Source organism: Haliotis cracherodii, unplaced genomic scaffold, assembly GCF_022045235.1.
Source record: "Haliotis cracherodii isolate W230 unplaced genomic scaffold, xgHalCrac1.p SCAF_3, whole genome shotgun sequence".
NCBI lineage: Eukaryota > Metazoa > Mollusca > Gastropoda > Lepetellida > Haliotidae > Haliotis > Haliotis cracherodii.
The window spans coordinates 63,772,751-63,916,929 of NW_027266286.1; the positions used below are offsets into that span (position 1 = coordinate 63,772,751).

General features: G+C 40.4%; 2 protein-coding genes across 2 annotated transcripts; one reads left to right on the plus strand and one right to left on the minus strand.

The window, feature by feature from the left end:
* Positions 1-10,861: 10,861 nt before the first annotated feature.
* LOC139475606 (organic cation transporter protein-like) lies at positions 10,862-29,293 on the minus strand. The gene is made up of 10 exons (XM_071258794.1): positions 29,151-29,293; positions 18,512-18,734; positions 16,122-16,225; positions 15,774-15,928; positions 15,460-15,589; positions 14,547-14,762; positions 13,478-13,704; positions 12,702-12,883; positions 11,882-12,070; positions 10,862-10,873 (listed from the first exon to the last, which is right to left on the minus strand). The coding sequence occupies exons 1-10, from the start codon at positions 29,291-29,293 to the stop codon at positions 10,862-10,864; spliced, it is 1,581 nt and encodes a 526-aa protein (XP_071114895.1).
* Positions 29,294-31,595: 2,302 nt separating this feature from the next.
* On the plus strand, positions 31,596-77,724 carry LOC139475607 (vitelline envelope sperm lysin receptor-like). The gene is made up of 10 exons (XM_071258795.1): positions 31,596-31,605; positions 53,424-53,488; positions 54,002-54,044; positions 55,044-55,225; positions 59,591-59,748; positions 63,495-63,646; positions 66,284-66,362; positions 71,558-71,711; positions 76,936-76,993; positions 77,597-77,724. Exons 1-10 carry the CDS (start codon positions 31,596-31,598, stop codon positions 77,722-77,724), a joined length of 1,029 nt encoding a protein of 342 aa, XP_071114896.1.
* The last annotated feature ends 66,455 nt before the right edge of the window (positions 77,725-144,179 follow it).

A 144,179-nucleotide genomic window follows, 5' to 3' on the forward strand; every position in this document is an offset into this window, starting at 1 on the left:
TGCACATTATATACTTCAGTGTGAAAGACAGAGTTTTCTGAAGCTGAGAAAAGTGATATTTTCATTGTAGTGAACATAACACTTGATATTTATCTGCAGTGACAAAAGACTGTAACCAAAATATTGCCATGCGAGAGTTACCTCCCCTCAAATTGTCTGCCCTTATCGTAAGTGTCAGGCCCGTACACAAACTGTTGATTTCCTTTATATGTTAGTTCCACATTGAGAAGAAAAAATATTGATGGATGGTCATTTATTGAGATAATTTCACACCTTCCCTACTCGTGGCTATACGGCTGACATAATGTCGATGCGACGTTTAATTTTAACTGACTCACTGTTATTCTCTTGAAAATGTTTCGTTATAAACTGGAAATGTCTCACTTAATTAGTCAAACTCTTCCTTTCGCAATGCGCCATTTTTGTTACTGGACAAGCGGGTATTCCTTCGCTTCCCACAGCGGTGTCGAAGCTTTCAAGATGTCTTTTGTTGAAGTTGATATAATCATATCCATATGTATGATACAGAATTTTAGTGACCTCATTATATTTTTGATTACTTTAATTCATGTTTTTTTCAGATTTTGCAGGAAGGGAACTACTTTTAAAGTCGTAATAGCAGGGGTAGTGAAACGTCTCTGCGTGTTAGGCAGGGAAACTTTACGTTTCAAGGTTTTACATTTCTAATGAAAATAATCAATTCCGGTAGACAACTACACAAAAAAGTATATAATAAGTGGGATATTCCATGTATCTTATGAAAACTCATGTTTCTCTCATCATCTGACTGGGGAAAGGCAACACATGAAATATCCTCTATATATGAGAACAGTATATTAACTGAAAACCGCCCAAACCATCAACTTTTGTATTAACTCTAAAACCTGAAGACATGCCATGCTCAAAAAAGTTCCAAAGAGCAATTTGATTCCAGCAAATGAACCACCAAATGCCTGTCGCAAAGACTGATCATAATCCTTAATATAACCAAGAAAGGACTTTCTTTATGTTCACAAAAAATATTTGAGAAAAGTGGAATTAATACTCTTACTAATACTATTAACACTATGTTCTTAAAAACCCATAGAATTTGCTTGACTTTTCTCAATCTCAGAAAAGAACTAAGTTCAATTCTGCCAAAACATTTGATTTTTCGACTTTGTACACCACTACCCCTTATGACAAACATAGGGGGTTCATTCTTTGATCCGCGGAGCTTTTGTTGCGAAACGTGGTGACAATAGACACAACTAGTTACATATAATTCTTCAGAGGTTCATGACAATCTGTCAAAAATGAAAGCAAATGCGAGCTGAAGTTTACTGAGAAAACAATATGTGAAATGCTGGAATTCCTCCTTGATAACATCCATGTACAATTTGGGCATTTAGGCATCCCCATGGGTACCTGTTTTGCTGATCTATCTCTTTGTGCATATGATTCGGAATTTCTCGTCGGATTTGCAAAGTCAAAGGAAGGTAATTTGGCCTAGAAGTTTAACTTAAGCTTCAGGTATATCGATGATCTGATATCGTTCAACCACAATCAAATAGCCAATTCGCTTCCACCTGAACTAGAAAGTAGACCAGTTGGACTGCTTTATTTATTTCATATTTAGATCTCTGCATACAGATTCAAAAACACAAGATTGATGACTCCGATTTACCACTACAATAGCTCCAGCCTTTGGTGTCTACATTTCACAATGTTTGAGCTACAATCGAGCAGGCTCTTTCGACAAAGATTTCAAAAATCGTCTATTGACTCTTGTTGAAAAGCTGTTTTATGTAGGTGAAAGCATTCAAGGTATCAGTAAAGCTTTCCAAAACGTGTGCGGTGCACATGTTGAGGACATTATTAAATTTGGCGCATCAGTGACAAAATGACATCCGATGCTATTCCCTATTTGACGTTTACCATATTTTCTTGTTGTTTCAGGTTAACAATTGACTTGTAATGCATATGTTTGTGACGGGTTCAAAAACAAATGCACATGACAAAGTCTGAATCGTCCAGTCACCTCTGCTTTCAACAAATATGTTTTGTGGCTTTTGGGAGGTTTTCGTCGCTTTTATTATAGTTATACAACACAATCGGGTGTTCTTTAACCTCTTTCAACATATATTGTTAATTTGTCATGACATGACAAACTTAAGGATATAAAGCTCTTTAGTTAATCTGTCATGGCATATAAAAGAATCAGGTGCTCGTAGTTATTGTCTTATTTTGAGTGATATATTTAAGAAAGAATAGTAATCAGTGAGTGCGTTATGTCAAGCGCCGTATTGCACAATGTTGATCACAGCGTAAACCCGAATTGATGCAGGTCTCAGACGTTTAACACTTTGGTGAGACCCACGAGCACTGGTATGGCCTTGACAAACTGCAACACTGCAAACTTAGGGCCCAAACCACAACGTTGATATCCATCTCAAATACACCGCAATGGAAAAACCATTTCGTGTTTGTTTATCCACCATCAAACATTGCTGTATGCTTTCTTTTACACGGGAGTTTATGATGTAGGATGTGGGCTCTATTTTCAACTCAAGGCCGGGCGAGAAATTACATTCAACGAATTCCAGTTCACCTCACTTTTGCGATGTGCGCGGGACTGTCTCACTTTAACGGAGGGGTGTTTGGTCTACGTACATGGACATAGTTTGTGTGGAACATTCCACATAAAATTTTAATTACACGCAATTTATGTGTTTCTGTGGGTAGTGGGCGGTGGGATGTCCAAGGCAAAGCGTCTCGCCCAGGACCTGGCTATGGATCCCTACAGAGTTCAAAATGAATCATGAAGTAGTTTCCTGGTGTCTTCGGCTGCAATATGCCGGAATAATGTTCAACGTGGTGCAAAGCAATACTCTATATGGAGAACGACAAAATACAACTACATGATGAAATATGGCTGTTGTGTAGTGGTTCAAAAACTACGGTCCTCGGGGACCGGGTTGTAGTAATCAGTCCATTGCTTGTCATGACCAGGATCGGTGATTTGGTTGATTGTGTGATATTGAATCCTGAACACCAGGGGCGTTGCTCATTTTTTAAAGCACTGGTTTGCCTGATCCACCAACATACAAACAAGCAAGCAAACAAACAAAACTGTGGTTGGGGGCTGGTTAAACGCGCCTGTGATATGTGACAGTGACTGTGGGGTGACATCTGGGAAGCAGAAATGTATTTCTGTTGGTGAAACCACGAGCACGTTGTGTCCTTGCAAGGATCATATCGTAGCCTATTCGGAGATTCGGACCCACTAATGGCGAACCCTCACACTATAGCACATAAAACACCAGATCAACTGTGCCTTCGGTTACAAGGGCCGAGCGCGCAGGGTAGGAAAGCACATGTTTGTTAGCAGACACGTTTCATGTTATTTTAATTCTTTGTTATTCTGACCTTCACACCAATAGTTTCTGAAAGTAGTCAACGGACAGCAACAGAAAACATAGCTCATACTACGAATAAGAGACCACATAAACTTATGATACATTCTTCACCATTAACATAGGGAGATTAAGGATCACGTTTCATGTAACATTCCTGTGTTCAGTGATATTTAAAATCCAGTAATTCACCAAATGAAACAAATTAGATAATTATTTTTGTAAATACCCCGCAGCTTGGCGAGAGGGGCAGTGACGTAAGGTGTCTTGAAATGGCTAAGATTCCTGGCTCTCAGTTCAACTACACTGCTCTCAATTTTCAATTTCCCAATTCGGCTCGACGCAAAAGAGGTTCAGATGCACAAGTCAGCATTTTAACAGCTGGCTCCTGTTTCACAAATTAATTGTTCCGGCTGAGGAAGAATTTACCTTAATCCCTCGCTTTCACTGACGCCTTTGAGGTAATGTTTTTTGTTTCATGTCGTTATTACGGAAGAGATCCAGGGAATTCAACTCACACCATGTCAACGTGTTTCAGTTTGTGTGTGTATTTATCAGATAAGGATCCGCTTCTCATCCAAGATGGCTTATTTCGCTATGACTTTCCCCCCCGACGTACTCCACCTGCAGAGTATTGCCGACCCTGGTTGAAAGGATGTTGATGTTCTGAGGCTACTTTTTACGTGGAGAGAACACTAATAATTTCTTAGACCAAAACAGATGCAACGGGGGCAATATGGAGTTGAGACACGATTCTTTTACTGTTGCTTCAAAGGATCTCGAATTGTTGTTGCTCAAACGACTATTGCTCAAAAGACTCATAACATGTAGACCTTAGTATCGCTTTCACAAAGTAGAATGAAAGACATGTGGTGGGTTCTTCCAAATCTGACTCATCAGTGACCAAAATGATATCTGATGCAAATTCCTAATTTGATTTCTACCAATGTTCCCCTGGTATTTCTTAGGTGCACCTTTGACATGCCTTTGTTTGTGGTGGATGCCACCGGTCGGGCAGGATACGCCCACCTTTTCGCGAGCACCTGGTATCATCACTATTTGACGATGATTCTTAAACACGTTCTTATGGTGTGGGGTTAAATCGTGCAGTGGATCTAATTATGAATATTGAATAATGGATATGGTTTTTGTCGCTTATATTGAGTAAACTCGTGAGTAAACCATATTCAACATCCCTGGCCACACACTAAATATTAACTTGCACTTCTGTTATACTTTTAATTAACCCTGTTTTCATTGACATTTACAATGACTAAATTGTAGGGATAGGTTAATAGGACATTGGTACCATATCCTTGTCATTAAGTGAGTGAGTTGGCTGTAACGCCGTTTTGAACGTCTATCTGTGTATTGTACCTTGCATCAGAATGCTAGCTTGAGACTGGTCATGGAGCGGGCATTTATTTTCCATGTAGCCCGCTGAGAAAACATCTGAGGAAAGGGCACATCTCGCACAAGCATCGATGAGTTTCAGAAATGTACCGATATTTATCCGTTTACAGTGGTTAAAGGGAAGTAACTCGATTCGTGTGCGTTATATGCTACGAAGTTTGCTGGGTGAAACTGCGGACATATATTCCAGGCCTGTATGAATGTCGGTAAATAAAGCGACAAAGCCCTTTCCATATCCAATAGAAATGTATGCGTAAAGCAGAGTTGGTTGTACCATTCTGACTACATCATGAGCATGTGTTTATGAATCACTATCAATTAGTAATGACACCAGGTGTTCGCGAAAAGGTGAGCGTATCCTGCCGGACCGTTGGCACCCGTCACAAACATGCAAAGGCAAGTCAATTGTTCCCCCGAAAAAAACACAGAAACATATGGTATAAGTCATAATAGGGAATCATATCTGACATCATTTTTGTCACTGATGCGTCAGATTTGGAAAAGTCCTCTACATGTCTTCCATAAAAGTTTTATTAAAGTTTTACTGACACCTTAAATGTTGTAACTTTGATCAAACAAATTCTGAGAAAGAGTTGTATGACGCTCTTTGAAATCTTGGTAGAAAGAACATGCTCGAGTGCATCTAAAAAGTTGTGAAATGTAAACACCAAAGGCTGGAGCTGCTGGAATATTGCTCGACATGAAGGGAAAGTTTACCATTGTAAAGTTGAAGTCATCCCACTTTTCATACAGTCTTGTGGTGAGTCGGTCTCACTGCTCACCTTTATTTCTTGTTCAGGTGGGTAAATAGGTGAAAGGAAATTGGCTATTTGATTGTTATTGAACGATAGAGGTCATCGAAATACATAAAGCTTTGAGTCAAACATGTGTATGAAGAAACAGATCCGCAAGAAGAAGAGCACAATTGGGATGCCTACGTCTTGCCTAAATGTCTTACGTAGATGTTATCAATGAGGAAGTCCATCATTTCACATATTGTTTTCTCAGTAAACTTAAGGTGGCATTTGTTCTAATTTTTCGCAAATTGTCCTGAACTTCTGAATATAGATACGTAGCTGTATCTGAGAATGAAATTTTTCCTTAAGTTTGTCATATTGATTGGTGGTATACAAAGTTGAAAAATCAAATGTTTTGCCAGAATTGAACTTGGTTCTTTTCTGAGATTCCAAAAAGTCAAATAATTCCTTTTGAGTTTTTGAGAATCCACGTGATATTTATTCCACTTGTCTGAAATTCTGTCGTGAATATAAAGAAAGTCCTTCCTTGGTTGTATTAAAAATTATGGTTATGATTTAGTGGTACATTTGCTGGACCCAGCAATATATCTCTCTTTGTACGGACTTTTATGGAGATTTTAAGATCAATTTGTTGTCAACTGATCTCTATAGGCATATGGTGTGATGTACCCTGTGTGTGAGCCTATGTAACCGCACCTGTCGGCTTGAGGTATATAGGGTACATGCCACCATAACCCCATCGATGATCGGTTCACAACTTATAGTATCCGCTTGATGTGGAATGAAAGCCCAGAAGGACACAAAGTCGTCGACACAAAACCAAGCTGAAACTGGGCATCGGACCCATGATCAGTTGGTCAGGGCTAAAAAGGGACACAATTCTACACAAGGAATTGCGTCGCGGTCCATCGGAATGTTACATTCCAGTGAAAACTAGCTGATGGTGTATCATTGGTCCGGCAGCGGATAGTCATTGATCTTGGTATTAACAAACTAATCTGTGTTACCCAGATCTGAATATTTACAGGCAGCTAAGATATGGCTGTCATAGTACTTAATTCACCGTTGAACAGCAACCACTTTTGGGAGGCTTATGTGTTTTCCCCTTTGCATGTTCAGTCCTGTTATCATTCACTAGTGTTTTTTAAAGTTTGAAGGAAATGTGAACCATTTTAACTAGAACGTCGATGACGTCATTGCCAATATCTGTCTCAGGAATCTGCAACTGCTGTTGAGCCGACCATGTGACGACATTGGCTGCGTATTTCAAAGTTTCATTGTTTTATTTATGAAACTATTCCACTCGAAAGAGACGTCTTGGAACTGAGTCAAAACGAAAGAAAATCTATGTTTATGTCTGTAGCATAAATTGCTTTGATTTTATGCTCACGAAGCATGTATAATGTTATCACGATGCAGGAGTTTTGTTTGTTTGTTTTTTAACGCCACACGCAGCAATATTCCACTTATATGATGGCGGTCTGTAAATAATCGAGTCTGAACCAGACAATCCAGTGATTGATATCATGAGCATCGATCTACGCAATTGTGATCGATGACATGTATCATCCAAGTCAGCGAGCCTGAACAGCCGATCCCGTTAGTTGCCTCTTACGACAAGCATAGTCACCTTTTACGGCAAGCATGGGTTGCTGAAGACCTATTAAACCCCGGATCTTGACGGGTCGATGCAAGAATTACCTTTGTTACAAAGGTATGTATTATTATTGCTGTTACAGTAAATGGATGATTACATTACATCACATAATACTATATATTCAGCAGTAACACGAGCTGTCTGATGTTAGGAATGATATAAGATAATGTAAAGTGGATTGTGTTGGTGTTAACTAAAACACTGACTACGGGAGTGAAGCTGTATTCTTTTGTCTTATAAATAGATACCCTTATGATTGACACTGGGATGTTGATTAAGCCCGCCACGTCTTTGGAAGGAATATAGGCTTTAGATTTGTTGTTATACTGCTATGTGTGCTCTGAAGTTTGGTCTGATTGCTGTGAAGTACAGCGGTTGACGTGCAAATAGCCTTTAGTATTTAAAAACAAGCAAATTAGCTAAAGGGCCAACAATAGAAGAACATAACACAGGCAAGGACATAATACTCCATCAAGACCTCTCTCCCCTTACACTATAAACGACATACACGCATAAAAATTCCTGACGCTTACACTCTACGTCAAATGATGTCCTCATCTTGTGATTGGTGAACAAACATTCTCTGTGGCAAGAGAAGTAGATCCTCCGCTTTCACAAACCGGTCTGTGGTAACTCCCACAAGCGACCACAGTTTTATAGGCTGTGTTTTGGGTTCGGCCAGACCCTTGTCAAACTGCAATGGGTGTTTCCCTATGTGTTGGTCGATTCTCCTCATCAGATGCTTCATTGCTAGAACCGCCTCCTGCATCTGATGTCAGATCATTAGGTGGCTGGATTTTTCGGAACGCCCTTCCCCCTTTTCACCACAGACGGAACAAGCGGGCCTTACTCCTGCTGGGGTAAAAATCCACTTCCCGCAGACATAGTCATATTTCATCAAAATTGCCAATTACTTCATACATGTGTGAAGCTAAGCTCTTCAGTTCAGATTCGAGCACTCACACGATCTTACTCCTGTTCCTATAAGGATAGGTTGTGTTCCTATATCTGATACATAATGTTCTAGAGGCGACATCCCCATGTAGAAACATCAACATCCTTCTTCTAAGACACCCTATAGAACTGTGACAGAAGACTCTCCATCTTTGTGGTATCACAGTCCCTTCTGATTCATGCTGGCGTTATGTCCCAGCTTCGTGGTTATCAGACCTGCTTCTCCCTTGAGAGACTACCTTATAGCTTGTGGAGCAGCATCAGGTGTATGAGTCGTTGACTGTAGGATACAGTCAACTCCACAAATTATATATATATATATATATATTCTTATTTGCACTAAATACGCACAATCAATGAAAATGGTTTAAACTAATGACAGAGCTTGACCCAGTATATGTAGGACAATGCTCTCAGTTGGAATCACAAATGATTATTGAGCATATGCTAATGCCATACTAGTAAGTGTCAGCCACTTATGACCGCCCTAATTTCAGTACAAATCGTTGGTGCTCCAATCTGTCCTCAATAACAATATCAATGATCGAGTTTAGTGTTGAGAAGTTCAGCAACCAACCAACCAACCTTCGCGTGGATAAAGTCGGCTGGCCTGAAAAGTGACACAGAAGGCTATCTGTTGGCTGCTCAGGACCAGTCACTTCCCACTCGAAACCGTCAATTTGTGATTTTGCATCAAAATGTAAATACCATATGTAGATTATGTAATGAATTTAATGAGACTGTGTAAGACATTGTCAGTGGATGCCGAGCTTTTGCGCAAACACAGTATCTTAAGCGACATGATGGAGTGGCTCGATCAATTTATTACCGTCTTCGCAATGCTTGTGGTTTTGATACAGAGTTCCGTCCATGGTACGACCCAGAATATGTAGAGGGCGTCATGGAAAAAGATTACTACAAAATTCTTTAGAATAGGCCTGTATACTTTCTTTTCTTTCTTTCGTGTTTAACGCCGCACTCAGCAATATTCCAGCTATATGACGGCGGTCTGTAAATAATCGAGTCTGGACCAGACAATCTAATGATTGACAGGCCTACCAAGGCCAACAAATCCGATATTGTCCTTTTTTATAAATCCAATGAAATCATCTATATTATTGAATTATTTCCTGTCCCTTTTGACACTAATGTGATGGACAAGATTCAGGAAAAACATGGCAAATATGCTGACCTCGCTTTCGAAATATCATGCTTGCATCCCAAGTACCAAGTTGTCTGACTCCCCATTGTTTTGGTGTCTTAGGTTTGGTACCCAATCTGTTGATTGACATTTGTGAGAGTACCCGGGTTTGCTACCAGGAATACAGCCCTTCTGACAATTTGGGTAATGCAGAAGGCTGCAGTTTTGGGTAGTCTTCACTTTCTCCAAAAAGTTCTGGGTGGGTTTGACGAGGCAACGCCTCCTGGGAGAAGTCCCATTCACTGTCTGGGCTGCGTGTAGAGAGGGCAAGGGCCCTGAGCTGATGATGAGCCTAACCAGCCTGACTGTGCCAGAATCACCCAAACCCTCTTTGCTGCATTATTTATTTCAATCTGTCAACAACCAAGCGAAGTGCTATATCGGAACGGCCCAGCTTCAGTTTTTAAAGGAGAGGCTATCTGAACGACCACTGCATCGCGTTTGATGTGCAATGTGTTGAGTGGATCAGTAATCCTGCAGAGACCTTCGCTTGGATAAGGTCGGCTGGCCTGAAAAGAGAAACAGAAGGCTTTCTGTTTGCTGCCCAGGACCAGTCACTTCCCCTTCGAAACATCATTGTGTGATTTTGCATCAAAATGTAAACATGAAATGTAGATTATGCAGTAAATTTAATGAGAATGTCCAACACATTGTCATTGGATGACCAGCTTTGGCGCAAACACAGTATCTTAAGCAACATGATTGAGTGGCTCGATCATTTTATTACCGTCTTCGCCATCCTTGTAGTATTGACACAGAGGTCCAGCCATGGTACGACCCAGAATATGTAGAGGGCGTCACGGAAAATGATAAATGCGAAATTCTTTGGAATGGGCCCTATTACAGCCTCAGGCTTTCTAAGGCCAACAAACCGGATCTTGTCATTTTTGATAAATCAAATGAAATCATTTATAGTATTGAATTTTCTGTCCCTTTTGACACTAATGTTATTGACAAGATTCAGAAAAAACATGCCTAATATGCGGACCTTGCTTTCAAAATGTCACGTTTGCATCCCAAATACCAAGTTATCTGACTCCCCATTGTTCTTGGTTCCTTAAGTTTAGTCTGTTCAGTCATCTCCCAATCTGATGGGGAGTCCCTTAGTTTGCTACGAGGAATACAGCCCTTCTGACAATCTGGGTAATGAAGAAGACCGCAGGTTTGGGGAGTTTTCACATTCTCTGAAAAGTTCTGCGTGTATAGGGAACAAGGACCCTGGGCTAATGATGAGCCAAACCAGCCTGACTGAGCTTGGAGGACCCAAACTCTCATTGCTGCATTTTTTATTTTAATCTGTGCATAATAATAACAATTATAATAATGATAAAACCGTCAAAACCCTTTCCCTAACCTCAAGAGATCTCTGCTAAAAGCAGAGTTGATTATGCGACTCCGATTGTAGTATGAGCATGTGTTTATGAATCCTATCAAATAGTGATAATACCAGATGGCTGCTGAAAGGTGAGAGTGCAAAGACAGTTCAATTATTCACCTGAAAAAACACAGGAACATATGGTACAAGTCAAAATAGGGTACTGCAACTGACATCATCTTTGGCACTGATGCGTCAATTTGGAGATGCCCTCAACATGTCTACCTTAAGGCGTTTTGAAAAACTGTAAACTGACCAGTTCAACTCCCTGCCTGACCAGGTCACTACTACAGCAGGCGCTCCCTTGTCAGGTTGTGGTGGTTCTGTCGTCTATATCCCGGGGGAGGCCATCATGTAACCGGGACTGAGTTGTGTTAACTGTAGAACAAATACAGGCTTTCTTTGTCTTCTTACACATGTGTGGGAAATCCATGTGAAATAACTGGTTTAATGCTTATGTGTGATATCGAATTCCACGGCCGTGATTGGCCTAAGGCCAATCGAAAGTGATGACCTAAGGCCAGATTATGACAGACTACTTTCCTGATTCTAATGCATTGATATTGTTTAAAAGTTTAAAAAAAATGTTATTTGATCCATTCTGAATTATCAGCATCATCGCTTTGATAATCCACCCTGGGTTGGAATAATAAGCAGTTAGCCATATGACATCAACTCTTGACCGTTGTTGTCATGTATTAATTCTTGAGGATAGACAATATATGTAGAGATTCAAAACAGGACTACGGATAACGGCATTCGTGACTGTCATATGATTATTAGATTTACAGTAGTAACCTCTATGTGTCAATAAGCATTCCAGTGGATGATACCGTTGGTGTAGATTACGCTCACAACGTCTTCGCGGGGAATGTGACGCTTAAGATGTGTTGGTTTACTCCCATGTGTGCTCTGAAGTATCCCATACAGGCGAGGGCGGTGAACGACAAACTATTCACGAGGAAGGAAAAAGCGCCATAAAATTGAACGTGAAGATTAATGTTGAACAAAGTAAGATGGGACAAAATATAATCCTTGCATTATTGTTCTCATCGTCACTGTCAGTGGTATGAAACTGTAGGACGTGAATTCCTAAACGAGCCTTGAGAATTATGTGTTGTCACTGACTGGCACCTCAGAGTACTGATCTTGACTTGGAGTGGGTTTTCCAAAAAAGATGGCATCTTGTAATGTTTCCGGTAGCTGTTGGTCACGTGCTTCCGGTAACACGATAGCCATTAATCCGGCAACTATTGTCAGGGAGCCGAACACTATTAGAGGCAGAACTTCTTGTAGAGGTCCTTTGGTTAGGATGCCCTAAAAATAGTAAATGAAAGGCATAATCAGTCTCAGAGAAATATTCAGAACTTAGGCAATAAATGCATTTTATATATCTTATGTCTGAAAGTGTAATGATTTTCTATTTTTAATTTCAATAAACTTCAAATAATTTAAAAGCTGGGCTTAATCATCTTCCCGAGGCAAGAGTATCCACTAGCCCATATCACAACCTAGAGTGGAAACTAGGCTTTGCAATGGACTAGTGGACCCTCTGGCGCGGTGTAATCATTTGCAAACCCTGTAGTTGCTATTGATTTTGGACAGCACAAGTCAACAAACACGCAAATGTGATTTTGTAATTCGTAAAAACTGTCCGAATTTTCAATTCTTTTAATGTTACTTTAGTACAGAACACATTCACAAGTCAAACATAATATTAATAAAATATAAGGCATGATCTGATATAATGAACATGCAAAGGCATTTTTGTCGTACAGCAACGAACGATACTGGTACCAATATATACCTAAACCGTATAATCTAATGTCATGTATTTTATAACTGTTGTTTCTTCCATAAATGCGATAAATTTTATTTAACACAGGCTGTATATGACATCAGTCGAACCGTATTTGATTATTTACATTGTGTTTTTTAATCTTCTTACCAGATCAGCAATATATGGTGCCACCATGCCAGCAATTCCTTCGAACAAGGAACATGCACCTATAGCAGACTGTCGCAACGTTGTTGGGAACAACTCCGCAGAGAAGATGTACATGACGGTGAACGCAATAGCAGCACACAGTTTACCTACCATAGTGATTGCAATCAGTATCCACTCTGTAGCTATAGGAGAATAGAAAAACATATATTGTATGTTTATCGTCCTAACATCAACATAGTACATTGTGCAACAAAATGATGTTTTCTTATTAGTTGGTTGATTGGTTTGTTGTTTAACGCCGCACTCAGCAATATTCCAGCTATATGACGCCGGTTTGTAAATAATCGAGTCTGGACCGGACAACCCATTGATTGATATCATGAGCATCGATCCACGCAATTGGGATCAGTGACATGTTTCAACCAAGTCAGCGAGCCTGACCACCCGATCCCGTTAGTCACCTTTTACAACAAGCATAGTCGCCTTTTACGGCAAGCATGGGTTGCTGAAGACCTATTCTACCTCGGAATCTTCACGGGTCGGTTTTCTTATTAAACCGATACAATATATTGCTGAATAATTGTAGAGATAATGGGTTTCGGTGTTCAATTTACATGTGTACAGTTGTATGATAATATTTTTGATAATACAGAACGTTCTCATACCAGTATCATTTCACGCTGAACGTAATTCATTAATGCCATGTTGTTGTAATACAAGTACCATATTGTCGTAAATGTTCATCTTAACAGCTATGAGATGAAATAATATCTTACAAGAGTTGCCATAAATCAAAGGGAACAAAGACGAAGTGCAGGTTAAGCCCCCGAGGATCATTGAGGAACACAGGATTGTCTTCCTCCCAACTTTATTCATTAGAAGATGGCACAATATGGATCCAATAAGTTCCATCAGACAGGATATGAAGAAGTTGAGATAAATATCACCGCTCAAGTTGCCCACATTCAGGCTTAGTCCGTAGTAGACAATGTTGATGGCAAACCTAAAATTAATCCATGGCATTTCAAAAACACATTCGCAATAATTACAGGATGGTATCATAGATTTTGGATCACCAAAGGCAAACACCTCAAATGCACAATGTTCAAATGAACCTGATGTGGTCTTTGATAATTGCCTTAGGCGCAAATATATATATTTTTAGTGAAATCAAAAAGTAGGTTTGAGGTGAATTGAATTGGGGTTTAACGTCGCGTCCAGATCATTGCACTTATATAGCGACGTGCATGTACGTGTGTGGCTGCTTATACTAGTTCGGACTAATGCCGATATATAGTGCTAGCTCACTGAGATACCATGCCGCAGTTTAACATAAATACCCCACACAGATACAGTATACTGATTCCGAGCCGACTAGTCCTTGCTTTAGCCCATTAATGCCGAGCGCCAGACAGGGTAACAACAAATACCATCTTTTAACGTCTTTTGGTATGACGCGGGCCGGGAATCGAATCCCGGAACTTCCGCTCTCCGGGCGGAGGCTCTACCACTTGGATACGAAGGCGATATCAAATAGTAGCACCACAAGATACCGAAATAGGAAACTGGACAATCCCCCGACAGAAATCATACTACCGGTACTATTAGCTTCTTTCGATTTTCACGTAAAATATTTTTGCAGCGTTTGAAGTTCCAAAAGGACATTGCAGATACCATTTATATCAATTGGACATTGAATATATATTATACTATTTCCAACTTCTATATAACATGGAACCTAATCGCTCTATCCCACTGCAAAAAACACAAAGGCAATATTGATTACACATTATGCATATGCTGTTATTAATCAATGATTTCAGTCGATGGAGGATTATGACATACCAGTTGAAGAACACAGCGACAGATCTCATTACAAGAACTGGACTTGTACATGTGCTCCACAGTGGTGTTTGCTGGACATCTTCCTCAACCGAGAGGTCGGACATGACAGTGTCCCTCAAAGTAGCTTTGTTGGACTTTGCAATCTTCTTTATTATCGCATTGGCTTCTGCTGTGCGTCCTCGAGATATGAGCCATCTTGGTGACTCTGGTATTAACCTGTACATATGGAAAACGAGCTATATATAACGGCATGATAATCAGGAAGATGTGACAGACCAGCCTCAATGTTGGATTGGCTATATCATCAACGTCCCATTGATTAGGATAGGTTTTGCGAGAATTCAACATTGAATAGAACTCACTGACACGCAACGGAAAGGCCTCGTTTTTTATTGAAAGCTTCTTGTCCATTAAAACTGGCGTTGGCTTTGGTTACTATGCAAAACAATGTACCTCCCATAACCATTATTACACTTATACGGCAACGTGCATGCACGTGTCTGTGTGGTTGCTTCTACTTGTCTCGACTAAAGCTGATTTATAGTGCTTGCCCACTGAAATACCGTGCCGCAGTTTAACATGGATACCCTAAACAGACTCAGAAAAGTCACAGAAAACTCCGAGGCGGCCAGTCCTTGTTTTATCCCCTTAACGCTTTCCGGGCAAACGCTCTATCCACAACACGGCGGAGGCAATCAGGAACAAGTAGATGTGTGTGGAGACAAGATGGGGAAGAGAAATAAGAAATGCTTGAGGTGATGGTTTAGGGTACTCGAGTTAGAGTAATGGGGTTGGGGAGGAAGATGGGATAGAGGAACGGGAGGAGGTCTTGGAGGTGTCAAAGAAGAGGTCAAACAGCCCAAGGTCACCTCACCACCAATACGTAATAAATAGGATTGGAGGTATGCCCAACGCCAATCGCAGATGTCGCCACTGCCGGATTAGATACGCCAGCCCAGTGAGTAGGAACAATCCCGCTGCCCAGAAGTACTCAATGACCACCCCGGCAAATGTCCTCTTTGATGGTCCAACGAATTCCATAGCTGCAAATAACAGTAAGGGTGGTGTGCAAATATAGAAAGTTGCTCGAATATTCTATTGATTATTCTAGTGAATCGGTATAATAAAATATCATACTAAATTTTCTTATCAACTATAATAATACAAATGAGTAGACCTCACGATTTTACAGCAGAAAAGTCAGTTATAAAAATAGAACGCTCTTACCTAGGACAAAGGCCAGCATAAACATCGCCATCCCAGTGAATCCAAGCACGAAGTTGAAAACAGCAAATATTGCAAAATTTGCGCTCAGAGCAATGGCAATGTTTGCTATAGAGTTAATTACGACTGTCCCAATCAACGCTTTCTTTCTCCCGAACCTAAATATGCAAAACATAAACTTAATACAGGCAATTAAATGAAGGCGTTCACAGTTAAAACTTCCACATGATCTGGAAGATAGAAATAGTCTAGAAAAATAGATTTTGATATGGTAATATGGTGATATCTATTGGATATAGTTCAGGGTATAACAAGATTATGTACGTATAATTAACGGATGCTAGGTCTTACTTGTCCCCAATAGGTCCACAAACAAGGGCCCCCACAAGACCCCCTGCAAAATCGATCATGTTGCTGTGGGAACGTAGAATCTCGTTGTCGCACACCATGTTGAACTGAAAACAAAATAATGTATACTGAACCAAATTAAAAACTTCACAATCCTAAAAATTTAACATTTTGACCAGTTATCATTGTGGGCCCTTATTGTGTATTTAAACAGTAATGGCCACGTATTGTCTTCAGATAACACACGTTTTTGTGCAGGTGAATCGATCAAAATCATGTGCACAGCACTATAGTGGCAAAAGATGTTTTTCACGTGCAACTGGTCACGTGGCCATAAGACCGCACGTGTTTTCAGCCATACTTGTTAGCAGTCATTAACAAAAAAAGAAAAACACAAGACAACAAAAGTCTTTACGGCCATTTGTCATGCCACGCCTTTCAAATGTGCAACGTGAACGTGCCATCGGCATGTTGAAGGACGGGAACGTCCGTAGCTGAAGTCGCAAGGGCGAACAGTTGTAGTCGACAGACTGTTCATGATTTACAGACGCGTCTACAGCAAACGGGTACCACCGCTGATCGCCCTCGGCCAGGTCGACCACGTGTGACGTCACATGCAGAGGATCGTCAGATTGTCTTACGTCACCTCCGTAACCGACTTTTGACGGCTACATCAACCAGAAATGAACTGTTTAGGGTTAGACTGAGTGCGCAAACTGTTCGAAACCGTCTGAGAACTGCTCACCTTCAAGCACGACGGCCAAAAACTGCGGGCCGATTCTGACTCAATTACACAGACGTCAACGTCAATTGTGGGCACAGCGACACTTACGATGGACTCAGAGGAATTGGAATCAAGTCGTCTTCAGTGATGAATCCCGATTTAATCTTCGATTTGCTGATGGTAGGGCGAGGGTGTGGAGGCGTCGTCATGAACGTTACGCCCAGTGTTGTGTACAGGAAGTTGACAGATTTTGAGGCGGAAGTGTCATGGTGTGAGGCAACTTCATGGTGTGTGGCAACCTCAACGCTGCTGCATACCGCGACCAGGTACTGGCACCAGAACTTCTGCCTTTTATGGCAGCCCATGGACACGGTTTGATCTTCCAATACGACAATGCCAGACCCCACACAGCAATATTGACAAGGAATTTTCTTCAGAATGCAAGAGTCAACGTCATGGGCTGGCCGTCAAGGTCTCCCGACCTCAATCCCATCGAACACGTCTGGGATGCTCTTGGCAGAAGTCTGCGCACTCTCCAGAACCAACCACAGAATTTGCAAGATCTTGGCACCATTTTGCAGCAACAATGGCGTCGTCTTCCCGATCATGTGTTCACAAGCATCACAAGGTCCATGCGGAGGCGTTGTATGACAGTTGTCAACGCACATGGTGGCCATACACGCTACTGAACTTGTGTGCCATCAGATTCTCGTGCTTGGGACTTATGATTTAAACTGTTGATGTTATTACCCAATACCGTAGTTGCTTGGAACAAATTATGGTTACCATCGTTAATTAAAATCCCTTTTTGGACATTAATGATTAAAAATTACCTTCTCTGATACATTTGTCCGTTGTATATCATATATGGGATTACTTTTAAAAATGTAAAGTTTTTAATTTGACTCAGTATATGAACAAAAACAGTCTGGCTTTATTGTGTATACTATTGTGGGCTTCATACTGAACAGGTCCGTGTGTGGAATCTAACTCGGATGTTCGACAAGGACAACACTTTGACCCTACCTTATTAAACGATAGATTGTCCCGTAAAGAAGTGGGGCTGTGGAGTAGCCTAGTTAGCTCGTCAAGCCGATTGTCCGGGTTCGATTCCCCGAACTGGGACAATGTGTGAAACCCGCCTTGATATTGCTGGACAATAAAGCGTTGTAAAACCGTACTTCCTCACTCATTTACCCTCTCACGAGGCCATGTCCAGTTTGGGCATGTGGTAAAAAAACTATAGACACAAACTTTTCATAATACCAAAACATCAATTTTGCAATATTAGAATAAGTTCAGCGGACACAGGCAGATTACATGATATGTCATATCATTAATATTAACTGTCGGGCAAACGAAAATAAACAGTCATATTTGTTTGATGGCGGCAAAAATATAACTAAAACGAAATGGTTATTCGATGGTGATGTATTTGATACGGGTATCATCAATAATATATATGCATCATATCAACGAGTATCTCACAACAGGCGACTGTTTTCATTACTTTCTTTTGCACAGTAGTGTATATAACAGGCATTTCTTCCAAAAGCTTATGACGTGGGATGGGGTGTTTCTGTGTGTTTGTGGGGTACTATAGCGAGCACCATAGAGTCGGTGAGTGTGAACAATTCATGTGGTCATATTATCAAGTTAAGAAACTTACATCTGTCGGACCTGATGACTGTATAACTGACTTGTCGTACACCCAGGCATCACACGTGTATTGGGTGGTGTTGCTATCAGCACGGGAACTGTTGTTATGGACGTCGTACAAAGTACACCGGGAGTAGGAATCCGAAACTTGGGGGATAAACCTTTCAATGAGCTGCTTGTGATTGTCATCCTGAACTGCGTAGGTGTCATTCTCGAGAAATGGAATTTTACATCTGCAAATGTGAATTGGAAAGTTGTGACATCTTTGGCAACTGATACAACCGGAGGTTGACCTGCTATTTATAAATCCCCAGAAAGCTGTAACTAATCAACTGATAAGGAACAGGAATACAGTAAAGTAATAAATAAATAAATATACATACAACTCTATATGCACAGATGGGTCCAAGCGCAAAAATATCTTCGGAAATCAAAGCACCGTTTTTATGCTTCATTTATTGGCTTCCGGAAAGCGTTTGATTCCGTTGATAAAACTAAATCATTATATCTGATATTAAAGAAAGGCATACATGGATTTTTTTAAAGTGTTAAAGAATATGTTTGAAAATGTGTTTGCTTGTGTTCATACGGGAAATTTTAGAACTGACGCATTTCAGACCTCCAGTGTAGTCCGACAGAGTTGTATGTTAAGCCCTCTGTTATCTATATTCTTTATAAACCAACTTGCTACCGATTTAGATAATAGTGTGACAAAATGTATTTTTGTAAATACGTTTATTGATGAAATCAAATTGCTTCTGTTTGCGGATGACATTGTCTTAGTAGCAGGCTCTGTAATTGAGTTACAGAGAAAATCAGATCAATTGGAATCTTTTTGTGATACTTGGGGGTCTGGAAGTCAATATAGATAAATCAATTGTATTCAGAAAGGGTGGTGTTATTTAACGATTTGAAAAATGGTACTATAAGAATACAGAAATGAAAATAGAAACCTACTATAAATACTTGGGCATTGTCTTTTCATCACGTCTTCTGTGGTCTAAGGCCTGTGAAACCCTAGCCACACAGGCCAAGAAAGCATGTTTTCCTATTTTGAAGTTGACTAAGCTCTATCCGTACTTGTCATTTAAGGTAATTGTTTCTATATTCGATAGTAAAATAGCTCCGATTGCTTGTTGTTGAAGTGAAAGTTGGGAATTTACATTTAGAAAAAGTCCAAAGTTCCTTTTTAAAAGAGATATTTGTCGATCAGTACTAAAGCATCATTTAATGCGGTTCTTGGTGAAGTTGGCCGTTATCATCGAAGTGTTATTTATTTCAGCCGATGTATAATATAGTGGTGTAGATTGATACGCATGACACGTGAAGATTCCGGGGTAGAATAGGTCTTCAGCAACCCATCATTGCCATAAAAGGTGACTGTGCTTGTCGTAAAAGGCGACTAACGACATCGGGTGGTCAGGCTCGCTGACTTGGTTGATGCATGTCATCGATCCCAATTGCGTGGATGGATGCTCATGATATTAATCACTGGATTGTCTGGTCCAGACTCGATTATTTACAGACCGGCGTCATATAGCTGGAATATTGCTGAGTGCGGCGTTAAATAACAAACCAACCAACCAATAATACGCATGAATTCTAATCGACTGCAACATGCTTGTTATAAAATGCTTAAAGTACAAGATGATAATGGTAGTGTTAAATGGGCACCTCATGTGAGAATGCTTTTGTTTAAATATGGTTTTAGTTGTGCGTAGATATCGCAGGACTGTGGACATATACATTGTTTTATGGAATTATTCAAAAGAAGATGTATTGACATCGTTGTGAAAAACTGGAGTCAAAAGATTAACAATTCTGTGATCTTGAACCATTATGCGTCATATAAATCACTATTGGAAACTGAACTGTATTTAACCTCATGCTTTGGTAAGGATCTTGTAAGAGTTTTGGCGAAATTTCGATGTTCAGCACATGGTTTAAAAGTACAAAAACAGCGCTTTAGCAACCAGTTTATACAACCTGAATTAATGTTCTGTGACAAGTGTGATTTATTAGAATTAAAAGATGAATATCATTTTGCACTAGTTTGCCCATATTACGAGAAAAGCAGAGATAGTTTAATCCCTCGTTACTTTCATCATTGTCCATCAAGACAGAAATTTGCCTCCATGATGTCCCCCAAAAATGTTAATGTTATAAGAGATTTTGCTCTTTATCTAAAGAGAAATTTGCCAGTTTACCGTTAAGCTGAATTGTGAATCTGTATTAAAGATAGTTTTATTTATAGATATATACTTTTATATTTAGAAAGTACGTAATACACCCACGTGCCACTATCCTACGCATGGTATATGAAAGAAATTGTACTCCTGGCCACGAGGCCTTAAATACTGAATAAACTCTCTTTGGTCTTTGGTTTCAAAACCTTTCTGCAATCTCATCTTCACATCATAAAACGATTACGAACAGTCGTACACGAAACAGACATGTAGAAACGTAGACCTGGATGATATGTTTAAAGACCCTAATATTCCAAAACTAAGCACACCACAACAATTAGGCCTCGAAGGTGAGTTACAATATGACGAAGTTTTAACATCTTTGAAAAATATGAAAAATGAAAAAAGTCCGGTCCGGATTGATTTAGTGTAGAATTCTACATTTTTTCTGGCTAGATCTGCATAAATATCTGATACGATCATTGAATCTAGGTTTCATAAGAGGAGAATTATCAGTTAGTCAAAAGCAGGGTCTAATAACATGCATTCCCAAAAAAGATAAACCAAAGCAGCACTTAAAAAAATGGAGACCAATTTCGCTATTAAATGTTTCCTATAAGATAGCATCAGCAACAATAGCAAATAGAATAAAAAAAAGTTCTGCCAACAATAATTAACGAAGATCAAAGGGGTTTTATGTCAAAACGATACATTGGAGAATGCACTTAATTAATTTATGACATTATGGACTTTACTGAATGCATGGAAATCCCAGGGTTGTTGTTACTTACAGACTTTGAAAAGGCGTTCGATTCAGTAGGCTGGGTTTTCGTCCAAGAAGCTTTGACTTTTTTGATTTTGGACCTTCAGTTAAGCACTGGATAACAACATTCTATCACGATATAAAATCTAGTGTTTTAGTTAACGGTTTTTCTTCAGAATTTTTTGAAGTAACAAGAGGATGTAGACAGGTCGACCCGTTATTTCCTTATATATTCTTGTTATGCGCTGAAAAATAAAAATAAAAATAAAATATAAATGGAATTAAGATCGATGAGATAGAATTTCTAATTTCCCAATTCGCAGACGACACATCTCTCATATTAGATGGAACTGAAAATTGTCTCCAAAACACCATGACAACTCGTCTTTTTCAGGCCTACAAATTAACACAAGCTAAACGCAAGTGTTGTGGATTGGCTCACAACGCTTCGCTGATAAAACTATGTGTAAAAGTTGGAAATTAGATTGGTCAAAAAAAAGTTTTACTCTTCTCGGTATTATTTTTACTCACAATTTGGCAGAAATGGTAGAAATAAATTACAAAGACAAACTTAAAAGTTCAAAAATCATCATGAACTCTTGGTTAGCCCGTGACCTGACCCCATTAGGTAGAATAACTGTACTAGAAAGTCTTATTTTACACACGAAAGAACACGAAACACCGTGTTTTCGTTTTATATGGACAAATAAACCAGACAAAATCAGTAGAAATACTACGATGAAACCTTATAAAGAGGGAGGTTTAAGAGTGCCTGATATTAAATATACAATCAACGCCCAAAAGATATCTTGGATTAAAAGTCTGTTCAATTCACATCTACACTCTTAACTTACCATTCTTTTGATTAATAATATAACTCCAACACAAATTGACTTTCTGCAAAAATGCCAATTCTATATTTCGGAAAAGGTTATTAATAGGACCAATGCTTTCTGGACAGATGTTCTGTGTGCATGGGGAAAGTTAATAGAAAAAAAAGGAAATTCTATCAAAGAGGAAAAAGATATTATATCATCACGACCTTTATGGCAAAATACGAATATAAGAATCGGAAACACTCCGGTATACTATAAACATTACTCGGGAAAAGGCATTAATCTTGTTAATGATTTGATAGACGAGAACGGAAATTTTCTAGATCTTTTAGACTTAAAACATGTAAACGACTGTAAAACACAGTTTCCGGAATATTCTAGTCATATCCAAGCAATAAAACAATATCTGAAGCGTAGGAGTATAGCCCTAACATCTAAGTTACATCTGCCCTTATTACCATATTTCCTTGAAAACTTAGTGGAGAGGGGGGATGTAGGGTATTTGATGATATCTTAAATAAAGTATCCAACAACATGATATCCCGAAAATACATTCAAAGATGGGAACTAGATCTTGGCCTTAACATGACGGGAAAAGATTGACAAACGATTAATCGTAGACGCCACAGATATAATGTGTCCTCAAAACAAAAATGGTTCCAATACAGTATTATTCATAGAATTATACAAACAAACGAGTTACTGTACAAAATGGGATATAGAGAATCATTTCTTTGCAATTTTTGTAAACGAGAAAAACAAACCTTAGTGCAAAATTAGTTTTTGTGCAAAATTGTAAAACATATCTGGAACAACCTTACAAAATGGATCAAAGACAAAACTGGAAAGAACTAGAATTTTCAAAATTGACGATTTTATTAGGATATCAACAAAAACGAAATGATGTATTAGATCATATTCTAACTGCAACTAAGCAAAACATATTCAAATCAAACATTTCCGACTCCATACCAAATTTCCCACACATCAAACAAGAAATAACCGAATACATCGACAGAAATATATCATATTCACAATGTAAATACACACAGTTCATGACATTTTGGTCTCTCTGTCACTACCTATTCGTTTAAAACCACGAACGTGCACAATCCAACAATATGACACTGGAATAGTTTTGTTTGTTATCATCTATAGGTATACTTTGTAACTTGTATGTATTTAAGATTGCATGTGAACTATATTCTGTAAACATATTGTTTGTGTACTCCAAAAAGAAATTATATAATAATAAAAATAAAATAAAACGATACTGTGGAATGTCCACGATTTATCCAACAAAGTCCAGCACACAAACTACAGTTCTGCGCTATTCTCTGGACGAGAACGAAATACGTTTGTCGTGATCAATAAGAGCAATAAGTAATTGAACAAAACACCATAATATATATCTCGGCACCAATCGGAATCCTGTGGTGTACGGTACATCTACAGTTTATGAATGGCATTTCTCACAATATATACGGCAATCAGTGATTTCAACAGTTTTTTTCGTTGTGTTCGTCTTGTATTACATCTGAAATCGGGATGACAACGATCGTAAAATAAAACCCGGTTATGGTTAATTATATTATTTATTAAAAAATGTCTTTCAATAATTGTGTAAGTTATTCCATGACATTTAAAAAAAAAGAGTTTAAACACTTGGTACTAGAATCTAGTCTATGCATTAATTTATTATGTAGATCGAATCGCTTTGCTTCGGAAACGAATTTTTAATAAACAGCTGAAGAAAGATAGAGTTGACTTGGTTCTTTTATGACTGTGCAATGGTAGATCTAGTAGCAATTCTGTTATTACATCGGTGCACATTTTCCACAGCGGCATGAAAAATTGAGACACAAAAACTTTATATTATTTCACTTCGGACTGGAGATAAAACACGGACAGCCTCACACAGATCTACGTCGAAAGGATGTTCAGATAAATATTTGTTCACATTAATTCTGTCATGTGTATGAATTTGGATTTCAACATTATTTTCATCAAGATATTTCGCTGTCTGCACAGATCATCCTCTCCTGTTACCTACTTCGGCATGAACACACGTTTGGTCTCGAAGCTCAAAGCAACAATGTTTCTCTCAGATGCATGTTTTCTACATCCATGACGAGCATTTGTCAATGCCTCGACAATCTTCCTGGTCAGTTGATTCCAACGATGTAATACACACAGCGTAATAACAAAATCCCTTCCAAATACCCACCTACGGAATAAATAGGAATTAATAATTTAATTTGTATTTTGAGAAAAATAAATGTTTTCGTGAATTCGTGAAAAAATTCCTACATGGTGCTTTTGAATTGCACTGCTGATTTCTTTTCTTACTCTCTAAAACTTTTTTGTTTTCCCCCTTTCTGACCACGCGATCTCCTAGCAACCACGCACGATGCACGCATCCAAGTTTACAACTGTCAAGATATGCTTCAATATGAGCAACACAACATATTCATGTGACGCTTAATTTAACGGAGAGTTGTTCGAGGTGTTCAGGGAGGCTTTGGTCATTTCGATTACGACATGTGTGACTTTACCGTGGAGAAAGTTCCAACTCAAGATTACATCATTCCGACCGCCAACTCGAATCAACATAAAGGCGCTTCTCTTCCCGCCTTTGCAAGTGCAACATAAACTTTGATAAATTCAGTGCCGATTTTTGGGATAAGTGAATCAGTGTCACAGCCAGATTTCATTGTGGAACCAGATGAAGCCGAATATTTTTGTTCATACTTCTTTTGTCAACCATGCTTGACACAGCACAGGCAATCACAGTCAGTTAGGTAATGGCGCGGCCACCATGTTGCAGAAATTCGTCGATTCGAAAACAGGGCTACCAATACTTCTGGACGAAGACTTTAGTGTTTGGAAAGATCGCAGATACTCGGAATTGAAGAAACGGATATTAAACGCAGCAGCAGATGAAAAATTGGTGTGGGCAAAACTGGAATGTGATCCAAGATTGTATTTTAAAACTTGTGCGCGAAGTGTATCCAAATCCACTGAACAAAAATACGTGGGACAAGTGTGGATCTAAAGATCAAACTCAGTTTTGTGTGTGAAAATTCTGTAAATGAAAAGGAAATCCATAATTAAAGTTGTCTTGGAATATGTGTATTGGAGTTTTCGTTTATCGTAAGTACAGTATTATCTAGATACGCCTAATGTAGGTCAAAACATCGAGTATATTTCGTTACTTGTTTGTCAGTTGCTTATGTGCTTTGTTATGTTGATACACGTGACATATTTATATATTGTAGAGAAGCTAAGAAATATTGGCGCAACCTCTGGTGCTTTAAATTAGGCCCCTTCCTAAACACTAGTTGAAAAATCTGTGTAATATAAGTTTTATAAATATAATCTGATTATTGTGTGGTAGGCCTATAGATCAGGGTGTTGAATGCAAATGACCCAAAATAAAAAAAAATATCTGTAATTTTCGGATACATCAATCATCAATCTAAGCAAAAGCAGTTCATAATATTTTCAGACTCTCCTTCGTGTCTATCCAGACTATCCAGACTATTACATGTACGCATCCACTCTTAATCGAAATTGTTGAATGGCTGTTGCTGCAAAAGCAGCTCTCAACAAATCTGTGATACCACTTCTGAACCCATACAGTGATTATAACTCTTAAGCCAAATAAGTGTAACACCCAAGTAGGTATAAATAAATCACGCGAAATAACACCAACTATTTGTTACACCTGCACCTCACAATTTGAGTAAGTGAGTGAGTATGGTTTTACGCCGCTTTTAGCAATATTCCAGCAATATCACGGCAGGGGACACCAGAAATGGGCTTCACACATTGTACCCATGTCGGGAATCGAACCCGGGTCTTCGGCGTGACGAGCGAACGCTTTAACCACTAGGCTACCCGACCGCCCCTCACAATTTGAGGAATTTTTTGAATGGCATTCAGAAGTGATACACGTAAGGAAGAGAGTTTATGGATGTCAACTTCTCTATTATGAGGAAACAACGTTCCGGAGCATATGCTTACTTCTTCATCATCTTCCTTAAGAGTTGAGGAGGTAATAATGCGACGATGTCGTTTTGGCTTTTCTAGATAGCCACATGAATATTTACTGAAAGTGAGGATCCTCCATTCTGTATACCTTGTGATGAATGAATCACAGTCAAGCATTCTTATTTCAAAGCATCATAATTAATGTCTTTTTAGAAATACAAACATTCATTTAATCGTTTGTAAAAGAGTATTTGTAAAAGAAAGCGAATTGTTTCACAAATTTTGATTGACATGTTGTGTGTGAATTATTACTTTTAAAATGGTAGAATACACAAGTACCTAAGATTGTGGTGGCTGTTCCTTCGAAGGGGGTTGTAGAAGTAAGGGAGAACAGACAGGCTAATAACTTTATCAGTGTGTCTAGTCACAATATGGCTCAAATGTGATACGTTCATATTTTTGCGGATACCTGATTTTATCACTGTGTGACAGTAATTCATAAACACGACGTAGTCGAAATCGTACGAGATTTCTTATGATTACTGAAATGTTTTATCGCTTTTATGTAGTTATAATGCTGTTATAAGGTTAAAATGCGTCTCAAAAACATTAGAACATGGTAACAAATAAAACCGTTTATAGCTGCAATGATGAGTTGCATTAGATATACACAGTTTGTGACAGAGAACGTTTAGATTGAAAGGAATTAATGGATAAAAGGCATTTCACATTTATCACAAGAGTATTCTGGACATTTCATATTGTATTGGTTTCATGTTATCGTCCATTAGTTAAGGAAACACGCAGAGAAGCACGATATTTTTCATTTGTAGCATCCGGAGTGAGTCACAAAATCAATAGAGAGATGATCAATCTGGCACGTAGCCTTCGGTATTTTTCCGATTACGACAAACATGAGTTCATGGTCAGATCTAACTTTTAACGAATGAAAATGAGGTATTGTGACATGTGACAAAGACAGGCCAGGCCCGATCACTATAAAATGATACCTTCAACATTAGGAGAGGAGAGCGCGTTCTGCAATCGATCGAGTCGAATCTCGATCGTTCTAGGTTTTCCCCATTTAGTGACGAGTCTGGCCGGTCTGATCCTGTCATGGATTGATAGATGACTGAGAGTAAGTAAAACTATGTGAGTATAAAGCTGGTGTTGCGTTTCTTTATTATGCGAGTATGAATGCTGATGGAGACAACTTAGAGTAAGCGTTGTTAGACCAATCCCTCCTTGACTGAGCTTAGCCGATGCTGACAAAGCGAGTTGCACAGTCATCGCTTAACTGACCATGATGACCAGGAACGACAATACTTTTAGTAACTGTAGTAGGGTCGCACTTGAGGCCCGAAAGCAGCTACGACAATATGTATGTGTCAGTAGAATTTCGGAAATAGGCAGCTTCTAGTTGCTTTACAGATATTATTTCAGTTTGTCCGATATGCCTGGCGATTGCATTTTCTTATCAAAACTCACAGTTATTCTCAGGGGGAATTATTAAGGGGTTCAGAACCGGTTACCATTCGGGTTAAGATTGGTCTTCAGCAACCCATGCTTGTCGTAGGTGACTACTAACGGGATCCGGTGGTCTGGCTCGCTGACTCATTTGATTGCAAAGATAAATGACCATGATGTCAATCATTGGAATACTGCTGAATACGGCGTTAAACGAAAAACAAACAAAAGATGGTTGATCCGCAGTACGAGCAGTGTCAAGGTGAGGCCTTTAGAATAACAATGAGGAATCAAACCCAGTTTGTCGATGGTCGAGCGTAACAACTACCTTGCACAATCCCCCGGTAATCTCTTAGGATGTTATACAAACTCTTCATCCAGGAAGATGTTTGTTTGTTTGTTGTTTAACGCCGCACTCAGCAATATCCCACCTGTATGACGGAGGGCAGTAAAGAAACGAGTCTGGAACCCGATTTTCGCCGTTCGTCAAATTTCATGATTCTTAATCAGTTGGCTTGTGAAGACCAAATATTTAACAAATAAATCGGACGTTGCTACTTCACTTTCACAGAAGAACGTCTACAGTGAAACTGCCATAAATTCAAATGCGAATGTTCGTTAATTAACTGTTTGCATGGTTAGTCTTCGACAAATCAACGCATGTTACTGTCGTAAATATTGTCACACAAAACCGGTCCTTTCGAAGTTCAACTTGTGGCCTTGGAAACGTAAAACATATAAAGTTATAACATTCCTAAATAGCTAAAGGCACCAGTTCAGCATGTGTCTGATAGACATGCAAATGTTTGTGAGAAAGTATTGAACGGTTTTTGAGTTACGCTCCGGAAACGAACACCACCCTTAAAGAACCTAAGTCGAACTTGTTGACATGGAAACGTAAAAAACATAAAATTCATAAAATTCCTAAATAGCAAAAGGCACCAGTTCGGTATGTGCCTGGCAGACATGCAAAGTTTTGTAAGATAGTATTTAACAGTTTTTGAGTTACGCTCCGGAAATGGACACTGCCCTCATAGAAGCTGAGTCCAACTTGTTGACATGGAAACGTAAAAAATAAATATTTCTAAAATTCCTAAATAGCAAAAGGCACTACTTCAGTATGTGATTTATAGATGTGCAAAGTTTCGATCAAATACACTGAATGTTTTTCGAGTTCTGCCCCGGAAAAGGAAATGATTACGGGCAGACAGACGGACGGACGTACGGACAGACTGGCTGATCGCTATGTCCCCCTGCATTATATGCCGGGGGATAACTAGAAATGTTATTCGATGGCGTTTTTGCGACTGGTTTCAGCCATGTAACGTTTTTGTGATTTGGTGGAATCCAATGTCAAATGAATGCTTTCATTTGTCCAGCGGTTGTTTATATGCTGTAACTTACCTGTAATTAGTTATCTCCAAGAGAAAGACAGGTGACATTGCCTGGTAAGCTCCCACTATGGCAGTTAAGCACACCATGAAGTATATCCGCTTTTGGAAGGGACCAAATTCCCCGATTTCCCATAGGAGTTCGTCAAACTTCATGATTCTTAATCAGTTGGCCTGTGAAGACAAATACTTCACTCTACAGAAGAACGTCTACAGTGAAACTGCCATAAATTCAAATGCGAATGTTCGTTAATTAACTATTCGCACTGTTCGACAAATCTACTCATGTTTTTTTCGTAAATATTGTCACGCAAAACCGATCCTTTCGGAGGCATGGATGATATTTGTAATTAATTTAACAATTTTTAATAAGAACATTCGTTTGTCCAACAGCTGGCGTTTATAGATAATCATCATTATATATATACAGATGAGCTGTATAATTTACATAATTCATTTATATATTCCTCAGTCAAATAGGCCCTAGGCCCTAATATCACGTTGTCAGGTTTAATTAATTCACTAGTTCCATTGTTTGCAATATTAATTACATGTTAACGTTTACAAAAAAATACTGCAATGTGTATTCTGACATGTTTACAATACGGTCTCTACAAAAGCTTGCTCAAACTGTTGTAATAGTCACAAACAGAACCCGCTAATTAATATTAGCAGTTTGGGGGGGGGGGGGGCACAGTTTGATTACCCGCATAGGTGCAAAGTGTAAAACTCGCCGTGATATTGCTGGAATATTGCTAAAAGCGGCGTAAAACCGTAGTCAGTCACTCACTTTCAGATTCTGTCCCAGGCAGCTGTCACATTAAGTCTGGCTACCCTACATGAAAAGTGTCTTGTTGTTCCACTCAAAAGGTGTCAAATAACAGAACTTTTATATGTAAGCACCACTACATTGTTTGATCAAAGAACTTGGTATGTACGTTAACTGAGTAAGAAATCTGCCCAAACCATGCATCAGTACCATCAACGTTTGGTCTGACTCTAAAACCTGAAGACATGTCCATTCCTCGTGTGTACTGGATTTCAAATCTCCATAAACATCCGTACAAAGAGAGATATATAATAATTGTTGGGTCCGGCAAATGTACCACCAAATCCTTGTCAACGATTAGCCATAATTCTTAATATAACCAAAGTTGGGTTTTTGAGACAAGTGGAATTAACACCATGTGGATTCTCAAAAGGACGTGCTTGACTTTCTACAATCTTAGAAAAGAACCAGGTTCAATTCTCTCAAAACATTTGTTTTTTTCAACGCTGTACACCACCATCCCTTTGGACAAATTTAAGGAAAAACTCCATTCCTTGAAACATGGAGCTTTGTTGCAAAACGTGGTGACCACAGACACAATTACATAGCAAGTGTCATCTGAAGTTTACTGAGAAAATATTTCGGAAATGCTGGACCTCCTCCTGGATAACATCCTGTCAAATTTGGGGGTAAGACATTTAGGCAAGAAGTAGACAAACCCATGGACAACCAACTGTGCTCTCCTTTGCCCTGGTCTGTTTCTCGGAATGCATATGAATCTGAATGTCTGCTCGGATTAGCAGAAACAAGGTAATTTAATTTGGTCAAGAAGTTATATCGTTCAATAACCACCAAATAGCCAATTCCTTTCCACTGATTTACCCACATGAACTAAAAATAAGCTAGACTCTCAGGGCTTCGGTCCTGTCCCACGCTGAAGCAAATGCAACTCGGCGTGTCTCTTTAAGCAAGTCATGTCCTTTGGAGAGGCCTCTGTTCACCGGGCAGTAAATTGGTGCCCGGTAGCACTAGATGATAAAGAGAGTGAGAACCTTCTAGCACCTCATAGACAGCATGGTTTTACCCCAGGGAGATGAGAATGAAATTCAAGAGCACAAAATGTGCATTCCTTGTTCAAAATAATGTGGGGGCACGGGTGGCCCAGTCGTCTAAGGCGCCGCGATTCGCTGTGCAGAGTTGCGTCCCCTGGACACGCCAGAAACCTAGGATTATTGGTTCGAATCCCGGTTGGCCCCGATTATGTTTCTAGGTTTGTCAGCACCATACCCGTGTTCGTGGGTTTCACCGAAGTGGTAAACGTCTCAGACCTGCATCACTTCGGGCTTTCCTCCCTCATTAAGCTGACACGCCGTGATATAACTGGAATAATGTTAAAAGCGGCGTTAAACCCAACTCACTCACTCAAAATAATGTAAACAACAAGATGTTTTCAATACGGTCTCTATAATAGCATGCTCAACCTGTTGTATTAGTCACAAACAGAACCCGCTAATAATCTCTGCGTTACCTACCGATCCCGTTAGTCGCCTTTTACGACAAGCAAAGTCGCCTTTTACGGCAAGCATAGGTTGCTGAAGACCTATTCTACCCCGGATCTTCACGAGTCATTTATGTTATAATTAGTGGTATACACCCTCTGTCCCTGTCTATAATGTATGTGTTCGGACAATGGCGTCAGGTATAAAGCAATCATTGGTTCTCATTTGGCGTTTTCACTTCTTTAGGGTTATTATTTAATCAACGTTTGGGTTATTAATTAATCATTAATCATTGATTTTTAGAATGTCTTACTGCTGTTGGGTAAGATTAAACAGATTAGAGGCGCAGTGCAATATAAACCAATGGATGTTAAGCCATCAAACGTACAGACTAAGGATTGAACACCATAAGAGTGTCTCAGGTTTCTTAATGCTTAATTATGTTGTCGGCATAATTTGTTTCTTCTACAAGTGCTAAACTACATTTCAACAACAAAATATATGAATATTTACACATAAAGCGCATAAATGTGAAGATAAATTTAAATACGTATAGAACATGTCAACACCTTTTTTACAAGGTAACATTTAGATTAATTCAAACGATAGTAGTATATTACACATGGAATTGAAAGACCTCTGCTTATCCACTATATATACCGACATTAATAATTCTATTAACGTAACTCTATTGTTCAAACCGTCTACTATTTCCGACCAACAATTTTAGCCAAACACATGTGGCTGAAACCCGAGGCCATATGAACATGACGTAAAGGCCGATACACTCTCATGCAAAGACTTTATTATTTCATTTTGTTGCTGCCTATGTGTTACTTCATGAAATGAACTTACGATTATTTTTATTCAATGCCATTTCCAAAACCTTCTACAGTCAACTACGGTTATAACGAACTCAAAGGGACTTCTAATTTTAGTTCGTTATAACCGTAGTTCGTTATAAGCATATATACATCATAACTACTGCAAATAGTCGGGACCAAAAAGTAAGTTCGTTATATCCGTCAGTTCGTTATAAGCGTGTTCGTTATAACCGTAGTTTACTGTACTACTGTTACAGCATATAATGTAAAAACGAAAACAAAACAATGAATGAGCAACAAAGCAATATCTTTGGACTTATAAATCATCTTATTGTTGATATAAATGTGTTGAAATTTAAGTCAATTGTTCACCTGATGAAGTACGGGAACATCTGGTACCAGTCAAAATAGGGAATTGCATCGGACATTTTTATCGCGGATCGTAAAAAGGGAGATAACTCTGTCATAGTTATGTTCTCACCTTACCATGGTACACGTATCACTTACAGTTCGCATAACAAACTTTAAGCATAGGTAGTTTGGTGAAATACTTAAAAGATCCTGTTTAAAAAGAATACCATTATTACTAATGACTATTCCTTTACAGAGAGCCCTTTGCTGGTTTGGTTATATTATTTTGAAGAGGAAACGCCAAACTCTCTCTTAGAATTGTTAAGGCACATCGGTATTTGGTATGGATTTGGTACGGATTTGGTACACAGAATATTATAAACTTGCACTCACGAAAGATACATATCACACACGCACATATACGCACAACCTTTTTGCACAGGCACTCATACACACACGAACGCTGGTGCACACAGAACAGAAAGGAAACAACCGAATGCAGACAAATTCGATGAAGCTTCGTAAAATATGAAGTTGTATCTTGTATGAATTCAGCTGCATGTGCGCATTACGGATGTTTCATTCTGATTGGGCCACCAGCGTTGTCGAATATTCATAAGACCATGAGTTCGTGGACGATTATTAAAACGTATACGGTTTCACATGAAGTTTACAGGTGTCGAATCCCCGCTAAAAATCCCAGTAGGTTATCTCCTAGCGCTTGTGATAAGCGGTTGCATGACAACAAAGCACTGCCAATCGTTTGACTCTTTGGGACGTGTGCTTGGCTATTTTGTAATTTAACTTCAAGCTATATCTGATCGATTAGAATTAGTGATGAGATTCACATCCACAGCATAGCACGAAGGTATATCGCCTGGCCCCTCAGCTAAAAGTGCAGGTATCTGCGTCCGTCACTCGACCCGTGAATATGCGGGTATGATGAGATCTTCAGCAACCCTTGCTTGCCATTAAAGGCGACAATGCTTGTCGTAAGAGGCAACTGCTATGCTTGTCTATACTTGCGACTAACGGGATCAGGTGGTCAGGCTCGCTGACTTGGTTGATGCATGTCACCGTATCCCGATTGCGTGGATCGATGCTCATGATGTCAATCACTGGATTGTCTGGTCCAGTCTCTATTATTTACAGACCGCCGTCAAATAGGTGGAATATTGCTGAGTGCGGCGTTAAACAACAAGCAAACAAAAAACACTCATGCCGAGCCGCCCTGTGTCCTGAAAATAGGTCGAGCTTAACCCAAATAATGAAGAGAGCTGTCTTGTTAATACGTCTCTCAGTTTGTCAAGCGTGTACCCTCATTTATAATACGTGTCCTAAACGTATGAATAGGACAATGACAACCACAACCCCAGCCAGTCATTTCTGGTACCTCCTGGCGTCACCTAACCTGATAGCAGGACCATCTCACGTCCACCCACCCCAGACCCAGACATATCTGTTCCTAACACATCCTGTTCCCACCTACCCTGATAGCAGGACCACGTCACGCCCACCCACCCCTGACCCAGACATACATGTTCCTAACACACCCTGTTCCGACCTACCCTGATAGCAGGACCATCTCACGTCCATCCACCCCAGACCCAGACATACATGTTCGTAACACATCCTGTTCCCACCTACCCTGATAGCAGGACCATCTCACGTCCATCCACCCCAGACATATCTGTTTCTTACACATCCTGTTCCCACCTACCCTGATAGCAGCTTTGTCAATGTGGAACTTACGTAAAGAGGACGTCAACACGGGTACGGGCTAGTCACTTGCGACAAAGAGAGACAATTAAAGGGGAAGTAACTCTTGTATGACTATAATTTCGTCAAAGTGTTATGTATACTGCAGTGAGGTGAGGTGAAATGGGGTTTAACGTCGCGTCCAAGATTATTGCGCTTATAAAGCGACGTGCATGCACGTGTGTGTGCGTGCTTGTACTAGTCCGGACTGATGCCGATTTATAGTGCTAGTACACTGAGCTTACTGAGATACCATGCTGCAGTTTAACATGAATACCCCACTCAGACACAGTATACTGACTCCGAGCCGACCAGTCCTTGTATTAGCCCCTTAATGCCAAGCGCCAGACAGGGTAACAACTAGTACCATCTTTTAACGTCTTTTGGTATGACGCGGCCGGGGATCGAACCCCGGGCCTTCCGCTCTCCGGGCGGAGGCCCTACCACTAGGCCACGGAGGCGGTCTCACTGCAGTGAAATATCAAGTCTAATGTTCACTGCCGTGAAATATCAAGTGTTATGGTCGCTGCGATCACTTTTCTCAACTTCAGAAAACTCGGTCTTTCACGCTGAAGTATATAATAAATCATTATTCTGGTTATATTTGGTGTATTTATGGCCTGTTTTACTAAGAGTAACTGAGCTAACCCACTGCAATATAACTGAAATAGATTTTAAAGCGGTGCTAATTTCAACTCACTCACAATAAATACACGAACTGCTGTGTTAAGGAAGAGAGGCCTTGTGTGAGGCCAGATACAGGCAACCGGGTTATTGCATGGGTTCTTTAAACATCGTTAACCCAGTCAACCGGAGAGCTCGTAGTGATTGAGGAAGTCAGTGTATTACTGGCTTGTATTACTAGGTGAATCAAATCAAGAATCTTCAAAAGGACGAAGCTCATAAAACCATTTGACGGGCAGATATAATTAGGGAAGTGTTGATGCGATGTTGAAAGTTTCCATTCATTCACAGGCCACACAACACCTTGTCCGGCGTGACATCTTTTAATACTGTGACATCTTGTTATATCGTGACACGTTTGTGACATATCGAGACTTTGATGAATTTGTTCGATTGAGGGCACACTTTTGAACACCGTACAGATCACAAAATATGTATAAGTTAAAAATTAAAGGTTATCAACACGGTCATCACATTCAGCTGTCAAGGTACTTACAATGAAAGACATTTCAGAGCCAAATGCATCTTTCCTCAAAGATATTTGAATGAAATAAAAGCGACAAAATACATTTCCGTAATCATAAGAGCTATCTGCTATAAACAGAGAACGATTCCGACCATATCATAAGCAGGTGTACTATTAAACAATTATGATTCCAGGTGTTCACGAAAAGGTCTGCGTATCCTGATCGAGCGGGGGCGCACAAACACATGCAAAGGCAAGTCTAGGAACATGTTCTGAACATAAACCAATGTGTACAGTACCTTGTGGATAAAACGAATGTTCAAGTACTTCCTAGAAATGTAGCGATTCTATCTAAGAGTGTTCTGTTTATTCTCAGTAATGCTGTTCTCGTAATGTCAATGGTCACGACGTGAAGGGTTAACAGTTTTTTAACATCAAGGATGTGGCGATCATAGTCCGCTTAGACCCCTCAGTGGGCACAGTCTCATGTAGCTGAAGTGACTTCTTGGGATACTTCTCGTTCATAGCTGCAAAGAGTTGCACTTGATTGTGAGACGATGCAGGTCGTTGGCGCGTACAGTACCCATGTTCATCTCCTGGATTTTCAATGGAGTTGTACCCAAGAAGATCCGTATTAGACTTGACCTTCAGTAACCCGTGCATGTCGTAAGAGGCGACTAACTGGATCGCATGGTCAGGCTTGCTGACTTGGTTGATTCATGACAGTGTCTCCAAATTGCGTAGATCGATGCTGATGATGTCAGTCAGTGGATTGTCTGGCACCGAGTCGAATATAACAGACCGATGTCATATAGCTGAAATATTGCTCATAGCGGCGTTAAAAGCAAACAGACAAACAAGAGGGTTGAGGTCAGAACTTTTTGTACCCGGATGTTCCGGTTGTCTAAGGCACTGCTGCAATCGCCATGCATCCCTCATGCGCGCCGGAAACCTTTGATTTGGGGTTCGAATTCCCCATTCGCCTCGATTATGCTTTTAGGTTGTCAGCACCATACCCGAATTCGTGGGTTTCACCAAAGTGGTAAATGTCTCAGACCTGCATCACTTCAAGAACTTCCACTTCAAGCTGACCCGCCGTGATATAACTGAAATACTGATTAAAGTCGCTCCAGAATAACAACATGTGCTGCCGATTCCTTCGCAAACGCTCATTCTCTCACATTACAAATACGTGGCATTGGAGAACTGGTCATATCAGATGTGTATCTTTAAACTTCGTTCCACACTCCAGATTGACCCAACAGATCCATGCTAACAGCGACACCCAAACCTTCATGTATTGCTTAATGACGTGTGAAGCTAAATGATAACAGTTAAATCACTGTTTCTTGTCTTGTAATTCCAATTTTATGAAACGCATTCATTTATTCATACGAGTCTCCTTTGTCCATTGAACATTTTATTATTTCTTGAGAAGGAATTCTTTATAATTGTCAGGACTCGGGGGAACAGCGTAATGCTTTTAGTCCGTATGCGTCAAGCAATGAGAGACTGCATAGCATAGTAAAATGTGGATCTCATATTAAACATTACTGGGCGGAATGCCTCCAAATACTATAAAAAGAATGCGACATTTTATTCACAGCACAAATTGTTCGAGTATGACAAATCGATTTGATAGTTAGTTCATGCCTTCGGCACTTAAAGGGAAAATCGCCAGCGAAAACGTGACAGCGGAGATTTTTGCGCTTAATGGAAGTGAAATGTAACCAACGGTGATCATTATCAAAGGAGAATCGGCTCGCGAATTATTTTATAGGCTTTATGATAGTTACCGCGTTCCATACTACCATTATTGAAAATCTAGACAGAAACACCTCACGTTTATGACAGAAATGTTCAAATTATCTCTGCAAATTCAAATCTAACCCCTCGTGACCCTCGTGTAGTTGTGTTGCCCTGAGCATATGCCTGTTCCACAAAGCGGTCTTATCACTAAGACACCCGAGAAGATCCGGGTAAAAATAGGTCTTAAGCAACCCATGCTTGTTGTAAGAAACAACTATTCTTGCCGTAAGAGTCGACAAACGGGATCTGGTGGTCAGGCTCGCTGACTTGGTTGAAGGATGACACTGTATCCCAATTATGCATGATCAATGCTCATAATGTCAATCACTGGAATGTCTGGTCCCGTTTCGATTATCAACAGACCGCCGTCATATATCTGTAAAAGCGATGAGCGCGACGTTAAACAACAAAGAAACAAACAAACGTAGCACTAGGGCAATCTTAAACTTCTACACATAGAGGACTAGACTAACATATAGTCTCTGAAATGAACATATCGTACAGAAAAAAACAGTTGTTCAGTTATCTTAATAAAAATCTAATAAAAAGGGAGCCCAGTGATTCTCTTCATTTTCAGATACTGCAGTAAATCTAGACTTGCCAAAAATTATAGACTTGCATGGGCTGTAGTTGATATAAATGTATCAGGGTCTGTAAGACAGACTAATAGAGGACCTGCTTCATTACAGGCATTCCACCTCGATAACGTTGACATGTCGGGATACAACTGAAATACCCGTGAGAGTAGCGCCGAGATCGCTCATTCCTATTCTATTTGCACAGATTCACAATATATACCCCTATCGCTGAGATCCCTCTGTATAAATTATACATATTATAAAATTAAATACTATAGGTGCCACCCAACAGGGTGCAACCGCGACTCTTGTATGAACCATTGGTCTGTCCGGCCCACATTGAAGAATGCACAACTCCCCGTGATATAGCTGGATTATTGCTAACTGCAGCGTAAAACAACATACAAACATCCTAAAAATAACAATTTAAAATTGTTGTATTGCTTTGCATTATTTAGCATCAATAGAATACCAATTACTAGAATGAAGTTCAAGGCTTTCTATTTTCGACAATTACCTTTGATGTAAATTAAAACCACCACAGGTTTTCTCCCATTTTACCCACTGGATCCTATATGACAACAGATAATACGTGAAGGTTCTTCAAGTGCCACGATGTTCTATTAGCTTGCAATCGTTTTAAATAAGTGACGGAACATAAAAGAAAGTCTTTCTTTGACAATTCATCGCCACAGAAACGGGCGGATAATAAGTTATTTAAATGCAAGTCTCTGATTAACTGAGGTAACACGAACATTGCATTTGAGAAGTTTTGCGATTGGATATCAAGTTACTGTGCATTTTAATAATATGAAAAACTTCTGTCCCATGGTTTCGTTTATAAGTGTTCTGGACAAGAAATCAATAGTTCTGTTGTCGAGAACAAAACATTCAGTGAGCTGCAACACCTGTCCAATTTGAACGCAAAAGAAGAAGAAAGTAAATTATTCGAAACGCAACATGCTTTACGAACAGATTAACAAAAACAGGACAAAAATGTGGGTAAACGATACAAATGATGGTTACAGTCAATGTTTATAAGTAATAAATCCGACAACTGATCCATCAGTTCCTTACTTCCAAAGAAACACTTCCATCATAGAACACAATACGGAGACCAGCTGGATTATAGTTTTAGAAACCTATAATTTGTTGAATTACAAAGGACAAGGACACATTTATATCGGTATTTGTTTTGTCACGAGGGAGTACAGCCATTAAATGGATTCTTCAACGTACCAATCTTCATGACGTATTTCACAAGATGTCTGTATTTTATGATCCCAGTCAGATCTGTTATTCTGTTTCACCAACCCATGTCCTCATTGCCCATTCCCGTTAAAATTAATATTAGGTCCCTTAAATACAGATGTCCCTTTTTAGCTCCAGCTTTAAACATGACATTCTTCTGCAGGCCATATATACCTACATGGCTACACTCAGAACAATTCATAGTGAGACGATACGCTTCTCCTTAATGTGCCAAGAAAGGACACTCTGTTTCAGTGATTTTGCGTCGTATTTCCGCTTACCTATAAGGGACGCCTCCGTGGTCTTGTGTCCGTTAAAAGACGTACCACTTGTTACTTTGCCTTGCGTTCGGCATAAAGAGGCTGAAACAAGGACTGATCGGCTCGGAGTAAAATCGGCATTAGGCCGGACCAGTACAATTAGCCACACGCCCGCACGCGTATATACCAATGTCTATGCAAGTCGCTGAATAAGTGCAATAATCTTGAACGCGACGTTTAACCCCTTTTCAGCTCACCTCACCTCAGCTTACTTTTAAGAGCGTTGCAGCAATGTTACAGTTAGTCTCCCCTACGATTCAATTCAAGGCAACAAGGTTCAATCTTGGCGTTGCCTGTCCTGCTTTTGATATTGATAGCATAAATACCTCACTCACTCGCACACTAACTCACTCACTCATGAATATGGGAAATACTGACACTTCACACACATACCCTTTCCCACACACACGCGCACACACAACACGCACGCTTGAGCACACGCACACACCACACGCACGCACGAACACAAACACACAGACACTGTAGGGCACAGTTGCAGAAAACTAGACGAAGTCCAGACACTCTTTACATTCGGTACACGGAAATTAGTTTTTTTTGTCATCAATCACCGCGATGGAGTAAACACACCAAGCATGTAAACACACCAAGTATATAACCACACCAGGCATGTAAACACACCAAGCAAGTAAACACACCAAGCATGTGAAGACGGTGAGCGAGTTAAAAAAGTAAGCGGGTAAACACGGTGAACATGTAAACACAGTGAACGAATAAAATATGTCTATTTTGTGAATGCAGATTTTAACATGCGTTAATTTCAGAACATAAATGTCTTTATTGGAATGGAAAAGGTACACAGGCGTATCTTATTGACGTTAATATTGACAGGGGGTGGCAAGGGGTAACAATGCTTACATGCACATAACATGTGATTATGTATTTAACGTGGAGTTGTGCAAACATATATGGTGTATTCTGCTGCATTCCATACATGTGTTTATACATTGTTTTACCCAAGGGGTAAAACGTACCGGGGCATATATTTCTTATATTTGTATAGTGTGCACTTGCACCCTAAGGCCTCTTAACGGAATGTTAGATGCCAAATTGGACAGCCCTGTCTGCAGCGTGTCAAGATTCGTCTAGTCTACCACTCACTTGTGCTTTGGGTACCAGTTAACTGGACTCCGAGAGATGGTGGTCAATTTAATCTCGACTGTTAAATTAGCGTTTTCTCAGTTTCGACAACAAAACATCATTTTGGCGGAATGTTAGATGCCAAATTGGACAGCCCTGTCTGCAGCGTGTCAAGATTCGTCTAGTCTACCACTCACTTGTGCTTTGGGTACCAGTTAACTGGACTCCGAGAGATGGTGGTCAATTTAATCTCGACTGTTAAATTAGCGTTTTCTCAGTTTCGACAACAAAACATCATTTTATCGTTTATATGTCATGGGGGAGAAAATTTGAACTGAAACTACTTGTACGCTATGGTTTGGTTTACAACGTTGCAAAATGGACGGTACTGAAGCTATTTTTGTTGATTGCTCATCAAATTATATCTTTAGTCATAAATAGAATATAAGACTCTCTTCAACTTTATATAAAGTTTATGTCCCTTGTGAAATAATTTCAAGTTTAACAGTAAACCTCGGGCCAATTGAAAATCATTTCAGTCGGTACATAAAACTGATATTGAATTGATGCTAGTGTAATATCAGATACGTACGTCGTCATAAGGTGTGTGTCAATGGTCATGTTGTTTATGCTCGGGCTTCCAATGTATGCTATTAAAGGTAAAGTAAGACAATGTCAAATTCATCTTTCCTAGGAAAATGAGGTAACTGACTGTAAAAGTCCAGTTTCCAACCCTTGCCGAACCAGGCTTGAATGTCGAGGCTCGATCGTAGCGCCACCAGTGGCGATTACAAGTTAGCCTGCAACCTCGGGGTATCGCGGTACTTGTCATGTACGCTAAACGGAAAAACATGCACTCACTAACCTTTATGTTTATTCGTGTTCTCTGTATCAGATATCATTTATTTTATCAAACAATGCATATTTTACTGATAAAAGTTCATTATTTACATTAGTAGCTCCGATTTAAAGCCGGGCCTCGCGCTCTGTTTGAAAAGGGAGAGAACTCCATCGTATCGCGGTACAGAGAAAAGTTGTGTATGGAGGTCCGAATTGGACAAAAAGAGGACATAATTCTACCAACCACTTGGTATGATCATGCCAGACATCAGTGATTTGTCCAGACAAGTGCAAAGACAGCACAAGTAAAATTCTAAATGTGTTATCAGCAATAGGTATTCAATGCATATTTACCGAAAAGTAAGAGAAAAATATTTTTATAAGTCAACATCAAAATATCAGAAATGATATTTTAAGATTGTTTAAAAATAATTGGATGACAATAATTTGTCACAAAATGGAAAAATGTTAAATGTCAACAATAAATATATAAAAAGCACTCCTAGTATGCCCAAAGTATGTATTTATCTTTTGGTTACTAGTGAAGAACGTACTTCTAAGTTTGGCATTATGGCCCTTATGATCTCCCAATAGATTCTGGGCACAGAGCGGGAAAAAATGTGCGGACTACGTAACTTCCGTTACCCCATTAGTCGCCATGAATATGCAGATGATCTAGTTCAGGTCGATAGAGAAAGTTTACTTGGGGAAATGCGGGTTATATCGTTGGCCATTGATAGATGGGGGTAAGGCAATATTACAACAGATGCCAGAAATATGTATCAACGGATTAATAACTCCTTACTTACAGCAGACGGAACATTCCGAGGAAATTGAAATTGTTTACGAAGTGAGCACTTCCTGGCTACTGATTTGCATTAATAGACAGCCGCTAAGAGGCGTGTCCCGCGTGAACTATCGGAAATCACAAATGCCGCGATACGATGAATGCCGCGGTACCATGGGGTCCGAGTATACGTCTCTTCTATGTCTCTCCTACTGACCAATCAGATTTCATCTCTCATATCACTTGCCTTTCAAACAAAATGGCGGCGCCCAGTTAAAACTATCTGATCGATAATCAAGGTCTTTTTGTATTAAAATAGGTCATACCTCGCAAAGTACATCAAATCACTTGTGCACCTTGATTAAAAACATGAAACGATTTGGAAAACATGTGTTCACGCCCAGTTTACAGTACACATGCTCTGCAAATCCTGCAATCGACCAAAATCTGCTCGGCAGTCGCCATGTTGTTTATGAACCGAGTGTCGATTTCGGTATAAGAATTTGATTGGACTATGCATACATTCGTTAGTCCAGCCAACATATAACTCACTATTTCCAGCCAAGTTCGACAAGGGTGGAAACTGTACCTTTATAGTCAGTTAACTCCCTTGCCTCAACAAGATGTGTCAAATTTGACGAACATTACTGGCGTGATTATCTATACAATAATATCGTCACTGGACATTGTCCAATGATAACATATTTTTTTAATGTTGTTTTCAAAACTTTGCCTCGTTGCTGCATGCGGGATATTGAAGAAAGAATGGTTTTCCCGGAGTGAAGCCAGCGATCAATAGTTATGTCACGCGGTCATCTGTGATAGGTTATTTTTAATACATGAACAATACAACAGCGCGTCTCTGATTTAGTCCCATTAAGTTCAGTCAATGTTATTTTGACGAGAAATTGCTTGTAATTCCAAGAACTTTATTTTGATTTCCTGCCTTTCTCGCGGCAGTCGTTTGGACTAGATGTGTCCTGTTTTCAGTTGCTATTAAGATCTTAAACCTCGTTTAAGATACGTGTGAAATTATAGATTATGTTGTATTCCCTGTAAACACAACGGCGTGACTCTTTGTTATTGCGTCAAATTATCAAGGGTTTCAATATTGAAATTTCTTGTTATAGTACAATGTAACCCTATAAATATACAAAAAAACCGAGGCCACGACCCAAATGGAGTGAACTTACATGGGCTGATGAGTGACACTTCAAATATGTATATGAAAGAGGTAACAAGCACATTTTTATAAGCTGTTTATTTCTTAATGTATTTACTGCTGCTGGCAAACATTTCCTTTACCATATATACTCAGAGTATTTTTAAATTGACAATGATCCCCTGTGAGAGGGAAAATACACTGATTGAAAATCTAAACTTGCTTCACTGGGGGCTATAGCACCACAGTAAGAGCTGGTCGGAAGGTAAAATAGAATGCTTCATGGACTGTAAAACAAATGATTCGTTGGTTTGTTGTTTAACGCCGCACTCAGCAATATTCAAGCTATATGACGGCGGTCTGTAAATAATCGAGTCTGGACCAAACAATCCAGTGATTAATATCATGAGCATCGATCCACGCAATTGGGATCGATGACATGCATCAACCACGTCAGCGAGCCTGACCACCCGGTGCCGTTAGTCGCCTTTTACGACAAGCAGAGTCACCTTTTACGGCAAGCATGGGTTGCTGAAGACCTATTCTACCCCGGAATCTTGACGAGTCGTAAGACAAACGAATGACCACTGTACAATTAAAGGTAGCGTGTATATTAAACGTCTATCTTGACTGTATATGTTGACTGATGATCCTCCGAGTAGATATGGAACGCTGATGTTAATGTTGGTGCATGACTTTTGGTGATGACTTTCTGGTAAAAACAAGAGATTGAGCGGTGATATGTTCAAACAGGCCCGTGAAGATCCGGGGTAGAACAGGTCTTCAGCAACCCATGCTTGCCGTAAAAGGCGTCTATGCTTGTCGTAAAAGGCAACTGACGGGAACGGGTGGTCAGGCTCGCTGACTTGATGGATGCATGTCATCGATCCAAATTGCGCGGATCGATGCACATGATATTAATCATTGGAGTGTCTGGTCCAGACTCGATTATTTACAGACCGCCGTCATATAGGTGAAATATTGCTGAGTGCGGCGTTAAACAATAAACAACGAACAAACAAACAAACGATACACATTCACGACAACATAGTCGGAACATGGATTAGGTTAACTGAGGAAACTGGGGCTGCTCGTGTAAAGACAACGGTAACCGTATAAGTTTGTCAGGATCACATATGAAAAATAAAGTATTTAGTCATGTCGGTTTCGTGTTATATAATCATGTGTAACCGACCTGACAATTATTTACAGAGGACCACAAATAATTACCAAATCGAATCAGGATTACCTATAATCGGATTATCACAAAGGATTACAGTAGTTCAGGAACATTAATGACGAAACAGTGAGATCGAAAAGTATAAGATCTGTAAATAACCGCGTCTAGGCCAAGACATGCAGCAACCAAGTCAGCGACCTTGACCATCCGATCCCGTTAGTCACCTTTCACGAAAAACATCGTCTGTGAAGACGAATTCTAACCCAGATCTTCACGGGGAGAAAATGCTTTGGTGCTGGCTCTAATCGTAAGGTGTACATTTTTTGGTAGTAACCTGATTCATCAGCTGTCAAGGAAGCCTCGGGCTCCTATCTAGCCCCGGACGGTCATGTTACCCTCAACAAATCATTCACTAATTCCGTTACTGGTGAACATGAAGTTGCGGGCATGTTGGACCAGATCGATGAACATTTACATTGTACACGACATGCAAACTAAACCTCATCACTGACACTGTCCGATTCATTTAATCATAGACCCTTGAAGATGCGGGGTAGACTAAGGTCTTCAGCAACCCATGCTTGCCGTAAAAGGCGACTATGCTTGTCGTAAGAGACGACTAACGGGATCGGGTGGTCAGGCTCGCTGACTTGGTTAATGCACGTCATCGTATCCCAATTGCGTGGATCGATGTTCATCACATCAATCACTGGATTGTCTAGTCCAGAACCGATTATTTACAGACCGCCTTCATATAGCTGGAATATTGCTGAGTGTGGCGTTAAACAACAAAAAAACAAATCATTGTATAATATCAAGATCAACTGAAGTGAAGGTATACTAGTTAAATGCTCGTTTATATGAACTACTGTGCATAGGTATGTGGACATATGCACTCTGTGTAAATAAGCTATAGTATAGAGATTATGTGGCCCTTATTGAACGTACATTGATCTGGGACAGTCGAGGTGGTGAGGTGAAATGGGGTTTGACGTCGCGTCCAAGATTATTGTACTTATATCGCGACATGCATGCACGTGTGTGGGGGGGTGCTTGTACTAGTCCGGACTGATGCCGATTTATAGTGATAGCTCACTGAGATACCATGCCGCAGTTTAACATGAATACCCCACTCAGACACAGTATACGAACTCCGAGCCGACCAGTCATTGTTTTAGCCCCTTAATACCGAGCGCCAGACAGGGTAACAACAAGTACCATCTTTTAACGTTTTTTTGCTTGACGCGGCCGGGGATCGAAACCCGGACCTTCCGCTCTCCGGGCGGAGGCTCTACCATTAGACCATGGAGGCGGTCTTCGGGCAGTCGAACAGGCAAGAAGCATGTAGATAAAGTCAACGATATTTATATAGGTTACTGAACGAGTCCCGTTAGATATCAATTTTATTACAACGAGTGTATTTCAAAACGTATCTAAACGAGCGAAAGCGGGAATATATATTTGTTTGCAAAACGACAATATTGTCGAAATGGTGGTGCACATGTCAATGCATGTAACTGCCACATGACTGCGAATATTGGAATTATGTTGTATCCGTAGATTTTTCAAGCTAACTGAAATGCGTGAAATATTTCATTTGAATGAATGCAAACCCCTGACACAACTAATACCTACAGGGATACGAGTGACCAAATGGTTGTATCCCTTGGTCGTACCAGGATCTGCTGTGTGTGTTCAGATCGCAGATTCCCTCCAATTAGGGTCCTTGCTCTGTCCGGCGTACTATTCCCCTGTTTTTGCGTTTCATTTAAGGCAAACATGACATAACCCTAAGCCAGGTACACATGTATCATTACTCTTATAACCACATGTAAAATGTCTTAACTGATAACAAAAGCCTTTAACCAAACTAATGACTAAATGTAAATCTTGGCGCAACTGGAACACTCTTGATTTTCCACATTCCGCGCTCCCGTCCCCTACTGCGGTAACGAGGTAAGTCAGTACACAAATAATTAGGACCTCGCATCCTTACGTTTTAAGCACGCCATTCTAATGTTACAGGATAAACTGGCCTTTTCAACCAAGAAGACCGTTCAACCTTGACACTTGTGATAAAATGGCTGTACAAAGAACCAGTGAGGGCGGAATCGCTTTGCACCTAAACTGTGTACAGGACGTGGTTTGTTTGTCCCACTCACAGGGTGCAATGATAGATTTTTATGAAACCATTTGAAGACATGTAATCAATGTTGCCGAAACTGCAATGGTTTGCCAAAGAGGCATGTTGCTGTGTGCTCCATATTCACAGATTTTAGAAATGAAGTAAATCCGACAAACCTAGCTAGAAATATAATCGAGTGGAACCGGGATTCGAACATTTTCATTGTATACGACGCGCAAACTAAACTTCATCACTGACTCTTTCCGATTCATTCTATAACAGACCCGTGAAGATCCGGGGTAGAATAGGTCTTCGGCAACCCATGCTTGCCGTAAAAGGCGACTATGCTTGTCGTTAAAGGCGACTAACGGGATCGGGAGGTTAGGCTCGCTGATTTGGTTGAGGCTTGTCATCGTATCAAAATTACGTGGATTGATGCTCAGGATATCAATCACTGGATTGTCTGGTCTAGACTCTATTATTTACAGACCGCCGTCATATAGCTGGAATATTGCTGATTGTGGCGTTAAACATCAAACAAACAAACAACTGTTGCAGGAATGAGTCATAGTAAAATAGACAAAATCTAATTTAAAAACAGTTCTTTCAATTTTGGATTACGTAAAAGATTTAATACAAACTCGATTATTTGTTCCTCAGTTGAATTATGCTGCCGTCGTACAAAAACCGATATTTTGCTGATGCGACGTTGAATAATGAGTCACTCACTCACTCACCCGTTTGGATATGGAATAATCTACCTGTTCAAATGAACAATAATCGAAGATTTTCCTATTTCCAGGGAGCGAAAGGTAATTAATCCTATTTTTTTCTCTTTATCAGTTGAAAATGTTGTTTTATCCATTCTGAAATATGAAAGGTAACGGTTTCATTAATCCCACTTTGTAGGTTTCCTTTGTGTGATAGAAAGTATTGACTTGTTGTTTTACCTTGATGGTGTCAAAGCCCAAGGGATTTGATCTGCAAATGAGAGGCCAGATGTAGCGTGTTAAAAATGCTTCACATCTTTATTGCGCCATCACTTTGCAATTAACATCAGCGCACGTGTTGCACGCAGAGCACGTGGAGGAATCCCAACCATTTATCGCTATCCCACGGCCAGACTCACAGTTGCGTCAGAGCGGATGGACGAGGGACGGCGAACATGTGTAGGTGAGACAAACTTGAAACAAACGCCAAAATGTTCAATTATCAATCACATCATAAGGCTTGCTGCTCATTTCGAACAAAACGTATCTACAAAAAATTTCATAGGTGTCGCAAAACGTTTGACAATAGCAAGGCCGTAGTTAACTTTTTTTGACAGGGGGGCCAAATAATATTCATTCCTTATTCAAGTTAACTTTCACAAGGAAAAATGTTTTCTATAAAAAATCCAGGGGGGCAACCGGCTGGCTACGGCACTGCAATACGCTATATTAATATTCATGCGACAATTCATTACACAAGACATACGACATTAAATGTCGGCTGTCTCGCTTTATAACAAATCGCATACCCCACAGCACTGATGGATGGTTAACGTGCAGCCACTGGTTGTCCAATGTATATGCTGGTTCCTGCGATAGAGATGCAAAATTTCTGACGTCGGCGAATCTTATGACCGATATTGTTCAGGGTCATAACCAGTCCAGTCGAACCCCGTTATCTCGAATGTACCGATATATCGAAACTATTCTCCGGTCACGACCGCCTCACCATATTAATACGTATACATTTGCCCGCTTATCTCGAATCCGTTATAAAACTACATGGCGCATCTCAACGTTGGACTCAGACTTGGTTCCCAGCTTTGACTTTGCAATATAATTTTGTACCTTTATCTCGAGGTTGGCCTCGAGAGAATGAGAATATGCCACAATAATAGTTTTGTGAAGCGCAAGTAAGAAGTACACAGCGGTTTGTAATTCGCCGGAGGGGGGAGGGGGGGGGGGGGGGGGGGGGGGGGGGGGGGGGGGGGGGGGGTGGGGGGGGGGGGGGGTACGACTAAGGCTAAGGCGCCGCGTTTCGTTGTGAAGAGTTGCGTCCCTATGATTGTGGGTTCGAGTCCCAGTTCGCCCCGATTATGTTTCTAGGTTTGTCAGCACCATACCCGTGCTCGTGGGTTGACCGAAGTGGTAAACGTCTGTGACCTGCATCACTTCGGGCTGTCCTCCCACACGCCGTGATATAACTAGAATACTGTTAAAAACGGCGTTAAACCTCACTGTCACTCACCCACTCACTCACTCACTCTCACAAATTCGTCTAGATACTGGTATATCTGGTTCCAGTCCTCACACAATTATTAAACGCCACTGCAAAAGTACAGTGCTATTTAAACGTTTCAACCGATTATGTACTTTTAATCAAATTGTAGTGCAAACAATGTGTTTTCAATGAATTTCATTTACTACTTCCATATGAATACTGTATTGTGAAATTAGAATAATATATTGAAAGGTACAATGCAGTACCGGCAATACATCAATCTGAGGCAAAGGTAGGTAGCAAAGGTACTATAAGTCCCCATGGTCCCTAGTATGGTGATCTACCTTCAGTTGCTGGCGATCTATAGCCCGTTTTTACAACGTATTGTTCTTGTTAGTAATAGCTTTTTATGGTCACATACTAATTTTAAAAATTGATATCTGTGATAAGTCTAGTAATTTTACTGTCCTTTGCTGACAGATTTTATGTAGTCTAAATTAATGTTTTTTAATGTATAAATTGCTTTAGTCACGATATGGCTAAAATATTGCCGATGTGACTTTAAATATTAACTCACTAACTCACTCATATAATCTGGAAATGTTGATGTTGTACAGACCTTGTTGATCGTGATGTACATTTATTTTTCAACGTCTTATACCCCGTTCACATGCGTCTCTATACATGTGTGTATATGTGTGCATACGTGAGTATACTTGTCATCTGAACGCGTTTACTCATATGTGTATATTTACACCAGGAGCAAATTTGCATCTTGTCCGGAGCAGGTGCAAATGTAATGTAAATTTGCGCTGTGTGTATATGTTGCAATGTGAACGTGTATGTCAATGTAAGAGGATTCCGATGATATAATTAATATCTGATCTTTTGCTAACACCAAACAAATTGTCAACAGTTGCCAACTTTTATGCGTATATACAGAGTTGAGCGGACGGTCTATTCTTTTGGTTTCGAGGAGTCAAAATTAAATCAAACACATGTTGCTTCACGCGAAATTTTCGGTGAAGTAACTCTCTTCTCATTCAACTTTGATTGGAAAACCTTTTTTGTGTTGAAAGTCGTGAGCAGACTGACGAATATGTGTGCCTTACACAATTTACATACTTTATTCATACACCTAAGATGCTTTTCATGTGAACGCATAGTAAATTTACATGTACACACGTATGTATAGTTACATATGTGTATAAATACTTACGTTAGTAAATGTTGTGCATGTGAACGGGGTCTTATACCCTGTTCACATGCACCTCTATACATACGTGTATATATTTGCACACTTGTGTTGATATACATACGTGAGTATACTTGTTATATTTACACCAGGAGTCAATTTGCTCTTATCTGGAGCAGATGCAAATGTAAATGTACACAATAGCATATTTGCGCTGGATGTACATGTTGCCATTGGAGTGAGTGGGTGAGTTATTAACTCATATGTAAAGTCACATCGGCAATTTTTCAGCCATATCGTGACTTGAACAAGTCATAGCATATATAAAAAACTGTCGTCAAAGGACAGTACAACAACTAGCAATATATCACAGTGTTGTCATGGACAGGGTTTACGCCAGTGACAAAGGAAAATCTAATTAATATATCTGTTGATTTGCCAACACCAAACAAATCGGCCACACTTGTCTATTCTGAAGTTGACGCTGTTCAGTACACAGCAATGCCGACTTTAATGCGCACATTCAGAGGTGGGTGGAGAGTGTTTCCTTTGGGTTTCAAGGAGTGCAAAAATTATGTAGAGATTAAATCAAACACATTTTGCTTCATGTGAAGATTTCTGTGACGTAACTCTATTCTGATTTGACTTTTTTGGAAAACAACCTTTTCGTGTTGAACTTCGTGAAAAGACTGATGAATGTGTGCCTTACACCATTTACATACTTCATTTACACACATTAATTAATTTTCATGTGAACGCATAGTAAATTTACATATACACATGTGCAAAATTACTTATGTCAGTAAATGTTGTGCATGTGAACGGGGTATTACTTGTGAGTATCAGTTATTGCACTCATGGACCGATAGCCTGCAGTACATTATGGACAACAGACTTAAGCTCGGAATATTTATTGGACCCGTGATCTCCAGCAACCCATTCTTGTAAGAGGCGACTAGCGGGATCGGGATGTCAGACTAGCTGACTTGGTTGATGCATGTCATAGATCCCAATTGCGTGCTCATGATGTCAATCACTGGATTGTCTGGTTCAGACTCGATTATTTGCAGACCGCCGTCATATAGCTGGAACATTGCTGAGTGCGGCATAAAACAACAAACCAACCATCGACATAATTGAGTAAAGCAATTCTTTCCAAATCTGTCTAATATATCCACAGTTTTGGTTAGTTCCATTTACATATGGGTGTGGACCATATTAAGCCTACTTCATTATCTGACTACTGAGACATCCGACTAGTAACAGTTAACCCGTCGAACGAATTGTAACAATAAGTTATTAAAAAATGGAATAGCGTGATATTGAAGGTTTTGTCGTTTTCGTATATGATATAATCATAAATATACTCTCATATGACCATAAGATAAATCTGGTCACGATATGACTGAACTACTGGCAATATGACTTTAAAATGTTAACAAAATTAGTTTGTCACCCGCCTTTGCATCGTAGACAAGTTCCTATATTCTACTGAAGTGACAACTTTATTTATGATTAATTCTGTGTTAGAAGACTACACTGGAAACGACTTACAAATAATTGTCCCCCTGAGTTACAACCATGTGATATGTGCTGTGAATCTGCAAACACAGCGGTGTAATTTCTTAAACTGTGTGAATATGAGTTTTTGCTGAAATGTTATCAAACTTCAACAGCGCTTTTTAGTTACATTCACTGAACACCGGAATTGTCTGAGAACATGGAGGTGGCAGGCATGGGATGAGGAACATAGTCAAGTATAGCCTGAGGGTGTTACAAAATACGGAATGACAGACAGAACAATAGTCTTGGGTATGATAACTGAGGTAAGCGTCCTGTGTTTTCAATTTAGAACTACATTGCCTGTAGACATAACCGTGCAAATATAATTTGGAACAGAACGCTGAAAAATGACAAAAATGAATGTAAACACGAACTCCTTGGGGTTAGCGAAGGTCTTGACATAAGCCGTTGGTTTGTTTTTAGTTTACCGTTTGTTTGTTATTTAACGCCGCACTAAGCAATATCCCAGCTATATGACGGCGGTCTGTAAATAATCGAGTCTGGACCAGACTATCCCGTGATTGATATCATGAGCATCAATACACGCAATTGGGATCGATGTCATGCATTAACCAAGTCAGCTAGCCTGACCACCCGATCCCGTTGGTCGCCTCTTACGACAAGCATAGTCGCCTTTTACGGCAAGCATGGGTGGCTGAAGACCTATTCTAACCCGTATCTTCACGGGGCTGTTTGTAGTTCATAAACTCCGAAAATTGTCTTTGAACAAATAGCGGCGCTTTATATTCTTGCACATGAACAGTTTTTACGTCGATATGTTTTGTGACGTCATAAATGGCAAAAGAAAATCGCCTAATTGCAAGCTGTCTGACGTCCCCAAAAGTTCTTACACGCTCTGTCGATTTCATTCTAAAAAAAGAATTGCCAATCATTCTTTCAATATTGTAGTAACCCCAGATCTGCACTTTATACCCTATAATTCTACATATAATTATTTACAATTGCCTACCGACAATGGCTGAGAAAGTACTTTTCTTTTGACTCGGCGGTAATTCAATTGTCAAATCGGCGCTTCCAGTCATAGGTGGCTGTGATTTGATACCTCCAAATGACAAATCCGAATCGAGTTGTTTCCAAATTCAGTGTAGAATAGAGGTAAACATTACGTATGTTCACATTTGCGGCTCTGGGGTGTATGATTCTTGGACATGCCATTGCGTCGTAAGCCGGAGGTTACAAATGTTAGATTTTCCGCACATCAAATACTGGATATAAACTTCGCAAATCTGAAAATACATTAATAATGTTTATCGACATTTTAAAATACAAATATTTTCCATAGCACACATCTGCTTAATGTATTTATGGAAAGAAAAGATGTCACGATACAGTTGACGACGTCAGATGCTTCTAAGCTTCTAAGACAACTGAACCCGCCTAAGGGCGTATTTATAAAAATCGTAGAATGTTTTTGAAGACGGCCCCTGGTTAGAAGATTGTGGATTGTGAAAATTGATTAAACTTTACGTATTAATGTAAGAAATTGTTCAATGAACGTGGTTTTTTTCTTCAGTATCAATCAGTATGCCATGTATCTTTTTGTAAATTTGAAATTGAGAAAAGTATTAATTCGCAGTGGCCCAGTCGTCTAAGACGCCTCAAGTCGCTTCCCAATGTTGCGTAACATTTGGCAGGCCAGAAACCTATGATCGTGGGTTCGAATCCCGGTTCGCCCCGATTCGACCCGATTATGTTTCTAGGTTTGTCTGAGACCTGCATCCCTTCGGGCTTTGCTCCCACAGGAAGGGAGAAATTCTGTTCAATGCGGTGTGTAATCCATCTCTCACTTTTCAAGATTTGTACCATGTTTTCTCCTGTATTTGCAGGTGTGCAGTCATCATCGTTTTAACCGTCTTTGTGGTAAATACTCCAACTTTTCCATATCTAATATGTTTAATGACATTGTGATGACGGTACGCATTTCGACACATCTCAAGATATAGATTCCCCCTACTTCATAATTTTCAAGAGGCGATTCGGTGGTCAAAATTGCCACTCTTATTGTAGGTTTTCAATACTTTCGCTGGGGAAAACCACAAACTGTTGGTTGTTTTTTATAATGAAAACATGATCGTTGCATCTGCAGTACAGAGCGATCTCAACGTTGATCTGCATAACGCCGCGATGAGACCTTATTTAGCCATACATTAATTTTCGTCAGACACAGAATCTTAAATCAATGTGAATCCTTTAATGTTGTTTGCAATTAATAGTATTGTATATATTGTCATGAAATATTGTCCAGATAGGATCATTGCAATGCACCATAGTTTATGTATTCAATCGCTATTTGAAGAATATATTCAAAACTTGACACCCGACTTGAAACAATATCATTTTCAACAATTGTGACTTTGGATTCCTGCTTTTCAGACCATGCCCAAAGCTGCAATACCGAGAGCATACATAGTGCAGGGTACGTTTTTAAATGTTTCCTAAATATTTTTTTTAATACTTGGCAAAATGGCCACAAAAGTGAAAAACGCATCTTTTATGATTTTGGGTTGAAGTTGAGTATGCGTTTTGATTGTGTGTCAATATGTTTTTTGTTTTAGATATGAATACAAAAAATACTGAATAAAAGACAATGTAATAATATTTTGATGCGGTGCAGGACGTTAAACAATATGAAATTTTCTCTTTTTAATAAGGGACCAACCGCGGCATCATATCACTTGCAACCCTGATATTGTTTATGACATAATGTATCCTGGAACACAAGAAACATGTGATCATGGGTTCGAATCCCGGTTCCACTCGATTATGTTTCTAGGTTTGTCCGACCACCCCCGTGGTCTAATGGCAGAGCCTCCGCCCGGAGAGCGGAAGGTTGGGGGTTCGCTCCCAAGCCGCGTCATACCACATGACGATGTGAGATGGTACTTGTTGTTACCCTGCCTGGCGTTCGCCATTAAGGGACTGGTCGGCTCGGAATCTGTATATTGTGCCTGAATGCTGTTTTCATGTAAAACTGCGTCATAGTATCTCAGTGGGCTACCACTATAAAGTCGGCATCAGTCCGGACAAGTACAAGCACACACGCACACACGCACACACGCACACACCCACACACCACACCACACCACATCACACCACACGTCGCTTTACAAGTGTAATAATCTTGGACCAGACACTGAATCCCAATTCACCTCATATCTAGGTTTGTCAACACCATACCCGTGCTCGTGGGTGTCACCAAAGTGGTAAACGTCTTAGAACTGCATCACTTCGGGTGTTATTCCCAAAGTATGCTGACCCATCTTGATATAACTGGAACACTGTTCAAAGCGGTGTTAAACCCAACTCACTCTCTCACTCACTCACTCATACTATGTTACTATTAAAGTAATTGTAAACTGTTTTAGGGGCCTCATTTTGGATGTTTCATTTGGCCATGTGCTTGTACAATCTGCAGTGACCCCCTCGTGTGGCAGCGATGGTATCTCGGACGCACTAGTGACGGTTATAACTGATCTTCAAGCTGAAGCCTGGGGCAAGTGTTCGGGGGCTACGTCGGTACCGTTCACCAGTTCCGATGGAGTCCACTTCACCCTACCAGTCTCCTACCCACAAGGGTCGTCCCTCTGCAAGTTCAATGTAAGTGTTTTATATATATTTTTAAATTTAAATATTTTATATTTATCCATTTGTATTTACAGGGGTCACTGGTTGCCCCATCGTGTATGGAGTCGCAATTCGCTGTGCAGCTGTGTTACGTCCCTTGGGCACGCCAGAAACCTATGATCGTGAGTTCGAATCCTGGTTCGCCCCGATTATGTCAGCACTATGCCCGTGCTCATGTGGCATCAAAGTGGTAAACGTCTAAGACCTGCATCATTTCGGGCTTTCCCCACACAATATGCTGACACGCAGTGATATAACTGGAATACTGTTCCAAGCGTTAAAACCCAACTCACTCAGTCACTCACTCTTATTAACATGTCGATGATAAGTGTTGGTTTATCGGCACCATTATGTGATCTTTGCCTCATCAAAGTAGTGAACGTCAAAGACATACGTCACCACGTGCTCTCGGGCTTTTCTCTCACAAGAGGCTGATATTGCAGCAATTCTGTCCGAAGCTGCCTCACTCACTCGCCCACGCACTCGCCCACGCACTCGCCCATGTATGTAACCATATATACCAGCTAATCCACTTTGGCGACAGGCCGCCGCCGTGGTCCAGTGGATAGAACGTATGCCTGGAGGGCAGAAGGTCTGTGGTTCGATCCAGGTCGCGTCAAATCAAAAACACGTTAAAATATGGTACTCGATTTGTGGCGCTCGGCATTAAGGAGATAAAACTGGAGACGGTATACTGTGTGTGAGTTGGGTACCAATGTTTAACTGCGACATGGAATCTCTTGCAAAGCATGTGCATCGTTGTCAACAGATATTTTCCAAGTCATTTCATGTTTTTAATCAAGCTGTTCACGTCATTTGATGCAATTCGCTATGTAAGACCCGTTTTATCACAATATAGATCTTGATTATCGATCAGATCGTTTTGACTGGGCGCCGCCATTCTTTTAAACAAATGCAAGTGACACGAGAGGTGGAATCTGATTGGTCCATATGAGAGGCTTAGAAGGGACATAACTCGTAATAACCACTGGTGGCGCTACGATTGAACCCAGGAATTCCAGCCGGAAAGGGTGGAAACTGGACTTTTAAAGTCAGTTAACTCTCTTGCCTCGGGAAGATGGGTTATACTCCATGTCACATCACGTTTTATGGTTTCCATGTTGACAGGTATCAAATGTAATGAGACTAATTGGTACACATGAAATTTGTTTCTTTATATATAATTTATTATCAATTTTCTCGTATACTGGCCTTGGATTGGTATCCTACTAACAATTACTGGTTCGAACTGTTTGTCAAAGAGACCTGAGTATACATGCATAAAGTAAACAGAAATAAACAACAACAACAAAACACCTTTGATCTATCTGCTCCCTATCTGGGCGTTGCTTATGCTGTAAACATCTTTGAAATTTAGTTTAATAATAAAATCAGGAGGTGCCAATAGGAGAGCGATTGGGACAACGTTTGTTTTCTGAAATGACCTAAACAGCTATAAAATTTGCTTGCATTCTTTATTGGAAGTATTTTGTTTTAATAGTTTTGGCAGTTAAACAGACAATTACGAATTTGAATCGTAAACAAACGCAAGCCTTTTAGCCACTGGCAGTTTGACGATTGTTCCTGTAAATAATGGCAATTTTGTAAAAGTTTTAAAGTTCTTTTTGGAAATAAATGTGTCTGGCAAGATTTATAACACTTGTAAATTGCTTTAATCTCATCTGCAAAATGTGTGTATTTTTGTTCTTGTTAAGGGTGCCATTTTTCATGATTACGTATCTTGTGAGTGAGTGTCTTCATTAATACAACATTCGCCAATAATTTGTGGTGTGGTGGATAGAGCATCTGGTCGGAAAGACTAAGATCAGTGTTTCGATCCGACCGCGTCATAAAAAAACGTAATAGATGGAACTTGTTGTTACCTTGCTTGGGAGACACACACACACACACACACACACACACACACACAGCTCGCTATGTAAGTGCAATAATCTTGAACACGAAGTTAAACCCCATTGCCATCTCACCGTACAAATAATATAGCTATGTTTGAATGTCAAATTTCTGATTGTCCTAAGGGGTGGTCGGGTAGCCTAGTGGTTAAAGCGTTCGCTCGTCACGCCGAAGACCCGGGTTCGATTCCCGGCATGAGTACAATGTGTGAAGCCCACTTCTGATGTCCCCCGCCGTGATATTGCTGGGATATTGCTAAAAGCGGCATAAAACCATACTCACTCACTCACTGAATGTCCTAAACGTTAACCACTGTAAAATATTCCAGTCAACCGGCTGTTGAAGTGTGAGTGAGTTGTGCTAAAAGCCGCTTTGAACAGTAGTTCAGTTACGTACATCGCGGCTTGTCCGCTGATGGAGTGGGGAGCCTGAATTGATGCAGTTCATAGATTTTAACTACTTTGTTGAATGATGCTGACACACGGGGACAGTTTTGTATTTGCTCCCTTTGTATAGACCTGTGAACCATTGTTTATAAAACAACGAACATATCGCAAAAAAAACATCTTTGATTGATAACAACAGACATGCCTTTAGCACACTTCGAGAGTCCTTTTAGCATTCCATGTCATCGGGGAAAGCATTACCGATATCTTTTCGTTGAATAGATTTCACAAGAAACACATTTTGGTTTCCAAAGGAACATCTCTCACCTCCCTTGGGATGGTCCTTTCAAGTCTTTTCTAAAAAACAATTCTTTTTTCTCCAGCAATCTGTCCACACCGGGGGATGCATGTCACTTTGATTTATGGCGGCCAAACATACACCGTATGGGGCTAAACGAACATGTTCTTTGGCAGAAATGTTCACTTGAAGAGCTATTGTTTGATTTCCTTTGCCATGAAGAGAAGCATAAGGCGCTATAAGAGACGTCTTCCAGTTTTTATCGCTCTGGAGGTACGTCGTAACATTAACGCGCTAAATGCTACCACACCGTTACAGCGGAAACAGCGCGCACCTGCCAGTCGTACAACGGCTAATACCTTCTTCAATCATGGACGTGATGGCGTTCATGATACTTCTGTCCTACATTATATATAACAGAGGAACGATAAATTTTGACAACAAATTGATTTACTATTTTGGCGAAGCATACACCAAAACAACGGACGTACAAAATAAGAGCAATAACGAATAACTTAATTCATAATATTAATTTTAATTTAAAAATAACACCAACCTCGGACTAAGTTCAACTAAGTTGTCTTTTTGAAGCTGTTGAAAAGAGGTTATAGTGACAGACAGAAACATCAGTGTTTTTACGCAGTTTGAGAAATTATCAGAAACGCAAATTTAAAAAGAGGTCGCACACCGTACAGATAAGTTTTGCATCAGTCGAAATTGATTTTGCGCGCCAACGTCTTCAACAGCCAATGCGGCAAACAACACCCGGTCGGTCGGGTAGCCTAGTGGTTAAAACGTTCGCTCGTCAATCCGAACACCCGGTTTGATTCCCAATATGGGTACATGGCGTGAAGCTCATTTCTGGTGTCCCCCGCTGTGATATTGCTGGAATATTGCTCAAAGCGGCGTAAAACCATACTCGCTCACTCACTCACATATTCCCGAGCTCGTTGTTTTCACCAAAGCGTTAAACGTCTGAGACTTCCGTCATTTCGAGCTTTCCGCCCACATTAAGCTGACACGCCGTGATATAACTGGAATGCGGTTAACAGCGGCGTTAATCCCGGCTCACTCACCCAAATGGCTGATTTCATAAGAGACTTTAACCATTGCAATACGGGCCCTTGATTTTGTGTATTCAATAAAATACTGATCAAGTTAATTGTTTAAATTCATGCCGGACGGAGGCGTCGATGCTCATGATGTTAGTCACTAGATTGTCTGGTCAGACTATTATTACAGACCGCCGTCATATAGCTGGAATATTGTTGAGTGCTGCGTTAAAAACAAATCACACAAGAACACATTATCTGCTTTTGAACACTCATCCGTAGTGGCAGTAGCAGCGAGGGTGACTACCCTACCCAGCTTGAGGGGTGTGGCTGAAGGGTCGGTCAAACTGCTCATCACAAGATTAACATAACGGATCAGACCGACTTGATATTGCGTGTCGTACTCAGACAGCGTGTATCGTTGCTCACAGTAGTAATCACTGGATTGGGATCAAGTGGTCAGGCTCGGTGACTTGGCTGATGCATGTCATCGTATCCCAACTGTGTGGATCGATGCTCATGATGTCAATCACTGGATTCTCTGGTCCAAGCTTGTTAAACAACAAACAACCAACCAAAACACTGGATTGTGGCCGTCATATAGCTGGAATGTTGCAGAGTACGACTTTTAACAAACAAAACCAATCCATTCCCAAACTGATTTGAATATTAATTCCCGATCTCCCAGGAACTTGGCAACTCGACAAAGGTGTACTCAATGAAGGTGATCGTTTCTTATGGTGAATCCGGCAACCCTCTCCATCAAGCAGAGGAAGAGTACCGAGTCACGTGTACATTTGGAAGCAGTGGCAAGGGCGGTACCAAACAACACCTCATTGGTGACAGGTGAGTACCAACAAAACTGAAGGTAATGCTATCAGCATATTCGTTCATCGGTTTGTTTCGAGCTGTTCTGTATTTCACTTGTGAAGGATTTATCTGCCAAAACCGTCCGACTTTGGAAGACGCTGAGGGGGCCCGAACGGAACAGTCTTTTGTTTTTTAATGTTTTTTTATGCTCATCTTATTAAAGCGGAAACAGGTGTAGCGTGTTTCAGAAGGAAATGTTCATGGCGTTCAATGATAGACGCTTCTGATCAAGAAAATCAGTGGCGTCAAATCATCTGTGATTTGTGTGTCGATAAACTGTCAACTTGATCGATGGCCCACATGGAAAGGCGACTATGCTTGTCGTAAAAAGCGACTAACGGGATCGGGTGGTCAGGCTCGCTGACTTGGTTGATGCATGTCATCGTATCCCAATTGCGTGGATCGATGCTCATAACGTCAATCACTGGATTGTCTGGTCCAGACTCGATTATTTACAGACCGCCGTCATATAGCTGGAATGTTGCTGAGTGCGGCGTAAAACAACAAACAAACGATGCTGATGATGTCAACCAGTGGATTCTCTCGTCCAGACTCGATTGTTCAAGACCGCCGTCTTGAAGCTGGAATATTGCTGAGTGCGGCTTTTAACAACAAAGAAACAAAACGGTAGTCTGTATGATGACTGATAGCCATGTGGCACCACAGATCGGTGTAGCGTGTCCCTCAGCTGCAAGGTGAGCTGCAAGGTGAGCTGTTGGGTGAGCTGTTGGGTGAGCTGCAAGGTGAGCTGCAAGGTGAGCTGTTAGGTGAGCTGCAAGGTGAGCAGCAAGGTGTGCAGCAAGGTGTGTAGCAAGATGAGCTCAATGCCTGTTTGGGAACAGATGGCCATGTGGGCACAGCAGCTGTGTGTCGAGTGTTCCAAAGCTGCTGGGTCCACACCATACCTTTACTCGTGGATTTAGCAATCGTTTACAAAAACATTTCTGCTGTTCCCACATTAGATGGACTCGTCGCGATGTAACGTGATGATGTACTGTTCAAAGCGGGGTTTTACTCAACTCGTACTCTCAATCATTCACGTCCTTTCATGTACGGAATGTAAACGTCTTCTCGTACAACACCCCAGGAACATACCGTGTTTGTCTTCACATCTGTGCAGTGTTATTGTTCTAAATCTGGACGTGGTGCTGATGATTGAACTGTATTCTGTGAGGCTTTCCCCATTACTTGGATTACTGATACGTCGACCCCTATTTCACAGACATGCAATAATAACATTGCAGTTTCTGGAACTGAATTTTGGTAACAAATATGTATTGATGACATGCAATCTGGGTTCTGGGTTAGAACTGGTCTACCGTCACCAACACCAGTGAAAAGACCCAGGTAGAGAATACTTCATCTGCAACCCATGCTTGCCGTAAGAGACGACTAACGAGATGGGGTGGTCAGGCTTTTTGATGCATGTCATCGTATCCCAATTGCTTGGATCGATACTGATGATGTCAATCACTAAATTATCTGGTCCAGACTCGATTATATACAGAGCGCCGTCATATATTGGAAATAAAGGTGGGATATTGTGACTGTGGCATAAAACAACGACCGACTTAGCATTCAGCCAATGACATGTTGTAAACAGTCGGTGCTTTTACTGTAGGTTTGTTTGTTTGGCGGATAACGCCGCACTCATCAATATTCCACCTTCCTTTCCAATAGGAAATTATTCTTGGCCAGACAAGCCAGTGATTGACATTATAGGAACGTCCACATTATCAGGGTTAAAACAGTGTCATCGAACCCCGAAGGTGTAGATGGTTGCTTATGACTCGATTTCCTTTCGACTGAGTTATTTTTATTAGGGCCTTAAATCATGTTTCGTCGGTTCTTTATATATTAACAGTGGTCGGGTGAATGGCTAAGCGAATGCTGTTTACGCCGCAGTGAGCAATACCACGGCAGCGTTAAAAAGAGTGGTTGACAGCATGAAGAACGATGGATGGATAACACACAATCAACCAAGTTCCTCAAACTAATCTGACCGTCGTCAAATTTAACTACTTCCGGATGGCCCTGTCGTCGAATGCGCTGCAATTCCCTGTACAGAGTCGCGTCCCTTCGGCATGCCACAAAACTATGATTGTTGGTTCGAATCCCAGATTCGCCCTGATTATGTTTCCATGCATGCACCACTTTGGGCTTTCCTCGCACATCAGAGTAAAGGGAAGCATGGGTAGCTCCGTCGCTTCAGGCACCGCAATTTGCTGTGAGGGGTTGCCTCCCCTGGTCACCTGAGAAACCTGTGTTTGTGTGTACGAAACCCGATTGGCCCCGATTATGTTTCTAGGTTTGTCAGCACTATTCCCGAGCTCGTGGGTTTCACCGAAGTAGTAAACGTCTGAAGCCTGCATCACTTCCGGCTTTCCTCCCACATCAAGCTGACCCGCCGCGATATAACTGGAATACTGTTCAAAGCGGCCTTAAACACAACCTACTCACACACATGTGCTTACAATATCAACGCGTTGAGATCACTATGTAATGCCAGGGGCCAGGGCATGGTTTCCACCAGCTCCTTATTGTACTGTGTAGTCAGTTCATACGGGGCACGACCCGTGAAGTTTCCGGGTAGAATAGGTCTTCAGCAGCCCATGCTTGCCGTAAAAGGTGACTATGCTTGTCGTAAAAGGAGACTATGCTTGAAGTAAAAGGAGACTATGCTTGTCGTAAAAGGAGACTATGCTTGTCGTAAAAGGAGACTATGCTTGTCGTAAAAGGAGACTATACTTGTCGTAAAAGGTGACTATGCTTGTCGTAAAAGGCGACTAACGGGATCGGGTGGTCAGGCTTGTTGACTTGGTTGATGCATGTCATCGAACCCAATTGCGTGGATCGATGTTTATGATATTAATCACCGGATTGTCTGGTCCAGACTTGATTATTTACAGACCGCCGTCATATAGCTGGAATATTGCTGAGTGCGGCGTTGAACAACACACGAATCATACAGGGCACAGTGCGGAGTGGGAATTTGTTCTGCCCCGGAATCCCGCGGTGTTCTTGCTATTCGAGGAATGGCGTCGATTCGTGGAGGTGTAAATACCGGGAAAGCCGACAACATTTGCACTAATCGTCCCGGAATCCAGAATGCCGAACCTTAATCACTTTTCGCGGAGAGATACAGATTAGAGACGGGGACATACCTGATAATATCGCGAATCAAGGAGGGGGGTAAAATTTAACGACGCTTCGCTATTGTTTCAGCTAATAGCATGACGAAGCATGTTAAAATTGTCCCTATATACTAGTATATATGTTATAGAAACAGACCCGTCATAATGTTTGTAGAATGGTCATAAGAATATACATGTTTAATAATAATTTCGCTGACTTTTTTTGTTTTGGTTTACTATTGCTTCCCTAAAAACTGCGATCGTAGCTAAAACATAAGTGAATCAGAAAATTGTTCTTTGTGGCCTTATGAACGAAAACGTTTTTTTAGCTAAAAGTTACTCATTTTTTGGAAGTTTCGTTTGCTGAGTTGGTTAGGTCGCTGACTTGGGTGCTGGCGATTAGGTGCCAAACACTGGGGGTGTGGGTGGAATCAAGGATGTGACTCCACCCAAGTAGATAAGAATTGTTACCCAAAAGAAAATGTTACATTTAAGCACTTTCTGAAATACATTACATGTTCATACGTAAACAAACAGTTAACCTTAAATGTCTGTATGATATCAAAATGCATTGTCCTTTTATTTCAGCCTTATGGCGCCATCCGTCCTAAAAAACAACGTGGGTCCTGGGTCCAAGGCAACGGTAATTCTTGTGGTGAGCAGTGTGACCGGGGGCGACCTCTCAGCCACACCCCTCAAGCTGGGCAGGATAGTCACCCTCTCTGCTACTGCCACCCCGAGTGAGTGTTCAAAAGAAAAAAAACATTTGTTACGTGTTTGTTATATCCAGGCGCATTCAGCAATATTCCAGCTATACGACGGCGATCTGAATCTAATAATCGAGTTTGGACCAGACGATCCAATGATTGATATCATGAGCATCGATCTACCTACGCACCTGGGCTACGATGACATTCATGTACCACTCAAGCGAACCTGGACATCCGATCCAGTTAGTCGCATATTACGACAAGCACGGGTTGCTGAAGACCAATATTAACCCGGATCTTAAATTCACGGGGTTCAACGTGGAATATGCTAACGCCAAGTTGTTCAGCTTTTCGGCCATCATGTATGACACATGCGGACAATACCGCTACAGTATACAGTTAACAGTATTTGCATATGGCGATTACACATTGTTTAATTCGTTGCTACGAGATGAGGCAAAACACTACACTGTTAAAGGACCCCTTTCAACGAGGATCGCCCAATCGCCAATCGTCCCCTAACCATACCAGTACTCGGCACGCATAAGTTAGAATCTGTTGGACCTGTCAAGATCCGGGGTAGAATAAGTGTTCTGCAACCCGTGCTTGCCCTTAAAGGCGACTTTGCTTGACGTAAGAGTCGACTAACGGGATCGGGTGGTCAGGCTCACTGATGCATGTCATCGTATCCCAATTGCGTTGATGGATGCTCATATTGTCAATCACTGGATTGTTTGGCCCAGACTCGAATATTTACAGACCGCCGTCATTTAGCTGTAATATTGCTGAGTGCGGCGTTAAACAACAAACAAAACACAACTTTGGTTTGTTAGAACCAAAGACAATTTGCAACATTCGGGTTTTTACTTTAACATTTAGAAAACACAAAGTGGCTTTTCGTGCATGAATGTTCGACGCTATGTTAGTGCAGTTATCCGACGTTGCGTCCCAGAGTTGCACGCCAGACACCTATGATTGTGGGTTCGAATCCCGGTTCGCCCCGATTATGTTTCTAGGTTTGTCAGCACCATACCCGTGCTCGTACGTCTGAGACCTGCTTCACTCCCACATTAAGCTGACCCGCCGCGATATAACTGGAATCCTATTAAAAGTGGCGTTAAACCCAACTCACTCACTCACTCATACTCCGTTGTAGTGTTAAGCACAATGTGTTTGTTTTGCAGAAACTGATGTTTGGCTGTGCTTGAAATATCATAGATAACTCCGCTCGTCATGCGGAAGGCTCCGATACGATTCCCCACGTGGATAACATATGTGAAGCCAATTTCTGGTGTCCCCGACCGATTATTGCTAAAATAATCATTCACTCAATCACTCGTGCCCTCCATTATGGGGATGTAAACTTACTTTTTGGGATAAAATAATCATAAAACATGTCACTCCCCTCCGTCCATCATGTAATACAATCCTGCCAGTCCATCTGCCCATAGCCTACAGTGACCGGGGACCGACTCGGTGAGTGCTGATGGTGGCGCCAAAATACCTAGTATGAATAACAGGTTCGGGCACCCGGCGCCAGATTTTTTTATCTAATATGCCAAAAAAAAGAGTCGATCGTGATCCTTCCTCACATAAATAATCTATGTCATTATTTTGTGAAATGATGCTTTTCCACATACCAGAACGTTGTCAACTGAGCTTTTCAAATTTAGACTCCAGGTGAACCAGAGTCGAATAAAAACATGGGTGTAATTGCCCAGAATTTCTTAATCGAATCGGAGCCTTCCGCATGACGAGCGGAGTTATCTATGATATTTCAAGCACGGCCAAACATCAGCTTCTGCAAACACATTGCGCTTAACACTACAACGGAGTATGAGTGAGTGAGTGAGTGAGTTGGGTTTAACGCCGCTTTTAACAAAAAAAATTAAAAAAATACGCATAATAATAAATACTCAAAGTGATCCATTTTTTACACCGCTCAGTTGATCAGTGTGCACTCTATTTATATTCACAACTCCCTGAGAAGTATACAACCCGACCTGCCAAGATGTCAATTTGTAAAATACATTATAAAAATCGATAATTTTTTTCTGTACACACGCCACTCTTAGATGAAAATCTTTTTAACTGTTCCCGTCGGAACAATAAACGGTATTGTCAATAAACGAATGCAGTTCAAGTTGAAGTGGCGTTTCACCAACTTGCGTATTCTCATACACGTTAGTATGAATGTTCCAAGTACGCCAGGATAGAGGGGGGCACGGGTGGCCCAGTCATCTAAGGCGCCGCGATTCGCTGTGCAGAGTTGCGTCCCTTGGGCACGCCAGACACCAATGATTGTGGGTTCGAATCCCGGTTCGCCCCGATTATGTTTCTAGGTTTTGTCAGCACCATACCCGTGCTCGTGGGTTTCACCGAAGTGGTAAATGTCTTAGACCTGCATCACTTCGGGCTTTCCTCCCACATTAAGCTGGCACGCCGTGATATAACTGGAATACTGTTAAAAGCGGCGTTAAACCCAACTCACTCACTCACTCCAGGATAGAGACATACAAAAATAATCAACACCAACGAACCTGATATCCACTTAATTCCAATCAATCAACCAATCACTCAACCTCAAGTATAATTCGATCACGTTTAATTCAATTAAATCATGAAAAACAAAAACTTTATAAAAACTAAAAGCATCATGTATTTCAGGCGGAAGTGAAGTTGGCGTCCGGCCGACGTCGTGTGACGCCATCAGCGGTCAGCGCCGTTACGCCATTCTGAGAGCAGGGTAAGATGATTACACGTTGATTGCTGAGTTAAAGCGTTTCCGTGCTCATCACACTTTTTGCAGACTCTATCACATCGTCTTTAAAGAACTAGACATTCTACCGGGATAAGCTTCACATGCTAGAAATAGGCTAATTTAAACATAGAGCCAGACCTCGTTAACCTGCTGGTGGTCTGCCCCGGCTGTGATGTTGCCTGCCTTTCAAACAATTCCCGTCCAACACGCACATGTACGCAGATATTGATTCTACGTATTGTGCGTCACTTGGGCACGCCAGAAACCTATGATTGTGGGTTCGAATCCCGGTTCGCCCCGATTATGTTTCTTCGGTTTGTCAGCACCATACCCGTGCACTGGTTTCACCGAAGTGGTAAACGTCTGAGACCTGCATCACTTCGGGCTTTCCTCCCACATTAAGCTGACCCGCCGCGATATAACTGGAATCCTGTTAAAAGCGGCGTTAAACCCAACACACTCACTCACTACGTATTGTGAAGCACCTTTGGATAAGCAATGGTTATGAAGCAAAGGCATGTGTTCCAGATGATTTCTGCCTATATTTTCACATATCGTCCCTCCACATTTTGAAACTATATAATATTTTTGATATGGATAAATTACTGATACTTTCTACAGGAATTCGTACTCCATGCATCTGGACATATTGTGTAAATACATATTTTTCAAATCTCATCGTAGAAAACAATATACCAGGGTAAAGAAGACAGCTCAGTTTGTGACAATGTAGCATTTCAAGATATGTCACACAATTACCTAGGTGTGTCAACTCATGCTTGCCGTAAAAGGCGACCATGCTTGTCGTAAGAGACGACTAACGGGATCGGGTGGTCAGGCTCGCTGACTTGGTTGATGCATGACATCGATCTCCATTGCGCGGATCGATGTCAATGTTGTCAATGACTGGATTGTCAGGTCCAGACTCTATTATTTACAGACCGCCGTCATATAGCTGGAATATTGATGAATGCGGCGTTAAACAACAAACATACAAAGCATATCATGTACCCCTTCATTTACCAGACAATATAGGTGTAGGTACTGCGTTTAATCCATACCATGTTCCACGCCATTTACAAGATAATATAGGTGCAGTTACCGCGGCTAATCCATACCATGTTCCACGCCATTTACCAGACAATATTAGTGTAGGTACCGCGGTCTATCCATTATTACCATGTTCCAAGTAATTTACCAGACAACAAAGCGGAAGATATCACCGTTAACTCACATCACGTATCTCGTCATATACCAGACAAAATAGGGGAAGATGCCACGGTCACTTCACCACTCCCTTAAGCATTCCTAACGAATAAAACCCAACACAATACATTTTCTCACTAAAATCAGCTTCAAGTTGGACCGTGAGTTTGTGTGGATAGTCTCATGATCATGAAGCCACCACCCATTTCTAGGAACCACCCGAGTAGAACCAATCTCAGCCTTCGAACTCCCGACGACATTGATCGATGTTTATTTTGTTGGCGGATTTGGCAGCTCTAGGGCAAATTAGACTTTTACAGACCGTCTTTTGTTCTCACAACGTCGTAACTACTCATTCACTTACTCGGTGATTAGCTGGGAGCCTCTGCCGTGGACTTGATCGACTTGGTCTGGAGGGAATTTGATAAAGCTTAGTTCGTACTGTAGAAGATTGCATGGGTTATTCCACTAGCTTTAGGTATTACCACTGTATGAATCTGGCTTTAAGGGAGTTACATGCGGGTCATTAACTATTGTTTTGTATTTGTGTGTTTATCTGTTAAGGGAAATAGTGTTCATTATTTTTTTATTACCAGAACGCCTCTTACTTCAATGTTAATGTCTTGTTTAAACTTTAAATTTGTGTTTGCTCATTTTGTTTGTATATGTTCTTTACTAACACATGCAAACACAATCTGTTTGATGTTAATTGGTGTTTTATACATAAGAAGCAGTTGATATGCGAAGCATATTAAAGGTAAATAACTACATATCCGGCAACCTGTGAATATCCGGGTTAGAATTGTCTTCGGCAACCCATGCTTGTCGTGACTGACGGGGTCGGCTGGTCAGGCCCGATGACGTGGTTTATGCTTATGATCGTATCCCAATTGATTGTCTGGCACTGGATTGTCTGGTCCACGCTCGATTATTTACATACCGGCGTCAAAAGGTGAGTGAGTGAGTATGGTTTTACGCCGCTTTTAGCAATATTCCAGCAATATCACGGCGGGGGGACACCAGAAATGGACTTCACACATTGCGTCAAAAGGATGGAATATTGCTGATTGTGATGTAAAACAACAGACGTACACCATGTCTGCAGGAAACGATGACATGCATCAACCAAGTCAGCGAGTCTGACCACCCGATCCCGTTAGTCGCCTGTTACAAGCATAGTCGCCTATTATGGCAAGCATGGGCTGCTGAAGACCTATTCTACCCTGGATCGTCACGGATCGACTGAGGAAGGTGTTCATGTTAAACTGCGGCATGGCGGCTCAGGTGGACAGCAACATGTAACCGGACTACTACAAGCAGCAGCACACGCACACGCACACCGTGTGACATTACACCCCATTTCAACTCACTCTGACATGTGCGTCCACCCAGAGAGCGGAAGGTCCGGGGTTCGATCCCCGGCCGCGTCATACCAAAAGACGTTAAAAGATGGTACTTGTTTTTTCCCCGTCTGGCGCTCGGCATTTAGGGGCTAAAACGAAGGACTGGTCGGCTCGGAGTCAGTATACTGTGTCCGAGTGGGGTATTCATGTTAAACTGCGGCATGGTATCTCAGTGGGCCAGCACTATAAATCGGCATCAGTCCGGTAGTACAAGCAGCCACGCACACACGTGCATGCACGTCGCTATATAAGTGCAATAATCTTGGACGCGACGTTAAACCCAATTTCACCTCGCCTCACTCTTACACGTCCAGGACCTACTTCTTCCCACATTTTAAGCTGACAAACCGTGCTCCAAGCGGCGTACAACCCAAGACAACCACGCTGTTGTCTCCACCTTGCAGACGAATGCCAGATCAAGGTAGATCTGAGGCAGACCTTTTGGTGTCCATATGTTAGAATAGCAAATGTAAAAATATCATCAATCCAAGGCGAATTTATCGATTCCGCGATCGCGGAAAGATTCACAGAAAATGTAACTCGCAGAATGACTGCAGAATTGTTTTTTTATCAATCAGTATACTACTAGTACTTTTCAGTTTTCTAACTCGAATCATTTCGCATATGATTCAAACATACACACTATGATTCTTGATATAAAATGAAATCTGAAATAGATATTTTTCACTTTTAAACGGGCCGCCTCCGTGGTCTAGTGGCAGCGCGTCCGCCCGGAGAACGGAAGGTTTCGGGTTGGATCTCCGGCCGCGTCATACCAAAAGTCGTTAAAAGATGGCAGTTGTTGTTACCCTGGCTGGCGCTCGGCATTAAGGGGCTAAAACAAGGACTGGTCGGCTCGAAGTCTCAGTGGGCTTGCACTATAAATCGGCAGAAGTCCGGACAAGCACAAGCAGCTACACACACACGCTCCAATTGTTGCTGTTAATGGAGATATGGGATGGATTCCCCCGATAGGTAGACAGTGGATGTGTATTGTCGTTTTACTAAAATGTCCCTTAAATTAAATAAGCGTTTTTATGTGGTCTGAACGTTATGCTGGTGTACGTGTGAAAAACTGAAATTTTCGTGTGAGGGCAAAGCTGAACGAATGGGGTCTGAATATTTCTGAGAATGTTAGCGTGAAAAGTGTAGTTGTACGAGTGGATGATATATGCATGGGAAAGTATGTGTCTGATTGGAATGAACGGTTATGCAAGCCTGGCGGAAGAACGGGTGGTAACAAATTACGTACGTATAGGATGTTTAAAGATTGGTATGGATGTGAAAGTTATGTAAGTATGTATATGCCTCGTTCTTACCGCTCTGCCTTCTCCAAAGTTAGATCAGGTACTGCTAGGGGGCACGGGTGGCCCAGTCGTCTAAGGCGCCGCGATTCGCTTTGCAGAGTTGCGTCCCTTGGGCACGCCAGAAACCTATGATTGTGGGTTCGAATCCCGGTTCGCCCCGATTATGTTTCTAGGTTTGTCAGCACCATACCCGTGCTCGTGGGTTTCACCAAAGTGGTAAACGTCTGAGACCTGCATCACTTCGGGCTTTCCTCCCACATTTAGCTGACACGCCGTGATATAACTGGAATACTGTTAAAAGCGGCGTAAAACCCAACTCACTCACTCACTCTCTCAGGTACTGCTCCCCTGAAGTTGGAAACAGGCAAATATACGAATATGAATGTGAATGAAAGAGTGTTTTCAGTGTAAGGAAAGTATTGAAGATGAATGTCATGTAATGCTTGATTGCCCTGTGTACGATGATTTGCGTGAAAGTTTATACGAAAAGGTGAGTTTTAGCTATCCCAACTTTCTAGAGTTATGCAATACTGATAAACTTATTGTACTTTTTAAATATAATGTATATTTTACAGCCAAAACCTGCATTTTTATTCTCCAACTAAGAAAAAATATTTTATATGGCTAGTTACGGGTAGTATATTTTCATACCCCTTTTACACCAATATATTTATGCTGTACATACTGTGGTATGTTTTAAGTCTCTCGTAACCCTTAACGGGTGGCTCACTTTTATGTCCTTTTATATGAATTTATGTAATTATTTCTGTGAGGTGAGACTCAAATAAACAATCTGTCTGACTGCATGCACGTCGCTATATAAGTGCAATAATCTTGAACGCGACGTTAAGCCCAATTTCACCTCACCTCACTTTTGAACGTTCTTGTGGTATTATGACTACCTGAACTATGTTTGCATGTAACCATAAATATATAGCACCAGGTATTTACATAATTTTGTCTTGTTCATTTCAATGATAACTGTTTATCATTGATAATAATTTGGATTCTAGTTTTAGAAAAATCTCTTCGTATTGTTTTTTAGGGGATGTGATTACGTTCTTGCCGCAGAATTTACCAAAATAATTTGGTAATTTTTTACCGCAGACTGTTCATCTGAATTCATCTGCTGCTGAGGAATAATATATTTGTTCAGTAATATCAACTCAGGAGTCCATGGCATGATACAAATATAATAATTGGCGTTGCTTACACAAAGTGTAGTGTATACAAACACACCCTCATATTGTCACTTCTCTTACAGATGCGGAGATGGAATCGTGTTCAACACAACTGATGGCTTTGTGACTAAAGGCCTGACCACCAGGAGTCCCTACTTTCAAACATTCGCCATGGGAGGGGACCGCAGCATGCAATTCGAATGTAACTTCACACTGTGCAGCAACAACTGTGACGGGGTAGGTTTCCTACTGGAGCTACAGTGCTGACCCGCGGGTGTTCCAGGGATGGATAGGCCTTAGTCTGTCTTCCAGACCCCAGACAGTAAATTAAAAAAGGAGTGCTCTCAGGTCTAGAATGAATTGGCAAGTCCAGATTGCGTCTGCTCTGACATTAAGGATTTATCTGGGCTCCATTTGGACTATATATTTTACCGGCGTCGATCGTTGCTCGCAATATCAATCGCGGGATTGATCCAAATGCTGCTGTCATATGTCTAGAATATTGACTACTGCGGCATAAAACAAATTTACCTGACATGGTATGGCGTTGGGGTAGATATTTAAACGTTTAAAGCGTTCGAGCCGCCATAATGCTGAGATATTGCTAAACGGCGATACTCATTCACTTACATACGTATTGAACCATCACTGATCTTGGATATTTAGCAATGAAATATTTGGTGCTCAATATTGCGTTTAACACCACAGACTCACTCACTAATGACCTGGGCCCTGTTCCACAAAGCGATCTTAGCGCTAAGTCGATCGTAACTCCCATTCTTTAACACTGACTTACTACAGTCATAGCGCTAACATCGCTTTGTGGAACGGGTCCCTGGTCTGGCTCCACACTCTTTCGGGTTCATAACGTCATGAGACCGCCTCCGTGGTTTAGTGGTAGAGCCTCTGCACGGAGAGCGGAAGGTCCGGGGTTCGATTCCCCGTCCGCGTCATACCAAAAGACGTTAAAAGATGGTACTTGTTTTTACCCTGTCTGGCGCGCGGCATTAAGGGGCTAAAACAAGGACTGGTCGGCTCGGAGTTCGTATACTGTGTCTGAGTGGGGTATTCATGTTTAACTGCGCCATGGTATACCAGTGAGCTAGCACTATAAATCGGCATCAGTCCGGACTAGTACAAGCAGCCACACAAACACACACACGTGCATGGACGTCGCTATATAAGTGCAATAATCTTGGACGCGACGTTAAACCCAATTTCACTTCACCTCACTTCATAACGTCATGTATGCACAGAAACAAAGCTGGCTCACGTTCGTGATAATTGCATGTCTACCGTCGTTCTCAATGAAGTATAGGGGCGTAAAGCTTCTGCTACAAGCAACACATCTTAAAACAAGTGGAACTCACTTGCCCATGGTATGGAGGTCTTGGCAGGTTTGCGTAGACCTCACGCGGTTCAGAGCACATTCATTAGAAGTTGGGCGACTTTCAAATTGTTGTCCAAAGGAATCAAAATCTGCAGTGTTTTACACTGATGGCCTGATCCTGTTTTAAAAGGCTATGCTGGGATTCCTTGTTGTCATTCCGGATTAGTAAGAACACGTGTGTTAATTTAATATTTAGAAAACATAAATATAGCGACAAAACACTTTTTATATCCAATAGAAATCTCTCCGTAAAGCAGTCGATTGTATGATTCCGAATGTCATGAGCTTGTGTTATTAAATATTAACATCAGGTTTTCCCGAAAAGGTGCTCGTATCCAGCCCCACCGTTGGCACCCGTCACAAAGACATGCAAAGGCAAGTCAACTGTTCACCTGAAAAAAAACACGGGAACATGTGGTACATGTAACAAACAATTGCAATGAACTATTGTGACGGAATGTTTACAGATCTATGATCGACAAATATCCTTTATTCTTTCTTACACTTACATGGTGTTTAGTTCATGATCAGAGGAAACGAAAGATCTTTTCATTTTCAAATTTGACCAACAGTGACAAAAAATAAGATCGATGCAATTCCCTATTTGACTTGTGCCATAATATTCCCCCGTTTTTTCAGGTGAACAATTGGCCTGCCTTTGTATGTGTTTGTGACGGGTGCCATCGGTTGGGCAGGATACGCTCACCTTTTCATTCTCACCAATTTTGCGAACACCTGGTATCATCACTATTTGATAGTACATGATGATATAGTCGCAGTCGTACAATGGACTTATTATGATTGGAAATGGTTTTGTGGCTTGTATTTCCATATGATTGTATAGGCGGTCGGGTAGCCTAGTGGTTAAAGCGTTCACTCGTCACGCCGAAGACCCGGGTTCGATTCCCGACATGGGTACAATGTGTGAAGCCCATTTCCGGTGTCCCCCGCCGTGATATTGCTGGAATATTGCTAAAGGCGACGTAAAACCATACTCATTCACTCCCATATGATTGTATAATGTGTGACTAACATATGAGAAGAATAGTTTAGATTTAATCTTATTCAGATGTTAGCAAAGACGTCCTGAAAAAATTAACAATAGGATTTTGTACATAGCTTAGCCCAACAGCTATATTTGGTGTGATAATATATTAAGCTAGGACGTAAGGCTGCTGTGCTGTGAATGTTCGTCCAAACATACGTCGTATTAACGATTTGCTCATTTTTCATATCAAGCGATGTTTTACTGTTAAGGGATTAAAATTTGATCAAATTTGATCAAGGCATCAACACTGGATTTTCAATATGGCCGCTCGATGTAGCCATCTTTCTTTTTTTTATAAATCAATGAATCTTCTCGCCTTCTTGAAGGGGCCCGAGGCCTGAAACGTGATGGGACTGATGGACATCATATGTCATTCCAAGTTTTGCATGAAATATGGCAAGCAGAAGAGATACAAAACAAAACGTGCACATTCGTCCTGAACATCTTTTCCCCAGAAACGGAATTTGGAGCTTGTCGGTTCTTACCAATGGTTCCCCGATTTGTGAAAGAGGTTAGAATATCCGAAACTACGACAGCCATATTTATGATCATTACTCGGTCATTTTGCCTGTAGAAATGGAACACATTCAGTGACACAAAAGCAGGGTTTGATAACTTCCTGTCCAATAAGTAACCAATTTCCAAACATGTTGGCGCCCAATCGTGAAATTGAAACTTCTTACATATTAGCTTCTGTAGTAATTGCCAATAGAACATATTTAGGAGAAGTTACCATACTTATGTGAAATGATGGATTGCACGGAAACACATCAAATACCTGGGCTGCTCCTACTTATGATTTCTGAAAAAAACCTTCGATTCCGTTGACAGAACTTTTATGATGAATGTTTTAATTTTTTTCAAAACTTTCGACCGAATATACATAAATGAATTTCAGTTTTTTTAAGGAACGGAATCTCCAGTTTTAGCAAATGGATTAAAGTAAATTTGTAATAACATGGGGCTGCCGCCAGGGAGATCCTTCTCGCTATGCATATTTATCTAATGTTTTGCGGTCCTGTCATTCTGACATGAAATACGAAGGTAAAGGCATTAATATAGGAACTGTTGAAAATATATTGGGACAGTTCACAGATGATACAACGATGACATTGGACAGTACCGAAAAGAAACTACACAGATCTAAACTTACATAGGTTTTCTGGACGAGATATTAAAGTATGGAAAATCAGACTGATATGAATTGGATCCCAAAAAAACCCAGATAAAAGCTTGTAATGAATGGAACGTAGACTGGCATCGTTTAAGCTTTTGGGAATTAAATTTGATGTAGACTTATATGAAATGACTCAACTTAATTACACGAAAAGCTTGAAAAGATAAATGGAGAAATGAACCAGTGATCTAAATGAATTCTAATCCTTATGGGAAGAAATGTTTTCTGAAACTTTTACTTTTGTCCAAACTTAATCATCTATTTTCTATGTTCCAAGCCCTTTAGATAAATTTAATAATTTTATATAAAAAATGCTTTAAATTTATCTGGAAATTACTAAAGATTAACTTAAAATACATCTTATGTATTTAACACGTAGATTTGGAGGTATTAGTGCTCTTAGGTATAAGAGAGATATATTGCTTGGTGCAGCAAATGTACCACCACATCCCCATGTCAACGATTAAGCATAATCCTAAATACAATCGACACAGCAAGCAAATTGAATGGATTTATGGCCATTTTTCTGCCATGTTTGTGCAAAATGTAATTAGTATTTGTTTAGTTCATTGTGGAATTCGTTTGTAGCAATATCTCACATTTTGACATGTTTTTAAATTGTTCAAAAGCCCTATTTGGCTCTGAAAACTTTTTTTATCTTACTTTTTGGATTTTGTTATGGAATACCAATACTGACATCAGCTTTTGTTAAGTTGCTATTTTTAATGGCATTTGAAACCGTTGATGGGGCACGGGTTGCCCAGTCGCCTGGGGCGCCGTGATTCGCTGTACAGTTGCGTCCCTTGGGCACGCCACACACCAATGATTGTGGGTTCGAATCCCGGTTCGCCCCGATTATGTTTCTAGGTTTGTCAGCACCATACCCGTGCTCGTGGGTTTCACCGAAGTGGTAAACGTCTGAGACCTGCATCACTTCGGGCTTTCCTCCCGCATTAAGCTGGCACGCCGTGATATAACTGGAATACTGTTAAAGCGGTGTTAAACACTACTCACTCACTCACTCACACCGTTGACTACATATGCAGGTGAGCTACAGTGCAGTGGCATATTCCTGATATATAATCTTAACGATGCCGAAACACGAGAGGGTCATAATCAATGTATCATTCTGTAATCAACCGCCCGATTGATCATCCAGTACCAAATGACTTATTCTTTGTCTCCAGCAACACCCACTTATTTCGAAACTTATTGGGAACGTGAGGCAATAACTTACTGAGCAAGCAGGCATCGCATCGATGTATGGAAGTTAATAATGTCGATTCTGCTTTGTTGATTCCATCTGCATATTTGAGAGCTGAAGGTCTTAGACGACTGGGCCACCCGTGTCCCCCTATATGCATATTAACCTGTGTGGGCTGGCAATATAGAAACGTATAAATCCGGGCTAGCACAAATCACGCACGCACGCACGCACGCACGCGTTTAAGTGCAGCAGTCTATAACGCGATGTTAAACCCAATTTTCCCTCGCGTCCATATTAATTGGATCGTGAACCACGTGCACAATGGTATTTTATCGTTTGTCAAATCGGTAACACTATATATTATACAATAATTTCATGTGTTGGAGTGGAATGGTAACGGCTGTCGTTTGTCATGCCCAAGACATGAGTTCGAATCCTGACGGGGACCCAATGTGTGAAACCAATTCTTGCCAATAGACATGGAAGGTTGCAAAATGCGTCTTAAGCACTAATCCTCTCGCTTTCCTGGTTGTGTGATAATACATTTGGATAATAAATCTGAACACTAATTGTTCGCAGTAGATCATTAAGTTTTACGGCTTATTGTTGACCTGATGCTACTTACTGAGCCTATTTCAGAGTTCCTGCATCAATGGAAGAAAACGACGATCTCAACAGGTTGAATCAAACAAAGAAGGTATCGTACTTCAGCTGTGTATAAATAACATTAGTATGGATGGCAGTTACCATCTTTGTGGTATGTTATTTGGTGGAAGAGAAAAGACATAAATATAATTCAACAATGATACAATCTGTTTGAAAACAAATTCAACAACCATTAGACTATCCGTGCATGAAAGCACAGACAAGATAATTGGAAACGACAACCTAATTTAGAGTGAGTGAGTTCGGTTTGAACATCATTCTGGTTATATACTCCGGCGTATCAGCTCAATCTGAGAGGAAACCCCGAGTGATGCATGTCTCAGATGTTTACCACTTTGGTGAAATCTACGAGCACGGGTATGGTGCTGACAAACGTAGATACATAATCGGGGCGAACTGGGATTCGAACCCAAGATCACAGGTTTCTGGCGTACCCAAGGGACGCAACTGTGCACAGCGAATTGCGGCGCCTTTGACGACTGGGCCAACCATGCCCCACCTAATTAAGAATGACACACTTTAGGTTCAGAACATTATATCCTTCTGCTCATAGATGCGATCAGTGGCATCTATTTGGACACTTTGTGGACTGTCATAATCTCATACACATGAATCTCTTCAATGTTTGCTTCAGACAACTTGTTCGAATTGATGGCACAGACCATTCCGATGACGCGGCCGAACGTTGGCAGGGAGCCACGGCATCACCCAAAAGACGTTCGAAAAGGCGCCGTCAGAAGGTCTCTGTTGAGCAAACGCTGAGAATTGTTTATTTTACAACACGTTGATTTGTTGTTTTGGTAATAAAATGAAAGTTACAATTTATCGTATTTGTGTATTGTGGTGGTAGAAGGCTTAACGCTCTCTTTAAGAGTGTCAGCCACCGTGGACACTGGATCCAGTGATTGTCATCAAGAAAGGGGCGGTCGGGTAGCCTAGTGGTTAAAGCGTTCGCTCGTCACGCCGGGGACCCGGATTCGATTCCCGACATGGGTACATTGTGTGAAGCCCATTTCTAGTGTCCCTCAGCAGTGATATTGCTGGAATATTGCTAAAAGCGGCATAAAACCATACTCACTTATTCGCTGTTCTATTTAAAAGAACGTCGCTATATAAGTGCAATAATCTTGGACGCGACGTTAAACCCTTTTCACCTCACCTCTATTAAACAGAATCTTGGAATACAATAAGTTGTCAATGGACAGGTACCTTTAATCTATGTACGTATTATTTCCCACAAGGTATAATTTTGGGCTAAATGCTTGTGAGTAGATCCCCTATCGTGCATGTTTGTTTGTTTAACGCCGCACTCAGCAATATCCCAGCTATATGACGGCGGTCTGTAAATAATCGAGTCTGGACCAGACAATCCAGTGATTGACCTCATGAGCCTCGATCCACGCAATTGGGATACGATGACATGCATCAAGCAGGTCAGCGAGCCTGACCACCCGATCCCGTTAGTCGCCTTTTACGGCAAGCATGGGTTGCTGAAAACCTGTTCTACCCCGGATCTTCACGGGTCCTGTTGTGCATGTAGTAAGACCAGGCATCATCACTATACATTTGATAGTGATTCATAAACGCATGGTCATACAGCAGTCGGAATCGCACAGTTGTCTCTGCTTTTAGCAGAGATGTTTCGATTATGGAAATATTTTTGTCATTGTTTAATATGTTTAATAGCATGGAATGAAACTATTAATAATGTTAAAAATTCTTCGATTGAGGAATACATATTTAAGCATAGAGACCCCACTTTTATAGGACATGCAACATTATGATGAAATTCAAATTTAATCATGGCATTAGGACGAGAATAAAGCATATTAGCTGAAAAAATAAAAGGAGATATATTTCAGGAATAGAACGATGATCGAAGTGAAAGCGTGTTTAGCTGAAAACAAGTTGATTCATAACGAGCGCAAATCTTTTATCTCTGTAGATTTGGCAAACATGAAACACCTCATATCTCAGGGACTTCTTTATCTCTTAGTCCCTCTGGTCCCACTTGAACCCCTATTTAATTACTTGTTTAAAGGATTCACACACAAGGGCCGAGGCAGACGAGTTGTTGTAAGTTCAGTTTATCTGCTGATTGTGGATCAGTGACACGCTCATGTGCACAGCCCACTGAACGCCGTTTCTTGTCCTATTTCTCCACAGTGGCCTCGGCAGAGTACCTCATCAGTATTACTGAAGGTTCAAAAATAATGATTACTGGAGCAGCCTCTTGGTGATCTGGTATACACGATGCACAACACTCCGTTATTCACAACTTGTATACAGGACTATGCACAACTTGTATACACGACTATACACAACTCGTATACGCGACTATACACAACTCGTATACACGACTATACACAACTATATATACACTGCTTGTATTCACGACTATACACTGCTTGTATACAGGACTATACACACCTCGTATACAGGACTATGCCCTGCTTGTATACACTATACACAAATCGCATTCACGACTATACATCGCTTTCATATACACGACTATGCAAAAAATCGTTTTCACGACTATACACCGCTGTATACACAACTCGTATACAAGACTATACACAACTCGTATACACGACTTTACACCGCCTGTATACACGACCCTGCACAACTTATATACACGACTATGTACAACTATACACCACTGGTTGTATACACTATACACAAATCCAATAACTGGATCGAATCAGGGGAACATACCCAAAATCAGTGCATCCTGGCACATCTGAGGGAACCCAAACTGTACAGCAGCTCCCAGTAACGTTATGGTATGATCGTCCACATGAGATTAGACTTTTCGCAACATTTCAGAAATTCAAAGCAAACCTAAAGACACATTTGTTCAAAAAAAGCTTTCCAGAGTGACATTTGAATGTATCGCTTTGAACATGAACTCTAAATGGAGGCTAGCGCATTATAAGTGTCCATTATTATTATCATTAAATAGTATACACATTTCGAATATCTTCATTGAACAGATCTTCTTATCTGCCTGATCACAAGTACAGCTATAGTCTTGATTTGTTTTCTCACATGTCAGTAAAAATTTGATCAAGTTTACAAAACCAAAAAAAACGTTTCCAACGGCGTAAATTTGCTAATACAATTTGTGCAAATATGGGCACCACATGTGTCCAACCTATACTGACGTCAGAGGCCACGGGTGACCCGGTGTTACGTCCCCTAGGCGTGCCAGAACCTTTGATCGTGGGTTTGAACCCTGGATAGACCTGATTATATTTCTAGCTGTGTCAGCAACAAATTCGTGCTCGCGGGTTTCATCCAATGGGTAAACTCTAAGATTTGCATCACTACGAGGATTCCTCCCTCAACAATCAGCAGGCACGCCGTGATATAACTGAAATACTGTTCCATGAAACCAAAGACGACTTGACATCCAGGCTACTTATGTCCATGGACATAAATCAATCGTTTCTGTGTTTGAAGCATTAAGACAAATAAGTCTCATTGCATTACCTTTTCTTATCAAACGAATCTACAAAGTTTGCCCAATGAAGTTCTGATACTGAATTCTTGTGTTGCAAAGACCTCTTCAGACTTGACGACTCGAACGAACTACCGATTTTCATGATTGACCTTCGAAGTCATGTTTCTCAAAGAGGACAAGGCAAATGCCGTGTTAGTTTTTGCAACGTACTTTGTAAAGAGCACGTATTGGTACGAAATGAAAACGTTAGTCGCCGACGTAATTTCGATCAATGTCGGTCCACTCCATCACGTCCCCCACCCTCTAATTGAAATCGGAAAGCTATTACGGTAAAGCTTTGCTTAATGACAACGGGATCTTGGACAAAAATCTAATATGCGACGTCGCTTAGACGGGACTTCAAATCTCTCAAAAAGAATTCGCAGCAACTTAGGGATCGCCGGTCGACAGTGTCTGTATGGGACGCCATACCCTCGCACGATGAACTGGTTTTATCGTCCCTTGAATAAACTGAAGATGTTTCCAGACGCCCCAGACCTCGTTTAATGGGTATCCATAGATGGCTCTTTCAGAACCTCAGTGAGAGGGACTTCTTATGTCTGAGTGGTAACGCTCATGAAATAAGTGTGGCTACGAATGAAATTCTTTTAAGCTTTTAAGTCCATTGCATTTCCGTCGGTTGGGGTCTGAAATTAAACACGTTTCAGTAGTGTGAAGGTTGTTTTTAAAGGTTGTGGGTTCTAGTGGTTTATAGATAAGAACATAAATACATAACGCCTAAGATGATAAAAACGACAATGCTATAAACTGAGGTGCAAAAGGTTACAAAAACGGTGAACACTGTAAAATTAATGACAGTATTTCTCTGATAGTTCGATGATGAAATAGCTCAAAAACGATAAATTCATTGTTTTAATACAACAAGCATACTTCCTTGATAGTGTACTAAAACAGAAAAAAAATATCTAAAAGGAAAGGCCTATGATGCGACTATGCTTGTAGTAAAAGGCGACTAACGGGATCGATTGGTCAACCTTACTCACTCGGTTCATGCAGGTCAGCGTATCCCAATTGCTTGGATCGATGCTCGTGACGTCAATCACTGCATTGTCTGGTCCAGACTCGATTATTTACAGACCGCCGTCATATTGCTGGAATATTGGTGGGTGCGGCGTTGAACAACAAACAAACAAAAGAAAGGCATATATTCCTCGGACATAAGACAGTGACATAGCGCTCGTCCTTGTTACAACTGAATACTTTTACGACTGACGGATTCGGAGTCATGTTCACTGACTTGGCTGATGCATGTCATCGCAACCCACGCGCGTAACGATCCGGGTCAGAGTTGGTCTTCAGCAACCCATGCTTACCGAACAAGGCGATTATGCTTGTAAGAGGCGACTGAAAAGATCACGTGTCAGGCTTACTGACTTGGTTGATGCATGTCATCGTATCCCGGGGTACACTGTAAAACTTTGCCGTAAAATATACGGAAACATCACGTGAAAAAGCAACGGTAGGATTCTGTTGTGACACTTGTACGCTTGAATGTCGTGAACGTCAAATATTTTACGCCATTTCTCTGCATCTAACGATGTTTACGCGACGCTACCGTTTGGTCCCAAAGCATTGTGGGATACTGCTATCCACGCTGCCGCCATTTTACGTTGACCTTGATTACCCTGAGAAGACTGCTGTCGCAAGACTCATCTGTTGGTAATTTGTACACATACGATGTATAGAGTATGCAAATCAAGGGTTCACATGTTTATTATTTAGGTTTTCTATGTTGTGCCTCTGTATTTTTGTTCTTGACAAATGGCATTGTGTATCATTGCAAAGAATGTAATTTTGAGACCTGTATTTTACGGCAGTATATCAGACTGTACCAAACTTTTATTTTCCTGTTGTCGAGACCTTTGTGTAAGAAAATTCCGCACGTCAACTGCGTTTCGGGCACACGTATTAAGGGTGAATGTATTAGATCACTGACTTTGTGTGCTGGCCATTAGGTGCCTCACAAGGGCAGTGTGGGTGTGAATCTCGAATGGGACCCTACCAAAAACACTTCTAGAATCTTTACTTTACTAAAAATATGTTATCCCAAAATTAACATTTGTTATATTTGAACACTTTCTAAATGGCATTGTGTGTTCATACAAATTGATTGCCTGTTTCGAAATTCAATTTATTCCTAGATAGAACTTCCCCATAAATAATTCCTTCTTAATTCTGAATTATATAATGAGAAGTAGAGCACAGCTAAACGGATGATAGTTTGTCATTTTAGTCACATGTAGTACATTTAGTATTAAAATGTGAAGCTCCAGTATAAAATGCGTATAAAATGCACTCTGCACTGGGAAGGCAAGTTTTGGTCTGTGTTAAAAGATAAATAAATTAAAGAAGACAGTACTTTATTCGTTAAAATCATAATATTACATGATACACATCTCTAAGTGATTGTTTAGTTGTAATTTTAATATGATTCAGATATTTCATTGGCATCAACCCTGATAGAGGATCCAAAGGGAACCAAGGGAAGAAGAAGAAGAAGAAGAAGAAGAAGAAGAAGCCTAAGATTAACCCCAAGGTTCTCAGTTTGATAAACGCTCTTGCAGATTTTGAATGGCTGGAATCAGACCCATAGCCTGTTCAAAATGCAGCAGATATTTTGTTAAACTTGAGGAAACATGAGTAATGCTCGTGAATGCAGCATGCTTACTGATATTTCAACAAAGGAATTTCGTTCAGAATTGTAAGAGACAGTTTTGTTAACTGAAAGTCGTGATTTTATTGTGTTAGAGTTCAACATTTAAGTAGAGAATTTCACTGCAAACCGACATCTTACTGGCTTTCAGATTGAATATTTGAACAGCCTGTAGGATCAATTAATGAAAAGAAAAAGTTTGTACAAAGAAGGTCCCATTCAAACTCTTTCACTCATTGCATGCTCATGATGCTAGTGACGAGGTCATATCGATTGATTGTGTGTCATTTAGTAAAACATGATTCGAGATTCTTTGAAATTCATATTTCCAGGTTTCTTTTGCGCAGAATATATTAGTGTTAACACTTTTTTTTCTTTTTGAAAGTTTTCAAAACATAAATCTTCTGGGACCATCATCCATGTTAGTGTAATTGGATTTACTGCAACACAGGACATTGGCTGGGTTGTGTTCAGGTTGTGTTGAGCAACTGTGCAAGAGACATTCCATGTCTTGGAAATGAGTGAGTGAGTTGGGTTTAACACCCCTTTTAACAGTATTCGGCGTGTCAGCTTAATGTGGGAGGAAAGCCCGAAGTGATGCAGGTCTCAGACGTTTACTACTTCGGTGAAACCAACGAGCACGGGCATGGTGCTGACAAACCTAGAAACATAATCGGGGCGAACCGGGATTCGAACTAACAATCATAGGTTTCTGGCGTGCCCAAGGGACGCAACTCTGCACAGCGAATCGCGGCGCCTTAGACGACTGGGCCACCCGTGCCCCCTGTTTTGGAAATGGAACTCTGGTTGTGTTTGGAGTCATTGAAATAAGATTATTTGTTCATGTTACACATGTTGCCTTCACATCCTAGTTTAGACAAATTCAGATGGATTAGTTAGTTATATTGTGACAGACTTCATGATTATTAGTAAACAATTGAACATGTCTACTTAGATATTTCAGAATTTAAAACAGATGGCCATATGCTACTCTTCACATACTTGAAGGTTCACAGAATATAAGGGGGCGGTCGGGTAGCCTAGTAGTTAAAGCGTTCGCTCGTCACGCCGAAGACCCGGGTTCGATTCCCGACATGGGTACAATGTGTGAAGCCCATTTCTGGCGTCCCCCTCCGTGATATTGCTGGAATATTGCTAAAAGCGGCGTAAAACCAAGCTCACTCACTCACTCACAGAATATAAGGACATTTCATTTTCATGTCAGTCTACAGTTGCTATTCACACAATGTTGTGTTTTCTCATTTCCCCCCTTAAACTGACCGAAATACAAAAGGGTATATCTACCGCGATGTGAACTATTCTTGACATTGTAATACTAACTCTGTTGTAAGAAAAGAATAGTTTCACACTACAAACAATAAAACATGTATCATCTGGTTTAAAGATTCTACCAGCACAGTTGTATCTTATTTATTTGAACAGAATGTTCATCACCATGCAAGATGGATCTTTAGCAAAAGGATTGTGGCTGTCGCTTCAGCGTGTAAACAAGACCAAATTTGGTTGGTTGGTTGGTTGTTTGGTTGTTTTACGCCGCACTCAGCAATATTCCAGCTATATGACGGCGGTCTGTAAATATTCGAGTAACAACTGGAGCTTTACAATTGTTATAAACAAGTCATCTTGTTTAAATGATAACTTTATTTTACCGTATATGTACTGGAATTCTACCGGCAGCATGGCTGCCAAACTTTTACCGTAATAATTCACGGTAAACTTTTACAGTGTAGAATAGGTCTTCAGCAACCCATGTTTGCCGTCAAAGGCGACTGTGCTTGTCGTAAGAGGTGACTCACAGGATCGGGTGTTTAGGCTGACATGGTTCATGCATGACATCGTATCCAAATTGCGTAGTTTGATAGTCATGATGTCAATCACTGGATTGTCTGGTCCAGGCGCTATTATTTACAGACCGCCATCAGTGAGCTGGAATACTTGGTGTGGCGTTAAACAATAAACAAACAAACAAACAAACAAACAAACAAACAAACTAGGTCTTACGTAGAAGGTGAAAAGCAAATGGATAGGTTCCCGTTATCCAATACATGTAAGAGCAAGTAAAACTAAACTGAAAGTCGGTTGTATAAATGAGCTACCTAGCGCATTTGTATCACAGTGCCCATCGGCGTTGAACATTTCTATCAATCACCAGTTTGCCTACTTTACAAGTCCAAGTCACACCATTCATCCCCTCGCTGAAATTGAGTGACGGCTACTTCCGTTGGCATAAACCTGTAAATACTAATGGCCTCTTCGATAGCATAGTTTGAGCGAAACAAATTGCACTGGACATTAGGCACCGAGAGCATAGAACGTGGTGCCTGCCTATGAATAAAGATTCCGGAAGAATTTCTACAAAAGTGTTATTCATTCCGGAAGTCGTCTTCACAGACATCATTTGCTCTATAGAAGCGTCTGTGGTAGTGGAACAATGTCTGCAATAACATGCATATGTGCACCGGCATTCTGGACTGCATCGGTCGCAACATGACCTATACCTGGCAATCAGAAGCAATCGAACGTCGGTAGATCCTTCACTCAGCACTGTGTAAACCAATGAGCATGTCTGTGTTATAACATGGAGATTAATGGGTCTTTTATGAAATACCGGATAACCTGACCATGCCGGGACGTGTCCTTGAGAAAATATATTCCTTTGGAAGATCGTGGCCGATTCGAACCCACGTATCACATAGTTAATATATACAGTGATCAGATATATATACATTGTCAATGTTAGAGAATAAGCAGACTAGATTATCCACATTGGTGGTTGGTTGTCCGTCGGTCAGTCGTGACTAGGGGGATTAAGTGTTGTTTAACGCCGCACTCAGCAACAATCCATCTATATGAATGCGGTTTGTAATTAATCGTCTGGTGATTGACATCACGAACATCGATCCACGCATTTGGTGAGGTGAGGTGAAATGGGGTTTAACGTCGCGTCCAAGATTATTGCACTTATATAGCGACGTGCATGCACGTGTGTGTGTGTGTGTGTGTGTGTGTGTGTGTGTGGCTGCTTGTACTAGTCCGGACTGATGCCTATTTATAGTGCTAGCTCACTGAGATACCATGCCGCAGTTTAACATGAATACCCCACTCAGACACAGTTTACTGACTCCGATCAGTCCTTGTTTTAGCCCTTAATGCCGAGCGCCAGGCAGGGTAACAACAAGTTCCATTTTTTACCGTCTTTTGGTATGACGCGGTCGAGGATTGAACCCCCAACCTTCCGCTCTCCGGGCGGACGCTCTACCACTCCACGCATTTGGGATACGATGGCATACACCAACCAAGTCACCGAGCCTGACCAACCGATCCCGTTAGTTGCCTCTTAAGACAAGCGCCGTCGCCTCTTACGGCAAACATGAGTTCTAACCTGAATCTTCACCTGTGCCTGTTTCCGATTTATGATATCGCACAGGGGCGTGTAACGCTACAATTGCAGCTACAAGATTTTTGTTCACATCCAGTGTCAGTATACTAAAATGACAGGGATGTGACGAGACCAACTCACTAAGTTCGTTCGAGGACGAATTCAACAATGTCCACTGTAAATACCCCTATACAAATATACACTCATTTCAAGCCAATACATTCAAATACACGATGAGATATTGTTGGACTTTTGGAGCTAGCGTCTTCAGAAGCTCAAAATATCGTGATCTTTTCATTCCGAGCCAAAATCCCTGCTCAGAATTTGTATCGCAAACTTACCGATCTTTTTGTTTATTGGATCGTGTACACAAATACCACGCGCCAAAACACGTTCAATCGATGGCACCTGTCAGCCCGTGCATCGTCATTCTTTCCGCGATACATAAACCTGATGGTATAATGATTTCACGCACATTTATTTGTCTCAGTAGCCCTTCATCGTGCACCGTCCGGCTTTGCCCTTGAGAGACTATGTAGATCGCTGGCTTTTGTTCAGAGAGCAGAGTGTGTGGCTAGAGGCACCAAATAGCCATGCGTCGCTCTTTTTGGTATTGTTAATATTTTGTACAGATAAAAATATACAAATGCAGCAAAGAGGGTTTGGGTGACCCTGGCACAGTCAGGCTGGTTAGGCTCATCATCAGCTCATGGCCCTTGACCCCTGAACACGCTGACAGTGAATGGGACTTCTCCCAAGAAGTGCTGCCTAGTCAAACCCACCCATATTCTTTCGGAGAAAGTGAAGACTCCCCAACACTGCAGCCTTCTGCATTACCCAGATTGCCAGAAGGGCTGTATTCCTGGTAGAAAACCCGGCTACTCTCCCAATGCAAGCGTGACATTCCGAAAGTGAGGTCTGCATATTTGCCATGTTTTTTCCTGAATCTTGTCAGACATATTAGTGTCAAAAGGGCCAGAACATTTTTTTATATAAATGATTTCATTGGATTTATCAAAAAGGACAAGATCAGGTTTGTTGGCCTTGATACGTCTGAGGCTGTAAACGGGCCTATTCCAAGAATTTTGTATTTATCATTTCCATGACGCCCTCTACATATTCCGGGTCGTACCATGGATGGGCATCTGTGTCCGAACTACAAGCATGGCGAAGACGGTAATACAATGATCAAGCTACACCGCCATGTCGCGCTAAGATACTTTGCCAAAGCTGGGCATCCACTGACAATGTGTTTGACAGTCTAATTAAAATCATTGCATAATCTGCATTTCCTATTTCCATTTTGATGCAAAATGACACATTGACGATTTCGAGTGGGAAGTTACTGGTCCTGAGCAACAAAGGCTAGCGACTTCATGAAACAAAGTTTGGTTTTGTCATAGGAGTGTTGTCAGTTAGAGTTGGCCAACTCCTACGATCATTGTAAGAAAAAGGCAAACTGTACAATTTTGTCCGGACCAACAAAGATCATGCTTATCGCTTATTTCATTTTGTTTAACTGTGCGATCCAAATTTACCGTTCGAACACACGAAAAACACATCACAAATAAAACGGACTTTTGAATATATAGATGTAGAAGCTAATATACATACGAAATGTAAATTTAACACACACACACATACACACAACACACCACACAACCCACGCACACCACACACACACACACACACACATACTGCTAGGTATGAATAATACAGGTGTACAACAGGTAAATCCATGACTCATTCCTGTAGCAAGGAAGTCTATCTATTCCTTAATTCGCCTCATCTAAACTCGATAACTTCACAGAAAGCAGGTTTAAACATATTGCTATAAAGTTGCCATTTTATAGTCATCTCCGCGTCATATGATATCAGTCAGTGAGTGAATGGTGTTTAACGCCGCTACCGAACAGTAATGTTTCAGTAATATATATCTAATGGCTACTTGTAAAACTCGGCTCTGGACCATGCACAGCACTGCTTTTGGCTTTTCTAATCTGCGGGAAAATTGTATTTTCCAGAATTTCCTTGTACATGTTCATCGTGTTAATCAAACATCAACCTTAAACATAGCGCTAGACCGTAAAGAATAAAGCCTAATACCTCTAAAGAAATGTCTCATAAACTCTTATATTTACAGGTACATTGAAATAATCCAGTATAGAGCTTAAACGTAGCGTCAGACAGTAACGTGTGAAGATATAACACCTCACGGGAATATATCGAGTTAATAGAAACTTATTGTGTGAACCAATGGTGCGCATGTAGAAATATATTATACAAAAGACTTCAAGAGCAGAGTATTGGACGGAATCACAAAAAGGACTGACAACTGTTACATCTGCAAGCCATTAATCTAAGATTAATTAACCCGAACAGTGGCCAGACTCGTTCCTCAATATAACGCAACATTTTTTTTCATTTACTGGACATAAAAAGTAGTCGACGTGGAACATAAATCAACAAACATGAAAGCAAAATAGTCTGTTTTGTTATTAATAGCCACCATTAACACCCCATCTATATTGTGCACCACGATTTATGCATGTGTTTATTTGCATCATGATGTTTTAAAAAGCAGATACATTGCCGGGAGGCGATGCAATATTCACCAACATGAATCTGACTGTAACATAATACTGATTGATAATAAGTACATGGGAGCGTTAATTATTGAAGTGTATGATCGTATGTGTAACGTGTTGAAGGGGTAGAGATTTATATAAGTCGTTTTTACTAACAATACAATTATCTCTATCTGTGACAGCAAGAAATATAACTGATTTACGTCGTATGGAATCGCCCCGTTGGGAGTCCATGACTAATTCCCCACTTCACCAGTAACCCATTCTCGTTAATAGCTTACTGAACGTAATGTGAGTCCGAATAAACTTTCACACAGGATCTCTGACGGAAACGAAGCGTAGTAAACATTGTCGTAAATCGTAAGGTTGAACAATGAGAGCAGTGTTTTAACAGCCATAGTTCAGAATGATCGCGGCGGCGATGAGCCAATTCTTTGCCAAGTGACATGTTATCATATATACTATGAACAATGAACCTTAATTGTAAGTCAAAAGGCACACAACCTTTTGGTTCTTCTGTGATTTGCTACAACGAATCTTTGGGTTATAAACTACTTCTTATTATTACAAAGGGGTTAAGTACTATCTTCAAACAGGCTACCACCTCACATTGTGTTATGATACTGGAAGACCAGTTTCACCAGCAACAATTTGCAACAGATTGGAATTCGACCCGCGAGACTCATCGGTCTAAAACATTGCCAGTCACCTATTCATTCTTCATGACATGTACTCATTTTTCCGCCGATCATCGAATCACATCTTAATCGCCTTAAAAGACATCCCGACATGGATAACCAGGGTATGGGAACTTTCCTCACCACAATAATCTTACAAGCTGTGTCAAGAGTAATGCGTAGACACATTATAATGTAGCGGTCATTCGGTCATATTATTGTGATCATCAAAGCAGCCCACATTCAGTCTCTGCAGACCTTTTCATGTAGTATCCGATGTCAGTAAGTTCGCCATCCGTTGTTAATAATTCTTGTGTAAAGGTTCTTCTGGAACAGTTATTCGTGGAGCGGGACCGGAACTTGGTTGAACACTGCATTCTTCTGTCACAGTGCAATTGGAAGCTGCTGGAAGCTATTATAGATATTAATGTTCATAGGCTGATGTTCCATGGAGACTGACACGATGACCCACTCAGCGAGGTGATGCATCCTAACCATCCGATTCTTATTACTCCGACAAGTATATGATAGTTGGGACATATTGTGTCCCGGAATCCATTTGGGGACATTGAGATGAAGGTGTCGAGTATACATAGTGAAGTAAACGTTCATAACAAACACGGTTCTATTCTTGTTCTAATGGATGCAACTATTAACTATTCATATCTTATTTCAAATTCACTCACCATTTATATACAGCTTCTCCACAACTATTCTACTCACATCGCCTTGTCCACAGGTACATATCTACTTAAAAGTTGCTAAAACCTAAAAAGTGTTACTTCATGTTTCGTTATTATCGAAACAATTTGGTTGGAAGTTTTCAGATGAATCATTTCTTCTTACAATTACACCCGTTTCGCGTGCGTGGGACGTGCAAGGGGAAGAGACTTCTACACAGTAGGGTTTTCTATTCCTTTAAATGTTTGAAGAGAACGAAATATTGTACAAGATCAGGTTTAATTATTTAGCATGGGATATAATTGACTCCAGAATTCATTTGCTTTTCTTTGCATGATTTGTGTCAGAGCATGAAACTATTCCAGAGCCCATACTTTTGGAGAATATAAAAACTTAGTCTATGTAAGGACTGACAAAAATACACACCACCTACAACCTTCACAGCATTCCCTATTCATTTACGAGACTTCTAAAATTTGCAATTAATGTTTAACCATTCCCTGTTGATATATGTATAGCACATAACATTCCTGTATTCTGCTTTTTCCACGATTTATTGAAAATTTTATCATGGCAAAGATGAATGTTCATCAAGATCTGGTGAAGATCAAAATTAAAAGTTGGTAAAAACTCACTAAACTCTCTTAAATAGGATTTTATTTCACAGGTGACCGCTCATTTCCAGTTCAGATGAAGCGTCCCTTTGTTGTGAGATGGAGACAGAGACGCTGAACGTACAGGTCAATGTTCATCTGGCGTCAAACTTCATCGGTCGCAGGCAGACTGGGTTTATAGGATTTTATAGCCAGCAAATCCCTTGCGGTACACGTTGTGAACTGACCATGTACAAAGTTACGAAAATATATACGCCCAGGAGAAGGATGACAGCGATCATCCTGTGGAGGTTTATTACTTTGGAATCGTTATGTAAACCCTGAACATACGTTGGCCTCCATACAATATCTATGACTCTTCTTATTATGGTGCAATACAAGAAATTTGCAAGACATCTTGCATTCGTAGGATGTCCATGGCTACAGGAGAGGTTTGTGGAATGAGTTGTGTAGCGTTACTGGTGCAACGTGCAGTAAAACGGGAAGAAATTGTTACTTCGAGCTCTGTTGAGAATATCTGTATCTGATACATGTTGTACACATTGCGGGCGCATAGGTGATGTACGTCTATTTCAGTGTCGCGTGCTCTTGCCAATAATTTTGGCCTCTTCTGGTAAGAGAACTATGATGGATGGGGTTGTTGCTAACATTGCGTCAAGTGTGTTTCCTTTCTACTAGATGCAAATAACTTTATGAGAGATGCTCATTGAGACATTTACGAGATTATCTGATAGAAACTGACTGCTGTCGTGTTGTCTAAGGTGGCATGTAGAGTTTAGATGTATGGCGTGAACAGAAACATAGCACATCCCGTAACTTAAATATCCCATTTTGAATATTTACTCACAACTGCTGTTTCAAGTTTTTTAATTTAATCGTAGAGCACCAGCGACAAGTTGGAGCTGACATAGTAGTAATTGTTCCTAAAGCAATGAACAGTGGAAACTGTCCATGGGTTTTCCTCAAATTGCATTTGTCGAAATTGTTCCGTGTAAGACTCACTGTTGTACGTGTTTCTGTTATGGGACCGCCTCCGTAACCTAGTGGTAGAGAGTCCGCCCGGAAAGCGGAACGTCAGGGGTTTGATCCCCAGCCGCGTCATACCAAGAAGCGTTAAAATATGATACTTGTTGTTACACTGTCAAGCTCTCGGCATTAAGGGTCTAAAACAAGGACTGGTCGGCTCTGAGTCAGTATACTGTTTCTGAGTTGAGTATTCATGTTACACTTCGGCATGAAGTGGGCTAGCACTATAAAATCGGCATTAGTTCAGACATGTACATGCAGCCATACGCACCCGTGCATGCACATCGCAATGCTAAACCCTATTTAACCTCACCTTTCTGTTATGGTGTCTTGTTAAACATACCAAATCTCCTTCGTTAATGGTAAAAATGGACACTTTCTTCCGAAGTTCCGACTATAACTACATAACATAGAATAGACACATACATACGCACATTATTCTGTGTGCTGGTGGACAGGACTTTCATATTTTGGTCGTGCTTTTCGACACCTTTTGTTTTCATTGACCAGGACTTTATATGACAAGTAATCAAATGGACACTTAAAGAAGGTTACGCACCACCCCGTCTCTATTTTCATCTGTTCCACCCTTGTATTATCATTTGGAAATGGCTACATGTGATAAATGTCTATGATAAATGTCTATGATAGCATCGATGTCCCACATGGGTGCAATGTGTGAAGCATATTTCAGGCGTCCCCTGACTACCTCAAATTTCAAAACACAGTAGGTTTATCTCTGATTGAAAACCACAAAGCGAGTCTGTTCCGACATCCATACTTCATTTATACTTTCTGATTCCCCAAGGATCGACTTTGACAGAACTGTTAGAACAGACGCAATACAAACTTGTTCACATCCTCGATGGTTTTGCCACACGCCTTGTCATGTTAAAACTTGAAAATCATTTCCATTTTCTGGATTGATCTGCAAACCATCAAAGAATTTGTGTACTAAAACATAGTACCACTGACTTACCATACATTACTAATCACAGTCTATGTTTGTTCTAACGGTAGTATCTCACGTCAATGCATAAAGGTTTTTGGAACCGTCATTAATTCTCTCACGCTTCAAAAGACGACGGGTGTGTGTTATTACTTAACGCTTCCTTGCTTTATAACTAGAGCTTTCGTCAAATATATTGTGCAGATTCTACCAATCCTATGTAAACATACAAGAACAAAACAAGTACGAATTTCTTCTTTGATCGTAGCGTCTGTTGATAATATGAATGATAATATAAAGATAAAAAGAGTCTTCTCTTTATGAACAGCCGTTGTAGGGTATGTTACTGTCAACGTCACGGTTAGATTAGCCGGTCATTTGTGATACAGAATAACGTTATCCTTTTTATGATGGCTTTATGTAGTACGCAGGAGATTAGAGAAACAATAAACACATTTCATCAAAACAAAAACTATAAAAAAATATGTGATAATATTATATTTTATATATCTATTTATTAAACTGCCGGGCAAAACAAAGTATAAACCCATGATTGATAGTGACCAAATTTGAAATAAAGGAGAAATAGTTATTAAATATCAAGTTGTGTTTGGTTCTTAAGTTTCCAGTGTTTCGGAGACTGTTCTCAGCCAAGTGACATTTTTATAACGTTTGTCATGTTCGGGGCAAATTCAGGTTTCAAGTGTATGCTTTCTTTTCCCCTGCCGTCTATGTACATATTGTTTTGTTTTCTTTCCTTTCTTACTTTTTTATCTTTGCCTCGTACAAATATTGCAAATGCACATAGATTTTGTCAATGAACCTCAAAATGTGAATATATGTTTACATTATGTATAACGCAGCTGACGTTATAGCATGATTCGCGCTTTGTGGCATACTTCATATCTACCTTTATACATACAACTCTACAGTCACTGAAATGGCCATCGGTCGCATATATATTTAGACTATGTCTGCACCCAGTCAACTGACAGACCGTTCATCTCCCAGGCACAGCAACACATGATCAAGTAAATTAGCAGTTTCTGTCTGAATGGACTTCTCAAGGATAGACAAATTAGAGGCACCATACAAACGACTTCTTTTCATGACTGAAAATCAATTATTGTTAAGAGTTGTTAAAGTACTGCAACTGTTTCAATAATATTCCATTTCGTAACCAAAAATAAACCGTTTCGAACTCATTTTATTCACTCAAATGATGAGGGAGATGTGAATCCGACTGCTACGACTGCTACGTCATTTATGTTCGTTACGTGTCTGCTGTGCTGTTCAAACAAAACAATACAATCATGCAATAATTACTCCACAATACATTTAGTATAATTAGACGCGGTATATTAATAAACAGAAGCCAACGAAAACATACTGAATTGTATAAATGGCTCCAAACTGCCCAGTCAATATACATCGGTTTCTTTTCTAGGATAAAGAACATCACAAGTAGTTCATCATAGGTTTATCGAGGCTGGTATGGACGCCAGCTAAAGTAAGGTTTCTGATTTGATCATCGTGTTTGGTTTGAACTGTTAACCTGAGGGTAATTGAGCCAAGCCCTGCTAATGACAAACGCATTCGGCGTTGGCTTATGCAGTTTTCATCATATGCCAATAATCACACAGTTATTGATTTTCTGTTTTTTGGGGGATTTTGAACTGGATTTTCACATCATTAGCCAAGGCTTCGATAAGTTACAGAGAAATTATGACACAACGTTTATTCCAAGATGCCAGTTGCATTGGCGATTAATCTTTACAGTTTATTGGGTTTGTGTTCTTTTAACACCGCCGTGTTGTTTACGTTTCAAACACAATTAACTTGACCCAGGCTTTGGCGGTTGGAACGGTTTACGTTGACTGGTTGACTTGGTTTAAGTATCGGTGATGCATTAGAAGTTCCTTTGTACGGGCCGTTACCAGCTTCTACGAGACTTCAAACCAGTAGATCGTCCTTAGATGTTTGCTTTCGCGTACGTTTATGACTGCATAGATATTGCAGCTTCATACTCTTTGTAGTTCCATTCGGTTGTATTTGATTAGCAAGCAACGGATGGAGAATACAAGGAAATGAAAGAACATTTCACGAACGTGAATGTTTTAAAGCCACAGTAGCAGATATTCCAACTATAATCCTAAGCTCCTGTAAATAATTGTGTTTGGACCAGGCCAAACCAATGGCTGAAAGTATGAGCAAAGATCCACACCCTGAACTGACGTTCCACCACCAGCAAGACCGGGGTGTACGGAAAATGCATAACCGACCCACTTTATTACATATTTTAAATATCAGTGGTCTTGAGAGCAACTTGGCATTGACCACATTGCATATGGAAGGTTTATCTGTCAAAAAATATACTTAATCCTTTGTAAGCATTTTACTTTGTGAATAATGTTTTTCATAGAACAAAAGTCACACGAATCCCGCTTCGTGTAATTTATATGCTATATGTTTCGACAGTGCTGCATCGAATTTCCATACGTCATCACTGTACACTTAAGTCACTCGTTATGGCCAAACATAGCTGTGCAAGTACATAAAATATTGGCTCGAATTTTAACCTTCTCTGGCTTTGTTGCAATAACATCCTTATCAGTCAATCAAACGTTCTACATACAAAACGTTTAGTGTTTCAAATAAATACCTAGCAAATGTATTCGTTTGGGAGCGAGTAAGCTAGATTTTACTTTTTTACTTTATGTTTCGTTATGGCAATGATTTGGTTGGAATTATAATGTCCAGACTTACAATCTTTTGTTATAAGTACACACATGGCACATGCAATGGACATAAGTTCTGAAACCATGAACTTCTGTACAGTAGTGGATTGGTTATACTTTCGCTAAAGATGTTTACAGCAAAGGAAGTATTGCAGAAAAGCAGGTTTAATTGTCTACGAAATGATATAATTAGCTTCAGAATTCGTTTTGGTTTTGTTTGGATGATTTTCAAACAATTCAAGGGTCAATACTTTTGAAGAACAAAGGAATCGTAGCCTTTGTAAGGACTGACAAAAATACAGACCACTCTGCCCTTCACAACATCCCCTATTCATTTACGAAACTTCTAAAATGTTCGATTAATGTTTCACAGGCCTCTGTTGATATCGATATTGCAGTGAAGATTCCAAACGTTTTTCTTTGAGAAGGTCCTGTCAAGCTGTTTCTACTTCAACCAAAATTTATTGACAATTTTATCATGGCAGAGAGTAGCGTTAATCAAGATCTGGCGAAAATCAAAATTCAAAGTGGGTAAAAATTCACAAAACTCTCTTAAGTAGGCTTTAATTTAACAGGTCACATCTCATTTCCGGTTCAGATGAAGTGTCCCTTTGTCAGCGAGCCTGACCGCCTGATCCCGTTAGTCGCATCTTATGACAAGCATAGTCGCCTTTTACGGCAAGCATGGGTTTTGAAGACCTATTCTACCCCGGACATTCACAGGTTGCATAGGTGATGTACGCCTATTTCTGAATCGCGTGCTCATGCCAGTAATAAAGGCCTGTACTGGCTAGAGAAAGATGATGGATTGGGTTTTTGCTAACATTGCGTCAAGTGTGTTTCTTTTCTACAAGAACTTTATGAGAGATGCGCATTGAGACATTTACGAGATTATCTGAAAGAAACTGTCTGCTGTCGTGTTGTCTAGGTAGCATGTGGAGTTCAGATGTATGACTAGAACATGATCAGAAAGAACGCTTATGCATACTTATTCGTGCTAGGGAATTCCCAGGGGTTTCCCCAGGAATGTGGAATTAGTCCGTCAGTGTTTGCGTCATTTCAAAAACACGGTCTCGTGAAAAACGTATGAACGTCAAATTGTGTCGTTCATACACTTATGAACGTCAATTTCGCGGTCATGTGACCGACCTCTCGTCCAATGGAAAAGTCGTATATCGTGTAAACTTCAAAATTTGAAATTATATACACATAACGTGTATGTTAACGATTGACATGAAACAAACCTGATTATATGTAACCTTTTCAGCCTGCAACATGTATTTCCGTTGAAGACAAGTCTTTGTATTCGTGTTAATTGACACGTTCTATCTTCAGTGACATGACTGTATAACATATATACTTCTCGAAAAAGGTTTTATCTTTATTTTCCCATTTTCCAAACTTCATTGTATCATTTGAAAATATCTACATATAATATTGACATCATTTTGATAAATTTCTGGTATGATAGCATCCATACCTAATAAACGTGTGTACACAAACACAGTATGCTCCTCGAGATGATCGCAAGGACTTGCACTTATTTTGTAATGGGAAGAAGCAGAGCAAGCAACTGTAATGGTAGTCAAACAACCATTGCAGTGGATAAGTACCAAAATAGGAAAAATAAACTAGAACTTAACCGATTTTGATTACCCAATGTCAAAATGGGTCTGTCACTTTGTAAACATACAGAAATGCGTCAGAACAAAATACAGGATATGATGTTTAGAAATTCAAATTTTATGTGCAAATATACAGTAAGATGTGCTTAACTTAATTTCCGGATGTAACTTACACAAGTGGGAAAAGGTAACTGTGCTTCATATAAAGTGGAGTAAATGCTATAATAAATAAGAATATTATATTTGGTAGTTCCTCTGATCAATGTCTTATCATAGCAACTGTATTGACAAAACCCATACATGGAAACAGGAGAGACACGCCATGAAAGGGTGGTGGTGTTTCAACTTAATTAATAATACCGGCATCGGATGTCAGCGCTATTTTCGATGATACACGTGAGGCAACGGCGGTGCATTGAAGTGACCAGATGATTATCACGGACGTCTGTAGACCCACAATATGGACGCATGACCAGCAGAACTGACTGTATACTGTCCAAGTCTTGTCTTCTGAGGGGGCACGGGTGGCCCAGTCGTGTAAGGCGCCGCGATTTGCTGTGCAGAGTTGCCCCCCTTGGGCAAGGCAGAAACCTATGATTGTGGGTTCGAATCCCGGTTCGCCCCGATTATGTTTCTAGGTTTGTCAGCACCATACCCGTGCTCGTTGGTTTCACCGAAGTGGTAAACGTCTTAGACCTGCATCACGTTGGGCTTCCCTGATACATTAAGCTGACACGCCGCGATATAACTGTAATACTGATAAAAGTGGCGTTAAACCTGCGTCGTACCCCGACAGCGTGAACTATTGCCAACCTCGACTTGTACGCCTGGTCCACATTCAATTACTCAAGGCCGTCGCGATCTTTCTGAAGCTTTGCTGACATAACAAAACTTACCCTCACCGCTCCCCCTTACGACTTATGACAAGGTGAAGTACGCTGCATTTACTCCCCCGAGATCATGTTTGGAATTTGATTCGGACTTCAGTGCAGTAAGCTATTAACGAGATTGGGTTACTGGTGAACTTGGGATTTACTCTGTCCTGGACTCCCCAAGGGCCGATTTCATACGTAATAAAATCTATTTTATTTCCCTGCTGTCACAGATAGAGATAACTGTATTGTTAGTACAAAAACAAGTTATATAAATCTTTTCCCGAACAACACGCTTCACGCAGAATCATACACTCAAATAATGAGCGCTTCCAACATACATTATTTTTCAAGCATAAAAATATAGATAGAAAGGGACATAAAGGTAAATTTAAATATTCTTACTTATTATCAGTCAGTATAATGTAACGGTCGGCTTCAAGATAGAGGGTGAATAATGCATCGCCTTCTGGCAAAGGACCCGCTGAATGGAAACACCACAATGCAAACCAACACATGCATAAATCGTGATGATACACCATTGTTGGTGTATATATGGGGTGTTAATGGTGGTCATTAATAACAAAACGGACTATTTGCTTTCATGTTTGTTGATCTATATACCACATCGACTGCTTTTTATGTCCAGTAAATGAATAAATGTTGCGTTATATTGAGGAACGAGTCTGGACACTGTTCGAGTTAATTAATCTCAGATTAATGCAGAATGACTACTGTTTCGTGAGTGTGTCCAATAATTTGATGTTTAAGTCATTCTGTAACATATTTCTACACGCGCGTCTTTTGTTACTGAAAATTTTCGTGTAAACAGTTGTCTATTATCTCGACACATCGTTCAAAAATGGAACGATAGAAGATAGAACGATGAAACGTTTTTAATATGTACCAGAACATATTTGAAGATATAGCCTGATGATGTGCATGGTCCAAACTCGATAATTTACAAGCAACCATTAGACAGGTGATACATTTCTGTTTATCTGCAGCTTTCAGCAACCCTCACTCTCTTACAGGTTGCCACATTAATCGATGTCAGAGATTACGCCATTGTTGGCAATATTATATATATATATATCACGGTGTTTTGTAATTTTGTCAAATTTGGACGAGACGAATCAAAGTATAAGTAATGGAACAGTTATTCGTGTTGAACACTATCTACTTCTGTTACAGTGCAACGTGAAACTATTGGAAGCTACATTAACGTTTACAGTTTGTTGTTTCCTGGAGACAAACACGATGATCCACAATCAGGTGACGCAACGTAAGCATCTCATCCTCATTATTCCGAGGTTACAACACGCATGGGGTAGTGAGGACATATTTTATCCCGTAATCCATAATTGAACATTGAGACGATGGTGTAGATTATACATGGTGAAGCTAACGTTTGTGAAAAAAACATGCTTTTATTTTTGTTCTTATGGATACAAAGTTAATATTAACTCATATAAATTCACTTACTAGTCATATATAGCTTGTCCACAACTATTCTACTCACATTGCCTTGTCCAAAAGAACATTTCTATTTATAAAGTTTGTTACTTCATGTTTCGTTATCGAAACAATTTGGTTATAATTATTAAACCTTTCAGACGAACTATGTCTTCTTACCACGACACTCGTTTTCGTGCGTGGGTAAAGAGTTCTTAGTGCATGCAAGGAGAAGGACCACACGGCAGTTTAAATGGTTTTTCAATTACTACAAATGTTTAAAACAAACGAAGAACATGTTTAATTAGCAAGCATAGGGTATAAATGACTTCCGAATTCATTTTGTTTTTCTGTGGTTGATTTGCGGCTGGGGCTTTAAACTATTCAAGAGCCATACCTTTGAAGAATTTAAAAAACTTAGTCTTTGCAAGGTCTGACAAAAATACACAACCCTTCAATCCTAATCATTTATATAAAGTCTAAGCTTTTCACTTTTTTAGGAAGGTCCTGACAAAATGTCTCTGTTTCTGGATTTGTTGACAATTTTATCCTGGCAAAGAGGAATGTTCATCAAGATCTGTCGAAAATAAAAAAGCTAAGGAGGGTAAAAACTTACTAAACTGTCTTAAGTAGGCTTTATCTTTACAGGTCACCGCACATTTAAATTTCCTTTGTTGTTGGATTGAGTCAGAGACATTGGACGTACAGGCCAATGTTAATCTAGCACCAAACTCCATCGGTCGCAGACAGACTGGGTTTTTAGGATTTAGTAGCAAGCAAATCCCTTGAGATACACGCAGTAGACTAACCGTTACGAGAATATATGCGCTAAGCAGAACCATGACAGCGATCATCCAGTAGAGATTTGTTGACTTTAGAACCGCAGTGTAACGTTACAGACTTTCGCCTCCTTACCATACCTATGACTCTTCTTTTTGTGATGCCTTACAAGAAGGGATGCATTCGCATGATATCCATGGTTACAGGGTAAGGTTGTGGAATGAGTATAGGAATTGTGCAGCGTTTATGGTGGCAACGTACAGTGAAACGTGAAGAAAATGTTCCTTTGAGAGCTGTTGAGCGCATCGTTATCTGATATATAGTGTACACATTTAGGTGATATAGTTCGCCTATTTCAGTATCGCTTGCGCTTGCCAGAAATATAGGTCTGTATTGGTTATAGAAAGATGATGGATGGGGATGCTGTTAACATTGTGTCAAGTGTGTTTCCTTTCTACAAGATGCAATGAACTTTATGAGCGTTGGGCATTGAGACATTTACGAGACTATCTGATAGAAAATGACTGTGCAGGATACGCACCACACCGTGCTTATTTTCATATATTCCAAACTTCTATGTATCATTCGAAAACAGACCGCCTCCGTGGTCAAGTGGTAGAGCATATGCACGGAAGTGCGGAATGTGGTACCAAAGGACGACAAGTAGAGATTGCTTCAGAGCATCAACTTTTCCCCGCTATATAATGTTATGAGCAGAGGAAGGAAGTGGGAGGAGAGAATTGGTGTAAAGTACAAATTGTTTGTTATTAATGTAGTTATCTTTGGAAAGCACAATAAAAGAAACAGTGTCTTTAAATGGTCAGCACAAGCAAAACCCAGGCAAGAAAACTGGGCTTGTCAGACAGAAGTTGATACATACCAACTATTAGTACCAATAGAAAAAAAATATTACAAGTCCTATATAGATACATGTAACACAACAAATGTCATTCTTAAAAATGCTTTTGCAGCAAATATCAATATTTCTGGTCAAAATATCGGTTGGAGTAAATAAAACAAACTTTTTAAATAGTAAACACAAAAAAATGTAATGAATCCACTGTAAATAAACTTCAGTTCAAATGTAAAAAATCATGCAATCATTAAGGGATTCCTTTTTATCTAACAGCAAGTTAAGAACACACAGTTTGGTCAAGTCATCTATAAATATTGAGAATTATCTTACATATTGTAAAAATAAATGTCACGGGTCACTTTTCTCAAAACTTTGTTCAAGTAATCACAAAGTAAAAATTGAAAAATTGGTAGATATATTGGTATGGATATACTTTATTTTGCCCGTCATTTAGTGTACATAATTGTGTTTTTCTTTTCTTTCCTAAATGTCTATCTTTGCCTTGTAAAAATATTGCAAATGCATAAATATTTTGTTAATGTACCTCAACATTTTAAAAGGGGCGATCGGGTAGCATTTGCTCGTCTCGCTGAAGATCCGGGTTCTATTCCCCACATGAGTACAATGTATGAAGCCCATTTTTGGTGTCCTCTGCCTTGATATTGCTGGAATATTGCTAAAAGCGGTGTAAAACTATACTCACTCACTCTTCATTTGAATAGTATTTGAATTTTTGAACCTGTGTGTAAACCAGCTGACCTTACAGCATGGTTTGCGCTTTTCAGCATACTTCATATCTACCACTATACACATCAGTGCACAGTAACCCAACAGTATATCGACCACATACATATCTAGACAATGTCTGCACCAAGACAACTGACAGACCGTTCATCTCCCAGACACTCGCAACACATGATCAAGTAAATTAGCAATTTCTGTCTGAATGGACTTCTCAAGGATAGACAAATTAGAGGCACGACTTCTTTTCATGACTGAAAATATATTATTGTTAAGAGCTGTTGCAATACTGCATCCGTATTAATAAATACCATTTCTTATCGAAAATAAACTGTTTTGAACTTATTTTATTCACTCAAATGATAAAGGAGATGGGAATCCGAATGTTTATGTTCGTTTGATGTCTGCTCCATGTTCCAGAAAAAACAAAACGATTATGCAATAATTATTCCACAATACATTTAGCATAATTAGACGAACTATACAAACAAACAGAAGTCAACGAAAATACGAAAACAGATTGAATAGCATAAATGGCTCCAAACTGCCCAGTCAATACAATTCGGTTACTTTTCAAGGATAAAGAACATCATCGGATTATCGAGGCTGGCAAGGACGCCAGCTGAAGTAAGGTTTCTGATTTGATCATCGTGTTTGGTTTGAACTGTTAACCTGAGGGTAACTGAGCCAAGCCCTGCTAATGACAAACATATTCGGCGTTGGCTTATGCAGTGTTCATCACATGCCAATGATTACCCAGTTATCGATTTTCTGTTATTATGTGGGATTTCGAACTGGATTTTCACACCATTATCCAAGGCTTCGATATGAGTTACAGAGAAATTATGACACAACGTTTATTCCAAGATGCCAGTTGCATTGGCGATTTAATTATCCTTACAGTTTATTGGGTTTGTGTTTTTGAACCCCACCATGTTGTTTACGTTTTAATTACAAATAACGTGACCAGGGCTTTGGCCGTTGGAACTGTTTATGTTGACTGGCTGACTTGGTTGAAGTATTGGTGATGCATTAGAAGTTCCTTTGGACGGGCCGTTACCAGCTTCTACGAGACTTCAAATGAGTAGATTGTCCAAAGATGTTTGCTTTCACGTACGTTTATGACTGCATACATATTGCAGTTTCACACTCTTTGTAGTTCCATTCAATTGTATTTGAATAGCAAGTAACGGATGGAGAATACCAAAATATGAATGGGCATTTCATGAACGTGAAAGTTTTAAAGCCACGGTGGCAGATATTCCAACTATATCCTAAGCGCCCGTAAATAATTGTGTCTGGACCAGGCCAAACCAATGGCTGAAAGTATGAGTAAAGATCCATGTTCCATGCAACATCAGCAAGACCAGTGTGAAGGGGAAATGCATAAGCGACCCATTTTATTACAAAACATTTGCACTAAGATCATGGACCGCATGAAGTTCTCTTGTGAATACAATTCCATCCACGTGTACAAGTAAAGACAACCAAAATATGTGATGTAGGTTTTGAATCAGTGGTCTGTCAGAAAATACTTGTAACCATTTTACTTTGTTAACAATAGCATTCATAGAACAGAAATCACACGGATCCCGCTTTGTGTAATTTGTATGGTATTTGTTTCGAACATACACCTTGTTGAACCCAGGTCGTGGCACGCATCACAAGATGTTATCAGTCCAAAACAGTACGTACCTGTAGACCCATCAGCGTAATACGTGATATCAGTGAGTTGGTTATTCGTTGGCGATGCTTCTTGTGTAAATGTTCTTCTGCAACATTTATCCGTGGTCGAGTAGAACCTTCATCTGACACAGTGGTATTCGAAGCTAATGAAGGATAGGAAAACGTTTTCAAGTTGACTTTTCCCCGAAACGGGCACAATGATCCACAATCAGGTGACGCATCGTAACCATCCGATCCACGTTACTCCCGTGTTACAACAAGCATAGTGTTTTGGAACCTATTGTGCCCTTGATTCCGTTAGGGAACATTGATGCAATAGTGAAGAGAAAACATGGTGCTTGAAATATTCGTCACGTACGGTTCTATTCTATTTGTATTGGGTACAGTTAGTAAATAACAAAAATCATCATATATTTACTTACTAGTTATATATTGCTCGTCTGCAGCTTTTTTACTCACATTATCACACAGAATATCTACTTATAAAGTTATTATAAACTAAAATTCGTCACTCCATTTTTTATTATCGAAACGATTTTCTGGAATTGAAATGACTCTTGTCATAAGTTCTCAAAGCATGCAAGATGAATGAAGTGCTATACAGTAGTGAATTAGTTATTATTTCCCTAATGTTTAATGTTTAAAGCAGTGGAAGTATTTAGAAGAGCAGGTTTAATTGTCTATGAAAGGATATAATTAGGTCCAGAATTCGTTTTTGTTTTGTTTGGATGATTTTCAAACTATTTAAGAGACAATACCTTTGAAGAATGAATAAAACGTAACCTTTGTAAGGACTGACAAAAATACAGACCACTCTCAGCCCTTCACAATATCCCCTATTCATTTACGAAACTTCTAAAAGTTTCGATTAATGTTTCACAGGCCTGTGTTGATATCGATATTTCACTGATGATTCCAAACGTTTTTCTTTGAGAAGGTCCTGACAAGCTGTTTCTACTTCAACCCCGATTTATTGACAATTTTATCATGGCAGAGAGGAGCGTTAATCAAGATCTGGCGAAAATCAAAATCCAAAGTGGGTAAAAGCTCACTAAACTTTCCCAAGCCGGCTTTAATTTTACAGTTCACATCTCATTTCCTGTTCAGATGAAGTGCCCCTGTGTTGTAGGATGGAGACAGAGACGCTGAACGTACAGGTTAATGTTCATCTGTCGTCAAACTGCATCAATCTAAGACATACTGGGTTTATATGAATAAATAGCCAGCAAATCCCTTGCGGTACACGTTGTGGACTGACCATGTACAGAATTACGAAAATATATATGCCCAGGAGAAGGATGACAGCGACCACCCAGTGGAGGTTTGTTGTCTTTGGAATCGTTATGTATAAACTCTATACATACTTGGGCCTCCTTACCATACCCATGACTCTTCTTTTCATGGTGCAATACAAGAAATGATGCATTCGCATGATTACAGCATAGGGTTGTGGAATGAGTTTGGGAATGCTTTCGACTTGGGAAGTTCCGAGTACTTCAACATGTTTAAGTGATTTCTCCAACTTGAGTGAGTGAGGGAATTGGGTTAAACGTTACAGTATTGCAGTTATATCACGGCATCTGAGCTTGTTGTTGAAGGAAAGCCCGAACGTGACGGAGGTCTCAGACCTTACCACTTTGGTGAAGTTTATTGTGCCGACAAACCTAGAAACCTAATTGGGGGAACCGAGATTCGAAACCATAATCATAGGTTCTGGTGTGCGCAAGGAAGGAACTCTGCATAGCAAAATGCGTCTCCTTTACCCAACTCCAACTTGAACCATACTATTATTGATATATACACACAGAAAAAAATTAAGCACAGCCTAATATATTTCATTATTGTTTGGCCCCAATATTTGTAACAGTCATGAAAGATGTAATTACCGGAAAAAATATGTTTTCTCGAGATGATGTAATCAGTCATGTGTAACGAAAGGTCACGTGCCATGCATGGTATGCTATCCACGAGTATCTCTTAAAGCAGTATATCCAAACGTTAAAATTGCTCTCTTAAGCTCGGTTTTAAACAGTTATTCCATGACATTGTGTGACTATGGCACGAAGGCGATTAATCGGCATGCATAACGCAGGAATGTCTTGTAATGCCATTGGTCGGAATTTGGGATATCATCATACTGTCGTAAGCCATTTAGTCGAGAAACATGCTAAGACCAGTGATCTACAGGACCGTCACAGGTCCGGAAGATCTCCTGTGACGACACATCGCGAAGACAGGGACCTTCCTCGTTCCATACGCTGAGAACCCTTTTTAACAAGACGTAGTACTCGTCTGAAACAGCTGTGGTTGCCGAATCGTCGTTTCAGCACCAGAATTGTCAGGAACCGGCTGAAAGCAGAGGTCTGGACGAGTCATAAAGTGTCTCTTGTTGAGAGATCACCACAAAGCTGCTCGTTTAGCATGGTGTATTGCGCGACAGAACTGGAATCTGTGAACTTGAAGACGGATCCACTGGTCAGACGAAAGTCGCTTTCTGCTCCACGTCACTTGTGGAAGAACGAGAGTTTGGAGGCATCGGAACACGGCTTACACTCCCAGGAACATTCATCCCACTGTTGCATACGGCGGGTGCCTCGTAATGGTTTGGGGGCGAATCTCACATGATTGCAGGTTGGATTTGGTCACCATAAGGGGCAATTTCACAGGAGCTCAGTACATCCGGGATGTTTTGAGGCCAGTCTTCTTTCCTCATTTTGACAACCTGCCTCTTGCTACTCGACCTCAGTGCATGGATGACAATGCCAGGCCCCATCGTTCGCATGCAGTCGTGTATTACATGAGGGCCATTGCAATAACGACTGTACCCTGGCCAGCAGTGAGCCAGATTTGAACCCTTTTGAACATGTTTGGGATATATTGGGGCGCTACATACAGACACGAGATCCTCCTGTACAAGATTTACGCCAACTGGAAGCATCAGGAGTGGTTGTTGTTGACCCATCAACAGATCCAACATCTGACTGGAGGCATGAGATATGGTGGTATGCGTCCGTGCACGTTGCGGTTATACCCGCTTGTGATCTGTTTCACGTGTCACGTCAAGTAGAGCCTTTAAGTAACATTTTCTCATGAAACATCAAACGTAACTCGTTTACTTAATCCTGCATCTCCATACTTTTTTTAGGTATTGTCTGAGGTCAAAAACAGTACTTGTGTTACTATCATGTTTTTTGGTCAGTACATTTCAATCACAACTCACCAATGTCTCCGTTTTATTTGTTGTCAAATGTTTGTTCTATCAGATGACATTAGTATCGCCCAGCTCCTGTGGTCAGTCATCCCATGCCATGATTTTTGCCATTTGTCGTGGTTCAGAAATAGGTGTGTGCTTAACCTTTTTCTTTGTGTATAGAAGTTCTCTATCATTTTGCATAATAAGCTTTACTTACACCAGTTTTACTTAAGCAGAATGCACGCTCTAAATTGTCAGTGAATTCCTGGCGAAGAACCACCTGTAACAATTGCTTGACGTCATCATAACGGTTTAATATAGCATGAACCATTACTCATACTTTGAATCGTCTTGCCCAAATTCGACCAAACTACTAAACACCGTGATATACATATCGCTATATGATGTTGCGAACTATGGCGACATTGATTAAAGTGGTTATATGTAAGGGAGTGCCTGTTGTTTATAAAGCCGCAACTGGAGAGACAATGTTTCAGCTATTTAATGCCTGCTTGGACCGCCTCCGTGGCCTAATGGTAGAGTGTCCGCTCGCGATCGCAGTCAGTATACTGTGTCTGAGTGGGGTATTCATGTTAAACTGCGGCATGGTGTCTCAGTGAGCTAGCACTATATATCGGCATCAGTCCGGACTAGTACAAGCAGCCACACACACACATACACGTGCATGCACTTCGCTATATAAGTGCAATAATCTTGGACGCGACGTTAAACCCCATTTCACCACACCAAATGGTTGCTTGCAAATTATCAAGTTTTGACCATGCACACCGTAAATGTTTTTTTCATGTTCCAATGTTTTCTGTACATATTATTAAAAGTCCAATATTGCGTTTTAATATGACGATGGACTATGGTCCTCAGAGAATAAAATATGAAATCTTACAAAAAATGTCACAAGCGACCAGAAAGATAGACATTTTAACAGAATAGAAGGTTTCCTTTTGCAGTCAAAAGTCGTTCACTCGAAGTCTTCGTGATCATCAAAACGATATCAGACCCAGTTTAAGATCATGTCGAAACCTCAACGTTTCATCGTTTTATCTTCCATCGTTCCATTTTCCAATGATGTGTCGAGTTAGCAGACAATTGGGAATACTAAACGTTTTCAGTAACAAATGATGCGCTAGTAAACGATATACAGTCAAGTCTCGTTAATCCGACACTCGTTAATCCGACACAAATGATGGGAACCGATTGATTCAGTGCTATTTTGTCCCGTGTTTTGTATTTCACAAAAGAGTGACTTCAACATCAAATTATTGGACAAAAAAACGAAACAATAGTCACTCTTCATTTATCTGAGATTAATTAACCCGAACAGAGTCCAGACTCGTTCCTCAATATAACGCAACATTAATTCATTTGCTGGACTAACTTGGTCACTACATTGCAACAAAGCCGCACTGCAAGCCAAAAAGATTTTAATTGGCATTCTACAAACCTAAAACCCCTTGGAAATACTAGCTATGAAACATTCTCTAAGATTTTCGACACTAAGATCATTCCTATTCTACTCTATGGTGCTGAAGTCTGGGGCCTAGAGAACTATGGTACAATAGAGAAAGTACATCTATTTGCGTATAAAAGATTTTTAGGAGTAAATTCCAACACTCCAAATGTTACAGTTTACGGGGAATGTGGGAGATACCCAATGCATATATTTAGTTACATAAAAGTAATAAAATATATGATAAAATTGCTTAAAATGCCGGATACCAGATTCCCAAAGAAATGTTATAACATGATGATTCTTTACGATAGCAGAGGTAAAAATAACTGGGCCTCGGGTGTCAAAAAGATACTCAATCTTGCGGGTACGAGTACATTTGGAGAGAGCAACATGTAACAGTACCAGATCGTTTCATATATGATTTAAGACAAAGGCTAAAAGATATGTATCTTCAAAAGTGGTACTCTTCACTAGGTTTACACAATTAGTTAAATCATTACACCTGTTTTAAATCATTCATTCTGACCGAAAAATATCTTTTGGATATAAATGTTAAGAAATTCCGAACAGCACTATCCCGTTTCAGATGTAGTTCTCATGACCTTCTAATAGAAAAAGGTAGACATTTAGCGATACCAAGGGAAAACAGATTGTGTAAATATTGTACTTGCCAAGAGATAGAAGATTAATATCATTTGTTGCTAGTCTGTCCATTGTATGCAAATATCAGAAAAGAATACATACATACATATTTGTATCTGAATCCTAGAATAGACAAATTTTATATCCTCATGTCATCTCAAAATGAAACAGTCACAAAATATCTTTCAATGTATATACATCATGCAATGAACATCAGATCCTCTGCATTATAGATGTGATATTTTGTTACGATATAAGTAATTCCTATTGCACCAATTGCTACTGTATGTACATATGTACTATGGCCTTTTCAGTACTGAAATAAAGATTGATTGATTGATTGATTGATTGATTGATACTGAACATAAAAAGCAGTCGATTTGGTATATAAATCAACAAACATGATTGCAATAAGTCTGTTTTAATGACCACCATTTACACCCCAGTAGATAATAAGTAAGAAGTATCCATCCACACATCCACATTTGATGACGTCACAAGTGCACCTAGTAACCCCACGTGACTGATGACGTCACATAACCTTGACCTTGAGAGGGGGGGGGGGGTGCTGTCAACGTCATTGCCTCATTAATATGCAGAATAACTCATTAATATGCAAATGTATGCATGACGTCACAGGTCAATTAGGTTAATAAAGGGTCAACTGACCAGATGCAATCATGCAATTAATGACTAGTCCATTCGTTAACCGTATAACACGGGATAGTAATGAATGTCCCTATATGGACATGATACTACGACCGGGGGTTGGGTTGGGTCTTGACTCACGCGGAATGGAATGTCATTGTGAGACCATTTTGGCGCGAGAACATGTGGTGAACATTTGAACCTGTTGCGTTGAAGACATCTCTCTGTGCACATTCAGTGGCGGGCTATGTGTGGTAATATTAAAAAGCCCAGGAACAAGTTCACATAGAAAGATCTCCCGATATTCAATTACGTTAATCAAGGGTCAACTGATTGGATGCAATCACGCAATTAATTACTTGACCATTCGTTAAACGTAGAACAACAAGTGTCTAAAAACAAGATGGCGGACGTTGCCATGAACGCTCACGGGCTGTCACGTGTCCTCGGTTTGAATCTCGCGCCTGACCTACAAGTCAGTTCTATGAGGCCCCATTCCACATCTCAGGCTACGTTGATCCATAAGTGCAATAACTCATTCATTGTGAAATATAATCATGACGTCACAGGTCAGAAAGAGTAATGAGAGGTCTGTTGTTCCAATGCAAGAAGGAAATGTGTTAATGAGTCCTTCATTAAGTGAGAACAAAGCATAGTAATGTGTGTCCCTATATGGAAGTGGCTACTACGAGGTTCAAATGTGATTCATGGGGAAAGGAATGTCATTGTTAGACATATTCCATTGATGCATGTATTTCGTGTAGTTATGACTGTCACATGTGGCAAAGAGGGGTGTGAGTTGAATTTCCATAGAAACCACATGTCCAGTTCTTAACTCTTCTAGTGTTACCTCTTATAAGTTCCTTTTAACATTCAGTTGCCATGACAACTAAATAAAAAAATAAGGGTTAACAGTCTTGACTCCAAGAGGTCAGCTCTGAGAAATATAGAGTCGGTATCGCGAAACCCGTGTGTTGAAGACTGCAAAGTATGCCAGTCTGGTCTGAGACGTTTTAATACTGTAAAATTACATTCTTTTTCTAAAAGATGTTTGGAGTTCAAAATGTCGATTCAGTTTCCTTTTTTCAATGGAAAAATACTCGTTTAACCCATACCCAGAATCATTTTCATGAGAAAAAATAGAGTGAAATAACGTAGTTTAGTGGATAACTTCTGAGAGATAAGATTACTTGAGCATTCATTAACAAAGAACAATGGATAGTAATGAATATCCTTATATGGAAACTTAGGTCACCAATCCCTCATTAATATGCAAGATAACTCATTAATGTGTAAATGTATAAGTGATGTATCAGGTGAATTAGATGAATACAGGGTCAACTGACCAGATGCAATTTACTTACATTAACAAAGAACACTCGATAGTAAAGAATATCATCATATGGAAAACTTGACATCGCACGCGAAATGGAATGTTATTGCGACTGAATTTTGCCGCCTTTTTGCACCTTTTCTCCATGCTCATTCTGGGGGCTGCGCCTGCTGAGATTATCAGCCCAGGAATAAGAGTGTGATCTATGTCCATATGTGTTATAAAACTCAACGGTCGTGTTGAGTGACTGACATTTACACTCTAACCTTGCTGACAGTATTGAAGACGGAATGAATGAGGAGAATGGAGGTCACGTGCTGCTGTGTCAGAGTCGTCTTAGGTGAGTAATAATTTTAATCTAAATATTTTTACAAATTATTTACTGATATGTAATTAGTTACATTGAAATCTTTTTTCTTTTTTTCTCATCTGTCTACCTCTAATGCATATTTGTGTAAAGTATTTTTGTAATGTTACGTTTGCATTTGTACACCATGCTTTTGATACAATAATTCAGATTATTTAACAGTTAAACTTAAAACAGATTCTTATTTTACCAATCCATTTGTAGAGTTTAATACCCAACAGAAATTAGATATAATTCTTCTTTTTTTCTTTTTTGTTGTTGATAAAACATCACTCGTTAAACATTTTACAAAGCAAGAAATAGAACACTCATAGTGATTTTATGAAAATTTACTTTGTATGAAATGTAACAAAGTGATTTCTGATACAGACTATACTTTGGTGTGCGAGCGGCGCACAACTTTTGGGTACATGCTATGGCATTGCGATTCCTGGCTGTAGATGTTATAGTCTGTTTCTGCATGATGTATGATGTGTATGAAAAAAAACCTTGATTGAGTTTATTATGTTATCATGAGTCCAACGAATTCTCATTTAGGAAAAAAAAGAGTACAAGTACAAATTCAATGTTCCCTTTGTTCCAGGATGTGTGCACCACAAATGACGTCCCATTGAAGAACCATCATAATGAAGAGACATAGTGATGTAGTTACCTTTACCTATGTGCTGTTTAATAAAGTCAGACATCGATCAATGTATTCTTATATTGTCTTTTTTTATCTCTTTTTACAAAACAGTTACGATTAATCTTAAGGTTTTAAAAAGGTGATCTTAGCATCGTGTTAGTTAACCCTTGTCATGTTACATTTCTATGACTCGAGATAAAGTTAGAATATTCTGAATTTAGCATGATTAGCTTTTTAAAACCTTACGATTAATCGTTTGGTGTATTGTGTCCTCTGTCTGGTCAGGAAGATAACCCGATGATCAATTCAACGCAAGCTTCACCAAGTACATATTCGCTGGGGAGTCACGTGATCACCTTCTTTACAACGCTCAATGGGCATAGTACTATTTCCATATTTAGTTAGTGTACTATGTACACAGTTGACGACGCATCTAACAGTAGATCATATTGCTTATATGGTAACAAGTGAGGTTTATTTTACAACACTCCGAATGAGTTGGTATATGTTATACACATAACACCTTGTTTTGTCCGTGTCGCTGTTTTGTGATATACTGACTAGAGAGCCTCCTGAAATTGAGGTCACCACATGCCATTTATCGTGAGCCTGCTTATGAATGGAGGGGTTTGGTTAACCACAGCTCCACTCCGTTGTAGAAAGTTCACATTTGGTATGAGTTACTATACACATGCTATTCAATAAAGGCATGATGAATACTAAGAATATCAGAATATAATTTTGTAAAAGAACAACACTAATTATATGAAAAAACACCAATTCGCCTGTGTGAAATTTACAACCATATCCTTTAACTCTGCAAAGCATGAATTTGCAAAATCATTGTGTAATATTTCATGATAGTTTTAACTTCAAACTGACCATGTAACCATTGTTTGCTAATTACATATTATAATACCGCGATAGCTAGCCAACGGAATGGTCGTTGCCTGATAACTTGGAAGTCAATTTGATAATTATTGGAAATTAATTCAGAGCATGGGGTGTTAGCTGGAAACTTCACCTCTGTGTGTTATAACAAAATCAAGTGGGAAACATGATATTCGGTGGGAGAATACTGTGTTTTGCACGAGAAATTAAAGTCGGAGAGAGGATGTCTTCCAAAGAATGTGTCTATTATGCCTTATTCAGAGTATTTGTAATTACAGGAGAAACCAACGAACGACTATTTCACGAGTTGAAATTCGAGCATTTTACTTCAAACACTGCCCGAATGCATCTGACCCTTGACCTACTTACAGTATGAGTGTATATTCGTGTTAATTTGCAGTGATAAGAATAATTTTCGTTAATTGTGTTTATGTCTAATATCGTCCAAAGAGTATGTAGAAGTCAGAAGATCATCTCAGCAACATGTGCATGATTTTCATATGCATCTTTCCCTAGTTTAGTTATCGAATAGCACTTGTACATCCGTACATACTTTTTGGATTTAATAAATATATCCATTTCGATTTTGAACGAAAAGACTAATGCGAGTTCGACTGCGAGTCGGCAAATTTTAAAAATCCATGCTAAGTGTTATACATTGTATTTTACCAAATCAAAATTTCTTAAGTTTATTGATACCAATTATTGTATATTTTTTTCTATTATTTCACCATGTCACATCACAGCGTTCATTACCTTTAACTCAAAACCTCTTGCAGCGAATATCACAAGGTTAATTGACTGTTTTGTATCAGGTTGGGTATATGTTAAAAAAGAAACAAAATGACAATACACTCACATCAATAATATTTATTCGTTGCGTGTATACAAACGTGATTAAACAATGATATTTAACACAAAACCGTTTTACAAAGATTCCAATTTTCTAAAGTCTCCGGGCACGCAAGATTCTCATTTACATATAGTTCCAAAAGTTTAACCCCTTGAGTGCCAAGCTGGACATTTGTTCGTTTTAACAATCAAATTTCAGCCTAAATAGTCTATTGAAAACCTATCCTTTGACAATTCGTTGAAAAGAGCTCCCTTTTTGTAAGTGCTGACGTCAGAGCACCTCGAATTGAAGTTGGATAGATCTATGATGTGAATCTGTACGGAGGGGCGGTCGGATAGCTGATTGGTTAAAGCGTTCGCTCGTCACGCCGAAGACCCGGGTTCGATTCCCAACATGGGTACAATGTGTGAAGCCCATTTCTGGTGTCCCCCGCCATGATATTGATGGAATATTGCTAAAAAGTGGCTTAAAACCATACTCACTCACTCACTGTAGGTTCACAGTTCTCGTTGAATTGAAGTGTTAACAGTGTGGTTTTACTATAGACAAGTTCTTGTTAGTAACTGTATGATACTTAAAAAAATAAATAACCAAAAAAAACCACAAGAGAACTGTCGTGTGATCGGCTTGTAGAGATAATTGCTTTCCAGAGGCATATTGACCATATGTATGACATCATAGAAATATGAATTAAAACAACAACAAAATGTAAACTGTAATGAAGCTTTTATTAACAGCACAGGGTGTTGACTTTACAAGTGTAGAGTTCGAGTGATTTCAACGATTTACAAAATGATTAAAAACCTTGACGGTTCAATGATTTTAGAAAAGTTTTAAGTGTTTAATCTCGACATGAAATACACCACTCAGATGCACCTGATGGAGACGACCATCTTTGTGACATTTATAGATGTTTGCGTCCCGGAGGTCCCAACTTGACCGGTCTCCTGATGTATACGACCAGGCGTTTCTTTGACGCCAGGGAGCTGTCATTTAGAGAAATCTGTTTTGACTTAATGACAGGTCCTGTTTTCAAAACATGGATAAGTCCAAATCTTCTTCCTTTACCTCGACTCGGTGACCGATTCTTCCGTGTCATTGCTTTGGGTAACACAAAATCTCAACTGAAGGGTTGTAACACGAGAGCAAGGTTTTTATTCTTGCTCGCTCTGCTCGTCATCGCCATCATCGGCGGCTGAGATAGATTCAGTGTCACTATCTGCTTCAGGTATGTCTACACGAGTCAGAATGTCTTTCATCAGAGTTTTCGTGAAACGAGCGATCTTGTTTTTGATAATAGATTGATCAGTGCCAGGATCCATATCGCTCAGGCTGTCTAGGATGGGTTGAAATAGAGGCGCCTGTCTAAAATATTGGGAGAACTCTATGACACTTTTGAGACTGTCGGTCAATTCGCTTTCCCACATCTGTTTCATTTTTCTGTCAATCCATTCTTCTGTTCGACCCTGTTGTCTGTACTTTTTCCTCTTGAGTTTCATCGCGTCGTGCTTGATGTTGTACACACGATTCCAGATGCGTTGTAAACCAACATTTTGCCACTCCTCCGCATCCACGTCGGTGTTTGGCGGCTTCCAGCGACGACGTTTGACAGCGAGACCTCCACCTTTCTGTTCAGGAAGCCGTTCCTCATCGTCGTCACCGTTGTCGTCACTCTCGTATCTGAGACATTTTCTTTTGCATTTCAAGTTGTTGTTTGCTGGACACCATGATCTAATATGTCGCTGTAGATCGTGCATATTGTCTATCAATACGCCGCAGTCAGTACACGCAGTGGCCATGGTAAAAGGTCCTGTGTCGTCACTCGAGATGGATGCTGTTTCAACGTCGTCGTCGTCAGAGCTTAGAGACCTTTCTTTCGAAGTGTGATCAGCACGAATGTCAGGAGCTGTCTGCACGTCTAATGCTAGAGAGACATCTTTTGCCCGTTGTTGTTGTTGTTGTTGTTGTTGTTGTGAAGCACTGTGATCAGGTTGATTGTCGCTGGTTGTCAAGACGTTGACATGTAATCTATTCTTCTCACTTGTACCGGGTTTGAGATCCACTGTAAGGTGTCCATAAGGGGTTTCAACAGCCCTTTCATAAAGAGTCATAAATTTACCAATGTCTTCAGGAAATATTCTTCTGGCGAATAACTTCACCTGCTGTCTGTCCACTGGCGAATTGAAAAGTGTGACATAATGAGAATTTAGAGCAATGTCCCTAGATTCCTTACCTCTCGGGAAGAGGTTTTGCAATAGCAAAAATATAATGACATTTTTGTGGTGGGAGGTTTGGGTAAACAGACGGGAAATCCGATTGTCATTCTTTGCTTCAGACAAAAAGTCATCCAACACCATCATGTTCTCATTACGGGCATCGAAGAAGTTTTCATCGTCGAGATTGTAAGGTATTCCTTTCACAAACCGTACTTGAGGTAAAGTTTGAAGAATGCTATCGTAAAGCGGTTGCCACACAGTATAACACCAGACAATACAGTCGGGCAGGGGTTGAACGAATCCACGACGTAATAGGTTGAAGACAAACACCGACTTTCCGCATCCACTGGGTCCAACAACGATGGTATTGGAGGGTATAAGGAACTTGAATCGTCCGTGTCGCTGGTGTTCCCGAGATGAAAGCAAACGTGGAGATATTTCCTGATGAGGAGGAGGAGGGTGTTTATCGGGAAGAGGAGGAGTAGGAGGAGTAAGTTGTTTATCCAGAGGAGGAAGAAGAGAAGACGAGTCTTGATTTGATCTATGCACGTGCTTCTGATGTCTCTGTAGATTATCTTTTCGCGCAAAACTCTTGCCACAGTCTGGACAGGTGGTAACCTCCATAGTGAACAAATACAAGTGCGCGATAAGAGGGTCTGAACCATTCTTTAATACCCTTCACCCATGCAATGCTTAAAGACAGCTTGGGTTCATTTCAGACCAGCTTTTTATTTTCGACACAGGTTTCCTGAGGAGTAGGAGGAGGAGGAGGAGGAAGAGCAGGTGTTGGTTGTGGTGGAGGGTGTTTATCCAGAGGAGGAGGAGGAGGAGGGTGTTTATCCAGAGGAGGAGGAGGAGGAGGGTGTTTATCCAGAGGAGGAGGAGGAGGAGGAGGAGGGTGTTTATCCAGAGGAGGAGGAGAAGGAGGAGGGTGTTTATCCAGAGGAGGAGGAGGAGGAGGAGGAGGTTTATCCAGAGGAGGAGGAGGAGGGTGTTTATCCAGAGGAGGAGGAGGAGGAGGAGGGTGTTTATCCAGAGGAGGAGGAGGAGGAGGATGTTTATCCAGAGGAGGAGGAGGAGGAGGAGGAGGAGGGTGTTTATCCAGAGGAGGAGGAGGAGGAGGAGGAGGAGGAGGAGGGTGTTTATCCAGAGGAGGATGAGGAGGAGGGTGTTTATCCAGAGGAGGAGGAGGAGGAGGAGGAGGAGGAGGGTGTTTATCCAGAGGAGGAGGAGGAGGAGGGTGTTTATCCAGAGGAGGAGGAGGAGGGTGTTTATCCAGAGGAGGAGGAGGAGGGTGTTTATCCAGAGGAGGAGGAGGAGGGTGTTTATCCAGAGGAGGAGGAGGAGGAGGAGGGTGTTTATCCAGAGGAGGAGGAGGAGGAGGAGGGTGTTTATCCAGAGGAGGAGGAGGAGGAGGAGGGTGTTTATCCAGAGGAGGAGGAGGAGGAGGGTGTTTATCCAGAGGAGGAGGAGGAGGAGGAGGAGGGTGTTTATCCAGAGGAGGAGGAGGAGGAGGAGGAGGGTGTTTATCCAGAGGAGGAGGAGGAGGAGGGTGTTTATCCAGAGGAGGAGGAGGAGGAGGAGGAGGATGTTTATCCAGAGGAGGAGGAGGAGGAGGAGGGTGTTTATCCAGAGGAGGAGGAGGAGGAGGAGGGTGTTTATCCAGAGGAGGAGGAGGAGGAGGGTGTTTATCCAGAGGAGGAGGAGGAGGAGGATGAGGAGGAGGGTGTTTATCCAGAGGAGGAGGAGGAGGAGGAGGAGGAGGGTGTTTATCCAGAGGAGGAGGAGGAGGAGGGTGTTTATCCAGAGGAGGAGGAGGAGGAGGAGGGTGTTTATCCAGAGGAGGAGGAGGAGGGTGTTTATCCAGAGGAGGAGGAGGAGGGTGTTTATCCAGAGGAGGAGGAGGAGGAGGAGGAGGGTGTTTATCCAGAGGAGGAGGAGGAGGAGGAGGGTGTTTATCCAGAGGAGGAGGAGGAGGAGGAGGGTGTTTATCCAGAGGAGGAGGAGGAGGAGGGTGTTTATCCAGAGGAGGAGGAGGAGGAGGAGGAGGAGGGTGTTTATCCAGAGGAGGAGGAGGAGGAGGAGGAGGGTGTTTATCCAGAGGAGGAGGAGGAGGAGGAGGGTGTTTATCCAGAGGAGGAGGAGGAGGAGGAGGATGTTTATCCAGAGGAGGAGGAGGAGGAGGAGGAGGGTGTTTATCCAGAGGAGGAGGAGGAGGGTGTTTATCCAGAGGAGGAGGAGGAGGAGGAGGGTGTTTATCCAGAGGAGGAGGAGGAGGAGGGTGTTTATCCAGAGGAGGAGGAGGAGGAGGAGGGTGTTTATCCAGAGGAGGAGGAGGAGGAGGAGGAGGGTGTTTATCCAGAGGAGGAGGAGGAGGAGGAGGAGGGTGTTTATCCAGAGGAGGAGGAGGAGGAGGAGGGTGTTTATCCAGAGGAGGAGGAGGAGGAGGAGGAGGGTGTTTATCCAGAGGAGGAGGAGGAGGAGGAGGGTGTTTATCCAGAGGAGGAGGAGGAGGAGGGTGTTTATCTAGAGGAGGAGGAGGAGGAGGAGGGTGTTTATCCAGAGGAGGAGGAGGAGGAGGAGGAGGAGGAGGGTGTTTATGCAGAGGAGGAGGAGGAGGGTGTTTATCAAGAGGAGGAGGAGAAGGATGGTGTTTATCCAGAGGAGGAGGAGGAGGAGGGTGTTTATCCAGAGGAGGAGGGGGAGGAGGGTGTTTATCCAGAGGAGGAGGAGGGTGTTTATCCAGTGGAGGAGGAGGAGGGTGTTTATCCAGAGGAGGAGGAAGAGAAGGCGAGTCTTGAGTTGACCTGTGCACCTGCTTCTGATGTCTCTGTAGATTATCTTTTCGCTTAAAACTCTTGTCTCAGTCTGGACAGGTGGTAACCTCCATAGTGATCAAATACAATAAGTGCGCGATGAGAGGGTCTGAAGCATTCTTGTATTTCCTTCAGCCATGCGACGCTTCAAGGCAGGTCGGATTCGTTTCACAACAGCCTTTACTTTCGACACGGGTTGCATTTTCAGTATAGTCATTTTCGCTTTCTTGGTTGTCATCTTTTTCTTCTTAGATGCAACCAGTCTCTTCGGCGACCCCTTTGATGCCATTGATTTTCTCCGACATGTTTTTCTCGACTTGGTCTTGCTATGCTTTGTGAAAATGACTGTAGGTCCAAATATATCCTCTGAAACTCTCTTCATGTTCAAAACGTACGTCTTATCTGTCAGCAAGGTTAGAGTGAAAATGTCAGTCACTCAACACGACCGTTGAGTTTTATAACACATATTGACATAGATGACACTCTTATTCCTGGGCTGATAATCTCAGCAGACGCAGACCCCAGAATGAGCATGGAGAAAAGGTGCAAAAAGGCGGCAAAATTCAGTCGCAATAACATTCCAATTCGTTTGCGATGTCAAGTTTCCATACGATGATGTTCATTACTATCGGGTGCTCTTTGTTAATGTAAGTAAACTGCATCTGGTCAGTTGACCCTGTATTCATCTAATTCACCTGATACATCACTTATACATTTACATATTAATAAGTTATCTTGCATATTAATGAGGGATTGGTGACCTAAGTTTCCATATAAGGATATTCATTACTATCCATTGTTCTTTGTTAATGAATGCTCAAGTAATCTTATCTCTTAGAAGTTATCTACTAATCTACGTTATTTCACTCTATTTTTTCTCATGCAAAATGATTCTGGGTATGAGTTAAACGAGTATTTTTTCCATTGAAATAGGAAACTGAACCGACATTTTGAACTCAAACATCTTTTAGAAAAAAGAATAGAATTTTACAGTATTAAAACGTCATATACCAGACTGGCATACATTACAGTCTTTAACACATGGGTTTCGATACCGACTCTATATTTCTCCGAGCTGACCTCTAGCTAGAAGTCAAGACTGTTAACCCTTATTTTTTTATAGTTGTCATGGCAACTGTTTGTTAAAAGGAACTTATAAGAGGTAACACTAGAAGAGTTAAGAACTGGACATGTGGTTTCTATGGAAATTCAACTCACACCCCTCTTTGCCACATGTGACAGTCATTACTACGCGAAATCCATGCATCAATGGAATATGTCTAACAATGACATTCCTTTCCCCGTGAATCACATTTGAACCTCGTAGTAGCCACTTCCATATAGGGACACTCATTACTATGCTTTGTTCTCACTTAATGAAGGACTCATTAACACATTGCATTCGTGCATTGGAACAACAGACCTCTCATTACTCTTTCTGACCTGTGACGTCATGATTATATTTCACAATGAATGAGTTATTGCACTTATGGATCAACTTAGCCTAAGATGTGGAATGGGGTCCCATAGAACTGACTTGTAGGTCAGGCGCGAGATTCAAACCGAGGACACGTGACACCAGTGAGCGTTCATGGCAACGTCCGCCATCTTGTTTTTAGACACTTGTTGTTCTACGTTTAACGAATGGTCAAGTAATTAATTGCGTGATTGCATCCAATCAGTTGACCCTTAATTAACGTAATTGAATATCGGGAGATCTTTCTATGTGAACTTGTTCCTGGGCTTTTTAATATTACCACACATAGCCCGCCACTGAATGTGCACAGAGAGATGTCTTCAACGCAACAGGTTCAAATGTTCACCACATGTTCTCGCGCCAAAATGGTCTCACAATGACATTCCATTCCGCGTGAGTCAAGACCCAACCCAACCCCCGGTCGTAGTATCATGTCCATATAGGGACATTCATTACTATCCCGTGTTATACGGTTAACGAATGGACTAGTCATTAATTGTATGATTGCATCTGGTCAGTTGACCCTTTATTAACCTAATTGACCTGTGACGTCATGCATACATTTGCATATTAATGAGTTATTCTGCATATTAATGAGGCAATGACGTTGACAGCACCCCCCCCCTCTCAAGGTCAAGGTTATGTGACGTCATCAGTCACGTGGGGTTACTAGGTGCACTTGTGACGTCATCAAATGTGGATGTGTGGATGGATACTTCTTACTTATTATCTACTCACCCCATATATACACCAACAATGGTGTATCATCAACGATTTATGTATGTGTTTGTTTGCATTGTGGTGTTTCCGTTCAGCAGATCGTTTACCAGAAGGCGATGCATAACTCACCATCTTAAAGCCGACTTTTACACAATACTGACTGATAATAAGTAAGAATATTTAAATTTACCTTTTCGTTTCTATCTATATTTTGTAGGCTACAAAAAGTAATGTATGTTGGAAGCGTTCATTATTTGAGTGTTTGATTCTGCGTGAAGCGTGTTGATGGGGAAAAGATTTATATAACTTGTTTTTGTACTAACAATACAGTTATCTCTATCTGTGACAGGAGGGAAATAAAAAAGATTTACTACGTATGAAATCACCCCCTGGAGAGGGCAGGATAGAATAAATCCCAAGTTCACCTTTAACCCAATCTCGTTAATAGCTTACTGCACTGATGTCCGACTCAAATTCCAAACATGATCTCGAGGGAGGAGACGAAGCGTATGTCACCTTGTCATACATCGTAAGGGGGAAGAGTGAGAGTAAGTTTTGTTTTGTCAGCAAAGTTTCAGAAATACTGCGAGGGCCTTGAATAATTGAGCGTGGACCAGGCATACACGTCGAGAAATGCGCTAGCAATGGTCCACGCGGTTACGGTCCACGCTGTCGGGGTACAATGACACTAAAAATACAATTAAGGACAGAAAAGACAGGTCCTGGTACTTTCTGTGTGTGAACGTATCTTATCGTGGATCGTTGTATATACTGGTACTAATTGCCATGGGTTCATGACGCTGTTCGGTGCAATAGATGTGCATTCACAGGTGCACGTTGTCAATATGTTTATAAGCTTTTGAATTCATGACATATTTCATACATTATGTCAAACGGAACTTATCAAAATAAATGAATATAATGTTTTGTTTCTCATCTTTGCCTGTATGAATGTTCACGAATCGTTATTTAAAGCAACGGCAGCTGTGTGAAATGTTAGCATTTTTACAATGAAAAGTGAACCTAAATGTGAGGACAAAATGTACGAAAAGGACCGTCTGTGATTTACTACAATGAATCTACGGGATAAACGCAACATCGTAATCTTATCACAAAGGGGTTCAACTGGTAACAATCTATTCTGAACAACAAAAGTTCCTGTGACATTGATTAAGATTTAATGCAAAGTGATGTTTTTTACCAAATCTGAAACAATTTCGGTTGGCAACAGATAAAGGACTCCTGTAAGTGTTCAAATGGTTTAATTTGCCATACTGACTTCAGAAAATGCGTGATTTCATAAAAAAACATGAACATGCCAAAATGTCAATTTACAAATCAATAGCGTGTGTCTCCACATCTGGTTGCGATGCAAGCAACACATCTTCGTCTCATGGAATGGACAAGGCGTCGTACAAAGTCCTGAGGGATATCTGTCCATATCTGTTGGAGCATGTTTCGAAGTTCCTGAAGTGTCTGTGGAACGCGTGGTTGACGTCGAAGGCACAGATCCATCTCATCCCACGTGTGCTCGATTTGTGAGACATCAGGGGAGCGAGCCGGCCAGGGGGTGACACTCGCGTTGTTTTGTTGAAGAGAATCCTGAACAAGTCGAGCAATATGAGGCCGGGCGTTGTCATGTTGAAAGGTAATGCCTAGGCCATGACGACGCAAAAACGGTAGAACAACAGGGCTGATGATCTCGTCGCGGTAGCGCTGTCCATTGAGATTTCCCTCTACCACTATCAAGCGGGTCCTCTGTCTTACTTTAATCCCACCCCATACCATAACACTGCCGCCCCCGAACCGATCTTCTTCCATGACACAACGATTGACGTACACTCGAATCCGTCCATCGCTGTGGCTGAGGTGAAAACGAGACTCGCCAGTGAATAGAACTTGTCCCCACTGCCTGGCCGTCCAGCGTAGACGCTGTCTGCACCACAGTAGACGTGCTTGACGGTGGATTCCTGTCAAAATGGGACGTCTGGCGGGTCTTCTGGCGACAATCCCTGCACATCTGAGGCGACGACGTTCGGTTTGTGAAGATATTCGTCGAAAGCCAGGGATGCTTCTTGCAGTCACTGTTGCTGGCTGGAATCGGTTTCGTAGGTGTGTTGTTCGAATCCAGTTGTTTTGTCGATTGTTGGTAATGCGTGGCCTACCACTCCGAGGATGGTCTCTGACTGCATTCGTCTGTTGCCAACGTTGCCATAAACACCAAAAGGTCATTTTCGGACAGACGTGGCATTTCGTAATGTTGAATAATTGCGTAATTTTGTTGTTTTTCTGAGTGGTTGTTGTCAGCACGATGCTAAACAATGCATATAGAATCCCGTTAACGCACATGTTTTTATACCCATTCTTGGGAAGTAAAATGCATGTGGCTTGCATAAAAGTCAACTTTTGTACTACAATATTGAAAACCGAACTTTATTTTTTTGAAAAACACACTAAAATATTGGTGTCACAGGAACTTTTGTTGTTGAGTATACTACCCAACAATGTGTTGTGATACTGGAGAAGCATCAATATCACCATCAACATTTTGCAATAACTTGGAATTTGACCCATGAGACACATCAGTCTAAAACGTCGGCCGTCAGCTATTGAATCTTCCCGTCGCATTGATCACCGAATCACATCTTAATCGCCTTAAAAGACATCCTGGCATGGATAACCACGATATGGGAAATTTCCTCACCACAAAAATTTGACAAGCAGTGTCAAGAGTAAGGCATTGGAAGATTAGAAAGCAGACGTCATTCAGTCATATTATTGTGATCATGAAAGCAGCCCACATAGTCACCGCAGACCTTGAATCGTGACGCAAACGTTTGTACCCCCCCCCCCCCCTCCCCCCACCACCACCTCCCCCCAAAAAACATACACAAAAAAAACAAAACAAAAAACAACAAAAACAACAACAACAACAACAAAACCAAACAACAAACAAAAAAACTACATGCTTCTATTTTTCATCTAATGGATGCAAATATCAACTAATATAAATTCACTTACTGGTCATATATAGCTTGTCCACAACTATTTCAACTCACATCGTCTTGTCCAAAAGAACATATCTGCTTATAACGTTACTAAAAACTAAATGTTGTTACTTCATGTTTCGTTATCGAAACAATTTGGTTGGAATCAAAAATTTCAGTTGAACCATCTCTTCTTACCATTGACCCCTGAACATTCGGGGTAGAATAGGTCTTCAGCACTCATAAAAAGCGACTATGCTTGTCGTAAAAGGCGACTAACGGGATCGGGTGGTCAGGCTCGCTGACTTGGTTTGATGCATGTCATCGTATCCTAAATAGCGTGGATCGATACTCACGATGTCAGTCACTGGAATGTCTGGTCCAAACAAGATTATTTACAGACCGCCGTCATATAGCTTGAATATTGCTGAGTGCGGCGTTAAACAACAAACATCACTCCTTCCTACCATTACACTCGTGTCGCGTGCGTGGGACAAATGTTCCTAGTGCATGCAAGGGAAAGGAATTTCTACACAGTTTAATTGATGTTTCTATTACTACAAATGTTTAAAACAAACGACGAACAGGTTTAGTCTGCAAGCAGGCTTATACATCACTCGCGTTCATTTTGGTTTTCTTTGGTTGATTCCTGTCTGGGGGTGTCAAGGGCCATACCATTGAAAAAAATAGATAACTTTGTCTTTGTAAGGTCTGACAAAAATACACACAACCCACAGCCCTTCACAACAACCCTATTCATTTATGAAAAGTCTAAACTTTTCACTTATGTAACGTTACAGACTTTGGCCTCCTTACCATACCTATGACTTTTCTTTTTGTGGTGCAATGCAAGAAAAGATGCATTCATCCATGGTTACAGGATAAGGTTGTGGAATGAGGATAGGTTGTGTGAGTGTTTATGGCGGCAACGTTCAGTGAAACGAGAAGAAATTGTTCCTTTGAGCCTTGTTGAGTGCATCGTTATCTGATATATGGTGTACACATTGAGGTCGTATAGGTGATATAGTACGCCTATTTCAGTATCGCTTGCGCTTACCAGTAATATAGGACTGCTGTTAACATTGCGTCAAGTGTGTTTCCCTTCTACTTGATGCAATGAACTTTATGAGAGGTGCGCATTGAGACCTTTACGGGACTATCTGATAGAAAATGACTGCAGTAGTCACAGCTGAGGTTACGCACCACTCGATTCTTATTTTCATATATTCCAAATTTCAATGTATCATTCGGAAACAGACCGCTTCCGTGGTCTAGTGGTAGAGCGTCCGCCCGGAGAGCGGGAGGTCGGGCTCAGATTCCCGGCCGCGTCATACCAAAAGACGTTAAAAGATAGTACTTGTTGCTTTGCACTCGGCATTAAGGGACTGAAACAATTACTTGTCGGCTCGGAGTCAGTAGACTGTTTCTAAGAACGGTATCCATGTTAAGCTGTGGCATGGTATCTCAGTGGTCTAGCCCTATAAAATAGGCATCAGTCCGGACTACTACAAGCAGTCACACACACACACACACGTGCATGCACACCGCTATATAAGGGTAACAATCTTGGACGCGTCGTTAAAACACATTTTAAATTGAAGAGGTGTAATTGATTTCAAGGTATAATATGTATAACCTTCGTTTTGTTTCCTAACATGAGGTCGATTGCAGTTGTCGTGGTTAAAGCGTTTCGTTATTGCCCAGACACCTGGGTTCGGAAAATCCCAAATTCCCGTGAGGATAAAATGCAGGGGCGATGGGATAGCCTAGTGGTTAATGCAGTCGCTCGTTACCCCGAAGCCCCGGATCGATTCCCCACATGGATACAATGTGTGAAGCCAATTTCAGGTGTCACCTGCCGTGATGTTGCGGGAATATTGCTGAAAGCGGCGAATAACCCTACTCAACCACTCACTATATTGCTTATCGGGGGTAAGGGATTGTTAATTTGATATTTACAATGACATTGGTCAAAACAGGATACATAAAACACATCTCTCGGTTTCAAATTAAAACTATAAATTGTCGAATCTACAATGAGAATAGCTCAAACACAGTTGGTTTATCTCCTGATTGAATACCACTTTATTGAAAAGCGAGTCGGTGCTGACACCGATGCTTCATTTATACTTTCAGATCTCTGGACCGCCTTTAACAGGACAGTTGGAACAGAAGTCATACAAAATTCTTCACACCCATACTGATGTTGCCACAGGCCTTGTAATTTTGAAACTTGAAAGTTATTTACATTTTCACAATGTATCAGCAAACCATCAAAGAAATAGTCAACTAAAGCATGGCTGTACCATCGTTACAAATCACTGCCTATGTTTGTTTTGTCTGAAGTATGCACATCTGGGAGAGCATCCTCAATATGGACGAAAATCAATTACATCAAACAGATTAAAAAGACCCGTCGATGACCATTTCTCACAATATTGAGATGAAATGTGTAAGAAAGTGACGACAAGATTAATAAAATTGGAGCCCTTCCCAAGAACCGTCATAAATTCTCTCACACATCAAAGGACAAAGGGTGTGTGTTATGACTTCACGCATCTTTGCTTTATGACCGAAGCTGTCGTCAAATATTATTGCGCAGATTCTACCAATCCTTAGTAATATACATGATGACTTAAAAGAAAATAAGTATGATTTTTTTCTTTGATCGTAGCATCTGTTTTATAAATATAAATTGTCAATGCATGAGAATAACCAGTCTAGATTATACGCCGAAACAGATTCCATTTGACTAAAAGGGCAAAATAGCATTCGCGAAAAGGGTAAGCATGACCTGCCCTACAAGTAGAACCCACCATTCACACAAAAAATGTCAGTATTTATTTCCTTGCGAGGCACAACTGTACTCCAGCCATGAGACGGCGGTATGTAAATAAACCAGAAAATCAAGTGGTCGATGAACCAGAAATTCCAGTGAAACGATAGTGCATTTACTGATTTTGTTGAAACTAATCAAAAAATATCTCTTAATTTTGAATTATTTCTGATAAAATTTTGAATTACTTCAGGTAAAATAGATTCTGCTCTTTAACAACTCCTGGTGTAGGGAATGTTACTTTCTACTAGACGGTTGGATTAGACGGGTCTTGTAATGCGGGATAATCTGTTTCTGGTGGTTTCATTTGGTACGAAAGATAGTGATCGAAACAATGCATACATATTTCATCCAAACACAAAATATAAAAAAACACTGTGTAAAGCAAATATATTTTACATATGTATAGGGACGGTCGGGTAGCCTAGTGGTTAAAGCGTTCGCTCGTTGTGCCAAAGACCCGGGTTCGATGCCTGATAAGGGTACAATGTGTGAAGCCCATTTCTGGTGTTTCTCTCCGTGATATTGCTGTAATATTGCTGTAAGAAGACTAAAACCACTCACTGGAATAATTATATATTTGACTGTATGGTTAGTGAAAGGTTGCTAAAAGTGAATAGAGAAGGAATGGTTATTCAGTGGTGATGTATTTGATGTCTAGCCTAGTGGTTAAAGCCTTCGCTCGTCACGCTGAAGACACAGGTTCTATTAACCACATGGGTACACTGTATGAAGCCCATTTCTGGTGCCCCCCGTCATGATATTGCTGGAATATTGGTAAGAGCGGCGTAAAACTATACTCACTCACTCACTCACTCACTCACTCAACATTTGAATATTATTTGAATGTTTGAACTTGAGAGTGAAACAGCTGACCTCACAGCATGATTTACGCTTTGCGGCATACTTCAATCTAACAATATGCACATAAATGCTCAGTTACCTAACCGTATATCGACCACATATATATCTAGACTATGTCTGCACCAAGTCAACTGACAGACCGTTCATCTCCCAGACACTCACAACACATGATCAAGTGAACTTGCAGTTTCTGTCTGAATGGACCTCTCAAGGATAGACAAATTAGAGTCGCCATACAAATGACTACTTTTCATGATTGAAAATCAATTATTGTTGCAATACTGGACCCGTATCAATAATATCCCATTTCGCATCCAAAATAAACTGTTTTGAACTCATTTTATTCACTCAAATGATGCGGAAGATGACAATCCGACTGTCAGTGCTCGTTGGGTGTCTGCTGTGCGGTTACCGAAAAACAAAACAATCATGCAATAATTATTCCACAATGTATTTAGTATGGCTAGATTCACTATACAAACAAATAGAAGCCAACGAAAATACGAAAACAGATTGAATAGCATAAATGGCTCCAAACTGGCCAGTCAATACAAATCGGTTACTTTGCAAGGATAATGAAAATCTCACGGAGTTCATCATAGGTTTATCGAAGCTGGCAAGGACTCCCGCTAAAGTAAGATTTCTGATTTGATCATCGTGTTTGGTTTGAACTGTTAACCTGAGCGTAATTGAGCCAAGCCCTGCTAATGACTAACGCATTCGGTGTTGGCTTATGCAGTTTCATCATATGCCAATAATCACACAGTTATCGATTTTGTGTTTTTGTGGGAGATTTTCACACCATTATACAAAGCGTCGATGAGTTACAGAGAAATTATGACACAACGTTTATTCAAAGATGCTAGATGCATTGGCGATAAATCCTTACAGTTTATTGGGTGTGTGTTCTTTGAACCCTGCCATGTTGTTTACGTTTTAAACACAAATAACTTGACCAAGGCTTTGGCCGTTGGAACTGTTTATGTTGACTGCTTGACTTGCTTTAGGTATCAGCAATGCCTTAGACGTTCCGCTCTTTGGGTTGTTTCCAGCTTCTGCTTGACTTTAAATCAGTTGATCGTCCTCAGAGAGTTTCTCGTACGTATATGACTGCATTAATAGTGCATTTTCATACTCTGTGTAGCTATAGAGTTCCGTTCAGTTGTATCTGAATAACGATTGGGACGATTGGAGAAGAGGCGAAACCAGTGTCCGAAGCATGAGCACCGATCCACGTCTCCAATTGACGTCGCACCATCAGCAAACCCAGAGGGTTTGTGAAATGCGTATACCTACCCTTATTATTACACGAAGAACATGACCTGTATAGAGTTCCCTTGTGTACAAAATTAAAGACCAAGCATGTGATGGAAGTTTTGAATGAGAGGTCTTGAGAGAAACTTGTCATTGAGCACTTTGCAGAGAGAAGATCAATCTTTCGAAAACATATTAATTTACTTCCTTATAGTTATTGTAAATATTTTACTTTGTCAATAATGATATTCATAGACCAAAATCACGAGAATCACGTTTCATGTACTTTTATTTGTTTTTTTACAGGCACCTTGATATTTCTTAACACTAGTACCTGGATTTTCCCTACGTCATCACCGTACACTAAAGTCCCTTCGTACTGACCAAAAATAGCATTTCAATCACATATGATATTGGCTCGAATTGACTTTCTAAGACTCTGTAATGACAAAAGCCTAATTAGTCAATCAAAAGTTAATTTCTTTTGTCTTATAAGCATGGGAGGAATTTATGAGCGTCTGAGTATGTGACTAACGTTTAACTCCGCATTCTAAAGTCCAAAGTAATACAGGTCGTATTCGTACACGTTTACATCTAATATGAGATTGGATCCCGCGACCAGCCGATTTTGGCACGTCGAACGGGATGAAGTACTATCCAGCGAAATGCGGGGAATTAAATACATACTACTCCATTTGCCTTTTGTATTTCATATGCTGCTCGTAAGAGCCGTCGATGCTCATTATGTCAATCACTGGATTGTCTGGTCCAGTCTCGATTATATACAGACCGCGGTCATATAGCCGGACTGTTGCTGAGTGCGGCGTTAAACAACAAACCAATTAACAAACTATTTCATAGTAGCCTTGAGAGAGGAACTACTTCCATGTGAAGTTACACTTGAAGTTCTATAAACTGACCTTTTGATATGAATATAATGTTGATATTCGATTTGTTGAAAGTTATAAATTAATTTCACAGGATATTTACATGACGTGAATCGAACCTGCAACCTCACATATCGTGTTAAGTTTTGATACACACTGTTTTCACAGTGAGCCGCGTCATACCAAAAGACGTTAAAAGATGGTACTTGTTGTTACCCTGTCCTGCGCTCGGCATTAAGGGGCTAAAACAAGGACTGGTCGGCTCGGAGTCAGTGTTATGCGACGTTAAACCCAATTTCACCTAACCTCACAGCGAGCCACTGGGGCAGGTGTCATGACATCAGTTGTGTGCATGCTGCACGTGGTCTCTCTCTCGCATGCTTTCATCGAATTCTTTTTGTACTACGACACGCTGTATTGTTTCACATCAGGTATCCCGATTTTGTCTTTTTTCTGGTATTTCTTGCATTTAGACATGTTCACATGCTGGATAAAACACTCCTTGGTTTGGGTTGAAAATGTAAAACCGTGAGCTCGGAAAAAACCGTAGGCTTTTCTCTCACTCGCGGTTTCATATTTTCAACCAAAACCGGAGAGTCGTGTTTCATCCTTGACTGCGAGACCCGTTAATATTTTTGCATTTAGTCTTCGCATATGTCTGGTTTGGTCAGGTCATATGTGTCTACATGTAATAGTTTCCCATTTACATTAAGTTCAAATGTCTATGTCTGCAACAGCAACGAGCCAGTGGCTCAGATGTCAAATTGAAATTCATATATGGACAGCATTCCTGAGCCTATCAATATGAATATGTACGAACAACGAAAATGCCTCTTTCTGATACTAATATATAGTTCCATTTGGGCATTGACACATTTTAAACATGCACAGAAACGCTCCATCCAGTATTAGTGAGAATTTCAGAGTGTAAGATGACGTTAGCTAATCGGTTCAATTGTATCACAAAAATGGTAATGGCAGTGGGAGAAGCAGGAAAATGGACGTATCGCCAGCTTTGTGGTCTGTCGACGTTTTAAGAACTCGCCAGTCTTTGATCAATCTCTCAATCATTAAAACGACACTTTTCAGAAGAAGTGGCTTTTTGTAGTAGGCTACCTTCTTGGTCTGATAGACCGACTGAGTGCCTATTCCGCCCTGAAGACGCACACCATTGGACCGTAAGTGCTTTGGAAGGGTTGATTGCCCGACTGAGCCTTCAACAATGTTTGATTTGTTTGCAATGCCACGACAAATGTGACTTCTGTTTTCCCGCATTCCTTCTCTTTTGTCAGTGACCATCTTGACAGAACGTCTTTAGATGGGTGTTTTAATGAAAATACATTTCAAAAGAAGCATGTGTTAACTTCCAACAAGAAGCCAGTCCCTTGAAGGTTTGTCGCAAACCAGTTCTCGTTCCTTGCCGTTTCACACATATATCTCCCGATATTTTTGTCCTTGTCGATGAAATGCTCCCTCGTGTGGAAGAATGTTTAGAACAAGCCGTCGATTGTTTAGCTTTGAGATTTATTTTTGAAAGAAGAAGTCCACTCATCTCACTAGGTTAACTCCAATACCATCATCATCTCTTCTATATTATGCATTTATATACTGCCGGGCAAAGGAAAGCACACACCTATCCTTAATGCTGGCTAAATATAACACAAACAAGAAATGACTATTCGATGGTGATGTATTTGATATGGGTATCATAGTTTCTTTTGGACCTTACATTTGCTATGTGACGGCAACTGTTTTAGCTTAGTTATGCTTTAATATTGTTTGTAATATTTTGGTCAAATTCCATTTTCAAGTGTATGCTTTCTTTGGCCCGGCACTTTATATTGCGCAACCACTTTGTGCTCTCCAAATTTAACAACAATACAAATATATATATCGATTGAAGATAATTTGCGCTTTTCCAATTTGAAAAGTACTTTTTACTCATATGCCTTAGCCATTTTCCACTTTTCTCAAGGGGAAACAAATTTCCAATAAACTTTTCTATTCAGTGACATTAGAGACGTGTTCTAGTGCTAATAATCTCAAAAGGCCGACACTACAACATGTGTGTTGTCTTGAAGCCCATTATCTAAACTGATTGCCGGCCTCCAGGAGTCTTTTAGGAAAGAAGATGATACAGCGGAGTTATTTCATTGGACAGCCACCATAACCAAATTTCTGGCATTTATGTCCGTTTAGCTTATCAGCGAAAGAAAGTCAAAGGAAAAAGAAATCAAGCTCAATATCATATGACATTTCAAGTGCCAAGAATTATATATGCATTACACTATCGGATAATTCGTTCTGCAATACCAATATTGCATTACAAGAAGACAACGTGTACCACATGTTACTTATATAACTGTCACAAGGTGATCACAATTCCAGTTTTGAGCGTGTTTCAACTGGCCATTTCTCTTGTTCTTGTCAAAGCGAGAGTAGTATTAATCACATTCAGTATTCGGTTACACGCATGGGACCGCCGGTCATTAACTTAAGATCTGATAAGGTTATGGTACGCTCACGCACACTTTCATTGCATCAAAGCTGAGGTACGTGTACCTACCTTCACACAGGTCAGTGGATTTGTGTGTTCAGGCTTCGAGACGCCACTGGTGTGATTATCCAATAACCTCATATGTCTTATACCGGGAATGACAGAACATATGTGTTGAAAGTATGCCAGGTGCAGATACTTATTATCTATTTCATATTATAACACGCTCGTGCATATCGTGTTCATATCGGCACACACTCAACACCAATTTCAGTGCATTACCAAATAAATACGTCAAAGATAATCACTGTAAAACATATGCTTATTTAACAGCTTGTAGCTCAGTGCAGAGTTTATAAATTGATTTACGGACCGACCATATGAGGGCAGGGGTATCTGTGATTACAGTTTTTTTAGAAAATCTTTGAGAGAAATAAAAGTGTACGTTCGCTTTGGAGTAATGGTCGGAGACATGTCCCAACCCCCTCTCCCATATCCCCCTCCTGAGTCAACTCTCCCCCACAGTATTTGGACCCGTTTGGACAACTTTAAGATACATTTTCAGGCCCATAACTCATACATACCTACTGACCTCGTTATTACACACGTACACACATGTACACGATGGCATTTGTTTTTTTTATCAGAATACCTAAATAGTATATTGCGTATGTACCAGAGTGACGTTTCTGATTTAACATATCAATTATTAATATCTTCTTTAGACCATATGCACTTATTGATTATAATTAAAACATATATTTTGACACAAAATATCAAAACTGTGGTTTCGTTTGATTTCTAAACATCCACTCCTACATGTACATGTATACCACTGGTGGTGAAGAAAAAGTGAATAACGAATCTTTTATTCAAGTCAAGCATTTAACTTGGAAATCGTAAATCCTCTCAATTCAGATGAAAGGAACCACGAATGTGGGATATATTAAATACAAAAAAAGACTTGTAGACATCCTCGCATCAGCATAATACTGACTAGTACGCTGTTTCTATTTTCTTCACTGAAAGGTCTGAAAACTATCAAATGAGCGAGGCCGGATTACCGTAGAGTCTCGCTTGTGCGTGTTTTCCCATTATTTCTTCAGATCCTGCCCATTACGTCTCGTAACGCAAATTGTTCCTAATCTTTTGCAACAATATCGCTCATTTGAACTTATTGTTCGTCTCTTAAAAAAATATACTTTTCGAAACGATGATAAACGAAACAAGCATGGAAATTGAGCAATTTAGCATCAAAGAAACCTCTACGATCCCTCCATCGCCATCATCAATTTCCGATGGAAGCGGTCCACCGAAGAGATAAAAGTCCCACAAACAAACTGTAATCACGTCGACAATTACATAGTAGAAGCCAACGACTATATTGCCTTCTGAGTTTGCGTAAAAGTTGGCTCGCGAAGTGTTCAAACTGTTTTAACCAGTACTGAGTAAGTCCACATACTGACAATGAATGCCATGTCATGAAGTACCTATGGTCCTATTCAAGTGTACGAATTTCAAACGAAATTTGTGATGGAATATTCTTTTTGTAATTTCCTTTACCAATAATAAGATTCAGAGTTTTAGAACCCTTGTATTGTAATGCGGGATAATCTGTTTGTGGTGGTTTCATTTGGTACAAAAGAGAGTTACCGAAACAATGCATACACATTTTATCCAAACACAGAATATATAAAAAAACTGTGTATAGCAAATATATTTTACAATATTTATAGGGGCGGTCGGGTAGCCTAGTGGTTTAAGCGTTCGTTCGTCACGCCAAAGACCCAGGTTCGATGTCTGATAAGGGTACAATGTGTGAAGCCCATTTATAGTGTTTCCCGCCATGATATTGCTGTACTATTGCTGTTAAAAGCCACTCACTGCAATCATTATATATTTGACTTCCTGGTTAGTGAAAGTACATACCCATGTTTGGTGGTGACTAAACAATGAAAGAGAGAAGGAATGGTTATGCAGTGGTGATGTATTTGATGCCTAGTCTAGTGGTTAAAGTGTTCGCTCGTCAGGCTGACGACCCAGGTTCTATTCCCCATTGCTGGCGCACCCCACCGTAATATTGCTGGAATATTGCTAAAAGCAGCGAAAACCTATACTCACTCACTCAACATTTGAATATTATTTGTATGTTTGAACTTGTGTGTGAAACAGCTGACCTCACAGCATGATTTACGCTTTGCGGCATATTTCATATCTAACAATATACACATAAATGCACAGTTACCCAACTATATCGACCACATATATATCTAGACTATGTCTGCACCAAGTCAACACCGTTCATCTCCCAGACACTTGCAACACATGATCAAGTGAATTTGCAGTTTCTGTCTGAATGGATTTCTCAAGGATAGACAAATTAGAGGCACCGTACAAATGACTACTTTTCATGATTGAAAATCAATTATTGTTGCAATACTGGACCCGTATCACTAATATCCCATTTCGTATCCAAAATAACCTGTTTTGAACTCATTTTATTCATTCAAATGATGCGGGAGATGAGAATCCGACTATCAGTGCTCGTTGGGTGTCTGCTGTGCAGTTACCGAAAAACAAAACAATCATGCAATAATTATTCCACAATGTATTTAGTATGGCTAGATTCACTATACAAACAAACAGAAGCCAACGAAAATACGAAAACAGATTGAATAGCATAAATGGCTCCAAACTGGCCAGTCAATACAAATCGGTTACTTTGCAAGGATAATGAAAATCTCACGGAGTTCATCATAGGTTTATCGAAGCTGGCAAGGACTCCCGCTAAAGTAAGATTTCTGATTTGATCATCGTGTTTGGTTTGAACTGTTAACCTGAGGGTAATTGAGCCAAGCCCTGCTAATGACTAACGCATTCGGTGTTGGCTTATGTAGTTTCATCATATGCCAATAATCACACAGTTATCGATTTTGTGTTTTATGTGGCATTTTCACACCATTATCCAAGGCTTCGATGAGTTACAGAGAAATTATGACACAACGTTTATTCAAAGATGCCAGTTGCATTATCGATAAATCCTTACAGTTTATTGGGTGTGTGTTCTTTGAACCCCGCCATGTTGTTTACGTTTTGGACACAAATACTTTGGCCAAGGCTTTGGCCGTTGGAACTGTTTATGTTGACTGCTTGACTTGCTTTAGGTATCGGCAATGCCTTAGGCGTTCCGTTCTTTGGGTTGTTTCCAGCTTCTGCTTGACTTTAAATCAGTTGATCGTCCTCAGAGACTTTCGCGTACGTATATGACTGCATAAATAGTGCATTTTCATACTCTGTGTAGCTATAGAGTTCGGTTCAGTTGTATCTGAATAATAAGGGACGATTGGAGAAGAGGCGAAACCAGTGTCCGAAGCATGAGCACCGATCCACGTCTCCAATTGACGTCGCACCATCAGCAAACCCAGAGGGTTTGTGAAATGCGTTTGCCTACCCTTATTATTACAGAACTTGTGCACGAAGAACATGACCTGTATAGAGTTCCCTTGTGTACAAAATTAAAGACCAAGCATGTGATGTAAGTTTTGAATGTGAGGTCATATGAGAAACTTGCCATTGAGCACTTTGCAGACAGAAGTTCCATCTTTCGAAAACATATTTAATTCCTTATTGTAAATATTTTACTTTGTCAATAATGATTTTCATAGACCAAAATCACAAGACTCACGCTTCAAGTACTTTTATTTGTTTTTTTACAGGCACCTTGATATTTCTTAACACTGGTGCCTGGATTTTCTCTACGTCGTCACCGTACACTAAAGTCCCTTCGCAATGACCAAAAATAGCATTTCAAGTACATATGATATTGGCTCAAATATGACTTTCTAAGACTCTGTAATGACAACAGCCTAATTAGTCAATCAAAAGTTACGTTTAAAAAACCCATTTCGTTTGTCTTTTAAACATCAAAGGAATTTATTAGTGTGTGAAAATTTTAACTCCGCGTTCTAAAATCAAAGTAATGCAGGTCGCATTCGTACACGTTTAGATAAAATAAGGGATTCGAGCCCGCGACCAGCCGATTGTGGCACGTCGAACGGGATGAAGCTCTATCCAGCGAAATGTGGTGAATTAAAGGCATCCCGATGTTTTCATTTTTCTGGTTTTTCTTGCCTTTAGACTTGTTCACATGCTGGATGATACATTCCTGGGTTTGGGTTGAAAATGTAAAACCGTGAGCTTGGTAAAACCTGTAGGCTTTTCCCTCAATCGCAGTTTCATATTTCAACCAAAACCGATGAGTTGTATTTCATCCATGACTGCGAGACCCGGTAATATTTTTGCATTTGGTCTATTCGCGATTGTCTGGTTTGGTTATGTCAGATGTGTCTACATGTAGAAGTTTCCCATTTATATGAAGTTAACATTTTTATGCCTGCAAAAGCAACAAGCTAATGGCTCAGATGTCAAATTAAAATTCATATATGGACAGCATTCCTGAGCCTATAAATATGAATGCTGACAAACAACGAAAATGCCTCTTTCTGATACTAATATATAGTTCCACTTCGGCATTGACACATTTTAAACATGCACAGAAACGCTCCATCCAGTATTAGTGAGAATTTCAGAGTGTACGATGACGTGAGCTAATCGGTTCCATTGTATCTTAAAAAAGGTAATGGCAGTGAGGGAAGCAGGAAAATGGACGTATCGCCAGCTCTGTGGTCTGTCGACGTTTCAAGAACCCTCGCCAGTCTTTGATCAATTTCTCAATCATTAAAACGACACTTTTCAGAAGAAGTGGCTTTTTTGTAGTGGGCTACCTTCTTGGTCTGATAGACCGACTGAGTGCCTATTCTGCCCTGAAGACGCACACCATTGGACCGTAAGTGCTTTGGAAGGGTTGATTGCCCGACTGAGCCTTCAACAATGTTTGATTTGTTTGCAATGCCACGACAAATGTGACTTCTGTTTTCCCGCATTCCCTCTCTTTTGTCAGTGACCATCTTGACAGAACGTCTTTAGATGGGTGTTTTAATGAAAATACATTTCAAAAGAAGCATGTGTTAACGTCCAACAAGAAGCCAATCCCTTGAAGGTTTGTCGCAAACCAGTTCTCGTTCCTTGCTGTTTCACACATATATCTCCCGATATTTTTGTCCTGGTCGATGAAATGCTCCCTCGTGTGGAAGATGTTTAGAACAAGCCGTCGATTGTTTAGCTTTGAGATTTATTTTTGAAAGATGAAGTCCACTTATCTCACTGGGTTAACTCCAATACCATCATCATCTCTTCTATTTTATGCATTTATATACTGCCGTGCAAAGGAAAGCACACACCTATCCTTAATGCTGGCTAAATATAACACAAACAAGAAATGACTATTCGATGGTGATGTATTTGATATGGGTATCATAGTTTCTTTTGGACCTTACATTTGCTATGTGACGGCAACTGTTTTAGCTTAGTTATGCTTTAATATTGTTTGTAATATTTTGGTCAAATTCCATTTTCAAGTGTATGCTTTCTTTGGCCCGGCACTTTATATTGCGCAACCACTTTGTGTTCTCCATATTTAACAACAATACAAAGATATATCGATTGAAGATTATTTGCGCTTTTCCAATTTGAAAAGTACTTTTTACTCATATGCCTTAGCCATTTTCCACTTTTCTCAAGGGGAAACAAATTTCCAATAAACTTTTCTATTCATTGACATTAGAGACGTGTTCTAGTGCTAATAATCTCAAAAGGCCGACACTACAACATATGTGTTGTCTTGAAGCCCATTATCTAAACTGATAGCCGGCCTCCAGGAGTCTTTTAGGAAAGAAGATGATACAGCGGAGTTATTTCATTTGACAGCCACCATAACTAAATTTCTGGCATTTATGTCCGTTTAGCTTATCAGCGAAGGAACGTCAAAGGAAAAAGAAATCAAGCTCAATATCAAATGACATTTCAAGTGCCAAGAGTTATATATGCATTACACTATCGGATCATTCGTTCTGCAATACCAATATTGCATTACAAGAAGACAACATGTACCACGTGTTACTTATATAACTGTCACAAGGTGATCACAATTCCAGTTTTGAGCGTGTTTCAACTGGCCATTTCTCTTGTTCTTGTCAAAGCGAGAGTAGTATTAATCACATTCAGTATTCGGTTACACGCATGGGACCGCCGGTCATTAACTTAAGATGTGATAAGGTTATGGAACGCTCACGCACGCTTTCATTGCATCAAAGCTGAGGTACGTGTACCTACCTTCACACAGGTCAGTGGATTTGTGTGTTCAGGCTTCGAGACGCCACTGGTGTGATTATCCAATAACCTCATATGTCTTATACCGGGAATGACAGAACATATGTGTTGAAAGTATGCCAGGTGCAGATACGTATTATCTATTTCATATTATAACACGCTCGTGCATATCGTGTTCATATCGGCACACACTCAACACCAATTTCAGTGCATTACCAAATAAATACGTCAAAGATAATCACTGTAAAACATATGCTTATTTAACAGCTTGTAGCTCAGTGCAGAGTTTATAAATTGATTTACGGACCGACCATATGAGGGCAGGGGTATCTGTGATTACAGTTTTTTTAGAAAAATCTGTGAGAGAAATAAAAGTGTATGTTCGTTTGGAGTAATGGTCGGAGACATGTCCCAACCCCCTCTCCCATATCCCCCTCCTGAGTCAACTCTCCCAACAGTATTTGGACCCGTTTGGACAACTTTAAGATACATTTTCAGGCCCATAACTCATACATACCTACTGACATAGTAATAATAATTACACACGTACACACATGTACACGATGGCATTTTTTTTTTTATCTTAATACCTAAATAGTATATTGCGTATGTACCAGAGTGACGTTTCTGATTTAACATATCAATTATTAATATCTTCTTTAGACTATATGCAGTTATTGATTATAATTAAAACATACATTTTGACATATCAAGACTGTGGTTTCGTTTGTTTTCTAAACATTCACTCCTACATGTACATGTACTGGTGGTGAAGAAAATGTGAATCACGAATCTTTTATTCAAGTCAAGCATTTAACAAGGAAATCGTAAATCCTCTCAATTCAGATGAAAGGAACCACGAATGTGGGATATATTAAATACAAAAAAAGACTTGTAGACATCCTCGCATCAGCATAATACTGACTAGTACGCTGTTTCTATTTTCTTCACTGAAAGGTCTGAAAACTATCAAATGAGCGAGGCCGGATTACCGTAGAGTCTCGCTTATGCGTGTTTTCCCATTATTTCTTCAGATCCTGCCCATTACGTCTCGTAATGCAAATTGTTCCTAATCTTTTGCAACAATATCGCTCATTTGAACTTATTGTTCGTCTCATAAAAAAAGGTATATTTTTCGAAACGATGATAAACGAAACAAGCATGGAAATTGAGCAATTTAGCATCAAAGAAACCTCTACGATCCCTCCATCGCCATCATCAATTTCCGATGGAAGCGGTCCACCGAAGAGATAAAAGTCCCGCAAACAAACTGTAATCACCTCGACAATTACATAGTAGAGGCCATCGACTACATTGCCTTCTGAGTTTGCGTAAAAGTTGGCTCGCGAAGTGTTCAAACTGTTTTAACCAGTATTGAGTCCACATACTGACAATGAATGCCATATCACGAAGTACCTATAGTTCTATTCAAGTGTACGAATTTCGAGCGAAATTTGTGATCGAATATTCTTTTCGTAATTTCCTTTACCAATAATAATATTCAGAGTTTTAGAACCCTTTGACCCTTTGACTCATAAACTGCCTTCGTTTACAAGCGGGTTCTCACAAGAAGACATTCTCGACGGTGGCCCTTGCCTCGCTTTGATGTTTAGGTCCTCTACCGGAAGTGCGCATAGTCGTCACATCAGACATGGATGTTTGTTTTCTTTCGTCGAACATTGATTTGCACTTGGCTCATGGCACCCACCATGGTGCTTTCCGATACACGACTAGCCGCCTGCCATTGAGGCGCATTTAATGGACACCATGTCTTGATTGGAAGGGTATATTTCAAAGCATGTTTAGATTTGATTGAGTGCCTCCCCGTAATGAGCAGACATGATCAGAGTTCAGGTTTCGCTGACTCTTAAGGCTATCAGAATCTCAATGGCTGACCTTCAAGTCATAACTGATAGAAGAGGCATTAAGTACATCTTCTATGAACCTCATCTGCTTAAAACAGACGTAGATGGCATCGGTGATACCTAAACTCGGTGATCGAGTTTGCAACCCCGAAGCCGATGTCTGATTAAGAATGAAACTATTACATACATTGAATAGTATATGTATGTATGTATGTATGTATGTGTGTGTGTGTGTGTGTGTGTGTGTGTGTGTGTGTGTGTGTGTGTGTGTGTGTGTGTGTGTGTGTGTGTGTGTATGTATCTATGTATGTATGTATGTATGTATGTGACTGAATGAGTGAGTATGTGAGTGAGTGAGTATGTGAGTGAGTGTGCGAGTATGGTTTTACGCCGCTTTTAGCAATATTCCAGCTACGTCACGACGGGGGACACCAGAAATGGGCTTCACACATTATACCAATGTCGGGAATCGAACCCGTATGTATGTATGTATGTATGTATGTATGTATGGATGGATGGATGGATGGATGGATGGATGCAACTCACATACTTATGGGATTGGGCGAAATACATACATGCATGCATGCATGTATTTCGCCCAATCCCATAAGTATGTGAGTTGTTACGGTTTTACGCCGCTTTTACCAATATTCATGTTCACCCACGGAAGGTGAACACCGGATATAAGTTTAACACATTGATCCCTTGTGGGGTCTTAACAGTCAAGAGCCAATACATCAACCACTAAATAACCACGTCGTCCCTGATGCAGCTTTTATAGTGATCTCATTCGTGCACAGCGTTATGGAATCCACCAATGATGACACCTTCATTCACTTTCTGTCCTGTTCCACGGTGTCCATGTACAACTGGGTCCCATGTATGCTACCAATGATCAGGCGGTCTGACTTGGCTTATTCGGTAGTATTGTGACCCTATGGCGTGTTCATTCTTTCAGTCACTGTTTTGTCTGGTCGAGGCTCGATTATGCCTGACCACCGAGATGTAATTGGAATAATAAATTGTGGCGTTCACTCACTCACTCACTCACTCACTCACTCACTCACTCACTCACTCACATACTCACTCACTCACTCACTCACTCACTCACTCACGGTCACACACTGAGGCGCCTATGTCCCTGGGCGTTTCAAGGCTACATGTACAACTACAAGTACCAACGGAGACAATGTTTTAGTTAATCTACAAATCGTACCTGACCCTAAATAAAAAAAACCCCTAAAAATAACACCTCGTATATAATTTATGAAACGACAGCTGTCGAGTTCTTTAGGTAGCCTAGGACTTTCTTATGGTTTTGGAAATGGTTTTAACCTTTTATTAATCATTTACGAGAGATTTGAGTCAAAAAGAAAACTTATGATTAAATGCATTTCAATTGAGTTAATAACATCACCCTCTACCCCCATCACCACCTCGTTCCTGTCAACTATCAGATGACCGGTCACTAAGATCAGAAGATCATTACTTTATATGTTATACGTGTACAGGGAGTACCTAAAAAATATAACCATCCACAGAGAACCCCCTTGCCACAGATGGATTTAGTTTGGGTTACAGGACATGAGTACGTAGGACGCCAGCATCCCCATGGTTCTAATGTCAAATGACTAACGGCTCAAGAACGAACTACTTTCATTTCTCGTTATTCCTGCATGAAGTGGCTATCTGAAACAATGTCGATTTTCAATAAAAAAATATTTCCCCTGGGACCTTGCCTCAATTTATATTTTTTGTTACCATCACTCTCCAGACAGCTGAGGGCATGTTGAGACACACTGTATGAAAAGGTTGATAAAGTTGGCAGTATGGATTATGACATTGATGTATAACAAAAGTTGGGAACTTGAAATTTTGACACAAAAAAACATGTATTGGAATTGCTTTCACTTCGAGTAATTACTTTAGTTATGATCACGAATAAAAACACGTATGTTTGAATTCATTGTGTTGTGTGCGAAGTAGATATTTTGATAGGTTAATTTAATGCTAATTTAATTTTAACAGCAATAATATTTAATAGGCCATGGTTGATATGAGAAACATTACCTGTGTTCATAAGAAAAATCGTGTTACTATGATGATGGAGACATTTTGGATTCAACAACTGTTTAATGGTATCGATTGTCACACGTGTATTGGACAATAAGATACCTTTTCCAAAGTACATTTGGTCACGGGTGACTTAGAGTCCAAGGGCGCCGTGGAGAGTTGTACCTTACGGTGTGCCAAAAAAGATACATAACACAACCACACATGTATACTGTGCTGAAAAAAGGAACCTTTCGGATTAATCAAGTTGTGTTAAATTGAACATGACATGTTGAATCGTGTATCCACGTTAACCGTTCAATGATCTATCGTTCACGTTTCATATCTATGCTTTTATGTTTTGCAATTTGTTTAAAACCAGGTGGTGGTGTCTTCCTTATAAATAGCAACAGTCGCGAGGGAAAGTCATGTCATTATACATTTGCCTCTACAACTACATACGATATTAAACATACGATATTAAATACCTGTGGTGAATCGGGACGTTTTTTTTCATACAGAAATATGTATATGCAATTAAGTAGCGTTAACTCTGGTGTGATTCAAAGGAAAGAAAGCCGCGGGATGAAGTGATAAACATATTCTCCCTACAATACGCAATGACATGCTTTTCTCAAATCCCTAGCCATTTCTCATTATCCCCCGCTATGCATTGTGCGTTTTCTCAAAGGTGAGTTGCACCGTGGTAAACATTCCCCGAATGGTGATTATTACCGATTCAATCCATTTCGAACCAAAGCACGTGTACAAATGTCTTGAGAACTAAAGTTCTAAACAAGTTTGCACCTCCTCGTCCGTTCTGCTCGTAAACACGACTCGATTACATTCAATATGCGCTTAATTTGACATTCATTCGCACTAATTAGAACCCATCAACGGATTAAACGCCAATTAGTGAGGCCCCAGAACTCCTAACGATGTAATCAGTAATTTGATTTTGAGGCAGCCTTCGTGGTGGTAACCAGTGAGAGGAATCATAATATAAATAGTGTATTTACATTCTGATGTGTTGGTCGATTTATTGGGAATCGTTATGCTTGTGGAAACAGAAGACTTATCTCCCTTAATGAAGGAACGCGGAATGCTTTTGAGTATGAGTGGAGGTTAGTTAATGATGTTCGCTCGCGCGTCAGGTTCATACACCAGCGCCAATATGCTGCTACATTCACGCTGAGAAGCTGTGGGTTAGCCTTGTTGGGTGCGATTCCGAATACCAGGCTAATGATGTGTCCAGGACGTGGTATGGCTAACAGAGGTGTAAAACTCACTCGTTCATACATGACGTAGAGTGATAACAGTGATAATAATACAATTAGGGAACTTTATCCTCCAATTAATTTGTAACGCGACGTTACACCACATTTCACCCACATCATCATATGTCCCCCCCCCCCCCCATTTCACCCACATCATCTTATCCCCCCATTTCACCCAACGAGATATATTATATTATGTAATCAGAAGACATTTTGTTCATACACTGAATGCGATTTAAGCATTTTTAGACCTTTAAGGGTTGGCTGAAATGGGGTTTAACGTCGCACTCAGTTTTACTGTACTTGCATAGCGACGTGCACGCACACGTGTACGCGGCGGTTTGTACTTAAACT

What these genes read in the sequence shown, in the direction of transcription:
- LOC139475606 (XM_071258794.1), bottom strand. Translation starts at nt 29,293, where the DNA reads ATGAAGTTTGACGAACTCCTATGGGAAATCGGGGAATTTGGTCCCTTC. An exon ending in TTTGATTTATGGCAACTCTT is followed by an intron (nt 12,884 to 13,477) that starts GTAAGATATTAT and finishes ATTCTCCTATAG; the next exon opens with CTACAGAGTGGATACTGATT. An exon ending in CACCATATATTGCTGATCTG is followed by an intron (nt 12,071 to 12,701) that starts GTAAGAAGATTA and finishes TACTATTTTTAG; the next exon opens with GGCATCCTAACCAAAGGACC.
- LOC139475607 (XM_071258795.1), top strand. An exon ending in TCGTTTTAACCGTCTTTGTG is followed by an intron (nt 53,489 to 54,001) that starts GTAAATACTCCA and finishes CCTGCTTTTCAG; the next exon opens with ACCATGCCCAAAGCTGCAAT. An exon ending in GCAGCAACAACTGTGACGGG is followed by an intron (nt 71,712 to 76,935) that starts GTAGGTTTCCTA and finishes AGCCTATTTCAG; the next exon opens with AGTTCCTGCATCAATGGAAG.